General features: G+C 41.3%; 10 protein-coding genes, 1 long non-coding RNA gene, 1 other non-coding gene and 3 pseudogenes across 17 annotated transcripts; 14 read left to right on the top strand and 1 right to left on the bottom strand.

Moving 5' to 3' along the window:
* The first annotated feature begins 7,409 nt into the window (after nt 1-7,409).
* On the top strand, nt 7,410-10,150 carry LOC115691969 (COBRA-like protein 7). Its single transcript, XM_030618720.2, has 2 exons — nt 7,410-8,132; nt 8,448-10,150. The coding sequence occupies exons 1-2, from the start codon at nt 7,580-7,582 to the stop codon at nt 9,857-9,859; spliced, it is 1,965 nt and encodes a 654-aa protein (XP_030474580.2). The 5' UTR covers nt 7,410-7,579; the 3' UTR covers nt 9,860-10,150.
* Nucleotides 10,151-10,452: 302 nt separating this feature from the next.
* On the bottom strand, nt 10,453-10,526 carry TRNAT-AGU (transfer RNA threonine (anticodon AGU)). The gene has a single exon. It is a non-coding gene; the product is annotated as a tRNA-Thr (tRNA).
* Nucleotides 10,527-11,536: 1,010 nt separating this feature from the next.
* LOC115692024 (pathogenesis-related protein STH-2-like) lies at nt 11,537-12,115 on the top strand (annotated as a pseudogene).
* A 14,106-nt stretch (nt 12,116-26,221) lies between these two features.
* LOC130138326 (uncharacterized) lies at nt 26,222-27,773 on the top strand. The gene is made up of 2 exons (XR_008816725.1): nt 26,222-26,602; nt 27,622-27,773. It is a non-coding gene; the product is annotated as an uncharacterized LOC130138326 (long non-coding RNA).
* A 2,502-nt stretch (nt 27,774-30,275) lies between these two features.
* LOC115669316 (major allergen Pru ar 1-like) lies at nt 30,276-100,809 on the top strand. Of its 3 annotated transcripts, none has more exons than XM_056312043.1 (3): nt 30,276-31,233; nt 72,062-72,483; nt 91,535-91,848. In XM_056312043.1, exons 2-3 carry the CDS (start codon nt 72,303-72,305, stop codon nt 91,831-91,833), a joined length of 480 nt encoding a protein of 159 aa, XP_056168018.1. In that variant the 5' UTR covers nt 30,276-31,233; nt 72,062-72,302; the 3' UTR covers nt 91,834-91,848. The 3 variants fall into 3 exon arrangements, with proteins under 3 accessions (XP_056168018.1, XP_056168019.1, XP_030474609.1); XM_056312044.1 differs by lacking the exon at nt 91,535-91,848 and adding an exon at nt 100,249-100,809 and having other exon boundaries at nt 30,277-31,233; XM_030618749.2 differs by lacking the exons at nt 30,276-31,233; nt 91,535-91,848 and adding an exon at nt 72,582-73,019 and having other exon boundaries at nt 72,192-72,483.
* LOC115691994 (major strawberry allergen Fra a 1-3-like) lies at nt 33,082-70,381 on the top strand. Of its 2 annotated transcripts, XM_056312040.1 has the most exons (3): nt 33,082-33,181; nt 69,581-69,750; nt 69,849-70,381. In XM_056312040.1, the coding sequence occupies exons 1-3, from the start codon at nt 33,168-33,170 to the stop codon at nt 70,142-70,144; spliced, it is 480 nt and encodes a 159-aa protein (XP_056168015.1). In that variant the 5' UTR covers nt 33,082-33,167; the 3' UTR covers nt 70,145-70,381. The 2 variants fall into 2 exon arrangements, with proteins under 2 accessions (XP_056168015.1, XP_030474608.2); XM_030618748.2 differs by lacking the exon at nt 33,082-33,181 and having other exon boundaries at nt 69,464-69,750.
* On the top strand, nt 46,552-47,250 carry LOC115692012 (major allergen Pru ar 1-like). Its single transcript, XM_056312045.1, has 2 exons — nt 46,552-46,772; nt 46,868-47,250. Exons 1-2 carry the CDS (start codon nt 46,604-46,606, stop codon nt 47,167-47,169), a joined length of 471 nt encoding a protein of 156 aa, XP_056168020.1. The 5' UTR covers nt 46,552-46,603; the 3' UTR covers nt 47,170-47,250.
* Nucleotides 51,388-52,372, top strand: LOC115691992 (major allergen Pru ar 1-like). Its single transcript, XM_030618747.2, has 2 exons — nt 51,388-51,643; nt 51,739-52,372. The coding sequence occupies exons 1-2, from the start codon at nt 51,460-51,462 to the stop codon at nt 52,032-52,034; spliced, it is 480 nt and encodes a 159-aa protein (XP_030474607.2). The 5' UTR covers nt 51,388-51,459; the 3' UTR covers nt 52,035-52,372.
* LOC115691990 (major strawberry allergen Fra a 1-3-like) lies at nt 53,464-54,315 on the top strand. The gene is made up of 2 exons (XM_030618745.2): nt 53,464-53,757; nt 53,856-54,315. Exons 1-2 carry the CDS (start codon nt 53,574-53,576, stop codon nt 54,149-54,151), a joined length of 480 nt encoding a protein of 159 aa, XP_030474605.2. The 5' UTR covers nt 53,464-53,573; the 3' UTR covers nt 54,152-54,315.
* Nucleotides 56,809-57,664, top strand: LOC115691991 (major strawberry allergen Fra a 1-3-like). The gene is made up of 2 exons (XM_030618746.2): nt 56,809-57,104; nt 57,202-57,664. The coding sequence occupies exons 1-2, from the start codon at nt 56,921-56,923 to the stop codon at nt 57,495-57,497; spliced, it is 480 nt and encodes a 159-aa protein (XP_030474606.1). The 5' UTR covers nt 56,809-56,920; the 3' UTR covers nt 57,498-57,664.
* On the top strand, nt 61,042-106,379 carry LOC115668944 (major strawberry allergen Fra a 1-3-like). Of its 3 annotated transcripts, none has more exons than XR_008816723.1 (3): nt 61,042-61,307; nt 61,406-61,846; nt 106,287-106,379. XR_008816723.1 is itself a non-coding variant. In XM_030590291.2 (2 exons), exons 1-2 carry the CDS (start codon nt 61,124-61,126, stop codon nt 61,699-61,701), a joined length of 480 nt encoding a protein of 159 aa, XP_030446151.1. In that variant the 5' UTR covers nt 61,042-61,123; the 3' UTR covers nt 61,702-61,936. The 3 variants fall into 3 exon arrangements, 1 of the variants encoding a protein (XP_030446151.1); XR_008816724.1 differs by lacking the exon at nt 106,287-106,379 and adding an exon at nt 70,291-70,381; XM_030590291.2 differs by lacking the exon at nt 106,287-106,379 and having other exon boundaries at nt 61,406-61,936.
* Nucleotides 66,382-67,373, top strand: LOC115691996 (major strawberry allergen Fra a 1-3-like). Its single transcript, XM_030618750.2, has 2 exons — nt 66,382-66,646; nt 66,745-67,373. Exons 1-2 carry the CDS (start codon nt 66,463-66,465, stop codon nt 67,038-67,040), a joined length of 480 nt encoding a protein of 159 aa, XP_030474610.2. The 5' UTR covers nt 66,382-66,462; the 3' UTR covers nt 67,041-67,373.
* Nucleotides 94,151-94,870, top strand: LOC130138325 (major strawberry allergen Fra a 1.06-like; annotated as a pseudogene).
* On the top strand, nt 102,374-102,805 carry LOC130138512 (major strawberry allergen Fra a 1.07-like). The gene is made up of 2 exons (XM_056312736.1): nt 102,374-102,415; nt 102,524-102,805. Exons 1-2 carry the CDS (start codon nt 102,374-102,376, stop codon nt 102,803-102,805), a joined length of 324 nt encoding a protein of 107 aa, XP_056168711.1.
* LOC130138323 (major strawberry allergen Fra a 1-3-like) lies at nt 104,533-106,379 on the top strand (annotated as a pseudogene).
* Nucleotides 106,380-123,824: the final 17,445 nt, after the last annotated feature.

Below are 123,824 nucleotides of genomic sequence, written 5' to 3' on the forward strand. Positions count from 1 at the left end.
CTTGGACTGTAAGGAATCGCAGTTTTACTTCGAATGCACCGCAAACTCTCGATCGTATGGAACAGCAGAGAGGGAAATGATCCGATCGAGAGAGAGACCCAATTTGGCTTCAGAGCTTTAGGATCACACGAGTTGTTCATCCGGTGTTCTTCACCTTGATGCTCGGTGCGGGGTGTGTTCGCGACCGGAATTCCGATTTTGCTTGTTACCAAATGCTTCAGCTGGATGATATCATTGGAACCATTAGGGAATCGATAACCTGAAAGCAGTGAGCCCTTTTCTAGGATAATACTTGGACGATCTCTTGTTGCGTGCGTTCGGGTAGTTCCCCCCAAATTACTAGGGATATTGGCTCATTGTGGAGGTGCAGCCAGCCCTTCTTGATGCTTTCAATTGCACAATAGTGTCGAGGATTGTTCTGGACAATCGGGTCGGCGGTTGACCTGGCGATTGTAACCCCAGGCGGACTCGGTGATCGGCTTATACTCATGCTCCTAAAGTAGGTGCTCGTGCTATAGCATTAGTGAGTCTATCGATAAGTGATCGACCGTGGCGAAAAGGAGAGGGAAAAATTTAGAAAGCCCCAGTCTATATGATGATACCGCGATGTGCTTAGCTCGATAAACACTGAACTTCAAATCTAGGACTGATTACATCCTCTTTTATTATAATTTCATGATATTTGGAGTTAGTTGCATCTACTTTAGGGATAATGACACAAATGGTCCTCGAACTTTGACTAAATGTGCAATGTGGTTTTTGAACTTTAGCCTAAATGTATTATTATCCATAAAATTTAAGTTATTCAATATGATCCCTGGACTTTTGGTACACATTCAATTTAGTCTCATATGTACCAAAATTTTACGGACGGCCATATTGAACAAATTAAAAATTTCTAAACTATATTGTACATTAAATTAAAATTTATGGACTATTTCTATCATTTTGTCTTGAATAAAAGTTAGACCATTCATGTCGAGAGCAGAAAACTTGCAACTTGGCTCCTCTAGGGTGAATTCTCCGCAATAAATACTTGGCAATGGCATACCCTTGGAGACACCAAGTCTGAGTTGTCTTACCCACTCAATCCTTCCGTGAAAATTTAATACTGACACAGGATCAGATGCAAAAGCTTTTTTTTTTTTTGGTCTGTCAGATGCCAAAGCTTGAGACGTAAAAAGAGGGAGTGACTTGTTTTTATCAGAGTTGCACTATATTCGCAATCAATGTTGAATACTCAACTGAAGAACGCCATCTTCCGCATTCAAACATGATGAACTAAATCGAGTACGACCATGGAGTATAAAATTGGGAAGTCGAGATGCAAACCGAGCCTCATCAATCTCGGCATGATAATCGTGTTGGGTTACGTATCTCGCCGTCGAGCATCGGTCTCTCCCTATTTTTTTCATGAGCAATATATATTGCGAGATAAAAAGGGTCGGGAAGGAACTACCCATCCCCGCGACTCTATTGCCGAGCCTTATCATAGGACTTCGACACCACCCGCTACGATATGAACATAAGAGAATCACATCGCTTCATATGCCTCGCGACGGCATGTGGACACGTGGCTGTTGTCCTGGAGAATTCAGTGTAGTGAATCTTCTTCCCATCTTCCATTCCCACTTTGCACTTTTTTTTTTCCAAAAGATTGGAACCCGTTCAGCTTTAGAATCCCATCTTTTTGAGAGGCTCATCATACCCTGATAATGGCGATTAAAATGACTTTCACTTAGAGCCATGGCGATCAAGGAAAGGATCAATCTGGAAGAAAGATTGCCCCCCAAAAGGATCATCTTTCCAGGCTGGTTCGGTGGTTACTAAAGCTCATGCAAGAAAAGTCACAGTTTCTACTCAAATCTTCCAAGTTCATTCTTTGTAGGCAATGGCTAAGTACGTAGGAGTCGGTCCCTTGTGATTGCTGTCTTTCCACTTCGAAGGATTGTACAAAAGCCAGCCGTCCATGTACATTTTCAATGCAATGTGCAAACATTATCAGTAATTTCACTTGGTTGTTGGTGGAGAAAATAAAAAACTTGATTCTTGTTCGCAATTGAATTGGTTCGTCTCAAATCACGACCTTGTATAAGTCGTTGCGCGATATAGTAAGCTACTATATTGCCGATGACTAGCTAGGAGAAGTGACTTGACCATTTGCTTTCCAAGCACTAGGCGTAACAATAAATGGATAATACGTCATTTTTAATTGTTAGTATGCCATGGTTGGGAGGCTGATTGAATTAGAACATCCACATATACTTACAGTCGAAATTATTAAGGTCCACATCGCTCAAATACGGGTTATGATTCGCCTAAATCATAGGCATACTAATAAAATGGTATACATTGAAGTCGGGTCAAGCCCCATTTATAATATATGATATCTCATGGGTTTTAATGCTGAGCATTCCTAAACAACATGCCACAGACATTCTTGTCCCGCCGGAGTTTATTGATTTGCACATGCGATGGGTGTTGGAGTATATGCAATAATTAGACACACGGTTAATTTTCTCTTGCATTTTTTGGTAAGTACAATCAAAATAGTATACAAGAATACTCTCAATACTTAACAAGCTTCAACGAAGAGAGATTGTGGTTCATCAGATACGTTACATGATAATTCTTTTGTCAAATAATTAATCCAGATAACTTTAAGTAAAGTTGGCTTGATAGTTAAAAATAACAATGTACAGTTAATTAGGCGCACAAAGTAATATGATGGGAAATTGGCCCGGTCCGTAAAATCAATGTAATATTGCATGGTTCCAAAGTTTACCCAATCAAGTGATAATACCTATGGTACAACAAATAGTAGTAGGACCCGTGCAATGCACATGGGTTCCTTATTTTGGATTGATTTTTAGATATAACAGTTGTCACATAAATAATTCTCAAGAGAACACCTCATTTTTGTATCTTTATGGATAATTTTTTTGTAGGTCATTTATTTGTATTTAGAATATTTTTAATAGCATTTATCAAATTAAAAATTAAAGAGAGAATTATTTTCTAGTCTTTGTGCATTTTCCACTTATGTAGTCAATATTGAAAGATTTGCAACTCGATCTGTACTTGATAGCAATAATTTAATGACTATTCCCATCTCTATTCATAGACTCTTATCTTTTCAATTGTCAATAATCATCTATAACGATTAGTGCGCTTTAATAGACTTTCTTTTATAGAGTTTTATCTTTAAATAATAAATCGATCCTTGTAATAAATACATCTTATGTATTGACATTTATGAGGAACAGTGTTAAGTTTTTCATGCTCCAGAAATGTGAACTTCCACGTTAGTTGTCGTTCCTAGAAAAGAATGACAATTTGAGTACTTTCTTAATCGTCACAGCATTAGCGTCCCGTGTCATGAGCCCTTGCCCAAATCGGGCTTGATGAAGGGTGCGCTGGGAACCACTTTCCCAAAAGCCCTCGGGCAAACCACAAATACCGTTTGAATTTTTTTTTGTAGAGTCTTGGGAAGATGCAATTGTATTTCCAAAGACAGAGGTGTTTAGCCTAAGATAGGTCCGAAGGTGCTTTGAGTTTTGAATATTTTCGAAAGGCAAATACATTTCTTTCTTCCAACCTGCGAGAGCTTGCAATGAAGGTAAAAAAAATAATAAAGAAAACGGAAAAAAATAAAAAAAAAGAAAAGAACAAAAAAATATTAAAAAATGCCTACTTTAGCGTTGGCCGTGCCACGCAGGCCGATCGGTATTCATGTTAGTGATTTCCGGCCCAAATTGGGCAAATGGACTGATTTTGTATCAATGTGAAAAAATTTAGAACTAAATTGATTCAATTGAAAGATTTAAGACTGAATTGTATCAATGCAATAGGCTAAAGACTCTTTTTTTGGGTACCTTTCACCGTAGCACTTGATCGAGACCGATCTAATATGGAAAAACAGGCTCAATAGTTAAAAGATTCACTTGTATAATTCGAAATTAGCACAAAACTGTCATGTCAATCGGCGGTAGTTTAGCGAACGAGAGAAGCTAATCCGTCCCTGACTCCTTTTCGTACCGTTGGATGCTGGAAAGTTCAAACGCAACGGTCGAGAGGTTCTTTCTTTATTTGCAAGAGGCCTTCAAAAGTCAATCTATCAAGAAATTTCAAACCCTCGAAGATTGTATGTGCACCGACCCTTTATGTTTACTTACCAGTGTAAATAAACTTTATTATGAAAAGCAAGAAATATAAAAGCAGAATATGATGGAATCTTGCACTTTACTCAATCTTTCGCTTTGCTTTTTCTTTGCTTTCGGATTGTTCCAGGGCATTCTCTTTATGACTGCAGATCGTCTTGGCAAAAGCATGGATGATAGCTGGAAGAGTCCAAAGTGCAAAAAGCCTTGGCCATCTCTCTCTCTTTCACTCAGAAATCAGGAAATTACAGTCATCCACCGCCACCAATAACGTTGGGAAGAATCTTATGTTTACTTCGGGTTGGGTTCAATTGTCCAAAAAGTCCTAAATTTACTGTTCGACGGTCAATTTAGTCTTAAACCTTTCGATTGTGCCAATTGAGTCCTAAATCTTTCAATTGTATCAATTTAGTCTTATACCTTTTAAAGATTTACCAATTTAGTTCTAAAATTTTTAATATTTTCCAATATAGTTATAAACCTATTATTTAGATATTTGGCCGGAAGGACTATATTGATAAATCATCAAAGGGATTAAGAATAAAATGGCAAATCATCAAAATGTTTAGGACTAAATTGGCACAATTAAAATGTTCATGACTGAATTGGCAAGTCGGCAAAATGTTTAGGACTAAATTGACACAATTGAAAGGTTTAAGACTGAATTGGCCTCCACATAATGGATTTAGGGCTTTTTGGACATTTCTCCCCTTAAGGTTGATAGGTTATGTCTTCTTAGATCTGGTGACAATGGTGAAATGTAAAGTTTCGAGTCGGAAAATGAGAACGAGTGTGTCGGTCTACTTCTTGTGGGGAAAAAAAAAAAAAAAAAAAAAAAAAAAAAAAAAAAAAAAAAAAAAAAAAAAAAAAAAAAAAAAAAAAAAAAAAAAAAAAAAAAAAAAAAAAAAAAAAAAAAAAAAAAAAAAAAAAAAAAAAAAAAAAAATACCTGCATAGAAATTTGGATGGAGAATAGTGAGCTCAAACCATGCCTCGAAATGCCTAGGCCAAGAAATCACTAGAAATCAGAATCGACATGAGCAGATTTACTCGTAACCAACAAGATTTAACATGGTGTCGTATGGCCACTTATCGAAAAGATTGAAGTTCATACACACTAATTAATAACGAAGCTAGTTTAGAGGATATGGCTTTGCCATTATAGCTTCCATTCTAGCACCAAAAGATCGAAAGGAAAAGAACAAGTGCAGAGCAGAACGTTAAACGTTGAATTTGAATGAAGCAAGAAGAGGCCCATTGTGCATGGGTCAATGGGCCGTCGCATTCTCCGCGGTTTGGCTGCTACAACTGCCTTTGGCTAGAGAAAGGTTCTGATCACTGTTCATCACTGCCCTAACATCACCAAAGTCCATGCAATGTCGAGCCTACACTCCGGTAAAAAGACAGTTTCCTAATTTTGATGTTTTACGCTTTCCAATTTAGATTAGGTAACTTTCCTATTATGATTAGGTTTTCAATTCAGATTAGGTAACTTTCCTATTATGATTAGGTTTCCTATTATAATTAGGTTTAACCCCTATAAAAGGGTGTTTAGGGTTGTTTTGAAGACAGAACATTCTTATCATCAATATTGAATTTCGAGATTTTTCTCTCTAAGCAAGGTTTTGCTTGAATTATTCGCGGAATGCTGCGTCAAACAATACTTCTTTTGCTTTGTAAGAAAACTCCGACCTGCATAGACATTTGGATGGAGAATTGTGAGCTCAAACCATGCTTCGAAATGTTTAGCCAAGAAATCACTATAAATCAGAATCGACATGAGCAGATTTACTCGAAACCAACAAGATTTAACACGGTGTCGTATGGCCACTTATCGAAAAGATTGAAGTTCATACACACTAATTAATAACGAAGCTAGTTTAGAGGATATGGCTTTGCCATTAGAGCCCAGGTTCTAGTCCCATCTTCATTGGCCAGAGGAAGCTTTTCTAATTGAGCCTCGTTCGTTCTCCATCTACAGGCTATACGCATCGAGAGCGCAGTTGTATCTGGAGTGAACCAAAACCAATCAATTCGACAAGCGTGACTCCCTCCATGACGTCACGACGATCTCACACAACACACTGAGCGCTCCGTGAACTTCCTATGGTGATCGGTGAAGGAGCCGGATCTTCTGCGGCTGGAGTTTACAACAGGTTTAGATTCCTCGCGTCCAATGCCATCTCTAGCTTCCATTCTAGCACCAAAAGATCGATAGGAAAAGAACAACAAGTGCAGAACAGAACGTTAAACGTTGAATTTGAATGAAGCAAGAAGAGGCCCATTGTGCATGGGTCAATGGGCCGTCGCATTCTCCGCGGTTTGGCTGCTACAACTGCCTTTGGCTAGAGAAAGGTTCTGATCACTGTTCGTTACTGCCCTAACATCACCAAAGTCCATGCAATGTTGAGCCTACACGCCGGTTGAAGGTTCGAAGCGTTCATGATCGGCCATGATCAAATTGGAAGCAAAAATAGGTGGGGCGTTTTACTTGGGATCGTTGGTGCCCACGACCAATCTGTCTGGAAACAATCTTTTTACGTTCACTAAAATCTTCCATTGTTAAAAAGGAACAGTTTTCTTATCAAGGCCCGCCCGAAATTATTTTTTGGGTCTCTTGTGTTATTGGAGGGCCTGTCTAGACCCATGAACTACCAGGCACATGATCGGGTCTAGTTTTCATGAGTGATGAAACCATCTTTTTCAGGTTCATCAAAACTTTCCATCGTTAAAAGAATTGATTACCAAGGCTCGCCGGAATATGTTTTCTGGGTCCTTGTGTCTTGGGAGGGCTTGTCCAGAGCTGTCGAGCACATGATTAGGTTCAGTTTGTACGTTGAGTTTTTACTCGGTTCGCATGATGTCGCATTATTCAAAGAACGAAAATCCAAATGCCCGACTTGACAGATGCGAATGGCTCTAATCCAGCTCTCATTTTGGGCTTGCACCATGATTTTAGGAAACGAGATCAGATATAATTAGTATCAAGTCTTCACTATAGCCAGGGGGACTTTATTAAACTGGCAAACGTGCTTGGCACATAGAAACCACGACATGAACGTCTTTTGACTTTCTACGTGCACCCCAATCTCCCATTTTATTTCCCTATTTGCCCCTTTCCAGCGTGGCACATTCCCATTGGTGCAGAACCAAGCAAAGACCTTTCTGTTAGTTACCCTTTAACTTACCAACGGTACTGCAAATCAATGCACCTCCATTGCCAAATTCAAAAATCAAAGAACATTCCCATCCTCTGCTCCAAACAACATTCTCTCTCTCTCTCTCTCTCTCTCTCTCTGCTTTGCTCTGCTTCGTTTCTGTGTAACACTTTCAAATTTGTACTCGCAGAGGAACTGTTTCTGAGTGATCTGGCTTCGACCCTCCTCTGTTTCTCCCAAAAAGTTCGAGACTTGCACTGCAAATGATTCGCTTCTTCAGCCTCCACCTCCATACCCGTCTCTTTCTCCTCCTCATTTTCGCCGCCACACCCCCCTGCCTCTCTCAGACCGACGTGCCGTCGCCGGCTCCGGCTCCGGTGGCCGAGGTGTGCAACGGCGTGCTCCTGACCTACCTCTATGCCGGGGGCACCCAGCTCCCGCCTGACGACCCGGCCCACCAGGCCTACCGGTTCCAGTCGGTCCTCACGGTGACGAACAACGGGGTCGACGAGCTCAAGTCGTGGAGGGCGTTCGTGGGGTTCCAGAACGATGAGCTGCTGGTCTCCGCCTCCGGAGCCGTCCTGGCCGACGGGTCGAGCCTGCCCGCGACCGTCGGCAACAACGGCACCGTCCTGGCCGGCTTCCCATCGACGGACCTGCAGACGGCGATCCAGACGGCGGGAGATTTGACGCAGATGCAGGCGCAGGTCACACTGGTGGGGACGCAGTTTGGGGTGAAGCCGCCCAGCGTGCCGATGCCGGCGAACATCTCGCTCGCTAACGATGGGTTCGTTTGTCCTGAGCCGACCCTGCAAGGTGTTTCTTTGATCCCAATCTGTTTTCTTTTCTTCAGTTCTCGTGGTTTGTGTTTGATTTATGTTGATCTCTTCGTAGAATTTGGTTTGTAGGATTCGTTTTTATGTTTAGAGGTTTGGGGCTTGAGGTGTTGACTGTTGGGGGAGCATGAGGATAAAAAAGCTTCCATCTTGTCAAAAGAACACAGATGTTCTGTTGGCCAATAATAGAAAAACGAAGAATGGCTGAATGTTCAGTGGAGTTGTTTTTGTTCTGTACCACGTCTCTGTTGATTTTGCCGGACAAATGCTGTAACTCATGTCTTACATTTCTCAGGGAAGAATTTGATGCTGGTTTGCTGCACTCAAGATCCCAATTTCAAGACGAACATCACCGTGGCCGACGAATTCTTGCCCCGTCAGAGTGGCGATCTCACGATCATGTACGACGTGATCCGGACGTACGACACGAACTACTGGGCGCAGGTCACGATTTCGAATAACAACCCCCTCGGCCGTCTTGATAATTGGGAATTGAGCTGGGACTGGATGAGGGAAGAGTTCATCGCCTCCATGAGGGGGGCTTATCCCTCTATTGTGGACTCGAGCGGCTGTTTGTTCGGATCGCAAGCTTCGCAGTACACTGATATGGATTTCTCCAACGTCTTGAATTGTGAAAGGAGGCCCACCATCATTGACCTGCCGCCGACGAAAGCTAATGACACGAACCTCGGGTTGATTCCTAATTGCTGTCGGAATGGCATGATATTGCCTCCGTCCATGGATTCGAGCCAGTCGAGTTCTGTGTTCCAAATGCAGGTCTACAAAATGCCGCCGGACCTCAACCGGTCGGTGCTCTTCCCACCCCAGAACTGGAGGATCAACGGCACACTCAATCCCGATTATCAATGCGGTCCTCCCGTTCAAGTGAGCCCCAGCCAATTCTTCAGCCCCAATGGGTTATCGTCGAATACGACCGCCTTTGCTAGCTGGCAGGTGGTGTGCAACATCACACAGCGGTCGACTCCTAGGTGCTGCGTGTCGTTTTCTGCCTACTACAACGAATCTATTGTGCCGTGCAGGACGTGTGCCTGTGGCTGCGCGAGCAGCGCTAGCTCTAACTGTAGCGCCACCTCCCCCGCGATCCTCCTCCCATCCCAAGCGCTCCTTGTTCCGTTTGACAATCGCACTGCAATGACGCTTGCTTGGGCCCAAATAAAGCATCTCCAAGTGCCGAAACCAATGCCTTGCGGCGACAACTGTGGAGTCAGCATCAACTGGCATGTCAACACCGATTACAGCAATGGTTGGACCTCCAGGATCACGATCTTCAACTGGGGTGAGACTGCATTTGTCGATTGGTTCACTGCGGTCGAATTGGATAAAGCGGCTGCCGGGTTCCAGGCGACGTACTCGTTCAACGGGACTCTTATGAACGACGTGAAGAACACGATTTTCATGGAGGGCCTCCCTGGATTGAATTACCTCATAGGGGAAGCAGATGGAGCTGACCCCAGGGCAGATCCCAAGGTCCCCGGGAAACAGCAGTCAGTGATTTCGTTCACCAAGAAGAACATCCAGGGGATCAACGTGCCGAACGGAGACGGTTTCCCTACGAAAGTATTCTTCAATGGGGAAGAATGCTCGCTTCCAACCGCGATTCCAACGGGCAATAGTGCCAGGATTGGTTCATCTACTACGCTTTCGATCTTCCTAGCAGTGATCATTGCCACACTGATACTGCAATAATTGAGCGAGGAGATGCGGCTTTGTGTTTTTTTTACCTCTTGATGATTCTTTTTGATTGTTCTCCTAGGGGGATTCCTGCCGTATATGCTCAATCAGGAACTTTCAGAATACTTCTTGCATTCACACAAGGACACAAGTGTATCGTTCGGCACGTCACAATTACCAAATCTCTTGGCATTTCCGGTGTAAAGTGTCTGTTTTTTCATGCCTGTTGTTCATCTGATACACACACACAGCTGTATCGAACGAGGAAGTGATTCACATAGAATGATCTCTTCTGCTTTGGCGGTCGGTGATTTTGTAATTCATTCCCGCGATCCATTATTCCATTGTCCCTTGATGGTATTGGTACTACACTACCGGTTGCGGGTCGTCTCCGTCCTCGAGTAGTGGTCTGAAAATCATCATTTCGACTTTGCGAAACGAACCTGACCGGGATTTCGAGCACGGTTGCGAAACGGGGCGATGATTTATGAAACTGAGGTGAAGAAGAAACACTAAACCTGGCCAATTCAGAAGGTGAAGAAGAAAGGTCTTCCAAACTCTGTTTCATGGAGTAAAAAACAAAAAATAAACCAAGGAAATAGCAAGATTGCTCTCGTTGAGAGTCGAACTCAAGACCTCCCGCTTACTAAACGGGTGCTCTAACCAACTGAGCTACGAGAGCCTGATTGATGGCCTTTTAGCATTTTAAATATTACTTCATTAACTAAATTATTGGTCACTGCATAATTCAATGGAAGGTTTGCGTGGGGGATATGTCACATTGTCTCAAATCCACCAAGTTTAATGATTTAATCAACCGTCGCCTTTTTGAGCAATGATACTCGGTCCGGCGGCAAGTTGAACCTCTCATGATGACAAACCTGTACTTTTTGTTCGGAATCAATGGCATTTCTCCTGGACATGTGGTTTGGAGCAAAGTCGTACCGTCCGACTTTTCAAACATCTAAAAGCTATTTGTCTCCAAGTGTTGTGAGGAACTACTATCATTATCCGACGTGGTACCGTCCTTGCCATCGCCATTTGCAATTTTTACAACAGTAAACCAACTGCATCTCGAATAGATGCTTGAGTAATTTTCTTTATCAACAATGTTTTGAACTGTTTAGTGTGTCTGTGGCTTTCATTATCAGTACATCTTGCACTTCCGTTTGGCCTAATGAACATTTCTATCAGGGGATCATCAAATAAGCTAATCTAATGCCACAAAGTTTACATGTAAGAGATAAAACGAATTTCTTGATTGCCAAAAATTAAATGAGATAAAGAGATTTTGCATGGAAATTGAAGCCAGTATTTACTCTCCTGGGCTCGGGTTGACACTTGACAGTAGTATTGTCCTTTAATATGGTCAAAATGACAAATTTCTTTTAAGCACCGGCTTGTGTTGTGAACTTGCAAAGCTGGGCTTCGAATTTGGACCATCCAGATGCCCCGTTGGTGAGTCAACTCATGCTGGGTCTTCAGATCTGAGCCGTTCATTTAGATCAGTCAACGAAATGCACCTTAAAACCTTTGCTTCGACAACCCATATTTATGTGTATAAACATCCATAAAGCTTCAGTATCTCCACAACTTCACAAAGCCTCTCTCATCATATAACCAATTCAAACTCAGTTCCTCCTGATCCTCTGTAACTTTTGAAGCTTCATTCGTTTGTTCACAGTTCCGACAATGGCCATCACTTGTTTCACTCAGGATCGCTACCCCGATCGCTCCGTCGAGGATGTTCAAGGCGCTGATTCTCGATTCCCACAACCTCATTCCCAGAATCGCTCCGCAGGGTATCAAGAGCATCGACTTTGTCGAAGGAGACGGAGGAGTCGGGAGCGTCAAGCAGACCAACTTTGCTGAGGGCAGGCCTAGTCTTCTATGGTCACACATTTTTTTGGCAGAACTTGTTCTTTTCCTTTTTCGCCTAATTCGACATCATCATGAACTTAGAATAGATTAATGAATTTTGAATCCTGATGGCTCTCAATAGGTGGCCACTTGAAGTACCTAAAGCATCGAATCGATGCTCTTGATGCCGAGAATCTCGTATGCAAGTACACTCTGATCGAAGCCGACGTCGTCTTCGACAAGATCGAGTCGGTGGCTTACGAGGTCAAGTTTGAAGCTTCCGGCAACGGCGGATGCATATGCAAGATGGCCAGCAAGTACCCCACGAAAGCCGGCACGGAGCTTAAGGAGGAGGATATCAAGCAAGGGAAAGACAAGGCGATGGGACTGTACAAGGTCGTGGAGGAGTAGTTTCTGGCTAATCCCTCTGTCTATGCTTAAGCTTGCTCGTTCGTCTTCGTTTTCAAGGAGTTTGTGCGTGCGTTTCTTCATTTGTCTATGGGGGGCATGAAATCTAATATATTCGTAATTATACAATTTTCTATTGGGTTTCCTAAACGTGTGGTCTAAATAAAGAAATTTATTTTTATTAGATTTATTGTCGATGTAAAAAGATAAATTACACATTCACCGCTCGAGGTTGACATGGGTAACAATTACGATTTCGAAATTGACTTCAGACGCGCATGTCGCATATTTAGTGATACACGTGTAAGAATTTATCTTGCACTGATGATGGACCTAACAATAATTCAAGAAAACCTTTAAGTACTTCTTTTTAAAAATTTTGACGGGGCAGGGTAAAATATTTTACTACATAAATAAATACGTATCGCTTGACAATCTCAACATTGTTTGGAATTGGCGCACAATCACAAAGAAAAAGAGAGTAAAAGAGAGAAAGAGGATTTGAGATGCAAGATTTTATCCTGGTTCATCCTTAAACTAGAGCTATATATAGTTGAGGATTCCACTATAATTAGCACTTCGCGCCTCTCTGTTACATCTCTCAATTATAAGAGAAATATAATATATATAGATAATAATTTGATTCAAAATAGGAATTCTCTTTTTAGGAAACCTACTCCAAATAGGAAACCTATTTAAATAGGAAAATTTTCTTTTTCGGGCTCAATTAGGATATCGTGTTGTCCTGGGAGTATGAACCATACTCCGACAAACATACACCAGGTAATTATCAAGAACATGTGCTCTCCAGTCTGGACAAATAAATTAGACACGTGCCGTCTAATTACATAATTTCCCTAACATTTTTTTATTCCAAAAGTATCACTCCAATGTTTATAATGTACGCATTTTGATGGCCTATGATACAAAGAAAAATTAATGATATATTTTTTTTGTTTTGGTTATTCTTTAGATGGGCACTTGCAATGACACCGAACCGAAGTCGGTATTAGCAATTTAACTGTATTTAAATTTTAATTCTTAAAATCTTACCATAAGTTAGGTTGTGAAAAATTCTCTAAATGCGAGGTGATATACTCGAAGTAACAGCATTACGTTTTTGTCATGCCATGTGGGTTTTTAAAATGTTACCTAAAATGGTTAATTCCACGAAAAATCCCAAATTGATGCATCCGCGACAAATTTACTCCGAATTAATTTTTTGACCACCAAAAAACTCCAAACTGGTATACTTGTGATAAATTTAACATCTATTAAATTTGATTTATACCATAAAAAATCACAAATTGGTAAACCTGTGACAAACAGAGGGGTAAAACCCCAAACTAGTATACCTGTCAACTGTCACGCGTCATCCAACTCAACAGTTTGACGGTAAAATTTAACAGAAGCTAACAGGAGGTAAATTTATCACGGGTGTACCGGTTTGTGATTTTTTATCGTCAAAAAATTAGTTTATGATAAATTTGTCATGTACTAGTTTGGGAGTTTTCGTGATATTTATCCTTATCTAAAAGAGGTAACAAGATAAATATTTTAGAGTTTGAATAGATCTTTAGCAAAAAGAAACTACGTACGAATCCTATCAAAATGTCGAGCATGTCTTTACCACGCATAAAAAGGCAATCACTAGACAACTCTTTTGCACCAAGACGTAGACTGATCTTATCTAGCGTCGAGTTTTTCCGAAGTAATGCCGAATTGGGAGGCGTTGCCTCAAGATCTGCCGCGGCTCAAGACGGCTAGACGGGGAGGATTTCGTGGCCTTTGGCTTGGTGTGCACCTCGTGGCGGTCCGCCGGGGCGGGGTTTACGATGCCGGAGCGAGAGCCCCTTGGCTGATTAGTTTCTTGGACTCGGAGTCGCGGTTTTGGAGCATGTCTAGGGTGAAGGTCCACAGGGCAGACCTGCCGAGCAGTATGGTCAGGAGCTTGCGCTACCAAGGATGGATGGCGATATCACCGGAGGGCGGGGGACTCGAACTGTTCAACCCTATTTTGCGCGTCAGCAATGAACTCCCCGGCTCAGAGACGTTCTCGCGTGTCCGTAAGTTCGTGCTATCTTCGAGCCCTTCTGCGTCCGACGACTATGTGGTCATGGTCCATTTTCAGCCGTCCGTGTTTGCATTCTATCAACCGCGAGAACGGTCATGGACGACACTGATGTACTCGCCTAAGTCACGGATCATGTATCTAATACATTACAAGGGCCGATTTGTGGCCTTGGACGAAGAATGCCGGGTGACCACTTTCGACCTGTGGGGAGATAACGCTCAAGAAAACCGAGTAGTCGTTCGGAAGTTCGAGGGATGGATGACGTCGCATCTCGTGGAATGCTCCGGCTCATTGTTGGTGATTTGGCACAGCCCTGATTGGTTCGGCTCGGCCTTGAGCGCCGCGTTCCGAGTTTACAAGGTCGACTTGGACGGGGGGACTTGGACGGAGGCGAAGAGCTTGAGGAGTGCATCGTCTTCCTGTCGTACGAGTGCCCGTTCTCGGTGGACCTCGGCGCCGGATCTCTCCTTCCCGAGATCGGGCCGAACCACATATACTTCGTCGACATGGTATCCGCCATTGATCGCAAGATACAGTCCTATGACATGGAAGATGGTAAAATTGAGACCCACCCAGACTTGATGGCCTGGCTATTAGGCACTACACCGAGGTGGATCCGACCTAGTTTCTGAACATATTGGCATTGGTCTTGTGAAGTTGGGATGCTTCTTACCGTTCTTTGTCAGGTGCACATTAGTTTGGTGCATGCCTTCTATCTTTTCCCTAGAGTGCTTGCTGCTTCTGTTGCTTCAGGGGTTTCCAGTATCGAAGATCTAGTCGTGCTCTTGAATTACCGTGAATGTGACGATGTGACCGAATTTTTTGTGCCCCAGAAAGCTGGGCATAGTAAAACAGTGCGGATGCTACATCGAAGCAAGGTCGATTTCACATCGATGCCAGAAAATCGTGCCGAATAATCAGTCAAGTCGAAACTTTAGATGAACTGGTTGGGTTAGCGCGCACAAGATAAATAAGGCGCATAAGATAGTTACGAGGTTTGATTTGAGATAGTTTTTGATCTTGTTATGACAGATGAATTTCTTGACATTGTCTAAATCCATGGTGTGGTTACCTCAGAAATAATTCCATCGGAATCAACAAGTCAAACCGGGTGATTTCCTGGAAAAAAAAAAAACCGGGTGATTTCCTTAGCATACGATCGCGATTCATCACATCTTTTGAGCTTAAAGTAATCCAGTAATAACATCTCATGATCTAGGACGGGTTAGGAAATTTTAAAGTCAACAATGTAAAGATATTTAATCGATCCGGATCAGGTAAACATAATTTACCGGTCAAATTTTTTGAAACTCGAGCTCAACCCAAAATCTTAAACTCGATTCTTTTGTGTTAATGAATAACAAAACAATATGAAGTTCAAATTGTAGTTTTTTTTTGGGTCGAAATAAACGGCTTCAACAAAGATGTTGGACATATGAACATAAAAGATCACACAAGGATTGGGAGGGTTTAGAGACCCAATTAGAGGGGAGTGTGTGATTTTGCAATCCAATCAACTACTTGATTTGCTTCTCGCGGAAAATGGGCCACGTGAACGGTATTGAACTGGGCCAAGCTGCTCCCGCAATCCTCTATCACGCGCCGGCGCACTCCATGGGCTCTGATAAGCACTTGATACTTAATTGCAGGGAAACTTGTCCAAAAAAGTTACAGCCCTATTGTACGACAGTCAATTCGGTTCTAAACCTTTAAATTGTGCCAATTGAATCCTAAACCTTATAATGAGTTGCCAATATAGCCATTTAGTGATTTACGACCAAAATTATCCATAATGACTACATTGGCAAATTTTTAAAGGGTTTATGACTAAATTGACAATATGACATCCTCAAATTTCGACCCTATTCAGGATGTAGTGAATGGTTATTTCATAAATGCGCAATGAGTAGAATTAGGCTCTGAATTGATTCTTGAACATTTAAGGGTATTGCAAGCTTTGGGAAAGGCGAATTAAGACTTCGTTGCACGCAACCAAAGCACTCAATCATGGATTGACAATTCGACCATAAGGATCGTTGAAGGACAACCATAAGCCATTTCAAGTCGATCCAGGAATGGTTATAGATCGATTCGACAATAGTATAGAATCGGATTGCGAGTGATTCTGCACGATTACTATATTGATTCCGAACGACACTAGACCAATCCTTAATGATCGTATGCTTCGAAACGAGCTATTGACCCCTCACGATTACATGACAACCGATGGTCATTCATGGATTGAGAATGCTTAAACGTGGATTGATTTGGAATCAATTACGGGTTAAATGCACGAAACCCCTAAAAGCCGCCCATTGTTCTAATTATGCGAAAGATGCATTTGAGTGATTTTAACCACAAATTCTAATCCAGTTAAGGATATTGGACTCTAGAGGATTAAAAGACAATTATTGGAAAAATTCTGGGAATCGCTTATTTATCAGTAAACCGAGAAACCTTGGAAAAGTGAAATTCGAGCCGGAAATTGGGGCCCACAAGGGGGACCACGAATTTCTAAGAGCCCAATGGGCCTCATGGACTATATAGTTGGCCACGAGAGCCTAATGGAAGGGAAATTACAGTTTTGCCCTTTTGGGCCCCAACTTAAGAAGTTTTGAGAATTTGTGCAAGAAAAGCTCGAGACGAGAAGCCCGCAAGGAACTAAGTCCAATGACAGGGCCCAAGGAGGATTTCGGCCCAAGAAGAATGAGCTTAGCCCAAGTTTAAGTCCGCTAGACCTTTCAATGCCCATTTCAAGCCTGTTTCTCTTCAAATTGGACCCGTTCAAGCCCAAGCCCAAGCCCGTGTGAATAGTGCGAGTGAATGGTGACGTGAATAGTGTCAAGGGCTGAAATTACCAAAATACCCCTCTCATCTTCTCTTAATTATCAAATTGCCCCTTCTAGAAGCTTTTGCAAGATGAGTTTCTAGCCATTGATTTTGGCTTGTCTTGCAAGAGTGAACCTTAGCCATTGATCTTGGAAAACTTGAAGGAGAAGTCGGGGAAAGCTTGCAAGACAAGTTGGTCTTGTCTTGCTCTCTCTCTCTCTCTCTCTCTCTCTCTCTCTCTCTCTCTCTCTCTCTTAATTCCGGCCCCCCCTCTCTTCCTCCTTCGGCCACCAGCAAAACTAGCCCCCTTGGCTGCTGTTTTGCCACCGTGGAGTCACCCGCCGAGTGCCGTTCGTCCGCGCCGTTTCCTCGCCGATTCGCCCTTACCGCAAGCCAAAACAGCCCACAGAAGCTGTGGTGCTGCTATCCATGCCGTCGTCGCCACCTCGTGTCGTTTCCGGACCGAGCCACGTGTAGCCCTTGTTGCCGCCGTCGCGCCCTTGTCGTCGGAATCGTTTCCGGGTGAGTTAACGCTCTAATCCCTTGATTAGTACGTTAACTTGCTTAGGGTTTGATTATACTAAGTTAATCTTGCTTAGTGCTAATTAATGAAGCATTAGTTGATAAGCTATCGCGATAAGTGATAGGCGGAAGTGATAAGCTATCGCGATAGGTGATAAGTGGACTTGATAAGTTATCGAGAAAATGTGATAAGCTATCGTTAAATGGACGATAAGCTATCACCAAAGGGGTGATAAGCTATCGGAGAAATGTTGATAAACTATCACCAAAGAGGTGATAAGCTATTGCCAAATAGGCGATAGGCTATCGAGGAATGGATGATAAGTTATCGTGACAAGAGTGATAAGTTATCGATTTTTATTTAATGAGTTATCGCAATTAGGCGATAAGTGATAGTGAATTGTGGTGATTCTATGCATGCTTTATATGCTTTCAAGCTTGTGATGCCTTGAAAAATACTTGCCCATTTTATAAACCTTGTTTACTAATTTTTACAAGGATTTTTAAGAACATATAAGTGAAAAACCCTGAAGTGTCGGGTTTATATGTCCGGTTTTATGAGTTAAATGGGGCAAGGATGTTTTAAAAAGGAAATCGTGCAAAGTTTGATGGGTTGATTATGTGTATGTGATCACGTGTGAATTTATTACCGCATTTTTATGTGTGGAAATTGTAGTAATTTGTTGTGTGAGTACGAACCACGTTTGGATTTGGCTAAATGCTGAGATATAAATGAGTTGTGTGTTTGTTGTGCTCGTGTGATCACATAAATTAACCTGTCACCCAGTGGGGGTCTAGGGATGCAATGTGTGATATGGTGCGAAAAGTGAGTGCAATATGTGACATTGCGCATAAGAGAATAGCACATCATATACCCCGTTACATTGGCTAAATTCAAAGATAAAGAATTGGCTTGAGTGGTTGGTGTGCCTGCATGGTCACATGAAAGTCCGTCTAGGCGGGGGTTCTAGGCGATGCCGTGTTGCGGTTGAGGCCGGACCGATGCTCCTTATGGAATGCCATCTAGGCGGGGGTTCCAGATGTTGCCGTGCCCGATGGAGCGGGACGATGCTCAGTTATGCCGGAAGACACCGGCGGGGGTTCGGTTGTGGCCCTGAGTGGTCATTTAATAATCTGGACTATTATGAGTGCAGCGTACATGGATGAATGCATTGTACCTGAAAGTGAAAATTATATGTGTCTGGATTATTAAATTGACGTTGTGCCTGCTTATGCACTATGATATGCCTCTTGTTTATGCAATCATGTGATCTTATTATATGCTCATTGGAGCGATTGCAGAGTTATGATGGTTAGTAGAGGGCAAACCTGATGCGATTAACGCGGGTTGTGCCGTGGTTCTGTGAGGTTGTAGTAATCGAAACTCGCGTGAAAGAGTATGTTGCATTGCGCGTGATTATGAGATGAAATTGTGAGGCACGGTATGGGACAGGCCAAAACGGTTTCACTTCATAATCAGGACTTGTGTGAATACCTTGTACATGAGAATTACTGAGCGTGTTCTGATTGTATTATGTGCTTGTTGCATTATGATTGCACATGTTGGTTTATTATATGCAGGGTGTGTGCGTGTGCTGTAACATCCTGAAAAAAAAATTAGTCCATTTGGGATTTATGAGATACTGGATTTTATGAATGTACTCGTAGTCAGTTCTCGCCCGGAACTGATCATTCCTGGGAATGCTAACCATTAGGGAAAGGCTAATAGGGGAAATTAAATTCGCGCGACTAAAGGAAATTCGATCGTGAATGGATTTCGACCATTAAATCGCGAAAGTGATATTTTGAGCCACTGTTGGCCGATCCAAGGATAGTTAGGGGTCAGTTCGCCACTGTCCTAGTAGTGGATCGCGGGTGATTTCGTTGGACCACGAAACAACTTGACGAATGATTCTGAAATTATACCGAACGATCGTACCCCTCGGATCAAGTGATTGATCTTCGCGATTTTAATGACAACCGAGGTCATCACGCACCGAACGGACTTGCACGTGACTCGATTTAGTATCAATCATGAGTCGATTTCGCGAATTTCCCCAGCAAGCCGCCCGTTAGCTCGAGAAACGCTCGAGTTGCGTTTAATAGAATTTAATTATTGAAATTTTTCCCAAATTGGACACGGGAAAATTAGGAAGTCACGACGGAACGTTAGGACGACGTTGCACGTGTCACGTGCGAATTTTTGGTGCGCTCAAATCCTTCGGAAAAATTCGATTTGGACAAGAAACGGAGAAAGTGACCAAAATACCCCTAGGATTTATTAAAGGACAAGCTTTAAGGGTAAAGGGCATTTTGGTAATTTTTGCCCTCAAATTTTGATTGGACAATTTTACCTTTGGATATTTTGGAAATTACAAGTATGCCCTTGGATATTTTTGTGCAAGAATCGATCTCGGCCGTCGGATCAAGATAAGATCGAATCGGGACCGTCGGATCAAAAATGTGAGAAAGGGGCATTTTGGTAAATTGTCAAAAAGTGGTCAAATTGGACATATTATCTTTGACCCATTCCTTCTCTCTCCTCCATTTCTCTTCCCCTTTCTGCCGTGAGCATCCCCCCCAACCGTAGACACACACACACACACACACACACTCTCTCTCTCTCTCTCTCTCTCTCTCTCTCTCTCTCTCTCTCTCTCTCTCTCTCTCTCTCTCTCCCTTTCTCTCTCTCACGTGAGGCAAGACCCACGGCCAAGCAAGCCCCTCACCGCCGCGCAAGCCGGACCGCCCTCTAGCCGCCGCTTAGCCGCCGTACCAACCCCAAACCACCACCACCAGCCACCGTTTCTCTCTCTTTTCTCTCTTTCCCCCAAGTGGCCGTGAACCCAAATCAAGAGCCGGACCGCCGCCGCAAGCCGATTGCCATTGCCGAGCTTCGCCGCCGTCCCCGCCGTGTCCGTTTAAGTGCCGCCGCTTTCCGTTCTAGCCGCGATAGTCTAGAACGCGGGTAAGTCGCGCTCTAAACCCAATTTAGGACTTCGGGTATCGACGGGCGATTTTGGGCGAAATCTGTATAAAGTTAGGTGCGGAATTGTATGAATTGGTAGTGGAAATTTTATGGCGGGCCTTGGGATTTAATTCGGGCATTAATTATTGGAAATTAGAAAATAACAGTGGCTGTGATCTACTGTTCATGGGGCCGTGATGGGCCGATCGGGACGTAAGTTGGATTTTTAGAACCAAGAAATTATGGTGAAAAAGTCGCGTGAAGGACCGAAATCGATTTGACGTCGTTTGGTGGAAGAAAAATAATGATTTCGGTATTAATGGACTAGTGTTCGGCAAATTTTGGGGTTTGTTTCATGGACGAATTTATCGAGTTCATCTTGGGTGAAATTATGGCTGGAATTATGATGGTTTGGGGGTTATTTAGAGAGTAAATAAGGACTGCCTACAAGAAGTATACATGCTGGAATTTGTGGTTCGGAATAATGTGTTTATGGCTTGATTTGTGGTGTATATGTGTCGGATTGTTGTGTGATATTGTGGCTGAATTGTGAGGGTCCTTGTGACTGAAATTACTCGCGATTGTGATGGTTATATGTGTGTTTATAAGCTGCGAATTACTGTTCACAAGCTGTGATTTACTGTTCACGGGCTGTGATGATTTGTTCGGGACACAAGTTGGGTTTTTAGAACCGGCATTTAGTGGCGAGAAAGTGTCGTGAAGGATCGGAATTGATCCGACGCCATTTGGTTGGAGGAAATTGGCAATTTACGCGTTTTAGGCATGTTTGAATTATTCTGGATGGGGTTGATTTAATCGAGGGCTTATTTGTGTGTTTATATAGTGGACATATGTCTGCTTGGTGCACGTGTGGGCCAGATTGAATTAATTGTTGAAATTGGCCATGTCGAATGCTGAGTGAGCATGTTTTACGTGTTAATTGATGCGTGCACGGGCCACGTGTGATGGGCCAGTTGGGTGTGGTATATGCGTGTCGAGCATGCGCATGAGTAAGAAAGAAATGTGGTGTGGCATGTGATTGTGGAATTTATGTGAAGGTGTGGAATTGCGAGTATTGGGATCGGGCCGAGTATCATAAGCTCGGGCAGCGATCACGTAGGTCTGTTGCATTTGGCACCGGCTGAGGCTTGAAAAAGCAAGGTTGAGAATCGGTCCGAGGCACGATCAGCTCGGGTGAGACCGGGATCGGACCGAGGCATTATAAGCTCGGGTTTCGATCATGTAGGCCTGTTGCATTTGGCGCGGGCTGAGGAAAGTGTGAATGTGGGATCGGACCGAGGCGTGTGATGCTCGAGGCGCGATCGAGTGGGAATGTGGGATCGGACCGAGGCGTGTGATGCTCGGGGCGCGATCGAGAGACCTGAGGCGTGTACGGGTACGTGGGCCGAAAGTGTGGTGATGAATGGTCGCAGTGTACCTGAGGCGTGTACTTCAACGCGGGTCACTGGCGAGGAATGAGAAAGAGGAAATGAGAATGAAAGGAATAGTGGAATGAGAATTGGTACATGCGTGTGTTGCATACGGCGTGATTGTGATTGAGTACGGGTGTACGCATGTTTGAGTTTGACTATATTATTTGAGGTGCCTGCGATGTGATGACTTGATGTGTACGAATGCACGTGTGTCTGTGTGATTGTCTGGAGGTACGTGATAGCCTAGGTGGGATTTAGGGGTGTACTTACTGAGAAGTGTCTCACGGTTGTTTCAACCAAACCATTTCAGAGCCCCCGCCTGAGCCATGATCATATTGAGGCCGACTCGGAGCCGTCGGGTGAACAGACAGCTGAGGAGGATTCATGTGGTGATGCCGAGGACAGTAAGTCAGAGTGGACGCCTCCGAGAGGGCGTATGGACTAGTTCTGGGAGCGAGGCAATAAATTGAGAAGGCCCCATTTTTTGGACAATGCTGATCTAGGATGCTGATCCTTTTTGTATTTTGGAAGTTAATAATTACTGGTTCGGTGTGCTTGTAATAATAATGGATATTGTAAATATTATGGTGTAAGTTTGGCAATGAGAACGAATATGTTCATTCTCCCTGATTGATTCCCCAGTTTTAATTGTCCGGGATTATTTGTTAGTATCCGCTGTGGTTGTAAATCTCTGATGGTTATTTGAGGTCGGCGACATTCCTGGGACGTCGCACTTATCGACCAGGTAAGGGGTGTCGCGTGCCCATTGGGGTTCGGGGCGTGACATGTGCGCCAAGGCAAGGTAGGAATGCCTGCGATTGTTTAATGGCACGTTTGTTTATGCTGGCCTAGGTAACCTGCTTGTGTTTATAATTAATGCAAAGCAGAGGTTGCTTTGCTATTGATTTGCCATCGATAGATTGCTGCATGTTCAGGAGCGCCCGAGGCGAGTTGACTTCCTAACCGAGGCTTAGATTGTTAACTTACCGAGATTTATCTCATTTGTTGTTGTTAACCATTTTTCAGGTGCTCAGGTATGAGTACGCGTTGCGTTCCATGGGAACCGCTTGTTTTGAGGAGGAACACCTTTTGATGTTGCCCTCGTAGATAGAGGAACTAGGTTAACCCGCTACCTTTTGTGGTTGTAATTGGGAAGGTCCGCGTAGCAGACTTGTAATATGTTAACCCGATATATTGCTGATGATGTTGTATATATTGAGATGTGTTTTCTTGACTATCCCTGTTGTTGTGATTGGGTGGATTATGATTGCTTCCGCTTGCGTTTAATTGAAAGTTAAAATGAATGGATCAGCGACGCGTCCTGGGATGTCGCAATTCCACGACCAATGAAGGATGTCTACGTGCTCGAGGGTCCGGGGCGTGACAGACAAATTGTCAGAAGATTTTATAAATTGGCACAATTAAAAAGGTTGAGGACTCAATTGGCTGCTGTAAACTATTAGGATTGCCACCCTATTTATTTGGGAAGAGAGAGGTGGAGAGTTCGATTCTCCACCTTCTCAGAGGGCTCAGGGGTAGAGACGTAATTTCAGATGTGGTTTCGGCTCCAAGCATTGAAAGGATTAGAAATGAATTGGTAAATAGGTTTATGAACTGTGGATAATTATCTCCATAATTGCAAATTGATAAGCTATCTCGCTTTCTACTTCCACCCTAAGATCTGTTCGCCTCCTCAGATCAAAGCGAGTTGCCAGGAGAGAGTAGGCTTCTTCGAGGGCTGGGGCTTGGGCTTCGACACACACGGTGGGGGACGCGCCGATCGATTTCGCAAGCCCCAGCGACCGAATTCCTTGCGGAATCCCATCATATGCCGGCGGTGGTTCCTCCCGATCCTCCCTAGAGGATGGATCCGTTGATATCGAGCTCCAAGGAGCCGCTTTTCCGGCGGTTCCCGCCGGACAGGTTTGCCTTCCCTCTTCTCCAATCTGTTGGCCCTCGCCGGGTTCAAACGCACGGCATTTCTGTTCATCACATGGGCAGCATCCATGGGGCCGGAATAGGGGTGAGAAAGATGGACCGCCCAAATCGGGATCAAACCGGACCGACCGGTTTGGTCCAATTCTCGGGAATATCGGTCCGGTTCCCGGTTTCTAAAAGTGGAACCGGTTTCCGAGCGGTTTGGAACTGATTGTTCAATTTTTTTATATATTATATATATTTCCAATTTTTTCCATGGCCTTATGGGATCAAATCAAAACTACAAAGGAAAGAACGGAACAATTGGTTCCCGATTCACAAATAATATTTAATATTGATCCCATTGGAACTAGACCGGACCGATGGTTCGGTTTGGTCCACGGTCCCAAGATTAGCCGATCCGGTCCCCGGTCCTAGAAACTGGGAACCGGTCCTCCCGGTACGGTTCCTGGTTCTTGGGTTGGACTGGACCGGACCAGAAACTACTCACCCCTAGGCCGGAAGACGTACGCGTCCCTCGGCTGAATACTCAATTCGAAGTGATTCCGGCGCTGAGTTTCGTTGTCACCGAGCGCTACTGCCGCAGGATCCTCGGGAGTACTTCATCTATCTGTATCCATCGACAGAGGCTTCTAGATCTTCACACCGCCGGTAACCGCCGCTCATCATCCGTCGCCGGTCATCACGGGCTCTTCCGTTCAACTCCCAAGAACAGATCAGAAAAGATAGGGAAGGAGTTCTCTCGCTGTCCAGTGATTCTCTCTCAATTTCTTCTCTGAATCCTTGCCGCTGTGCAGTGATTCTCTCTCAATTTCTTCTCTGAATCCTTGCCGCTATCTCTGTCGCTGATTGCCATCGCAGGCCACTTCCCTAATACCCCCAGCTTCGTAGCCGCAGGAAGCAGCTTTGCTCGCCCTGTGTTTCGGACGCTACCTTCGAAGTGCTCGAAGCTTGTTCCTTCTTTCTTCGCCGGCTTCGATCTTTGAAATCAACGATTCCAGGACCTCCGCTCTCCGATGTGTTCACCTGCCAAGATTAGAAACTCAGTCTCACCCAGGTAAAACCACATGCTCCGTTTCCTGTTGTTATTCGTAAAAAAATAAAAGAAGAAGAAGAAAAAAAAGGGAAAAGGCTTAGAACTATGGCCACTGCTGGGGTATAAAATCATTTGTGATCGAAGCTGTGTTAATTGTTTGAATCTGCTACGATGCTTTGTGATGATCTGATGATGAGTTTCTGAGCTATACATTTTCAAGATTAATAAAAGCAATAAGTCGTCCGTGTATACGTTAGAATAAATGTGCAAAAGAGTGAAGGTTGAGAAGGAAGGAGGGACTAAAGGCAGGTCTGATAACTTTGCTTATATGAGGAAAAGGTGCTAGAATTAATTATTGTAGAAGTGTGAGTGATTGTGTTCTAAAAATGTTTGTTCTGTATTTTATTGGGATGAGTCTTTTTAATATGGGCTTCGGGTGAGAAATTGTAAAGCGATATCCCTGATTTCTGGCGAGAATTAAAGTGGTGTTCTTAGGATGGTTGTTAAATGTTGAAAAATGCGGATTGCCCATTCTGAGTTGTGTAAAAAATGACGAGTAAGCTGTGAAATGGGTGCAATAGAAACTGAGAATAATTTCTTCTTCTAATCAGCTTTGACTCTTAGCTCTTAGCTGCAATTGCCACCTGGTATTATTATGAATGTGTGGATTGTTCAAGCTGGCTGCTAGCTTCTTCCATGCTTGGCCATGACCTTCTCCCGCTTAGAGCTTGTTTGATTTTTATCTGGAAAATTACCAAAACTGTCATAAATCTATTGTATTGTAGTCCTAAATCTTTTGCATTTTTGCCAATTAGGTCCATGAGGTCAATTTTGCCTGGCCGTCTAGCCAACTATAACGTGGCAATTTTTTTAAATATTTTTTTTCCGAGTTTTTTTTATTGATTTTTTTATTTTTTCTTTTCTTTCCCCCCCTTTTTTTTCATCCCTTCATCTTTAACCTCTAGCCGATTGCCAGTTCCGGGGACCGGCCAGAGGCGGGGGCCGGCGAGTTCGGCCTCGCTTGCCCTTGGCGAGGCTCGACCTCGCCTAGCCACGGGCAAGGCCAACCTCACCAATTACCGGTGAGTTCGAGCCTTGCTAGGGGTGGGTGAGGCTCGCCCTTGCTAGCGACTGGCGGGACCGACCTTGTAGGCCCCCGCCCGGTGACCGGCTAGAGGTTGAAGATGAAAGGAGGAAAAAAAAGAAGAAAAGAAACATAAAGAAAAGAAAAGAAAAGAAAAAATATTAAAAAATTGCTATGTCAGTGTTGGCGGGATGGCTGGCGTCTATGTCAGCGCAAGCCGGCCAAAATTGGCCGGATTGACTGAATTGACACAAATACAAAAGGTTTAGGACTAAATTGGCACAAAAAAGTTTAGGATTGAATTGACACAATTACAATAGGTTTAGGATTGTTTTGGCAATTATCTCGATTTTGGTCCATTTTTAATGAATGCTGACCACCTGTTTGATGATATGCCTGAGCTAAGTCAGTGTGGTTTTATTCCCATTGTTGAGCAATATGAGTGTATATCAGCATAGTATACAGTTTGTAATCAACATCCTGACTTGATGACGTGATTTTTTTTATCATTGAAGTTCATTTGTGCATGAAAACTAGTTTGTTTTCTATCCATTTCTACTGATTTTTTAGCCATGTATTGATCGATGTTAATCATCATGTTATGAGGTTTGTGGGGGGAAGAACAGCATTGGTGCCAAAACTTATGTACGGAGGCCACTTTGGTGGCAAAAGTTTCAATCGGATCACTTAAGTGCTAAAAGTTGTGAAAAACGATCACTTAAGTGCCACTTCGCCGGAAATCCGACGTGGCATTTTTTTATTAATTTCTCAAGCTGATGTGGCATTTTTTTTCCTTTTCTTTCTTTTTTCCTTTTCTTTTCTTTCTTCTTATTTCCGATGGCCGGCGTCCGGCCACCGGCCATGGTTGGCCTCGCCGGGCGTCGCCTTCCTCCGGGTGAGGCCCGGCGAGGCCGCCGTGGCCTCGGCGAGGGCCGGCCTCGCCGGATCTGGCGAGGCAAGCCCTCGCCGGGGCTCGCCCTGCCCAGGCGAGGGTCGAGGTCGCCTGGGCAGGGCGAACCCCGGCGAGGGCTCGCCTCGCCGAGGCCACGGCTGCCTCGCCGGGCGTCGCCTTCCTCCAGGCGAGGCCCGGCGAGGCAGCCGTGGCCTCGGCGAGGCCGGCATCACCGGATCTGGCGAGGCGAGCCCTCGCCGGGGTTCGCCCTGTCCGTGCGAGGGTCGAGGTCGCCCGGGTAGGGCGAGCCCCGGCGAGGGCTCGCCTCGCCGAGGCCACGGCTGCCTCGCCGGGCCTCGCCCGGAGGAAGGCGATGCCCGGCGAGGCCGGACCGGCCATGGTAGAAGAAGAAGAAGACAGAAATGAAAAAAGAAAAGAAAGAAAAGAAAAAAGAAAAAAGAAAAGAAAGAAAAAAATCAGAAAAAAATATTTAAAAAATTGAATTATACACATGGAAATGCCATGTGTCATTAAAATTTAAATATAAAAGCCACGTATTAAATTTGGTCGGAATTTCTCGCCGTTGGCACTTAAGTGATCGTTTTTTCTCCGATTTGACACTTAAGTGATCGCCGGCGTAAACTTTTGGCACTTAAGTAATCCAAATGAAACTTTTGGCACCAAAGTGGCCTCCGTACACAAGTTTTGGCACCAATGCTGTTCTTCCCCCGAGGTTTGTGTTAGCACTGCTGATGTAGTTGTTGCATCACGAGGAGGCTATGAATTCTTCTTATTGAAATTTGAACTCTTGGGAAAGTGCTAAGCTATTCACGCAGATGTAAAAGATTGTGATTTCTGATTCAATATATTGAGGCCTGATTTTAAGTTGGGCTAGATGCCTTGACAAAACTTGTTTTTGAAGAGCAAAGCACAAGCAAGTTGAAACCATATCACTGACTGGTTTCTTTGATAGCTATAGCTTAGTAAGACCTCGTGGGCTTTTATAGGTTTCGTTATTGCTTTGGATAGACGAAGCGGTGGCTGCACAATAATTGTCTTAAGTTTTTGTATCTTTCACAGAGTTGTGGGTATTTGTTGTAATACTCCTTTCTTTGGTTAGAGAGTAACATTCTTTTGCTGCTGTAGGCTGTCTGAGCGAAGGAGAAAAGAAGTGGTGGATTTAAAGGGGTAAAGGACTAAGAAAAATAAAAGCAGACAGAGAGAAAAATAAAAATAGTAAGTTTAGAAACATCTCTTAAAAAAAAAAATCACAGTAAATAGTTTAGTTGAATTTAGGATTCACTTCAAATAATTGAACAAGTAATGCAAAGCGCCGTAGCCTAAGAGGAACGCAAGGGGACTAAATGTGTAAGAGGAACGCAAGGTGGACTAAGGGCCTATTTGGCAAGTTGCCAAATAGTAAAAATTTTTGTTCTTTTGTTTCTAGAATTAGTTTAGGAACAAAAATCTGTTTGTTAAATTTTTTGTGCCCGGGCACAATTTTGCGAAAAATTGTTCAAAGAATCAGTTTTGGAACAGAATCAAGAAGCAAAAAAAAGTAGCTTCTTGATTCTGGAGCAATTTTTTCATTTCTGATTCTTCTTGATTTTCTTCTATTTTTTGGTTTGTTGTTGTTCTTCGGCCTGCCGCCCGCCACCCGCCACCCACCGGTGGCCGGCGAGGGCCGCTCGCGGCCGCAACGGCGAGGCTCGACCTTGCTGTCGCGACCAGCAAGGTCGGCGGTGAGGGCTGCGACGCCCTCGCCGACCCTGACCTATGGCCGGTCGCCAGCGCCGGCGATTGGCCATGGCTAAGGAAGGGAAGGGAAAGAAAGAAAAAAAAGAAAAAAAAAAGAAAAATTAAAAAATTCAAAATATTGTTAATAAAATGAAATTTTGTGCAGTTATCAAACACATTTCTGTTCTTTTTCTATTTTAAGAATATAAATTTTGGGCAGTTACCAAACGCCTTCAAATGCTTAGAAATTATTTTCGGACACAAAATTAAAAAGAATCATTTCAGAGCAGAATCTGTTTCCGGGCACAGAATAGTTGCCATGTGCAGCCTAAATGTGTACCTAATAGAATGACAAAGTACTGGCGCTTTACTTTTCTCTTAAAGTTTCAATAACCCACTTTTTTAAATATAGTCTCTAAAGTCAAAGCTCATAGGGGTTGCTGTCCTGGGGCTTAATAACGAAGCCATGTCACATTTTTTGTTCGACTGGAATCATATTACTTTACTGCACTTTACTTTTTACTTGTTATTTCGTTACTTTCTTAGATCAATTGATTGCGTTTCTAGATCTAGATTGGAAGACGAAAGTTTCCAAAGCTCGGAGAAATTGTATAATTGCTTCAAGTGCAGCATGACTTTATCGTATTCCTCCTCGATCTTGTCGTACTTAGTTTGTAGGATTTGAAGTAGCGAGTTGATTCCTAACAATGAAAGCGGAAAATATGCCTAGTGAGAAAGAGAAAATAACGCGATAGACCAAATCGATATGCACATTCTATTGTGAAGGTAACACAATTGGTTGTGTTTGGAGCTGAAAGTCATTTAATTTGCTCAAAGCTTTTCCTACTATGCCAGAAAACGTAATTCTGCATGTTTAATGACGATTTGCCTTTCTGTGGGGGGTATTCATAAGAGTTATAGACCTGCATGACTAGTCAGTTACTCGGTGCTAGTCGATTGCTGATTGAAATGGGACGAAACGAAACATGGTAATTGAATTTGAAGAACCTAATACATTTTGCCAAGCCACCCTAAGAATGTTTCAGTTCAGGATGTATCAAGTTGATTTCAACTCTAGCCATCAAAATCCAATTGCTTTGAGTGGCCACTAATACTTTATTTCTTCTAGATTTGCTTTGATTTCGTTTCACCGTTGGTTGCGGCAAGGCAACTGAAGTCCAACTGGAATGAAGGATGTTCAACACATTGCCCTATTGGTGGTCGGTCTCGCAGACCAGAAAGAAAGTCTAAAATTATAAAAGTCTTCATGTATGATGACGATTTGTCCTTTGCGCCCACTTTCTTAGAAAAAAAGGCTGGTTAGTCAGAAGAAGCTGCTAGTCAAATTCGGCGTGCTTTGACTTTGAATGGCGATGCCGACGTATACTTAATTGGTTCATCCTTATTAGCTCAAGCCATCAATAATTGAAGTTGCACTTTATCCTTCCATCTCGTTGTTGAGTTCATTCCTCTCCCTTGTTTCGCACACAGCAGATGCGGATGCCGTCACCTGCTCTCGAGAGTTCAGCTCGCCCCAACAAGGACATACAAGGGTATGATCTATTAACGCTCTAGATTTTATATCCGTTCGGGCCACTTGATGATATGGTTTTATCAATCCATGATTTAGGCGATAATTTGTTTAGTGTGAGTTATGGCGGTTGTGTACTAATTATGCTGAACACTTCCTTCCATGTATCCCGACGGTTATAGTTCAACCGTATAAGGTTCATAAAAGATATACTATCACAATTTGATTGTAGTCAACAAGGGTTTCTTGTTAATCAGGCATGCACTATGTGCGTACAATCATCAGAAAACGGATGTGCATAACCTACGTCGGAACTACATCATAGATCTCAAAGTATCATATCATCAATCATTTTTACGGCCAAGCCCCGTCTTGAGAGTATGTTCTTTACATAATTTCCGTTGCAAACCTTTGTTTAAAGGATCTGCTATCACGAGGTCAAGTCTGATCAGCTCAATTGACACTATTTTGTTTCTGAACCTCCTCCAACGGTGAAATACTTATAATTCCATATGTCTGGCACCTCTCGAGTCTGAATCCAGCAAAGTCTCAATATGAATATCCAATCCCTTCTATATGGTTGGATCTTCTGTACATGAACATGTAATTTCTTGTTCCTTGTACCTGAATGCCTAGAAGATGACATGGTTATTGATTCTATAAAGAAAACCGATTTCTCTCGATAATGCCTTTTCTCAATCTCATGACTTAAATGGAAATTTCGTGCATTGTTCGAACGAGCGAGGACCGGCTAAATACATATCTTCGTTAATTATTGTGGTACGTCCATCAAATAACCTTAATTTTAAGAAGAAAGCATGAGATTGTTTATCTGTTAATTTTCGCATTGATGTTTCTGTCATTTCCATAATAATGGGGCCATTTAATACTTTTATCTTATTAATCCATGATTTTGGTATTTTTCCTGACAGATGCATCTACGAGATGACCAGCGAATACCATGCTAATGAAGGTGTCGAGTTCATGGAGGATGACATCACGCAGAGCAAAGACAAAGCCATGGGATTGGACGTGTCCCTTGAGGAGTACCCCTTGGCTAACCCTGACTATAAAAAAGTGAGTCGACGTTTGTGTTGTGGTATTCTCTCTTTATTTTGTGTTGAGGAACAAGTTTATCGGGGCGAGAAAGGGAAAAGATAACCATGACGCTTATGACATGGTTCGGCTATTTGTCAAATAGATTGAAAAGATCATATGCCAACAAGTGAGTTTTTGTTTTCGGCCGGAGCCACCATGTGAGTTGATTAGCATCGCCTACGTGAATTTTCGTTTTTGTACTTGACGAATTCTATATTCAGATCTTCAAAAAATTATGTGGGAAATTATCAAAAAAAATTCTAAACCTATTGCACTTGTGCAAATCGAGTCATAAACCTTTCTAATGTTCGAATTAAGTTCTAAACCTTTTGACAATTTACTAATTTAGTCATTATGTGGCATGACCGATGCTGGTGTAGATAATTTTTATAAATTTTAAACAAAATTCATATTTTTAAAAATTTTTATTTCATTTTTTAGTTTCTTTTTCCTTCTTCCTCCGCCGGTTGCTGGGCCTCGGCAATAGCCGGTGATCGGCCATGGGCAAGGACCGACCTTGCCGGCTTTGGGCGAGGCTTGAGCTTGCTGGCATCGAGTGAGGCTCGAGCTTGTCAGGATCGGGCAAGGCTCAACCTCCTTGGCCTTGGGCTAGATTGACCTCGTCGAGATCTGGCAAGCTCGCCTTGCTCGAGGATGGCGAGGTCAGTCCTCTCTTGCAGGCAACCAGTGGAGGAAGAAAGAAAAAGAAAAAAGACTAAAAAAAATAAAAGAAAAAATTTAACAATTCGAATTTTTTTTTAAAACAATTGTCCACGTCGGCGTCGATCGTGCCATGTAGGTCGGTCAGCATTCACGTCGGTAATTTTTTGGGCAAAATTTACCGTAAGACTAAATTGGCAAATTGTAAAAATGTTTAGAACTCAATTGACACAAGTGTTTCAACAATTTTTTTTTGGCACAAGTACAATAAGTTTAAAACTTCGATAAAAAAAATTAAAACTTTTTTTTTAATTTTAGCGCATATGACTCCATGTAAACTTCGAAAAGTTCTTATAAAAAAAAAAAACTTCGAAAAGTTCCGGATGTTTCACTCACCAAATAAACTAAGATTATTCTAGTTCTTGTATAATGAATTCTCGTATGTACAAAAACAATTACGTCTTATTTTTTTCTCCGCAATCAATCTTCTCATTTTCTTACTAATCATTAAAATTCATTTTATTTAAATAGAATATAGGAAATTTATTTTCATGATAAAACGATTTATTAAATTAAGTTATTTCACAAGAAGAAAAAGAAAAAAGAAAATGTTTGTCCAATTTCAAGTTTCTAGTTTCACCAATAAGATACGAAAATTGACTTCACATATTACATTGCACAAAAAAGAGTGTTTAGCTTAGAAGAGGTCACCGTGACATTAGAAGAGAATGCCAACAATGTTAATTGAAACACCATATCATGAACAAAGCAAAATTTGAAAGAAGACGAGAGAAATATTAAGATGAGATCCTCTCTCAACCGTTCGTGTTTGCCAGCCTGTAGCCCCAATTACACCTTTCTAGATGACAACGGCTACACCTAATGTGAAAAGAATCAGTTGCTTAAATCAAAGGCTGATTAGTCCAACTCGGTGTGCTTCTAACTTCTTCTTTGTTTTTTGGTCGAAGTGTTCTTTTAACTTCGAATGGTGGTGATGGTGTACAACCAATGGTCTTTACCTATAACCAATTCGGCCCAAAACAAGAAATGCTTGAAAGTAATTCGGCCCGGTCCAATTCGGAGTGCTTTGAACTTTGAATGATGATGGAGTACTAAACAGAGGACTTGCCTATAAGTACCAAGTAGTTCTCTTCATCATCTTCATCAGCTCAAGCCTTCTCCATTAGCAATTACATCAAACCCTTCCCCCACCCTTCTTGAGTTCAGTTCTCTTTGTTTCTTACGACGCAGACATGGGAATGATCACCTACAGGCAGGAGATCTCAAGTGCCGTTGCACCATTGCGGCTGTTCCACTACGGCGACAGTCTCCTGCCCAAGATTGTTCCCCAGTGGATCAAGAGCGTTGAGCTCATCCAGGGAGATGGCGGTGTTGGCAGCATCAAGAAAACCATCAAGAAAACCAACTTCGGTGAAAGTAAGTCAGATCATTCTCATACTTATACCATATCAAGTGTACGTACAAATCTCGGAATTAAGATTTAATTTCTTCGCTTTCATGAATTTACATAACAGGCTCCAACATCAAGTACGCCAAATACAGGATCGACACTATCAACATGCCTAGTTTTATCTGCAAATATACCATGATTGAAAGTGATATCATGGTCGACGAGATCGACAAGATCGAGAAAGTGGTGCAATTCGTCGCGGCTGGCGGTGGATGCGCCTGCAGGATGAGTATCGAGTACCATGTCGAGGAACGTTGTGACATCAAGCGGGCTGACATCAACAGGGATAAAGACAGAGCTGTGAGATTGTTCAGGGCTGTTGAGGAGTACCTCCTGGCCAACCCCAATGTTTGCGCCTAAATGCTTTTCTCAAGATCCTTTCTGAGTAATAATATAGTAAAGTGAGTGGAAAGTTTGAATTGTATCTTCTATTTTCCCTTTGGCTCTGCCTCGGAGCTTCTGGGTGTGGAAAGGTTTTCATCGTGTGATTTCTATGTTAGAAAGGGGTCTGTTTGTTGTGTTGGCCATGCCAAAAAAATAAACAAAGCTTGAAGGAGCAATGATCAATGCAACAAATTATGGATTTTGCCAAAGAAAAGATCTACATTCATCTGGATTCGACGAGTTAGCTATAGTGGCAGTTGAAAAGTCAAACTAGCAAAATTGCCTTTCTTTTAACGGAGGCAAAATAAATCGGAGCGCTTTTTTTTTTGTTTTTTTGGAATAACTTTTCATTTCAAACAAAGCACTACAAAGTACAAACAGGATGCGGTACCTACGTTAGAATATAAATTAAAGAAGACTACTAATATAAATTTTTTAACTTTAAATGAGAAATTGTGAAAAAGAAAAGAAAATACGATTTCTACTTAATTAAAAGCCTAATTTGCAAGCACATGAGTAGCTCCATTTGTTGGGTTTACGAGTCCAATTTAACTCCAACTCAGATTGTGTTGAAAAAGGAAGTTTGAATACTCCCAGGGCAGAGACTCTTTTGTTGGATAACATCAATTAAGACATTACAATCGGTTTCAAAAATTGCTTTTCGGACTATGAGGGACTCGGCATAATTGTAGGTGAGAAGAAGAGCTGTTGCTTACACTTCTATCGGTGAGTTCCAACGTTCTCTTCTTGCCCAAGCTTGGATTACCGAGTTGCTAACCGATCATGTAATACTACCTATGACTCCTTTCTTATCTTTTCATGCACCGTCTTTATAAAATTTCAGCTCTTGATCTTATGGTGGGAGCCACGATTCTGTCCTTTCCCCAAGAGAATTAGCTCCTAAACTTATTTCCGCCACCGTCCTCAATAGCGCAACCAACGGACATAGAATTGTAAGTTAGCAATGGTGGTCATGGTTGTCTAGTATCAAGCCTAAAATTCGTGTCTAAATCAGTTCATAATATAAAAAAGGGAAAAGATTGTATTGAGGAAATTTGGAGCTGAAAAAGGAATTAACTTATCTAGACTCTCTTATTTTTTACTTTCGTTCCGACGAAAATGGATGATTCACGTTACCAAAATATTTTTTTTGAATTACTTTTTCTAGAGGGGTGGCATACCAAGTACAGACAATCGTAATGAGCCCACAATGTCTGCGAATGAATATGTAATTTCTCATTAATTGTAATACCTCACCTGTGGTTGCTACAATGATGGCCACACAAAAGAACGTTGATCGTGATTTGTCCTTTTTCCTAACCCTCTAGACGATCGGTGGCTCCTCCCAATAAGAAAACAAGAAAGGCTTGAAAGTAATTCGGCTTGGCCCAATTCGGAGTGCTTTGAACTTTGAACGACGATGGAGCACTAAACTCTTTGCCCCATAGTTCTTTTCATCATCTTTATCCGCTCAAGCCTCGTCCATTAGTCTTTTCATCATCTTTATCCGCTCAAGCCTTGTCCGTTAGCAATCACGCCTAACCCTTCCACCACCCTTTTGAAAAGTCTAACCTTTGTAGGCCACGAAAATGGCACGCCCAGGATCACCATAATTAGAAACCGAAACACGATAATGGAGAAATTGTAGATTCGTGTACCTGGTTTGGAATCCATCGAACTTGACGCGGAATTTGCGACGGTTTCCGAACACGAACTCAAATGCTTCTCCCCTATCCCTTCTTTAGAACACTGGCCTAATGAGATTGCCACTCACGAGAAGAAAGTTCTCTCTAAATCCGTATGTGAGTCAAATTGTGCATTATCAGGTTAGGGGAGGGACTTGAGCGCTATTTATAGAGTCTTCGACCACGGGCCCTCTCATTACGGGCCGGGCCGTACTCGGCCCACACCAGCCAGTCCCATATTAGACTTATTAAGAACCCATATATCTTACCTTTATTAGACCAAACTAATTCAGTTAATTTCAATTAATGAAGCCCACATTAGGAAATTCTTACATTCTCCCACTTGGGCGATATTAATTGAAACAGAACTGTGTGCGCACCCTTATATTGGTCTAGAGATTATTCTTAATAGTCAATCCGATCCCATAAAGTCTCGAACACCGAATCATGGCGGTAACTGCATGTACTCACGCAGAGCCTTCCATGGTCACGAGTGTTTTTAACTTTACTAATATGGATTCAATATGGTAGTGTGTCAAATGGACAATACCTCATAATGAGTGATACTTTATGTGTTGTCCACGTTGTTAGTCCAAATTCTCTCTCCTTAAGTGTCACAAAACCTAATGTGTCACCAGAGAATATCCTTCATGGTTCCAACGAACCTTCATATGTCTTACCTTGATAGTTAACTGTACTTTATGTGTAACAAGACATATCGTTAAGGCTAATACTAAGAATGCCCCATAGCCTGTACTCAAGGTTTACACAATGTCTCGAGATTTTCATCAAATATGTATACTCAACTTGATAAATCTACATTCACAAATGCCTCATTGAATGCAAAAGAGTTGATACATATTCAAATATTACAAAATGTAACAAAATCAGATACAAACTTCATAAGAGCAACATAAAACTAAACAGCTCCCACTAATTAACAGTATCCCATGATACTCCTAAGCCCATGTTAATGACATGTCGATCAAATACACAAGGGCGAAGGCCTTTAGTTAGCGGATCTGCAATCATATCATCTGTTGAAATGTGCTCTACTGCAATGTCACCATCCTGAACTTTTTCCTTTATAGTCAGGTACTTGACTTCCATATGCTTAGATCCCTTGAGACCTCTGTTGTTGTTAACAAACAACACTGCAGAGTTATTGTCACAATACAACTGTATGGGCCTATCCACAAAATCAAATACGGTCAACTCCTTAATGAGGTTCCGGAGCCAAATTGCCTGAGTAGCTGCCGAAAAGCATGCTACAAACTCCGCTTGCATGGTAGAGGATGTCATTGATTTCTGTTTCTCACTTTTCCATGATACTGCACCTCCTGCTAACTTGAAGATGTAACCTGTTGTCGACTTCTTTTCATCCTGACAGCCAGCAAAGTCTGAATCCGAATACCCAACTAGCTGTAGGTCCTGAACATGTTTGTAAATCAGCATATAATCTTTTGTCCTCTTTAAGTACCTCAAAACCTTCTTGGCAGCAACCCAATGATCGTGTCCTGGATTTGACTGATATCTGCCTAGAAGTCCTGTTGCAAAAGCAATATCTGGTCTAGTACATACTTGAGCATACATAATACTCCCAAGTGCACTAGCATAAGGTACATTCTTCATTTGGGCTTTCTCAAAATCTGAATGAGGACATTGTGAGACTCAACTTATCACCCTTGCGACGGGAGCAATTCTGGCTTGCATTCTTGCATGTTGAATCTTTCTAAGATACGATCAACATATGCCCTCTGAGATAAACCCAATAGTCGGCGAGAACGATTCCTACGAATCTCAATGCCAAGGACAAAAGACGCCTCACCAAGGTCTTTCATATCAAAGTTCTTTGACAACATCCGCTTTGTCTCATGCAGTAAACCAAGGTCACTGCTTGCAAGCAGAATATCATCAACATAGAGTATAAGGAAAATGAATTTCCTCCCACTGACCTTGGAGTATATACACTGATCTACTTTGTTCTCAACAAAACCAAATGAAGCGACAACACTATGAAACTTCAAGTACCATTGTCTAGAAGCTTGCTTGAGACCATAAATAGACTTTTTCAGTCTACATACAAGCGTACCTGAATCATCTGCCGCAAAACCTTCGGGCTGCATCATATAAACTTCTTCATTAAGGTCTCCATTGAGAAAGGCAGTTTTAACATCCATCTGGTGTAACTCCATATCGAAATGAGCTACCAATGCCATGATCACTCTCAAAGAATCTTTCGAAGAGACTGGAGAAAAAGTTGCTTCATAGTCTACTCCTTCTCTCTGAGTGAAACCCTTGGCTACCAGTCTGGCTTTAAACTTCTCAATCTTTCCTTTGGAGTCCCTTTTAGTCTTATACACCCATTTGCAGCCAATGGGTCTATGACCTTCAGGTAATTCAACAAGTTCCCAAACTCCATTATGCTTCATAGACTGCATTTCATCTCTCATTGCATCCAACCACGGTTCCGACCGAGGACAAGAAACGACTTCCGTGTAAGTCACTTGGATCGCCTACGTAACCAATATCGTAGTCTTGCTCTCCTATATATACTAAATAGTCTGGTGGTATAGCTGATCGTCTCTCCCTAATGGATCTCCTTACTGGAACAACAACAGCCTCATCCTGTACCTGAGAGCCTTGAGGAACTTCATTAGGAGCTGTCTCAACAACAGGATCCTGAGCCTCAACAGGTTCAGTCTGTGGTGTGGGAGTCTCCACAATTATCTGTATGGGAGGAGATAAAGATACAACATTACCAACCGTACTATTATCCTCAATAGTCTCGTGAGCGACTACTTTCTTCGGCCACATCAAACTCCGAAACTTGGCATCTCGTGATTCCACAATTCTTGTGCCTCCATTGGGATTATAGAACCGATATCCCTTCGAATGATCAGGGTAAGATACAAAGTAACACCGAGTGGTTCTGGAGTCCAACTTACTTAATGTTGGATTGTATAACTTCACTTCTGCAGGACATCCCCAAACCTTAAGATGGTTTAAGCTAGGCTTACGTCCAGTCCATAACTCAAAAGGAGTCAATGGAACAGCTTTAGTAGGTACACGATTCAGAATGTACAAAGCTGTTTTCAAAGCTTCACCCCACAGAAAAACAGGTAAATTTGTCCTACTTATCATACTCCTCACCATTTCCATAAGGGTGCGATTGCGCCTTTCGGCTACACCATTTTGCTCAGGACTTCCAGGCATAGTAAACTGAGCCACTATCCCAGAATCCTCTAAGTATTTGGCAAATGGCCCCTTAAGCTGTCCGGCATCGCCATGTTTGCCATAATACTCTCCACCTCGATCAGATCTAACAACCTTTATGACCTTTCCTAACTGTTTCTCGACTTCAGTCCGAAAAATCTTGAACTTGTCAAGAGACTCAGACTTTTCTTTAATCAAGTACAGATAGCCATATCGAGAATAGTCATCAATAAATGTAATGAAATAAAAATTTCTACATAAGGTTGCCGTATAGGGTCCACTTATATCAGTGTGAATGACCTCCAACAGGTCAGAACTTCGGACTGCAGTTTTCTTCCTTATCTTGGTCATTTTACCTCTACAACAGTCTACGCATATCTCTAGGTCATCTTTAAGAGCAGGCAGGATGTTAGTATTTATCAGCCTTTCTACTCTATCCTTAGAGATATGACCAAGCCTTTTATGCCACAATGCATAAGACTGTTCCTTAGGTAGTGGTCTTTTGGAAACAACCTTTTCAGCCGTATAAGCGACGTATATGTCATTGGGAGACAAACACAATCTGTACAATCCGTTGGACATATAACAGCACCCAACCTTATTTGAATTAAGAAACAAAGAAATAACATTGTTCTTGATTTCAAAAGAGTAGCCATACATGTCCAAACACGATACGGAAACTAAGTTCCGTCTAAAAGAAGGTACATAAAAAGTGTCTTTCAACATTAATCTAAAACCAGAGTCTAGAATCAAGATTACATCTCCCACAAACACAACATCAGCTTTCTCGTTATTTCCCACAGTGAGTCTTGACTCATCCTGATTTGGCTTCCTCCGGTTTATGAATCCCTGTATCGTAAACGCAACATGATTAGTTGCACCGCTATCGAGCCACCAAGAACTGGATGGTGCTTCTGATAGGTTGGATTCACAAACAAGTGCCAAAGAATCATTACCTGTAGGCTCACGTTTGGACAACCAAGCTTTAAACTTTCCACGAGTCCTTCTTTATGTGACCTTTCTTCTTACAAAGAAGAAAGTGGCCACCATCCCTTTTGAAGGATGTTTTCTTTGGACCCATATTGTCAGATTGACCGGTAGTTTCATGAGTACCTTTCTGAGTACGATTTCTGAACTTCTTATCCTTCTTTTTGTGGGAACCAGAAACATATAAGGCTAGATGCCCTTTTTCCTTCTTAAGTTTCTCTTCCTCTGCCACCACCCTTGCTATCAAGTCATTCACTGACCAAGTCTCATCTTGGGAATTATAATTTGTCTTTATAATCCCAAAATCAGATGGAAGGGTGTTCAAGGCTTGATGCACAATACAAGCATCAGGAATGGAAACATTAAGAGCTTGAAGCTTCGTCTTTAGGTCTACCATCCTAAGGACATAATCTCTAACCCCAGCAGTACCATCATACTTCATATTGAAGAGCTTTTGAAGAAGTGTACCAACCTCAGCATTAGATGAAATGCGGTTTCTAGCCTCTAAGGCTGTCATCATTTCCTTAGCAGTACAGTCAGCTGGCAAACCACTTTTCAAGTGTTCTTGAATGGATTTTTTCATTGTCAATAAGCAAATCCGATTGCTCTTTTCCCAGGCAGCATAGTCCGTTTTCTCAGCTTCAGTACTGGTGGCCATGATATCTGCCGGCTTATCCTTTGTAAGAGCAATGTGAACATCCGCCAGCTCCATTCCAAATAGAAAATCCTCTTTCCATTTCTTAAAGTTCAAACCAGTAAGGACCTCAACGGAAATGGAATTGCCGTTTACAGAAAAGGTGACTGGAAAACAAACAAACAATACAATCAGCATCATGTGAGTACTTATCCAAAGAGTTACATACATCATCACATAATCACCTTTGGGCAGAAAATATGACATGCAGTTGTATTCTCTTCACATGACAGCGGCCATGAGAACATATTCTAATTTTTCGTGAAATCACCACCTTTGGGTGTATGAACCACTAAGATTAGTCATTTCTCAAGCACATGCTATACATGTACCCCTCCATGAACCAATACAAGATCACCTCCTTTGGGAGTATGATCATGCAATAGAACAGGAGACATCCCACCACAATATGAGACCGATATTTCTCAAACCCAGTCAAGTGTGCCACTTTGGCGGTCACTACCCAACTGAATCTTTGAAAATCTCTCATACCAGGGATATGTACTTTATGTATCACATTCACTATATACATGTAATGCTAGACGTAAAGACAGGGGCGTATATCTCTAAAATTACATGCCATGCTAATTATATTGTTCCATTCATTGATAGACAATGAATTATACTCTACATAGTCCTTATGTGGTGATATACATGTGAGCTACCATATGTATTTCCGAAACCAAAGAGAAATACAAGAAAATACGCAAAATACCCTAAAAATACGAGTATATAGGGTTGTATACGTATTTTCACATCTTTAAAAGCTTCAAACATATAAAATAAATACACCACAATGTAGAGCATCTCAATACGAGCGCGACGATACCAAGAATGTCCAAAACGGACGTCGGACGCGCCCTCACGCGCCGTCGGAAGGCGCGGCGCGTGCGCGCGTGTTCAGCCGGTCAAACCGGTCTGAACAGCCGGTCCGACCGGTTGACCGGTCCAACCGGTCAACGGTCAACGGACCGGTTTGACCGGTCGGGTCGGGTCAACGGGTCGGGTCAGGATCCGGGTCGGGTCGGGGCAACTATCCGGTCGGGTCGGGTCAGGATCCGGGTCAACCGAATCCGCGCCTCGCTGACATCATGCTGACGTCAGCCTGCAGTTACCGGCGAACAAACGCGCCGGTTTGGCACGGCCGCGCGTGACCGTCACGCGCCTCCGCGCCTAGGGCGCGTGTAGGCGCGTGAAGGCGCGTCCGGCCTCCTCCGCCGACGATCCGCCCACCATTCTTCTCGTCTCGACGAATAGATTCCAAATATATAATAAAATTTAACTTTTATCCTACAAAAAATTTCGAAACTGGGCAAAAATCTCTCGGACAAAACTAAAACGGTCCTAATCCGTATGTTTCAGTTCTAATCTATGGCAGGCTCTGATACCAAATGTAGGCCACGAAAATGGCACGCCCAGGATCACCATAATTAGAAACCGAAACACGATAATGGAGAAATTGTAGATTCGTGTACCTGGTTTGGAATCCATCGAACTTGACGCGGAATTTGCGACGGTTTCCGAACACGAACTCAAATGCTTCTCCCCTATCCCTTCGTTAGAACACTGGCCTAATGAGATTGCCACTCACGAGAAGAAAGTTCTCTCTAAATCCGTATGTGAGTCAAATTGTGCATTATCAGGTTAGGGGAGGGACTTGAGCGCTATTTATAGAGTCTTCGACCACGGGCCCTCTCATTACGGGCCGGGCCGTACTCGGCCCACACCAGCCAGTCCCATATTAGACTTATTAAGAACCCATATATCTTACCTTTATTAGACCAAACTAATTCAGTTAATTTCAATTAATGAAGCCCACATTAGGAAATTCTTACAACCTTAACAATGGTGGTCATTGTGGTCCAGTATAAGCCTAAAATTCGTGTCTAAATCAGCTTATAACATGAAAAGAGTTCAATTTTCTTTACGGAAAAGATCGTATGCAGGCAAATCGGAGCCGAAAACGGGATTGATTTATCTAGACTCACCCATTCTATGCTTTGATTTTGGTGGCGTTGGAGCTCAATGACAGGAACGATAGTGCCACAATCACCGCTATGTTAAAAAATTAGTTAGGACAAGGAATATACATTTAATTCGATATATTGGCACTAAAGAATGGTTATTGGAATGTCGTCGGTTTCTTGTGCTCGAGCTCAGACACTGACCCTCTTTAGATGTAAGAAGGTATCGTCGATGTTATTATCGAAAGCCATATCTTGAATTTTATATAACGATCTAACTTCATCCAATTTTTCGTTCCGATTAAACAAGATGATTCACCTAATGATTAAAATATTCGTGATTGGTCCTTTCCTGACCTCTAGATGATCGGTGGCTCCTCCCAAATTTCCGATAAGAAGAGAAGAAAGGCTTTGAAAGTAGTTCGGCTCGGTCCAATTGGGTGTGCTTCTGAACTATGGACTTGCCTATTAACTATCGAGGAGCTCTCTTCATCATCTTCATCAGCTCAGGCCTTCGACCATCGCACCCCACCAGATCCTTCTATTTGCTACTTGAGTTCGCTTCTCTTTGCTTCTCATGAGGCAAACATGGGAGTCATCACCTACTCTCAAGAGTTCACATCTGCCTTGCCGGCCGCGAGCGAGGGAGCGAAGGTCTTCACCTGGGGCCTTCGCCCACTTGCCGGCCATAGGTGAGGCGAGCCTTGCTAGTGACCGATGAGGGCTTGCTGGCCCTTGTCCAGTGGCTGACGACCATCGCCAAAGAAATAAAAAAAAAGAAAAAAACGAAAATTTTTTTAAATTGTAAAAATTATTCAAATCAGCACCGACTGTATCATGCAAGACGATTGGCATCCACATCAGCCAATATTTGTCGGAAGGACTGAATTTGTCACAGACGTATTAGTTTGAAATTTTTCGTGATATTAATCTTTTTATTAACACACCGAGACAATGTATACATTCTCCGCTCAAAAGGGGCAGTTAAGGGCAATTAGTCTGTGAAAATACAACAGTTCTCTGCCGGTAATTGCAATTACGCTCAAGAAAAAGTCCACAGGGAATGATGCTTCGAAGACTCAAAAATCGATGATGATTCAATCAAAACGAGTCACTTCAAAAAACTCTATGAACTTTAATATCTTTATGTGATTTAATGGTACATTAAAAGTTGTTTTGTTTCCTCATGCTTCCTACAATTATTTTAATGTACTTTACTTAAAAGCTTATTGTTTACACTTAATTATAAATAAAAAGTGATGTTTAATTTCGTGCTAAGAAATATAATGTCATATGAATTTTGAAAAATATAAAAGATAATCCTGACCCCCGTCGGCTCTGTGGGGGTGACACATTCATCCATGGTACTTCTCTTGTTAGGAATGCACAGCAAAAAATCTGATACAAGGTCTAAGTTCGAGTTTGCCAATATATTCAGTTGGACTAATCTTCACTTCAAAGCTAAACTCAATGAGTTATGGGCAACTAGAATTATTAACCGCTCCACACCATACTAACTTTTCTTTTTTTAATGTGAGATTTCTTTCTCTAATACAGCTCACACTTGCATCTCAATATTTTTCACCAATTTTGATTTTGTTTACTTTTCTTTTTCTCTTCATTTTTTTTGCTTTTTTTTTTTCCATTTCCCCCTAACTTTATGTTTTGGCTTTTCTATTATTATTTTGTGGTGCCACTTTAGCACTACGTGTGCTAAAAAAATCTAAAAATGCCACCTCAAATTCCGTAGTGCCGAATCATCAAATTTGACCATGACCTCGCCAAAAGGACCAAATTACACCCGATTAAAAAAACATTTTGGATTTGATTGCACAAATTCAAGTGTTTAGGACTTGATTGCATACTTGGCCAAATCTTTATGATTGTTGGTGCAATATTTCCAACATTTATATATTGTGAAAGTTTAAGGTTGTAGATAAGAAACGAGTTAAATTGTGTGCACAACAAATTTTGATTAAGTGCAGGTTAATCCAAACACATCTTAAAAATCTCAAACTGGTACACTTGTGACAAATTTACTTTTCGTTAGTTTCCGTTAAATTTTACAGTCAAATTGCTGAGTTGAATGACATGTGGCAGTTGACTGGTATACAAGTTTTGGGAGTGTTTACAAATTTGTGATTTTTTTTGGTATTAATTCGATTTGATGGAGGGTAAATTTGTTACGAGTGTACCAGTTCGGAGCTTTTGATAGTCAAAAAATTAATTTGGGGTAAATTTGTTATAGGTGTATAAGTTTGAGATTTTTTGTGGTAAAAAAATTAGGTTGTGGTAAATTTGTTACAAGTGTACCGGTTTAGGGTTTTTCGTGATATTAACCCTATTAATTTTATTCGTATCAGTTCAATTTTATTGAAAGAGACCCAAAGAAAACAAAAAGATTGATAACAGCCGAAAATGGCACAACCTAAATAATCGGTACCAACATTCTATTGGGAAGCTAACATAATTTGGCCATATTAATTGAAAATCCTTTTTCTATGGCAATATCTACAAGAGGTCACTATAATACGTCGTGATTTTGACCTCGATGTAATTCCATTGTCGTGAAGAAGTCATACTGTCAGGCTCGATTTGATTATGGTTGTGGTGAGTGTAAGTTTCTTTACGTTTAAGGTTAAAAGAAGAAGAAGATAATCGCGTTAGCCAGTCCTCCCAAATCCTTAATTGAATAATCAAAAGAAGGATGAAGTTGCGTCTTGAGTTGGAAGTGGGGCGGGGGCGGCGGATCTTGAATTCTTGAGTGATAAGCGCTTGAGAATGGCGACATGCAAGGCGTACGCAGCCTGTGAAAAGAAAGGAGGGAAGGAGACAAGGTGTGTCGTAAGCAAGCCAAATGACGACATTATGAGAGATAGATGTCTCTCTCTCCCCCCTTCTCGGTAGCCAGAAGACATTTAAGCCGGAAGAGATTTTTCCTACGGCCTAATTGTCCAAAAATATCCTAAATTAATTGTATGATAGTCAATTCAATTTCAAATTTTTTGATTGTGTAAATTTAGTTCTAAACCTTTTGACGATTTATGAATTAATGCTAAACCTTTCAATTATGTCAATTTAGTTCTAGACCTTTTGACGATTTATGAATTTAGTCATAAACCTTTCAATTATGTTAATTAGTTCTAAACCTTTTAACGATTTGCAAATTTAGTCATAAACTTTTCTTCGTATCAATTTAGTCCTAAACCTTTTGAAAATTTGCCAATTTAGTTCTAAACTTTTTGATAGGAAGGACCACGTTTAGAACTTAATTAGCAAATCTTCAAAAGGTTTAGGACTAAATTGACATGACAGCAAATTTTCGAAAGGTTTATGACTAAATTGAACGATTGAAGGGTTTAGATTGAATTAGCTATTGTACAATATATTTATGACTTTTTAGACAATTTGTCCCATTTCCTATTGCATGAAGGAAACGTAATTCTTCATGTTTGACGACGAATTGCCTTTTCTCTTGAAGCCAAAATATCATCGATTCATCGGGGGAATATTTTCAAGAGTTATAGACCCCGTGTGACTCGTTAATTGCTTGGCGCTAGTCCGACCGCTAATTGGAATCGGACAAAACGTAACGTGGATTTTTGAGTTAGAAGAATTTCGAGCCTTGACTCGTTCCTTTAGTTTCGCGTACCTAAAATACATTCTGCTGTTACGCTGCAAGAATGTATGAAGTCAAAATCAACTCTAGCCATCAAAATCAATTGTGGCTTTGAGCTGCCGCTAAATACTTCATTTCTCCTAGATTTGCTTTGAATTGTTTCCTCGCCCTTTCGTTACGGCAGGACAACCTATGTCCATCTTTTCTTTATTCGATGTCTCCGTAGAGACCAATCTATGTCTATCTGGAATGAAGACTAATCGACACATTTACCTTATCTTTTTCCTAATAAAGATAATGGTTGCAGGTCCCGTAGACTAGAAGAAAATGAGAGTCTTCCTTTTCTTTATCTTTTTATTTATTTATTAAATTTGAAGTCTTTTTCTACTTGCAAAAATTGTAAAATTTTTCGTTTCATAACGGTGTGTCCCTTTCTTGATCTTGTAGATGACCGGTGGTTCCGCCCGCCCAATAAGCAAAGGCAGACTATTCCAATTCGGAGTGCTTTGAACTTTCAATGAGAATGGAGTGCCGAGCTTCTACTTGCCTATAATGCCATGAGGTTCTCTTCTTCATCTTCTTCAGCTCAAGCCTACTTCTTCACTTGTAGCAATCACATTACACCCTTTTTGAGTTTATTTCTCTCTCTTTGTTCCTTATGAGGCAAACATGGGCGTCATCACCTACTCTCAAGAGGTCAAATCCGCCATCGCCCCATCGAGGATGTTCAAGGCTTTGATCATTGACTCGCACAACGTCATCATCCCCGAGCGCATCAAGAGCGTCGAGTTCATCGAGGGAGATGATGGAACCGGCAGCATCAAGAAAACTAACTTTGCTGAAAGTAAGACTAATTATACGCGATCAATAACCGCGTATTGAAACAATGTACGAATTGCGGAATTCAATGCTATTTGCTTTTCATGAATTGACTAACAAGTTGCCCCATCAAGTACACCAAGAACAAGATTGATGCTTTTGATGTGGACAACTGCTATTGCAAATACACTCTGATCGAGAGCGGCGTCAACTTCAACAAGATCGATTTCATCATCTACAAGGTGAAGTTCGTCGTGGCCGACGGCGGATCCGTCTGCAAGATGACCAGAGAGTACCATGCTAAGGAAGGTTGCGAGCTGAAGGAGGATGACATCAAGCAGGGCAAAGACAAAGCCATGGGATTGGTCAAGACCATTGAGGAGTACCTCTTGGCCAACCCCGATGTTTGCGCCTAAATGCTTTTTTTTTTTTTTTCAATTTTCAAATTCCTTCCGAGTGATACTATAAATTGTGAATGGACAAATTGTATTGTATTTTCGTTTTTCTTCTTCTTGTGGCTCTGCTTTGGAGCTGTTTGGTGAGGAAAAGGTTTTTTTTTTTTTGGGTGTGATTTCTATCTTCTAAATGGTCGTGTGTGTAAGGTCAAGTGAAAATAAAACTTCAAAAAGAGAAGTGAGCAATACAATAAATTAGATTGCACTATTTTCAATTTTATCCCCCATAAAGAAGATATCTCTTGTTGTATTTGTTAAGTTCTCATGAAGCTTTTTCTATTTTATTTTCAATTCGTAGTTGTCAAATTTTCTTAATCACATGATATAAATGCGAGCTAATACTCACTTACTAAGACCCTTTTTTTTTTATTATAAGAAAGCTAAAGCATTCTAATATTTGTCCCCAAATTATATGCCTATTGACCATAATCAGGCGTGGCCCATCTTCTTGGCCACAGTCAAAGGCTGCCCATTGGGTAACTCCTTTCCATTTTGTTCTCGTTTCACCTTTCCAAGGAGAAACAAATCCAATAGATGAAAGCCCCCCCAACATGCATCCACTTTGTCCTCGTGTCATATTAATTTTCTCCGTTTCAATTTTATCGGAAGAGACCCAAAGAAAAAAAAGGGTTGATAACAGTCGAAAATGGCACAACCTGAATAATCAGTACGAACGTCCTCCTAGGAAGCTAACATAATTTGGCCATATTCATCAAAAATCTTTTTTATATGGCAATATCTACAGGAGGTCACTGTAATACGTCGTGGTTTTGGCCTCGGCGTAAAGTATTTTGTTGTAAAGAAGTTATATCATCAGGCTTGATTCGATTATGGTCGTGGTGAGTGTAAGATTTCTTACGTTTAAGGTTAAATAAAAGAGAGAAGAAAATTGCACTAACCACTTCTCCCAAATCCTTAAATGAATAAATCAAAATAAAAAGGATGAAGTTGCAATTTGAGTTGGAAGTGGAGGCGGGGGTGGCGGATCTTAAGTGAAAAGCGTAGGAGAATGGCGACATCCAAGGCGTATGCAGCCTGTGAAAAAACAGGAGGGAAGGAGACAAGGTGTGTGTGGTAAGAAGGGGTGAACATGGTTCTAGGGTAGAACCGATAACCGGTTCTCCGGTTCTTGGTTATAGGGAGGGAGGTTCCGGCTCTATTTTTTTAAGAATTGTCGGAACCGGAATCGAAACCGGAACCGAAACCGGAACTGGAACCAGAACCAGAACCGGGGAGTTCATAAACTTAAAATCCCTAATTCCCCAACTACTCCACCTTCCTCAACTTCCCCGACCTCGCCCCCTCCCTCCCCCGCCCCTCCTCCCTCTCCCCCAGTGACGTCCTGGCCACGGCCTCCTTCGCCGCTCGTATGCCTGACCACCAGGGTATGATCACTTCGCCAATGCTCATCAAAGTTCGGGCTGAAACTCAAGCATATCAATTTTACAACTTGTTCATATGTTTTCAAAATCTGACGTGCAAAGCATGAATCGACAGGAACGGTCAAGACCTTGTGCCGACGGTAGAGCTCGATGCTCACAGCACTTGCCATTTCCATTGAGGTCGCTGTCATCCATGGTCTGCTAGTGCTGCTGAGTGCCGATGCGATTGTTGTTGGTTTAGTTCTGGGTTAGGGCTTCTCTCTCTTGGTCCACTCTCTCCAACCCCGCCAAGGCCAACATCGTCGAAGGTTTCAAGACCTTAGGCGTCGATTTAGTCCATATGAGCAGTTATTCCCGTGCAATTGTGTTTGTTTCGCACATTTGGCGCTGCCTGGAGGAATCGAAGCATCACCTGCCGTTAATCAGTTTTGTATGGAGATCCAGTAAAAGCAATTTAATTCTGATCCAAGTTTGTTTGAAATAATTATGATGGTTAGGTTAAAGGGTAATTTCATTGACTCGCACTGTGAAAACGTTGCTCTAATCGCTGACTCAAGTAGGTTAAGCTGAGCCAAGTTAGAGTAAATAGACCCCTACAAGAGAAAGCCGAGTTTGAGTGAATTGAGGGAAATTTCTGGCTCTTGGAGCATCTTTGTGCTGTTATTACGTAGGATTACCTTAGATGACCTCGTAGTGGAGCTAAGTTTGTGGGGAAAGTTATGATCTTCTGCAATGCTTTAGAGATTGAATTCGCAAGTCGGGGATTAGAAGGGACCGGAACAATTAGGAAGAGAGAAACTCTCAACACTTTCACTCCCCTGAAGACCAGCAGCAGCCTCGAAACTCTCTCACTTCTCGAAAACCTTGTTAACTCTGTCTGATTGTCCCAGGGCTTACAGAATCTCAAATTCCCTTCTGCTTATGACTTTTCATGACCTTCACAACTGAGTTCATTAGATCTTATCAAGATTTCCTTCTGTTATTGCCTCTGGTTTTCGCTTGTTTATTCGCGTTATTGCCTTTGACCTCAATATGTTATTGAACTGGCACCATGCTCATGCTATGCATGCCAAAATGCGACTTGGGGCAGGCTTGAGTGTGTCGGAGTAGTTTCATATTGTAGAGCTCTTACAATTTAGGCATATATTGGACATTGATATTTCCACCCCTTGCAGCAGTTTCTAGCTTCGTCTTTACTGTTTCCTTTCAGTATTGCAGGTGGTGGAGGAGCTTGGAGGAGCAACTCGCTTTGATGACCAGAAACCAAACACTTTTGTACTTTGGAGGAGCTTGGAGGGGAGCATGTTTGTGCTTTCTGTTGAGAAAAATGTGGCTTTCCAATAACTAGTCTTTTGTGTTATCTTTGGTGAATAAAAAGCTTGTTTAATATTGTTGCGTTCATATTTGTTTTGTTTAACTAAAAATGAAACAAAGAAAAGAAAAGAAAAGAAAAGAACCTGTTAAATCTTAGAACCGACTCTGGAACCTATGACGAGGCAAGTTCCACGTTCCATGTTCCGATTGGTAGGTTCCGGGTTCTAGGTTCCGAGAGGAACTTGGAACCACTCATCCCTAGTGGTAAGAGAGCCAAATTACGACCTTATATGATGACAATATGATAGATAGATGTTTCTCTCTCTCTCCTTGTTTGTAACCAGAAGACATTTAAGCCGCTTGAGGCTTTTCCTACAAGATAGTTGTCCAAAAAGTCATAAATTTATTGTACGGTAGCCAATTCAGTTTTAAACTTTTCAATTGTGCTAATTTAATTTTAAATCTTTTGAAGGTTTGTTAATTTAGTCCTAAACCTATTATTTGGATATTTGATCGGAATGACTGTATTGGTAAATCGTCAGAAGGTTTATGACTAAATTGGCAGATATTTAAAATGTTTAGGACTAAATGGATATAATTGAAATGTTTAGGAATAAATTGGCACAATTAAAATGTTTAGATTGAATTGGTTTTAGTACAATAGGTTTAAGGCTTTTCTACAATTTTCCCCTATTCCTACTACACGAAGGAAACGTAATTCTTCATGTGCGATGACGGTTTGCCTTTTCTATTGAAGCTCTAATATCGTCGAATTATCGTGGGTATATCTGTAAGAGTTATAGACCCGTCTGACTCGTTAATTACTTGGCGCTAGTCCGATTGCTAATTGAAACTGGACGAAACGTAACACGGATTTTGAATTCGAAGAATTTGGAGCCTTGACTCGTTCCTCCAGTATCGAGTACCTGAAATACATTCTGCTGTTACGCTCCAAGAATGTATGAGGTCAAAATCAACTCTAGCCATCAAAATCAATTGGCCTTGAGCTGTCACTAGAAAACTTCATTTCTCCTAGATTGGCTTTGAATATTTTCCTCACCCTTTCGGTGCGGCAAGGCGGCCTATGTCCATCTTTTCTTTATTCGATGTCTACGTGGAGACCAATCTATGTCTATCTGGAATGAAGGCTAATCGACACATTTGCCTTATTTTTCTCCTAATAAAGATAATGGTTGCGGGTCCCGAAGACTAGAAGAAAATGAGGGTCTTCCTTTTCTTTTTATTTTTTATTTTTTAAAGTTGAAGTCTTTTCCACTTGCAAAAATTATAAAATTCCTCGTTTCGTAACGGTGTGTCCCTTTCCTTGATCTTCTGGATGACCGGTGGTTGCGCCCGCCCGATAAGCAAGGGCAGACTATTCCAATTCGGAGTGCTTTGAACTTTGAATGAGAATGGAGTGCCAAGCTATCACTTGCCTATAAATGCCAAGTGGATCTCTTCTTCATCTTCATCAGCTCAAGCCTACTTCTTTAATAGAAATCACATTACACCCTTTTGAGTTCATTTCTATCTCTTTGTTTCTCACGAGGCAAACATGGGCGTCATCACCTACTCTCAAGAGTTCAAATCCGCCATCGCCCCATCGAGGATGTTCAAGGCTTTGATCGTCGACTCGCACAATGTCATCCCCAAGATCATCCCCGAGGGCATTAAGAGCGTCGAGTTCATCGAGGGAGATGGTGGAGCCGGCAGCATCAAGAAAACTAACTTTGCCGAAAGTAAGACTGATTAAACACGAAGAATAACCACATATTGAAACAATGTGCGAATTGCGGAACTCAATGCTATTTGCTTTTCATGAATTGGCTAACAGGTTCCCCCATCAAGTACACCAAGCACAAGATTGATGCTCTCGATGTGGACAACTGCTATTGCAAATACACTCTGATCGAGAGTGGCATCAACTTTGACAAGATCGACTTTGTCGTCTATGAGGTGAAGTTCATCGCAGCTGACGGGGGATCCGTTTGCAAGATGACCAGCGAGTACCATGCTAAGGAAGGTTGTGAGCTGAAGGAGGATGACATCAAGCAGGGCAAAGACAAAGCCACGGGATTGGTGAAGACCATTGAGGAGTACCTCTTGGCCAACCCCGATGTTTGCGCCTAAATGCTTTTTTTTTTTCAATTTTCAAATTCCTTCCGAGTGATACTATAAATTGTGAGTGGACAAATTGTATTGTGTTTTCCTTTTTCTTCTTCTTGTGGCTCTAGGTTGGAGCTGTTTCGTGAGGAAAAGGTTTTTTTTTTTTTTTGGGGGTGTGATTTCTATCTTCTAAGTGATTTGATGGTCGTGAGTGTAAGGTCAAGTGGAAATAAAGCTTCAAAAAGAGAAGTGAGCAATACAACAAATTAGATTGCACTATTTTCAATTTTCTCCCCCAAAAAGAAGATGTCTCTTGTTGTATTTATCAAGTTCTGATGAAGCTTTTTCTATTTTATTTTCAATCCGTAATCGTCAAATTTTCTTAATCACATGATATAAATGCGAGCTAATTCTCACTTATTATGACCTTATTTTTATTATGAGAAAGCTAAAGCATTCTAATAATTTTTCAGGTATTAAAGTATATTTTTATTCTAATTAGAAACTATCTAATGTTTACTCGTCAAGTATGCTATAAGGTGCTTAGATATTAAAGAAATATTTTTTGTAAGCATCAAATTATACTTGATGAACAAGTTTAATCGGAGCACAAAAGGGAAAAGATAAACATCGTGTTAACGACGTTGTTTGGCTATTTTTTTAAATAGATTGAAAAGATCATAACCGGTACGAAATCAAACCATCATATGCCAATATGTGAGATTTTTCTTCTCGGCCGGAGCTGATATGTGGGTCAACGAGCATTGCTTCTCGGAATTTTCTTTTGCTGTAGTGAATCAAGCCGCATTGACCGCAATTCCATATTAATTAAAGGATAGCATAGAGCTCTTACTCCGCGCTTAATAGGCTAGCTTCGCTATACTCTAAATGCTAGAATTCTGATGAGAGAAGTTGAATCTCCATCTCGTCACTAAAGTGTCGCTTTCCCTTCGCGCCTTTTATTTTCTTACTGATCAATAACATCCACTTTTTAGTAGATAAGAACATAGGAGATTTTGTTTTGTGATAAAACAATTTAATATACTAAGTTATTTCAAAAGAAGAAGAAAAGAATAAAGGGTCCATTGAATCTCAAGCTTTTAATTTCACCAATAACACAAGAAGATCGACTCATATCTGGAATTGCACAAAAAATTTATCAAATGAAAATCAAATTATGAACCAAGTAAGATTTCAAAGAAAGTAAAAAAGGACAGCTAAAGTCACATCAAATAAACCAGCAATATCAACTGATTCGTTTTATGTAATCATTTACTACGGGTTTGCTAAGGATATGTCCTTTTCCATTTTCAATTTCTTCTAGAAGGCTGACGGCTACGCCTAATAAGAAAACGAAGAAAGGCATGTATCAAGGGTGGCTAGTCCAACTCGGTGTGCTTTGAACTTTGAATGAGATGGAGTACAAAAGACACTAACTCATCTATAAATGCCAAGTACTTCTCTTCTTCACTATCGTCAGCTCAAGCCTTCTTCAATTGCAATCACACCGTACCCTTCTGTCACCTTCTTGAGTTCCATCTCTTTGTTTTTTACGAGGCAAACATGGGAGTCGTCACCTACTCTCAAGATTTCACATCCACCGTCGCCCCGTCGAGGATGTTCAAGGCTTTGGTCCTCGACTCGCACAACGTCATTCCCAAAATTGTCCCTGGGGGCATCAAGAACATCGAGTTCATCGAGGGAAATGGTGGAGTTGGCAGCATCAAGCAAACTAACTTCGGTGAAAGTAAGTCGGATCATACTTGTATCTCTATCGTGTGAAGCCTCTGCATAGACCTCAGAATTTAGAATTGAATTCCTCATTTTCGTGATTTCGTGTAATAGGCTCTCACATCAAGTACACGAAGCACAAGATCGATGCTCTCAACGTAGATAACTTTTACTGTAAATATACTTTAATCGAGAGCGACATCAAGTTCGACAAGATCGACTGCGTCGTCTACGAGGTAAAATTCGTTGCAGCCGGCGGCGGATGCGTCTGCAAGATGACCAGCGAGTATCATGTTAAGGAAGGTTGTGAGCTCAAGGAGGATGACATCAAGCAAGGCAAAGACAGAGCTGTGGGACTGTACAAGGCTGTTGAGGAGTACCTTGTGGCCAACCCTGATGTTTGCGCCTAAATTGCTATTTCCCAAATCCATTCGAGTGATGATACAGTGAAGTGAGTGGAAAATTTGTATTGTGTCTTCTGTTTCCTTTTTGGCTCTGCCTCGGAGCTTTTGGGTGAGGAAAGGTTTTTCTCGTGTGATTTCTATGTTCTAAAGGATTTGATGGTTGTGTGTAATCCACTGAATTATGGATTTTTCCCAAAAGAAGATCTCCCTTTGTGATCATGAAAATTTAGAAAAAGAAAAGCACAAAGTGGTAAAACCTATTATAAAAGTGCAATTAAGTTATAAAACTTTTAAAAATCCAATCAAGCCCTCGTACTTATCAAATTGGTACAATCAAGCCCGTTTTATAACTCCGTCCAATTTAACTAACAAAAAATGCTGACGTGGCTCTATTCATTGCTTTCTTAAGATATGTGGCACCCATCACATGCCACATTAGAAAAAATTAAAAATTTTGTAAGGAAGAAAAGAAAAGTAAAGAAAGATAAATAAAAGAAGTAAACAGAGGATAAAACAATATATGATAAGAATGAGAGAGAGAGAGAGAGCCATGCACCCCCATAGTTGGCCGAATCTTTCTTGAGCCCAGTACCCGGCTCTACCCTTTTGTGTTGTTCCGTCCAAAAGATGCCAAGATCCGTATGTGGCCTCAGACAAAGTAGTTTAAGGTCATACTTAGGACCAAGGTCCATCGACCAGTACATAGCCTTTTCCTATGGTTTCCCTTCTTGCCCACGAAATCTTGATGGGTGAAGGCATGACAGTTTACAACCTTTCGATCTCGCAAGCAGAAGAGACACAATAAAGGAACTAGAGTAGAATCCAATGAACAAAGAAACAGAGAAGAGAGGGAACACAAAAAGAATGTCAAACCTGCCAATGCTTCTTTGGACGGCAGCACCTTGGCTCCCGTGCTGTTGCTTGGCCACGACCTTCTTGACCACCAAAAATGGAGAAATGAACCGTAGCGGGTGGCTTACTCGAAGTGTCTAAAGCACAAAACTACCGAAGTGCTTGCCAATAAGCATACGGTTATGCTAGTACAGAGATTGGGGTGCGGGGACTCTAGTATGATAGATGTAGGGTTCAACTCCCGCGCTCTGCAAGAGGCAGATCAAAAGTAAGAGAGCGAGGAGAGTTAGAGATATAACAAATCAAAAAACTACTAAGGCACTGGGAAAGGCGAGTTCCCTGCTTTCAAGGACGGTGGTCGTCGAAACATAGAAGAGCCACCAAAAATAATAAGAAAAAAATCACATTGTATTTTCCCCGCTAAAATTAGATGGAATTAACAAAAGGCTTGATTGTACTAATTTGGCAAATTTTAAGAGTTGATTGTACTTTTTGTAAGTTTTAGGAAAAGGGATGGATGAAGTGCAAGGGAAAATTGGGCAAATCAAAACACAATTCTTAATTAGAACCATCTTGCCAAATAGAATAAAGAAAGTTTGGCCCAAAAAAATTAAAATAAAATGTATAAAATTTGACTAGCAAAGTAAGGTAGCAGCCTGCCAGCCAGTCATTTTATAATAATCTTTGTTTTGCCAATAAGTCTCCATCTAACACAAAATAAAACGTAGAAAAGAACAAAGCAAAAAGTTAAAAGAGAAAAAGAAAAAGAAAAAGAAAAAGAACGGTCGCACAAGAGGGGCGTTCGTCTTCTTGTGGATTAATCTAAGTTTGGATTACGACCAAAAAAAAAAAATCTAAGTTTGGACCACAGTCATTTGGATTCGATGACGTGGCTATAATGGCATTTTGAAAAGTCAAACTAGCAAAATTGCCTTCGGAGAACGGAAGGACAATAAATTTGATATCAAGCCTAACTGTCGTGTCCACATCAGTTCTAAATTAAAAAAAATTCAATTTGTCTTTTCTAAAAGGACCGTGTATAATCAAATCGGAGCAAAAAAGGGATTTACTTATTTAGGCTCGTCCATTTCACGCTTTGATTACGGTGGCGTCGGAGCTCTATGATCTGCGCCACGATCACTTTTTTTACAAAGATTATAGTAAAAATATACATATTATTAGATATATTGAGGTCAAAGAATGACTATCCGCAATCAATTTTCTCATTTTCTTACTAATCCATGAAATCCCCTTTTTATTAAAGAAGAAAAAGAAAAATTTCGTCTTATGATAAAATGACTTGTTAAACTAAGTCATTCAACGGGAAGAAAATAAAGGGTCGTTACATTTACATTTTTCAGCCCCAGTAAAATTAGAAGATTGACTTCACATTTGGAATTATGCAAAAAAAAAAAACTCTTTATCTTAGAGAGGTGATTGCAAAATGATAAGAAAATGCCAATTATGTTAAACATAAACTAAATCGTGAACAAAGCAAGATTTTGCAGGCCAAAAATAAAAGCAAGATTTGAAAAAAAGTGAAAGTATTAAAGGTCACTTCAAATAATCCCGCAGTTATATGTCATAATTTTTGTATGTAATAATTTACTTTGGGTTTGATAACGATGGCCATCTTCAATTCTTCTAGATGACCGACAGCTCGGTCTAATATGAAAAGAAGAAAGGCGTAAATCAAGGCCGGCTAGTCCAACTTGGTGTGCTTTGAACTTTTTGTTTTTTTGGTCGACATGCTTTGAACATTGAACGGTGGTGATGGAGTACAAAACCCTGGACTGCCTATAAGAACCAGCTAGTTCTCTTCATCATCTTCATCAGCTCAAGCCTTCTCCTTTAGCAATCACACACCAAACCCTTCCACTACCCTTCTTGAGTTCAGTTCTCTTTGTTTCTTAAAAGGCAGACATGGGGGTCGTCACTTACTCGCAGGAGATCACAAGTGTCATCGCGCCGGCGAGGCTGTTCAAGGCTATGATCCTTGACTCCCACAACGTCCTGCCCATGATTGTTCCCGAGGGCATCAAGAGCGTTGAGTTCATCGAGGGAGATGGTGGAGTTGGTAGCATCAAGAAAACCAACTTCGGTGAAAGTAAGTCGGATCACACTCGCACTTCTACCCCATCTAGTCTTGTATATAACCTCGGAATTAAGATCTAACTTCTTCACTTTAATGAATTTACATACAGGTTCCCACATCAAGTACACGAAGCACAAGATCGATGCTCTTGACGCAGGTAACTTTTACTGCAAATATACCATGATCGAAACCGACATCAAGTTCGACAAGATCGACTGCGTCGTGGAAGAAGTGAAATTCGTCGCGGCTGGCAGCGGATGCGTCTGCAAGATGACCAGCGAGTACCACGTCAAGGAAGGTTGCGAGCTCAAGGAGGAGGAAATCAAGAAGGGCAAAGACAAAGCCATGGGACTGTTCAAGGCTGTTGAGGAGTACCTCGTGGCCAACCCCCATGTCTGCGCCTAAATGCTTTTCTCAAAAGATCCTTTCTGAGTGATGATAGAGTAAAATGAGTGGAAAGTTTGTATTGTGTCTTCTGTTTTCCCTTTGGCTCTACCTCGGAGCTTCTGGTTGAGGAAAGGCTTTTATCGTGTGTTTTCTATGTTATAAAGGGGTTTGATGGTTGTGTGTAAGGCCATGCAAAAAAATAAAACTTGGAGGAACAATGAGCAATCTAATGAATTATGGATTTTGCCCAAGAAAAGATCTCCCTTTGTGGTCATGAAGGTGAATTTTCACTTGACTTATATATGAGTTTGCATAAAGAAGAGACAGAGGGCACAATGAAGTGGAAAGGAAAATTGGGCATTTCATTATACTTTTCCTAAGCGAGATATATTTTCGTCAGATGAAAAGATATGGAACTTAATGGGACAATAATTCAATACGCTGGCAATCCAGAAAATAAAAGAAGTGGTAGTGAATCACTTTTGTTTTGATAAGAATAAACGGGGACCCTGTTTATTTTGTCCAATTTGATTTATTAAAGTGAAATTTTCCACTCACTGTATTCATCATAATTATGCAACTTCGTATTAATTAATTAGGCTATAGTGTGCTTCTTTGAAAACCGTGGAAAGAAAACATTGTTTCCCAAATATAATGGAGAAAATTTGACTAGCAAAGAGGAAAAGTAAAAGGTAGAAACTAATTAAAATAAAAGGTAAAATTTAACGGAAACTGATGGAGGGTAAATTTATCGCAGGTGTACCAGTTTGGGGTTTTTGGCTGTCAAAAAATTAGTTTAAAGTAAATTTATCACCTATATACTAATTTGGGGTTTGTCATGGTATTAACCCTATTCTCAATGGCTACAACTTCATTTCCCATCTTGATGAATTTGGAGTTTATTGCGGCCAGAAAACTTAGCAATCCAACGGACTCAAAGTGGATGAGTTGCTTGTGGCTTCCACAAAAGCATAGCATGTGAGTCGGAAGGCGGGCAAAAGAATTTTGGAGCGAGAGAGAAAAACAGAGGACTCTGTTTTGGTGTTACTTTGTCGAAACAGAGGACTCTGTTTTGGTGTCACTTCATCGGAGAGTGGGAAAAAAGAAATGCCTAAAAAAACAGAGGACTCTGTTTTGGTGTTATTTTCTCACGCTCACCTATAGGTGTTCCATCATTGGCAATGTTTTTTGTTTATTGTGTCATTTCCTTTTTATATATATTGCAGCTAAAAGAAACTCTTTTATGTTACACTTTAATGTTTCTTATTTGTTCTTGTTGTTACAACTAGAATGATATCCCACATGATTTCCGCATAGTAGCATGTAAATTTTCCCACTTAATTCAGTAAAGAAAGGTCGTCCACACATGGACAATTTTATTCACGAGAAAATTACTTCAATGTGGTCTAATTCCAATAATTCTTATACCGAGTAAGACCAAATAAAACGGACCACAAACTCAATTTTTACATCACAAAATTAAATAAGAAAAAAGATCTAGTAGAGTTTCTATTCACTCAAATTTGTTAATTGCTTTCCAAATCTTAAAATCACAAAATTGTTCGCTCTAACCTTTTCTAATATGATTGCTTATATTACTTAAGGCTATTGTTTTAGTGGTAGTGATACCCAATTTACGACTGAAAGCATCGATAAATTTAGCTCAAGCCATGTGGAAATTAATAAAGATCCTCTGTCAAAACCGATCCAAGTCAGTATGTCTTACTCAAAACTGATCATGTCTGCAAAACCTAAATACTCTCTCTCACTCTCTCTACACTGCCTACACTCGACTGCCACCATCAACGACGTCCTCCATAAGCCATCATACCATTTAGGAGTGAGTAGTTCCAGGTTTCGTACAGTTTCCACCTGGAACCTACCTTACATACCTTGGAACCTGGAACCCACCCTGTCACAGGTTTCAGGGTCGGTTCCAAGGTTTACCTAGGTTCCACGTGTATTGCAGTAAGTCATTACCTTTAATGACTATCACTTGCTGTTACGAACCACTGACCACAACTTATACTTAAAGACACGAAGAATATGAAACATTAACAAGTCATAAAATGAAATCTGGAACCTACCTTATGTACCTCAGAACTTGGAACCTACCCTGTCACAGGTTCCAGAATCGGTTTCAAGGTCTACCCAGGTTCTACCTGTATTGCAGTGATTCACCACCTTTAATGACCACCACTTGCTACTACGATTTACTGACACAATTTATACTTAGAGACACGAAGAATATGAAATATTAACAAGTCATAAAATTAAAGCTCAAACTAGTGGTTCTAGATTATATACTCATTATCTAACACCATGGAATACTGCAGGATCACGTGAACATATAGACCAAGAAAAAATACAAAAAACTTGTTTAAGTTTTAAGGTTCTAGGTTTCACCTATCTAGAACCTGAAACCTATCCGTCGAAATAGGTTCACCAATTTTTGGAACCTGAAAGCTACCCTGCATACCTTGGAACCTGGAACCAACAGGTTCCCACCGGTCAGGTTCTCAGATTTTAGGTTCTATCCTGAAACTATGCTCACCCCTAATACCATCACCCACATCGACAACCTTTACCAGCAATATTTTTGCCAAACCAAACATCAATAGCTACTATTCTCACTTAGCAATCCTGGTGATTCGTGACATTCCTCTATGGAAATAATGAGTGACATAGATGTTACGAAATTATCTAATCAATTATTGGATCCGGAACCATCTGTTAAGATGAACAACAAAAATCTAATACCTTGTGATTGAGAGATCACCAAAAGGGAATCAAAATTTGAGACCATTAGCATGCCTCATTAGACTAAGTTCACTTTAAAAATTAAAGCCAAGGAATATTAAGTTAAATATATGTATTAACTTAATCGATAATTCAACTATTCAATGTGCGATTATTCAGTTTGCAATTATATTTCGCCGAGACCCATCTAGACTAGATGTACCTCAACATAGTCGATTAGCATCATTTTGTTGATTTTTTCCTCATAGGAGCTCTTCTTTGGTTCCTACTCAACCCGGAGACAAGTTTGAAGTTGGAATGGTTGAGCAACGAATTCCAAAGTCTCCTTTACACCTTCAAAAGATCAACGGCCCTGCGGCTACCAATGATGCTTTCATAACGTTGTCTATACTCTCCAGCTAATATCTTAAATTAATCATTCACATTTTTAATGCCGGTGAGACTAAATTTAATAAAGATAATTATTCTCCCCTGACCAACTTTGTAGTAGGTCCCCAATGATAGTGTACGGTATTTGACGACGACTGTTTCAAGAGCTCTTTGCACTGAAAGTTCGGTCGTCTCTGACTTTTAATTCTTTGCATCAGTGAAAAAAATCCTTTAGCAGTTCTCGTCATCAACTCCAACAAGAGGAACTCGAGTTCTTATACCGTTCTCTTCCTCGTTCTCGTCATGACGTGGAACTAAATCAAGGCCGGCTAGTACAACTTGGTGTGCTTTGAACATTGAATGATGATGGAGTCCTAACCAATGGAGTTGCCTATAAGTACCAAGTAGTTCTCTTCATCATCTTCATCAGCTTAAGCGCTCTCCATTAGTAATCACACTAAACCTTTACACTACCTTTCTCGAGTTCCGTTCTCTTTGTTTCTCACAAGGCAGACATGGGAGTCATCGCCTACTCGCAGGAGATCACAAGTGTAGTCGCACCGTCGAGGCTGTTCAAGGCTATGATCCTTGACTCACACAATGTCCTACCCATGATTGTTCCCGAGGGCATCAAGAGCGTTGAGTTCATTGAGGGAGATGGCGGAGTTGGTAGCATCAAGAAAACCAACTTCGGCGAAAGTAAGTCGGATCATACTCGCACTTCTACCATGTCAAGTCTATAGATAGACCTTGGAATTAAGAACTAACTTCTTCGCTCTAATGAATTTACATAACAGGCTCCCACATCAAGTGCACGAAGCACAAGATCGATGCTCTCGACGTAGGTAGCTTTTACTGCAAATATACCATGATCGAAAGCGACATCAAGTTTGACAATATCGACTGCGTCATGGAAGAGGTGAAGTTTGTCGCGGCTGGCAGCGGATGCGTCCGCAAGATGACCAGCGAGTACCACGTCAAGGAAGGTTGTGAGCTCAAGGAGGAGGACATAAAGAAGGGCAAAGACAGAGCCATGGGACTGTTCAAGGCTGTTGAGGAGTACCTCGTGGCCAACCCCGATGCCTGCGCCTAAATGCTTTTCTCAAGATCCTTTATGAGTGATGATAGAGTAAAATGAGAGGAAAGTTTGTATTGGACCTTGTGTTTTCCCTTTGGCTCTGCCTCGGAGCTTCTGGGTGAGGAAAGGCTTTTATCGTGTGTTTTCTATGTTATAAAGGGTTTGATGGTTGTGTGTAAAGCCATGCAAAATAATAAAACTTGAAGGAGCAAGGAGCAATCCAATAAATCATGGATTTTGCCCAAGAAAAGATCTCCCTCTGTGGTCATGAAGGTGAATTTTCACTTGGCTTATAGATGAGTTTGCATAAAGAAGAGACAGAGGGCATAATGAAGTGCAAGGGAAAATTGGGCATTTCGTTATCCTTTTCCTAAGCAAGATAGATTGTCGTTAGATGAAAAGAAATGGAACTTAATGAGACAATAATTCTATACTCTTGCAATACAAGAAATAAAAGAAGTAGTAGTGAATCACTTTGCTTTTGATGAGAATACACCGGGACCCTGTTTATTTTATCCAATTTGATTTATTAAAATAAAATTTTCCACTAACTGTATTCATCATAATTAATGCAACTTAGTATTGATTAATTAGGCTATAGTGTGCTTCTTTGCAAATCATGGAAAGAAAGCATTGTTTCCCAAATATAATGGAGAAAATTTGACTAGCAAAGAAGAAAAGTAAATGTTAAATATGTCTTGAATTTTATGTACTCGGTCCAGTTCATCACCCGTCCCGACATATTATTTGTGTGACCCAAAAGTGGAGAAAAAATTGAGATTTGGTTTGTGATGCGGAGCAAGCAAACAAATTTCTATGGCGGTCCGCCCAAGCTGGAGCAAACAAACAAATGTCTTGGAGGGTTCGGGGGCTATGCCCTCGAGAAAATTTTCTGGGGAGCACTATTTATACTGCGGCTAGGGTTTTTCATTGATTAAGAGAGTTTTTCGTCTTGGGAGAGATTTGTGAGCCGTGAGGTTTTGTTAAGTCATTTTTCGACTTCTGAAAACTGTACTCTCTTTGATTATAGTGAAATCTTGTTTTGTCTCGCTCGTGGACGTAGATCACCTTGGGGGTAAGTACAGCGCAAGTGCTATAACTTTTGTACAGAGGACACTTAAGTGTCATAACTTTTTTTTGGCTCACTTGAGTGCCATAACTTCCAAACAAAAGATCACTTAAGTGCCACTTACGAGCTGGTCGTGAGGGCCCAAAACCGCGGCTTTTTCGGCCGAACGGTGACCTTCTCGGCGAGGCGAGCACCACCAGCTTGAAGAGGGGGTGTCAGTGAATCATTCCATGGCCTCCTTTCATCTTGAAATTTCCGTTTTAGCCACCGTTGACGAAGGTAAAAATGCTTCGTAGTCGCACAAATCGGTTCGATAAATTGTGTAACTACGAAGCATTTTTACCTTCGTCAACGGAGGCTAAAACGGAAATTTCGAGACGAACGGAGGCCATGGAATGATTCACCGACACCCCCTCTTCAAGCTGGTGGTGCTCGCCTCGCCGGGAAGGTCACCGTTCGACCGGAAAAGCCGCGGTTTCAGGCCCTCACGACTAGCTTGTCAGAGGGGTTGGTCGTGAGGGCCCGAAACCGCGGCTTTTCTAGCCAAACGGTGACCTTCCCGACTAGGCAAGCACCACCAGCTTGAAGAGGGGGTGTCGGTGAATCATTCCATGGCCTCCGTTCGTCTCGAAATTTCCGTTTTAACCTCCGTTGACGAAGGTAAAAATGCTTCGTAGTCACACAAATAGGCTCGATAAATGTGTGACTATGAAGCATTTTTACCTTCGTCAACGGAGGCTAAAATGAAAATTTCGAGACGAACGGAGGCCATGGAATGATTCACCGACACCCCCTCTTCAAGCTGGTGGTGCTCGCCTCACCGGGAAGGTCATTGTTCGGCCGGAAAAGCCGCGGTTTCGGGCCCTCACGACCAGCTCGTAAGTGGCACTTAAGTGATCTTTTTTTTGAAAGTTATGGCACTCAAGTGAGCCAAAAAAAAGTTATGGCACTTAAGTGTCCTCCGTACAAAAGTTATGGCACTTGCGCTGTACTTACCCCGATCACCTTGTGATCGAACAATGTAAATTCTTGTGTTCTGTATTTGTTTTTTTCGCGTTTGTTTCGAACAGTAAAAGGTAGGAACAAATCAAAATGAAAAGGTAAAATTTAACGGAAATTAACAGAGGGTAAATTTATCACAGGTGTACCAATTTCAGATTTTTGGCAGTCAAAAGATTAGTTTGGAGTAAATTTGTCACATGTGTACTAATTTTGGGGTTTTCGTGGTATTAACCCTATTCTCAATGACCATAACTTCATTTCCCATCTTGATGAATTTGGAGTTTATCGCGGCCATAAAACTTAGCAATCTAACGGGGTCGATGAGGATGAGTTGCTTGTGGATTCCACAAAAGCATAGCATGTGAGTCGGAAGGCGGGCAAAAGAATTTTGGAGCGAATGAGAAAAACAGAGGACTCTGTTTTGTTTTGGTGTCACTTCGTCGGAGAGTGTGAAAAAGGAAATGCCTAAAAAAACAGAGTACTTTGTTTTGGTGTAACTTTCTCGCGCTCACCGATAGGTGTTCCATCATTGTCAATGTTTTTCGTTTATTGTGTCATTTCTTTTATATGTATTGCAGCTAAAAGAAACTGTTTCATGTTACACTTTAGTTTTTCTTATTTATTTAGTTTTCTTGTTGTTACAACTAGAATGATATCCTACACGATTTTCGCATAGTAGCACGTAAATTTCCCCACTTAATTCAGTAAAGAAAGGTCATCAACAAATGGACAATTCTATTCACGAGAAAATTACTTCAATGTGGGCTAATTCTTGTAACTCTTATACAGAGTAAGACCAAACAAAACGGACCACAAACTCAACTTTTACATCACAAAATTAAATAAGAAAAAGATCTAATAGAGTTTCTATTCACTCCTCAAATTAGTTAATTGCTTTCCAAATCTTAAAATCACAAACCGTTAAGGCTATTGTTTTAGTGGTAGTAATACCCAATTTACGACTGAAAGCATCAATAAATTCAGCTCAAGCCATGTGGGAATTAATAAAGATCCTCTGTCCAGACCGATTCAAGTCTCTCTGTCCCAACGTTAATTTTGGTATGTCTTACTCAAAATTGATCACGTCTGCAAAACCTAAGTACTCTCTCTCTCTCCACCGCCTATACCCGGCTGCCACCATCAACGACGTCCACCATAAGCCATCATACCATCACCCACATCGACAACCTTTACCAGCAATATTTTTGCCAAACCAAACATCAATAGCTGCCATTCTCACTTGGCAATCCTCATGATTCGTGATATTTCTCTCTGGAAATAATGAGTGACATATATGTTAGGAAATTATCTAATCAATTATTGGATCTGGATCCACTTGTTAAGATGAACAATAAAAATCTAATTGAGAGATCACCAAAAGGGAGTCAAAATTTGATACCATTGGCATCCTAATTAGACTAAGTTTCACTTTAAAAATTAAAGCCTAGGAATTTTAAGTTTAATATAATTATTAACTTAAATCGATAATTCAACTATTCAATGTGCGATTATTCAGTTTGCAATTATATTTCGCCGAGACCCATCTAGACTAGATGTACCTCAACATGGTCGATTAGCATCACTTTGTTGATTTTTTTCCTCGTAACAGCTCTTCTTTGGTTCCTACTCAACCAGGAGACAAGTTTGAAGTTGAAAGGGTTGAGCAACGAATTCCAAAGTCTCCTCTCCACCGTCAAAGGATTAAGGGCCCTATGGCTACCGATGATGTTTTCATAACATTGTCTATTCTCTCCAGCTAATATCTTAAATTAATCATTCACATTTTTAATGCCGGTGAGACTAAATTTAATAAAATGAAATTATTCTCTCTTGACCAACTTGGTAGTAGGTCCACAATGATAGTGAACACAATTTGGCGACAACTGTTTCAAGAGCTCTTTGCACTGAAAGTTCGGTTGTCTGACTTTTACGTATTATCTGACTTTCTTATGGAGTGTGATTGTCATTATTTGTCATGGAAATGAAAAATTACATATGCGGGTAAAATTTGGAGATTAACATACTGCAAGGGCCTAGTGGCAAGTCAACCAATATGAACTTGGCAAAAGAAAACCCGAAATTTCAAGTATGGCTCGAGACACGAGCTTCCCTAACCGGACAGTAATTTAAGGATACGGTTGTTTCGCGAAAAATAAATGATTTAGAAAATATTTTCTTGAAAAGGATCTCTCGTATTACTTATACAAAATGAATAGACAAAAAAAAATTTCATCGTCCATGAAAATGTTTAGATATAAATTATTTCGATAATGATAATATTTTTATTGATTAATTATTGCAAGTAATATACGTAAATATTTTTAGAAAAATATTTTCCAATTTATTTTACGTGAAACAAACTAAATCTAACTATTTAATTCTTTGCATCTATGAAAAAAATAAAGAATTTCCCTTTAGGTGTTTTCGGCATCAACTCCAACAAGAGGAACTCGAGTTCTTGTACCGTTCTCTTCCTCGTTCTTGTCGTGACGTGGAACTAAATCAAGGCCGGCTAGTACAACTTGGTGTGCTTTGAACTTTAAATGACGATGGAGTCCTAACCAATGGAGTTGCCTATAAGTACCAAGTAGTTCTCTTCATCATCTTCATCAGCTTAAGCCCTCTCCAGTCTCCATTAGCAATCACACTAAACCGTTCCACTACACTTCTCGAGTTCAGTTCTCTTTGTTTCTCACAAGGCAGACATGGGAGTCATCGCCTACTCGCAGGAGATCACAAGTGTGGTTGCACCGTCGAGGCTGTTCAAGGCTATGATCCTTGACTCACACAATGTCCTGCCCATGATTGTTCCCGAGGGCATCAAGAGCGTTGAGTTCATCGAGGGAGATGGCAGAGTTGGTAGCATCAAGAAAACCAACTTCAGTGAAAGTAAGTTGGATTATACTTGCACTTCTTCCATGTCAAGTCCATACATAGACCTTGGAATTAAGAACTAACTTCTTAACTTTAATGAATATACATAACAGGCTCTTATATCAAGTACACGAAGCACAAGATTGATGCTCTGGATGCAGGTAGCTTTTACTGCAAATATACCATGATGGAAAGCGATATCAAGTTCGACAAGATCGACTGCGTTGTGGAAGAAGTGAAGTTCGTTGCGGCTGGCAGTGGATGCGTCTGCAAGATAACCAGCGAGTACCATGTCAAAGAAGGTTGTGAGCTCAAGGAGGAGGACATCAAGAAGGGCAAAGACAGAGCCATGGGACTGTTCAAGGCTGTTGAGGAGTACCTCATGGCCAACCCCGATGTCTGCGCCTAAATGCTTTTCTCAAGATCCTTTATGAGTGACGACAGAGTAAAATGAGTGGAAAGTTTGTATTGTATCTAGTGTTTTCCCTTTGGCTCTGCCTCGGAGCTTCTGGATGAGGAAAGGTTTTTATAGTGCGACTTCTATGTTATAGAGGGGTTTGATTGTTGTGTGTAAGGCCGTGCCAAAAAATAAAGCTTGAAGGAGCATTGAGCAATCCAATAAATTATGGATTTTGCCCAAGAAAAGATCTCCCTTTGTGGTCATGAAGGTGAATTTTCACTTGACTTATATATGAGTTTGCATAAAGAAGAGACAGAGGGCACAATGAAGTGCAAAGGAAAATTGGGCCTTTCATTATACTTTACGATCATAATAGAGACATTTGTCTTTTTGAGTTAATCCAAGTTTAAAGTGCGGTCATTTCTATTTGATGACTTAGCTACAGTGCCATTTGAAAAGTCAAACAAGCAAAATTGCCTTTCGTAAACAGAAGCAAAATAAATCGGATCCACTTCGATTATAAGAAAAAAGAAAACAGCGCTTTCTTTTTTCTAAAAATAACTTTTCATTTAAACAAAGAATTACAAAGTACAAACGGAAGCAGTACCAATATTAGAACAATATAACATTTTTTAATTTAAAAGGGAAATTATGAAAAAGAAAAAAAGATACGATTTCTATTTGATTAAAGCCCAATTTGCAAGCACATAAGTAGCTTCATCATTGGGTTTACCGGTCCCGGCTTAACTCTAACCTGGATTGTGTTGAAGTAGGAAGGTTGAATACTCCGAGGGCAAATACCCTTTTGTTGGATAACAACAATTAAGACATTGTAATCGATTTTTAAAATTGCTTTTTGGATGCCAAGAGACTCAGCATAATTGCAAGCGAGAGGAAGAGCTTCTACTTACACTTCCATCGGCGAGTTCCAACTTTCTCTTCTTGTCCAGGTTGGACTATTGAGTCGCTAACCAATCTTGCAATTATACCCGTGGCTCCTTTGTTATCTTTTCATGAACCTTTTTATCTTTTCATGCATCGTCTACATTAAATTTTAGCCTTTGATCTAATGATGGCAGCTAGGACTCTGTCCTCTCCCCAAGAGAATTGGCTCCTAAACTTATTTCGGCAACTGTCCTCGATAGCACAACGAATGAACATAGAATTATCCCTTAGCAATGACAGTCACGGTTGTCTAGTATCAAGCCTAAAATTCGTGTCTAAATCAGTTCTTGATTAAAAAATTTCAATTTTCTTTTTGAAAAAAAGATTGTATCTAGGCAATTCGGAGCTAAACAAGGGATAACTTATCTAGAATCACCTATTTTACACTTTTGTATCGACGAAAACCGATGATTCTCATGTATGAAAAAAATATTGGATTTGAATTACTATTTCTAGAGGGGAAAAGTACGAAAAAAGTCCTAAATCGATTGCATTGGTGCTAATTCACTTCTAAACCTTTCGATTGAGCTTATTTTGTCATAAACCTTTTGCATTTTTGTCAATTGAGTCAATTCAACCAATCTAGGCCATGAATCATTGACGTGGATGTCGGGTATCTTACGTGGCATGGCTGTTGTTGACCAGGGCCTTGTTAGCCGCTGGCGAAGGTGGCCATGGCCTTGCTAGGGCCTCGCCAGTTGCTGGCGAAGGCTTGCCTCGGCCTTGCTAGCCATGGGCGAGGCCATGGTTGCCTTTGCTTGTGTCAGGCGAGGCCCTGACAAGGCTAGCCTTGCCACCTGCCTCCGCCTTGCCACATCTGGGTGAGGCCAAGCAAGGGCCATGACCCTCATGGAGGCTAGCGGGGGTTTTGTGACCCTCACCTAGTGGACGGCGAGCTTTGGTGACACTGACCTGCCACAAACGAAAATAAAAATAAAACAAGGAAAAAGGAAAAGAAAAATTAATAAACAAGTTTGAAAAAATTATTAAAAAATTGTTAAAAATTTCCACGTCAGCGTTGGTCGTGTTATGTAGGACGACTGGTGTCCACGTCACCAATTCTAGCCTAAATTGACCGAATGCACTCAATTGGTACAAATATAAAAAGTTTATGACTAAATTATCTTAATTGAAATGTTTAGGATTGAATTCGTATCAATACAATAGGTGATACTTTTCCCTTTTCTAGAAAGGCGGTATACCAAGTATAGACTATCGTAATGGGCCCACAATGTCTGCGATTGAATATGCAATTTCTCATTAATTGTAATACCTCACCTTAGGTTCTTATAATAATGGCCACACAGAAGAGCTTTGATCGTGATTTGTCCTTTTTTCGTAACCTTCTAGACGATCGGTGGCTCCTCCCAATATGAAAACAAGAAAGGCTCGAAAGTAATTCGGCCGGTCCAATCCGGAGTGCTTTGAACTTTCAATGACGATGAAGTTCTAAACTGTGGAATTGCCTATAAGTACCAAGTAGTTCTCTTCATCATCTTCATCAGCTCAAGCCTTCTCCTTTATCAATCACATCAAACCCTTCCCCTACCCTTCTCGAGTTCAGTTCTCTTTGTTTCTTACAAGGCCAACATGGGAGTCATCACCTACTCGCAGGAGATCACAAGTGTCATCGCACCATCGAGGCTGTTCAAGGCTATGTTCCTCGACTCCCACCATATCCTACCCAAGATTGTTCCTGGGGGCATCAAGAGCATTGAGTTCATTGAGGGAGACGGTGGAGTTGGTAGCATTAAGCAAACCAACTTCGGTGAAAGTAAGTCGGATCATACTCATATTTCTACCATGTCAAGTACATATATAGACTTCGGAATTAAGAACTAACTTCTTCACTTTAATGAATTTACATAACAGGCTCCCACATCAAGTACACAAAGCACAAGATTGATGCTCTCGACGTAGGTAGCTTTTACTGCAAATATACCATGATCGAAAGCGACATCAAGTTCGACAAGATCGACTGCGTCGTGGAAGAAGTGAAGTTCATCGCGGCTGGCAGCGGATGCGTCTGCAAGATGACTAGTGAGTACCACGTCAAGGAAGGTTGTGAGCTCAAGGAGGAGGACATCAAGAAGGGCAAAGACAAAGCCATGGGACTGTTCAAGGCTGTTGAGGAGTACCTCGTGGCCAACCCCAGTGTTTGCGCCTAAATGCTTTTCTCAAGATCCTTTCTGAGTGATGATAGGGTAAAGTGAGTGGAAAGTTTGTATTGTATCTTCTATTTTCCCTTTGACTCTGCCTCAGAACATCTGGGCGAGGAAAGGTTTTTTATCGTGTGTATTGGTATGTCATAAAGGGTTTGAAGGTTGTGGGTAAGGCCATGCCAAAAAATAAAACTGGAAGGAGCAATGAGCAATCCGATAAATTATGGATTTTTCCCAAGAAAAGATCTCCCTTTGTGGTCATGAAGGTGAATTTTCACTTGATTCATAGATGAGTTGCATAAAGAAGAGATGTAGGGGCAAAATGAAGCGCAAGGGAAAATTGAGCATTTCATTATACTTTTCTGGGATAAGTGCATTATAAGTCATAAAACTTATCATGACAATGCAATTGAGTCCTAAAACATTCAAAAAGTGCAATTAAGTCCTAAAACTTGTCATGAAAGTGCAATTGAGACCGAAAACTTTCAAAAAGTGTAATCAAGTGCTAAAACTTGTCAAATCGTTTGAATTAAATCTTTCCGTTGATTGCACTTTTTGAAAGTTTTAGGACTCAATTGCACTTTTGTGATAAATTTTAGAACTTGATTTACTATATGAAAGTTTTAGAACTTGATAGCATTTTGTGAATAGTTTTAGGATTTTCAAAGCATTTATCCCTACTTTTCCTAAGTTAGATAGATTATCGTCAGATGAAAAGCAAGCATTGTTTCCCAAATAAAAATGGAGAAAATTTGACTAGCAATGATGAAAAATAAAAGGTAGAAACAAATTTTAAAAAAAAAACGGTCATAATAGAGACATTTGTCTATACGAGTTAATCCAAGTTTAGAGTACAGTCATTTCGATTCGATGACTTAGCTATAGTGGCATTTGAAAAGTCAAACTAGCAAAATTGCCTTTTGTAAACAGAAGCAAAATAAATCAGATCCGTTTCGATTAAAAAAATAAATAAAAAGAGCTTCGCCACTGTTTTTTTTTTCTAAAGGTAACTTTTCATTTCAAAGCATTACAGAGTACAAACAGGATGCAGTACCGACGTCAGAATAATAAATTAAAGAAGGCTCTACTAATGTAATATTTTTAACTTTAAATGATAGACTGTGAAAAAGAAAAGAAAATACGATTCCCACTTCATCAAAAGCCCAATTTACAAGCGTATGAGTAGCTCTATTAGCTGGGTTTACGAGTCCAAGCTTAACTCTAATCTGGATTGTGTTGAAAAAAGATGGTTGAATACTGAGGGCAAAGATTGTTTTGTTGGATAACATCAATTAAGACATTGCAATTGGTTTGAAAAATTACTTTTCGGATGCCAAGGGACTTAGCATAATTGCAGATGAGAAGAAGAGCTACCGCTAACACTTCCATCGATGAGTTCCTACGTTCTCTTCTTGTCCAAGGTTGGACTATTGAGTCGTTAGCCGATCGTGCAATTATATCCGTGGCTCCTTTGTTATCTTTTCATGGACCATTTATATTAAATTTCAGCCTTTGATCTGACTATGGGAGCTAGGAGTCTGGCCTTTCCCCAAGAGAATCGGCACCTAAACTTATTTCCGTGACTGTCCTTGATAGCGCAACGAACGAACCTAGAGTTATACTCTTAGCAACGGTGGTCATGGTTATCTGGTATCAAACTTAAAGTTCATGTCTAATATATCTAGACTCACTTATTTTACGCTGTTGTTTCAACGAAAATGGATGATTCACAGTATGATCAAAACATTCGATTTGAATTACTTTTTCTAGAGAGGTGGTGCACCAAGTACAGACTATCGTAATGGGCCCAAATGTCTGCGAATGAATAAGTAATATCTTATTAATTGCAATACCTCACGTTGTTATCATTACGGTCAAACAATAGAGCTTTGATCGTGATTTGTACTTTTCCTATCCTTCCAGATGATTGGTGGCTCCTCCCAATAAAAAAACAAGAAAGGCTTGAAAGTAGTTCGGCTCGGTCCAATTGGGAGTGCTTTGAACTTTGAATGATGATGGAGTACTAAAGAGAGGACGTGCCAATAAGTACCAAGTAGTTCTCTTCATCATCTTCATCAGCTCAAGCCTTCTCCATTAGCAATTACATCAAACCCTTCTCCCACCCTTCTTGAGTTCAGTTCTCTTTGTTTCTTACGAGGCCAACATGGGAGTTGTCACCTACTCGCAGGAGATCACAAGTGTCGTTGCACCATCGAGGATGTTCAAGGCTTTGTTCCTTGACTCCCATATCCTACCCAAGATCGTTCCCGGGGGCATCAAGAGCGTCGAGTTCATCGAGGGAGATGGCGGAGTTGGTAGCATTAAGCAAACCAACTTCGGTGAAAGTAAGTCGGATCATATTCATATTTCTACCATGTCAAGTATATATAGAGATCTCGGAATTAAGAATTAACTGCTTCGCTTTAACAAATTCACATAACAGGCTCCCACATCAAGTACATGAAGCACAAGATCGATGCTCTCGATGCAGGTAGCTTTTACTGCAAATATACCATGATTGAAAGTGACATCAAGTTTGACAAGATCGATTGCGTTGTGGAAGAAGTGAAGTTCGTCGCGGCTGGCAGCGGATGCGTCTGCAAGATGACCAGCGAGTACCATGTTCAGGAAGGTTGTGAGCTCAAGGAAGAGGACATCAAGAAGGGTAAAGACAGAGCTATGGGATTGTACAAGGCTGTTGAGGAGTACCTTGTGGCTAACCCCGATGTTTGCGCCTAAATGCTATTGTCAAGATCCTTTCGAGTTTGTATTGTACCTTGTGTTTTCCCTTTGGCTCTGCCTAGGAGCTTCTGGGAGAGGAAAGGTTTTTATAGTGTGATTTCTATGTTTTAAATTAAAGGGGTTTGATTGTTGTGTGTAAGGCCATGCCAAAAAAGAAGCTTGAAGTAGCAATGAGCAATCCAATAAATTATGGATTTTGCCCAAGAAAAGATCTTCCTTTGGGGTCATGAAGGTGAATTTTCGCTTGACTTATAGACAAGTTGCAAAAAGAAGAGAGAGGGCAAGGTGCGTTAATCCAATTTGATTTGTTAAAATAAAATCTTCCCACTAACTGTCTTCATCATAACTATGCAACTTAATATTGATGAATTAAGCTGTAGTGTGCTTCTCCGCAAATCATGGAAGCAAACATTAAGATTGTTTATCAAATTAAAACCATCCTGCCAAACAAAATGGAGGATATGTGGCCAAAAAAAAAAAACTCTATTTGACTAGAAAAGAAAAAGAAAAATAAAAGGTAGAAAAGTACTTCGCACAAAAAAAGAAGCTAAAGAAGGGTCCCAAGAGAGACATTTTTGTCTCTGTGGGTTAATCCTAGTTTAGAGTAAACTCATTTTGGTCCGACGACGTAGCTACCATGGCATTTAAAAAGTCAAACCTTAACAATGGTGGTCATGGTTGTCTGGTATGAGACAAAAATTCGTGTCTAAATCAGTTCATAATATGAAAAATTCAATTTTCTTTACGAAAAAGATCGCATCCAGGCAAATTGGAGACAGACAAAAGATCTTTTGATCGTGATTTGTCCTTTCCTAACCTTCAAGATGATCGGTGGCTCCTCCCAATAAGAAAACAAGAAAGGCTTGAAAGTAGTTCGGCCCGGTCCAATTCGGAGTGCTTTGAAATTTGAATGATGATGGAGCACTGAACTTATGGACTTGCCCATAAGGTCCAAGCAGTTCTCTTCATCATCTTCATCAGCTCAAGTCTATTTCTATCACATCAAACCAGATCCTTCTATGTCCTACGGGAGTTCATTTCTCTTTGTTTCTTATTAAGGTTGCGCATGGCAATCATTCTGTGCCCGGGAACAGATTCTGGTCAGAAATGATTCTTTTTTATTCTGTGCCCGGGAATTGATTCTGAGCATTTGAAGGCGTTTGGTAATGGCCCAAAATTTCTATTCCTGAAATAGTAAAAGAACAGAAATGCGTTTGGTAACGGCATAAAATTTCTTTTTATTAATAATATTTTAAATATTTTAATATTTCATTCTTTTCTTTTTTTCTTCTCCTCCTTCTTGGCCATGGCCGGTAAAATTTTTTTTAATTAATAATACTTTTATTTAAAATAATTTTTTTATTTTTTTGGCCATGGCCGGTAAAATTTTTTTTATAAATTTTTTTATTAAAATATTTTAATAAAAAATATTTTTATTGAAAATATTTTTTTTTATTTTTTTTGCCATGGCCTAGACGCCGGCCATGACCGGTAAAATATTTTTTTTTATTAACAATATTTTTTATTAAAATATTTTTTCCTTTTTTTTTGTCATGGCCGGGTCGCCGTCCATGGCCGATAAAATATTTTTTCATTAATAATATTTTTTTTTTCATGGCCTAGTCGCTGGCCATGACTGGTAAAATAATTTTTTTTGGTCATGGCCAGTAAAATATTTTAATAATAAAATATTTAATAATATTTTATTATTAAATATTTTAATCTCGCCAGATACGGCGAGAGTGGCCCTCGCGCCGGACATTAGAAATTATATTAAAAACCAAGAAAAAGAAGAAGAAAAAAAAATTGATTCTCATTTTTGTTCCCAGAATCAAGAAGCTACCTTTTTTTTATTCTTGATTCTACTCCAAAACTGATTGTGGGTCACAAATTTGCAAGAATTTGTATGACATTTTGAATTTCGACCCACTTTTGGGATTTATGAAATGATATTATCATCAATGCACTTTCTGTTATATCTCACTCGGAATTGGCCATTCTTGAGAATATTAACCGTTAGGGAATGGCTAGTTAGGATTTCGGTACGCACGACCCAAGAACACGAAGCTGGATCGATACTTCGACCATAAGGATTGACGAGGGGATATTTTGGGCCATTATAGGCCGATCTAAGAATGATTATGGAACAATTTAACAATGTTATACAATTGAGTCACGGGTGATTCCGTTTAATCGTTGTATGCATTCCGAACGTTCCAAAATCAATTTCTAACGATCGTGTCATTCGGAACTAATGATTAACTCTCGTAATTACATCACAACCGAAGTCGCCATGACTCGAGTAAACTTAAACGTGGATTGATATCAAATCAACCACGGGTCGACACGCGTAAACCCTAAAAGCCGCTCGTTAGTTTGAGATACACGAAAGTCGCGTTTGATCGATTTTGGCCACGAATTGGAATCCGAACTTGGGTATCGAACTTTCAAGGATATCAAAATTATTATATTGGACGCCGCCGCGTTAAGCTCGCTTTATTATCGGTTTGCTCAGAAATTCGCGAAAAAGGGAAATTTGGCTCGGAAATTGGAAAAGACGATTTTACCTCTGTGTGTTCTAGAGTTTAATTGTTGAGTGGAAAGACATGTTGGTCTTTTTCCCCTAGTGGCCGAAAATCCTCTTGGACAACTTTGCCCTTGCCCTTTTTGGTTATTTACATAATTGCCCTTCTAGAAACATTTTTGCAAGATTTAATATTGGCCTTTGGATGGAATTTGGAGAGCAAGACTTGATCCTAGCCTTTAGATCTTTGCTTAGGCATCAAGAACACATCTCAACCCTTGATCTTGATTGAAGTTTCAGCCCTCTTTCTCTCTCTCCTCACTTTCTCCTTGCTCTTTCTCTCTCCCCCTTGGCCGAGACTCACTCACCACCGCCGTCCACTGCCGTTGCACCTCACGCCACCACCTCTGGACCGCCGTGGACCACTGTGAGCCAGCCCCCAAGCCGTCGATCACGCCCGGATCAGCCGCCGTTCGCCGGATCGCCGTTTGGCCGCCGCCGTTCGCCGGAAATTCCAGATCTGGCCGTGACTGGTGCTGCTGGTTTTGGCTTAGTTTCTAGCTTAAATTAGTGGTAAGTAACTCCCTAAACCTTGATTAGGTTAGTAGGTTACCAATGGATAGTGTTTAGGGGTTGTTAGGGTAATTTAGGGGTTATTTTAGGGGTTAATTTAGGGGTTATGGTAGATGCTGAATTGAGAATTTGTTGGTGGCTGGATTTGATGATTATATGGCTGATTTGAATGTTAAGATAGGTAGATTATGTGATTTGAGCTTGAGCATATGTTTAATGTTGCTAATTGTGCTTAATTTGGCTAATTATGATTGTTTATTGGTTGTTTTAATTAAATTCTTGGGTTAGTCTTGTGGCTGCAATAATCATGTGGTAGAGGCTGAATTGGATGATTTGGACATTGATCATATGGCCCCAATTGATTCTAGATTGGTTAATGTTAATTTTGGGGCTTAATTAACATGATTATGTGCTAATTTTGATCGTACGGTTTAAATTAAATTAGGATGTGATATAATTGATGATATGGCTTATTAGAGATTTGAAGTTGATAGTGTAGCTTTGATTGACCATTGCATGGCCAATTAGTCGATTATGTGCTGATTAAATGTTTAATGACGATCGTGTGGTGGATTAGTTGTTTAATGCCGATCGCATGGTTAAAGTGTTTAATCGTATGATTAATTTATTTAATCATGGCTGAGTAGTTGACTATGGCTTGATCGTGTGGTTGGAATGATGATTTCGTGGCCTAGAACGAAGATCGTATGGTTGAAATGGACATTTAAAAGAAACGAGTGCGATTCATGGCATATTTATTCGTAGTAAATTATACGTCATAAATACTTGCATTGGCTAATTAAGGAAGATTAAAATTGGCGATGCGTGGTTGTTTACGTGTATGGCCATGATAAGTTTCGTCTAAGACGAGTTCTAGACGATGCCCGGCGGTAGTTCGGATGCTGTCTGGTACCCGACTTGTCAGGGGGGGTTCGATCCCAGACATTGCTGATCGCGGTGGAGGCCAGATCGATGCTCCTAAATGGAATGCCGTCCGGTACCCGACTTATCTCGGGAGGGGGGGGTTCGATCCCGGACGTCACCACGCCCAAAGTAGTGGGGTGATGCCTGGCTATGCCGGAAGACCGGAGGGAGTTCGGTGTGACCTATGGTGGGTCGTTAATAATCTGGACAACTTCGAGTGTTATGTGCATATGGCATGCTTTGAGCTTGATTATGGGATAAAATAGTGAGGCACGGTATGGGATGGGCCGAAGTGATTTCATCTTATAATAGAGACTCGTGTGAATAATTGAGTATGTTTGGATTATTATTATTGCTATTATGCATATTGATAGTAAGCCATGATTGTGATGCAATTCGAGACTTTGCATAGTATGTGGTACCATTGTTCGTTTGATAGGAACTTACCCTATTGGTTAGAATTACATGATTAGGGTGCCGGAGGTACGTATTGCCTTAGTCGAGGCTTAGGCAGTTTACTTATTGAGATTTTATCTCATTCCGCATTGTTAAACATTTCGGTCCCTCGACCTTGATTATGACTGAGCCTCCGCTACATTTCGGGGTACCAACGGAAACGGAGCATTGGGTGACTGAGTAACCAGTTGGTGAGGATGGAGCACCGCCAGGGATGCTGTGGAGGTTTTTGATAGGGTTAGAAATCCCTATCTTTTTGGAGCTCCTCTTTTGAATAGAGTAGTGGAGCAGATCGACCACCCTATCCCTTTTTGAGTATGCGTGGTCTGAGTTTGTGGCCTTTAGGAAGGCTTGTATATGTTAACGCTGTATGTGACGTTAAGTTTATAAAATGGTTTGTTGGTTTGTTTAAATTCTCTCTCTATTATCCCGTTTGAATGTGTGTTGAATGGAGTGTTCGTTTGGCTTTCGCGTATATTCTCTTATTCGATGGTAACGGGTCGGCGACGAATCCTGGGAGTCGCATTCTTAACGACCGTGGCGGGATGTTACGTGTTCGTAGGGTACGGGGCGTGACATCCCCGTTTAAGTGGTATCAGAGCAAGGTCAGCTTGATACATGTTTGGTCGAGACCTGGAGTGATAAGGAGCAATGACTTTGGGGTAGCTAGTTAGAGAGACTTGCCTTGATCACAAGTTTGCAATGCTTTGTGCGTGCTTTGAGAATATGTGTTTGTGATTGGTAGGCTTGAATTTGCATCATACGGTTATCTGCTTATGAGTGCTGAGTGATTTAGTGCTATTACTAACGTTGCAGGCACTCCAAGGTAAGATCTAGAACCTTGCTAAGTGTGTACTTATGATGCTTATTTGGGGTGATTGCTTGCTTACAACTGCTTGCTGTGGTTCGTTGCCTAGAACTGTTTAAGCCGAGTAGTTGGTTTAAGTCTTTAATTCCATGGTGGAATTATAGCAGGCTTAGGTGTTTGGAGTGATTTCTGTGAGGATGAACACCCGGGGTAGAGGAACTAGAGGTGCATCGAGTTCGCGAGCCAGAACGGCAGAGGATCCTAGAGTTGATGGGGTTTTAAGGGCTCTAGAGGTGATTGGACGGTTGATAGGCTTGCGAGACTCAAGAACAGGCTAGCTGCTTGCTGCTGCTCTTGCTACTGCACTTGAGATTTGTTGCCGTTGCCGCTTCGAGAATAATTCGGGGAATGGAAATGGAAATGAGAATCGCCAGATGCACAAGTTGGTAGAGCAGTTCTTGAAACTTAAGCCATCAAAGTTCGACGGGAAAGGTGATCCTGAGGTTGCCACTCGATGGGTTGAGGAATTGGAAAAGGCCTTTGCACTTCTGGGGTGCACGGAGGAGGAAAATGTGACTTTGGCTGTGTATCAACTTCAAGATAATGCTAATGATTGGTGGAAGGCCACCCGATAAAGAATTTTCCCGGTGGGCACGGTGCCGAACTGGACCGGCTTCGTCGATACCTTTTATGGGAAGTACTTTTCTGAGAGTGCTCAAGAACAGAAGATGGCAGAATTCTTACGTCTTCGCCAGAATCAGATGACAGTGGATCAGTATGAGGCGGAATTTGCTAGGTTATCGAAGTTCGCATCGAGGATGGTCGAGAATCCTTTGGATAAGGCAAGAAGGTTCCAAGATGGTTTAAAGCCGGAACTTCGCAACCGATTGATACCCCTGAACCTTAGGGATTACAACGAGCTTTATGAGCGGGCTCAGATGATTGAGAGAGATATGACCGAGAGGAATGCCGCATCTGGATCGCGGTTTATACCGGTTAGGGATAATCGTAACTTTGGAAAGAAGCCTATGAATGAGAATAGGCGGTTTGTCCCTCCGGTTAGAAATAATATCGTAAAGCCGACCTACTATTCTGGAACTCCGTGTCGATTTTGCGGGAGAAGGCATGGGAATGGCCCTTGCCCTGGCAGGAATGGAACTTGCTTTGGATGTGGCCAGCACGGTCACCAAGTGAAGGATTGCCCAAATCGACAAGTTAGGTCGCCATTTCAGCCGCAACAACCTCGGATGGGGAATCAGGCTGGAACTGCTCCGCAGAATAATCAGAACCAACCCCCAGCAAAAGGAAGAATCTATGCTATGGCTCGCAAAGAGGCGAAGGATGCACTTGGCGTGGTCATAGGTATGGTCTCTTTATGTGATCATGCTGCTTATGTCTTGTTTGATCCGGTAGCATCGCATTCATTTGTGTCAGAGCAATTTGTTAGATTGACTGGGATCGAACCGAAACCGTTAGAAGTAATGTTGCATGTTGCTACCCCTCTAAAGGATAAAATGCTAATCTCAGTAGGATGTTCGAACTGTAAGATAGTCATTGGTGGTAAAAAGGAATTAATTGATTTGGTTGTATTGGCTATGTTTGATTTTGACGTCATTGTTGATATGGATTGGCTAGTAATACAAAGGGCTGTGATGGACTGTAGTAGTAGGGTGATCCAATTTAATCCTGTTGATCATCCTCGATATGAGTTTGTGGAAAACCGAGGAGGAACCTCAATCCCTTGGATTTCGTCGCTTGAGGTGACTAAGCTGTTGGATGAAGGATGCCAAGGTTACTTAGCGACTGTATTTGACTCATTGGCTGAGGAGCCAAGGCTAAAGGACATAGCCGAGGTGTGTAACTTTCCCGATGTCTTTCCTAAGGAATTGCCGGGACTGCCACCTGAAAGGGAAGTGGAGTTTGTAATTTAGTTGGCCCCTGGGACGGAGCCAATCTCTAAAGCGCCCTACAGAATGGCCTTATCAGAATTGAAGGAGTTGAAAGTTCAGATGCAAGAGCTGCTAGACAAGGGATTCATTCGTCCAAGTGCGTCACCGTGGGGAACACTAGTGTTGTTCGTTAGAAAGAAAGATGATTCGTTGCGTTTGTGCATCGACTATCGGCAGTTGAACCAAGTGACCATCAAGAACAAGTATCCATTACCAAGAATAGATAACTTGTTCGATCAACTGCAAGGGGCTTTGGTATTCTCCAAGATAGACTTAAGAACGGGCTACCATCAGTTAAGGATTAAAAAGGAGAATATACCGAAGACGGCATTTCGTACAAGATATGGACATTACGAGTTTACGGTTATGCCGTTCGGATTGACTAATGCCCCAGCTGCTTTTATGGATTTGATGAATCGGATATTCAAGGAATTCTTGGATTTATTCGTTATAGTATTCATCGACGACATATTGATATACTCGAAAAGTCCCGAGGAGCATGAGCAACATTTAAGAATGGTTCTACGGACCTTAAGAGAACATGCACTCTATGCCAAGTTTAGTAAGTGCGAGTTCTGACTCAATCGGGTAAAGTTTCTTGGACATGTGATCTCTGGGGATGGAATCTCAGTGGATCCAACTGAGATTGAGGCGGTTACGAATTGGCCGAGACCTACGACAGTGGCAGAAGTTCGAAGTTTCCTAGGACTAGCTGGCTATTATAGAAGATTCGTGGAAAGGTTCTCCGTGATAGCCACTCCTTTGACTCACTTACTAAAGAAGGAAACAAAGTTCGAATGGACGGATAAGTGTGAGAGAAGTTTCCAAGAGCTTAAGCATAAGCTGACTACTACACCAGTATTGATAATACCCTCAGGTCTTGGAGGATACGAAATTTACAGTGATGCATCGCTGAAGGGATTAGGATGTGTTTTAATGCAGTATGGAAGAGTTGTTGCATACGCATCGCGACAGTTGAGACCTCACGAGATGAACTACCCGACACATGATTTGGAACTTGCGGCCATCATCTTTGCACTTAAAATTTGAAGGCATTATTTATGTGGAGAAAAGTTTCAAAATTACACGGATCATCAGAGTTTGAAATATTTGTTTTCTCAGAAAGAATTGAATATGAGACAACGCCGATAGATGGAATTTCTAAACGATTACAACTGCGACATCTTATACCACCCGGGAAAGGCTAACAAAGTAGCGGATGCACTTAGTCGGAAATCGAGCATTGCGCAATTGATGATTAAAGAGTGGACTTTACTCGAAGGAGTACGAGATTCTGAATTTAAGTTTGAGGTAGGTCACCTCTCAAGCTTGTTAGTCACTTTAAGGATTGAACCGGAGATTTAGGCTAAAATTAAGGCATTACAATTTACGGACCCCGACATTCAAAAGATTCTACAATTGGATATGACCAAGAGAAAATCAGACTTTCATGTATCCGAGGACGGGATCTTAAAGTTTCGTGGACGATTATATGTACCCAATGACGCAGAGCTTAAGGACGAAATCTTGGTAGAAGCTCATCGTAGTAATTACAGTATTCATCCGGGTAACACAAAAATGTATCAGAACTTGCGTCAACATTACTAGTGGAACGGAATGAAAGTAGATGTAGCCAAGCACGTGGCAAAGTGCTTGACGTGCCAGCAAGTGAAAGCACAGCATTGTAAGCCTGGTGGATTGTTAAGACTTTTGGAAATTCCAGAGTGGAAATGGGAGCATGTTACCATGGACTTCGTTATGGGTCTACCGAGGAGCCAGAGAGGCCACGATTCAATTTGGGTTGTAGTCGACAGGTTGACTAAATCGGCGCATTTTCTGGCAGTGCGAAAGGATTTCGCAATGGATAGGCATGCTGAACTGTATATGCGATAAATTGTCCGTCTTCATGGAGTACCGGTAACTATTACGTCGGACAGAGACCCTAAGTTTACCGCAACCTTTTGGAAAAGTCTTCAGATGGCTATAGGGACGAAGTTACAGTATAGTATGGCCTATCATCCGCAGACAAATGGTCAATTTGAAAGTACGATTCAGACACTCGATGACATATTACGAGCTTGTGTGATAGATTTTAAAGGTGGATGGGAAGAACAGTTACATTTAGTTGAGTTCGCCTACAATAACAGTTATCAGCAAAGTATCAGAATGGCACCATTTAAAGCGTTGTATGGCAGAGCGTGCAGGACACCAGTTTGTTGGGATGAAGTTGGTGAAAGGAGTATTACGGGTCCAGAATTGGTAGAATAGTCAGTCGAGGCAGTTAAGGTCATTCGAGAAAGACTGAAAACTGCTCAAAGTCGTCAGAAAAGTTATGCAGATAAACGGCGTAGACCGTTGGAGTTTCAAGAAGGAGATCATGTTTTCCTCAAGGTATCACCAATGCGAGGAACATCTCGGTTTGGTAAGAAAGGGAAGTTAAGCCCGAGGTACGTAGGCTCATTTGAGATATTGGAAAGAATTGGAATTTTAGCCTATCGACTTGCTTTGCCGCCGAATTTATCTTAGATTCATAATGTATTCCACATGTCCATGCTAAGGAAGTATGAACCAGATCCGACCCACGTGTTGAATTTCGACGAAATAGACGTGGACGACAAGGTTTCGTACGTGGAAAAGCCTATCCGGATAGAAGACAGAAAAGAACAAGTTGTACGGAATAAGACAATCCCGTTGGTCAAAGTAGTCTGGCAACATCATGGAACGGAAGGAGCCACGTAGGAAAGTGAAGAAATCATGAGGCGTCAGCACCCCCATTTGTTTGAATAGTTTGGGTTTGGTTGTAAATTTCGAGGACGAAATTTCTGTAAGGGGGAAGAGTTGTGACATTCTGAATTTTGATCCACTTTCGGGATTTATGAAATGATATTATCATCAATGCACTTTCTGTTATATCTCATTCGGAATTGGCCATTCTTGAGAATATTAACCATTAGGGAATGACTAGTTAGGATTTCAGTACGCACGACCCAAAAACTCGAACCTGGATCGATACTTCGACCATAAGGATTGACGAGGGGATATTTTGGGCCATTATAGGCTGATCCAAGAATAATTATGGAACAATTTAACAATGTTATACAATTGAATCACGGGTGATTCCGTTTAATCGTTGTATGCATTCCGAACGTTCCAAAATCAATTTCTAACGATCGTGTCATTCGGAACTAATGATTGACCCTCGTAATTACATGACAACCGAAGTCACCATGGCTCGAGTAAACTTAAACGTGGATTGATATCAAATCAATCACGGGTTGACACGCGTAAACCCTAAAAGCCGCCCGTTAGTTTGAGATACACGAAAGTCGCGTTTGATCGATTTTAGCCACGAATTGGAATCTGAACTTGGGTATCGAACTTTCAAGGATATCAAAATTATTATATTGGATGACGCCGCGTTAAGCTCGCTTTATTATCGGTTTGCTCAGAAATTCGCGAAAAAGGGAAATTTGGCTTGGAAATTGGAAAAGACGATTTTACCCCTGTGTGTTCTAGAGTTTAATTGTTGAGTGGAAGGACATGTTGGTCTTTTTCCCCTAGTGGCCGAAAATCCTCTTGGACAACTTTGCCCTTGCCCTTTTTGGTTATTTACATAATTGCCCTTCTAGAAATCTTTTTGCAAGATTTAATCTTGGCCTTTGGATGGAACTTGGAGAGCAAGACTTGATCCTAGCCTTTAGATCTTTGCTTGGGCATCAAGAACACATATCAACCCTTGATCTTAATTGAAGTTTCAGCCCTCTTTCTCTCTCTCCTCACTTCCCCCTTGCTCTTTCTCTCTCTTCATTTTCTTTCTCTCTCCCTCCCCATTGGCCGAGACTCACTCACCACCGCCGTCCACCACCCTTGCACCTCACGCCACCACCTCTGGACCGCCGTGGACCACCGTGAGCCAGCCCCCAAGCCGCCGATCACGCCCGGATCAGCCGCCGTTCGCCGGAACGCCGTTTGGCCGCCGCCGTTCGCCGGAAATTCCAGATCTGGCCGTGACTGGTGCTGCTGATTTTGGCTTAGTTTCTAGCTTAAATTAGTGGTAAGTAACTCCCTAAACCTTGATTAGGTTAGTAGGTTACCAATGGATAGTGTTTAGGGGTTGCTAGGGTAATTTAGGGGTTATTTTAGGGGTTAATTTAGGGGTTATGGTAGATGCTGAATTGAGAATTTGTTGGTGGCTGGATTTGATGATTATATGGCTGATTTGAATGTTAAGATAGGTAGATTATGTGATTTGAGCTTGAGCATATGTTTAATGTTGCTAATTGTGCTTAATTTGGCTAATTATGATTGTTTATTGGTTGTTTTAATTAAATTCTTGGGTTAGTCTTGTGGCTGCAATAATCATGTGGTAGAGGCTGAATTGGATGATTTGGACATTGATCATATGGCCCCAATTGATTCTAGATTGGTTAATGTTAATTTTGGGGCTTAATTAACATGATTATGTGCTAATTTTGATCGTACGGTTTAAATTAAATTAGGATGTGATGTAATTGATTATATGGCTTATTAGAGATTTGAAGTTGATAGTGTAGCTTTGATTGACCATCGCATGGCTAATTAGTCGATTACGTGCCGATTAAATGTTTAATGAAGATCGTGTGGTGGATTAGTTGTTTAATGCCGATCGCATGGTTAAAGTGTTTAATTGTATGGTTAATTTATTTAATCATGGCTGAGTAGTTGACTATGGCTTGGTCGTGTGGTTGGAATGATAATTTCGTGGCCTAGAACGAAGATCGTATGGTTGAAATTGACGTTTAAAAGAAAACGAGTGCAATTCATGGCATATTTATTCGTAGTAAATTGCACGTCATAAACACTTGCATTGGCTAATTAAGGAAGATTAAAATTGGCAATGCGTGGTTGTTTACGTGTATGGCCATGATGAGTTCCATCTAAGACTAGTTTTAGACGATGCCCGGCGGTAGTTCGGATGCTATCTAGTACCCGACTTGTCGGGGGGGTTCGATCCCAGACATTGCCGATCGCGGTGGAGGCTGGATCGATGCTCCTAAATGGAATGCCGTCCGGTACCCGACTTGTCGGGGGGGAGGGGTTCGATCCCGGACGTTGCCACGCCCAAAGTAGTGGGGTGATGCCTGGCTATGCCGGAAGACCGGCGGGAGTTCAGTGTGACCTATGGTGGGTCGTTAATAATCTGGACAACTTCGAGTGTTATGTGCATATGACATGCTTTGAGCTTGATTATGGGATAAAATCGTGAGGCACGGTATGGGACGGGCCGAAGTGATTTCATCTGATAATCGAGACTCGTGTGAATGATTGAGTATGTTTGGATTATTATTATTGCTATTATGCATATTGATAGTAAGCCATGATTGTGATGCAATTCGAGACTTTGTATAGTATGTGGTACCATTGTTCGTTTGATAGGAACTTACCCTATTGGTTAGAATTACATGATTAGGGTGCCGGAGGTACGTATTGCCCTAGTCGAGACTTAGGCAGTTTACTTATTGAGATTTTATCTCATTCCCCATTGTTAAACATTCAGTCCCTCGACCTTGATTATGACTGAGCCTCCGCTACGTTTCGGGGTACCAATGGAAACGGAGCATTGGGTGACTGAGTACCCAGTTGGTGAGGATGGAGCACCGCCAGGATGCTGTGGAGGTTTTTGATAGGGTTAGAAATCCCTATCTTTTTGGAGCCCCTCTTTTGAATAGAGTAGTGGATCAGATCGACTACCCTATCCCTTTTTGAGTATGCGTGGTCTGAGTTTGTGGCCTTTAGGAAGGCTTGTATATGTTATCGCTGTATGTGACGTTAAGTTTATAAAATGGTTTGTTGGTTTGTTTAAATTCTTTCTCTCTATTATCCCATTTGAATGTGTGTTGAATGGAGTGTTCGTTTGGCTTCCGCGTATATTCTCTTATTCGATGGTAACGGGTCGGCGACGAATCCTAGGAGTCGCATTCTTAACGACCGCGGCGGGATGTTACGTGTTCGTAGGGTACGGGGCGTGACAATTTGTGCCCAGAATAAAAAAATTTAACAAACGGATTTCTGTTCCAAAACTGAAATTTCACTGTTTGGCTAGTTGCCAAATTTCACTATTTGGCTAGTTGCCAAACAGGCCCTAAGCAAACATGGGAGTTATCACCTACTCTCAAGAGTTCACATCTACTGTCGCTCCGTCGAGGATGTTCAACAGTTTGGCCCTTGACTCACATGTCATTACCAAGATTGTCCCCGAGGGCATCAAGAGCGTAGAGTTCATCAAGGGAAATGGTGGAGTTGGTAGCATTGAGCACACCAACTTCGGCGAAAGTAAGTTGGATCGTATATGTATTATTGTGCCGAGTTCATTTATAACATATAGGCCTTAGAATTAAACCATTTGCTTTCATGAATTTGTGTAATAGGTGCCCATATGAAGTACACCAAGCACAAGATCGATGTTCTTGATGCGGAGAACTTCTACTACAAATACTTTGTGTTGAGATACACGTGTGAGTTGTATTATAGAAGTTACACATCGGAGAATTGGTGTGGTGTGGAGCAATTGATATATCCAAGTTAGCTCATAACTCATTGGCTTAAACTTTTGAGTAAATGTGGATCCAATTGGATATATTGAGGGGCTCGGACTTGAGCTCCCTCTTACCGATCTCCCCAGGTGAAGGCATAGGGCTTCTGCTGTATACTCCCAACAAATTGTATCAGAGTCGATGGTTGATTAGTATCCCACTCCCAATGTATTTTGCGGTTTTCGGGTGGTGGGGGTTGTGGTGTAGAAGCGCGGTCCCGATGGTAGTTTTCATGGTTCGGTCTGGAGAAAGAGACTAGGGATGAACTAGGGTGTTGATGAAGATTCAAGCTCTAGATGTTGATGAAGATTCAAGCTGAGATATAAGTTGGTGCAGAAGGATACATGAATTAAGGGGGAGCAGACCTAATATTAAGCTCACGCATGAGGGGGAGATTGTGTGAGATACATGCGTGAGTTATGTTAGAGAAGTCCCACATCGGAGAATTGGTGTGGTGTGGAACAGTTAATATATCCAAGTTGGCCCATAACTTATCGGACTAAGCTTTTACGAGGTGAAGTTTGTCGCATTGGATAACGGCAGATGTGCCTGCAAGATGATCAGTGAGTACCATTGTTGTTTGTGCTTAAATGGCATTTTCAAAAAGAGCAATATAAGTTGTTAAAATGGCGAAAATTGTATGACATTTTTTTGCCTTTTTCTTGCACAATTTGAGCTTTTGTGCGGGATGTTTTTCGTGTATTTCTATGTTTCTGAATTGGGTTTGGTGGCAATAAAACTTGAAAGACAAATGAGCAATCCACTAAATGGATTGCACTTGTTTGGATTTTCCCCTAAAAGGTGATCACCCCTTTGTCGTAATCAAGGTTAAGTATCGCTCGACTTATACATGAGTTGCTTCAAATATCCTAAATTTCCATTCATAATTTTCAAGAAATCTCTAACCATGACTAATGAGAAAAATAATTGATATTTGTTAAGCCCACATGACTATGGCTTGTTATTACATGTTGGTTTAGGTGCCCATCGTGGGCCAACCATTCTGGTGCATATAAGTCCTGAGGCTAATTCGAAGAGAAGCTATAAATACATTTCTTAATAGGTCGAGCGTGTTAATGATGCTATTGTACCTCTTCATCCGTAATCACTCTTTTAACCCTAGAGAGAAAGCTTTTAACTACTCAATCAAGATTTTGCATATAAATTCTCTTAGACAAGAGGGCCATTTGGGTTGTGATTGCAACATTTACCAACAAAAAGGCGAAATACCATTCAAATTAAACGAACTAGTCTGATCGACAAAGGTTTGAAGGGTTCTTTGTTAATTTTTGGACAAGAATGTAAATGGTAAGAAATTTAAAGATACGAATGTCGGGAACAATTGTTGCTAGCAATGTAATGGTATTAGAAATATAAAAATGTGCAAACAATAAAAAAAAGATGAACATATTCCGGATTGATTGGTAGTATTTACAAAGGATACACTTTGACTTTTTATAACTTGCAATAGATGATAAACAGTTACCAAGTATTTAAACTCGCACTTCGTGACACCTATTATTTAGCAACACTTATTGACCTACCTCATTTACCGACTCTTCGCTCCTACACTCGGCCACTTTCCGCCAACATCTCCATCGACTAACCAGGACGTCTTCTTATAAACCGCTTCTACATTATTAGCTACAATTACCATCTTAACAGGCTTTTTTATCGATCAAACTGCCGACCAAACACTGAGGCATTTTTTGGGGTTAACACAACCGCAATGACGAGAGAGTCCACAAGAATGATGGTTTGGAGACTCAAAGTCGATTGTAATTCAATTGGACAAGTCATTAAAAAAAAAGGGTAAAAGTCATAAAAAATTTCAAACTATGCCCACAATGACATATTTACCATATATAATCTTTTTCTTGTGACATAAAAAATCTCAAACTTGTACTTACGTAATACATTCACCAAAACAATTCTCAAGGTTTCGTAACACTTTTTCAGCCAAAACAAAGTCGTTTTTATTTCACTTAAGTCACGTGGGCGACATATCAATATTATTTGCTTTCTAGTGTCTATGTAAACATATTTTTAACGGTTCTCATTAACATAACTTTGATGGAGGGTAAATGTGTCACACAGATACAAGTTTGAGATTTTGGTATCATAGAAAAAAAGTTTAGAGTAAATGTGTCACAGTGGACATAGTTTAGGGTTTTTGGTGGCTTTTACCCTTTAAAAAAAGAAATCGATCAACTTTATATTTTTCTTTTATAAATATAATTGTGCATTGAAGGTTGTATTGTTTCCTCACGCTTGCTTCTTACTATTATTTTAATGTTTTATACTCGAATGCTTATTTTTGTACATTTGCATATAAATAAAATGTACGTTTTATTTTCATGACAATTAGTAGTATTATTTAAATATTGAAAAATGTCCCGAACCTCATCCACGTTGCGGGGGTTGCACTGAAAAATATCCCGAACCTCATCCGCGTTGTGGGAGTTGCACGTTCATCCAAGGTGCCCCCTCTCCTTAACGAGAAAATATTCAGTGGTTTGCAAGCGCCATGTCACTAGTTGACGTAGCATGTATTTTTTTAAATAGAACCACTTACAATTGACACTTGTCTTAAATAAAAAAAACTAAAAAATCTGTCTTTTTTTTTATCTCTCTCTCTTTCTCCTCCATTTAGCCACCGCCTTGCCTGAGCTTCGCACTTCCCTTGGCTGTTGCCACCGGCGCCATGTCCAGGCCTGCCGCCGCCTCCATCGTCTTCGTGGTAAGCTCCATCTTCCCGAGCATGACCTCTATTACGTTGTTTTTCTTTTGGCATTTTGATTTCGTAGTGCTGCCCATCATGGTGGCTCGTCCGTGGCATCTCGACCTCACCGTCAAGACTCGGGGCCATTGATGAGCCACCGTCGTAAAATCTGAAGGCATGGCCACATATATGGAAGTTCGGCTTTGTTTGTGGTCTTACATCGTGGATTTTGTGGTTGACTTTGTCAAAAGTCGTAGCCAAATCTGGAAGTTTTTGGCTCTGTCTTGTATCACAGTCTCTGCAGTCGGCTCCGTCAAAAGTCGCGGTCATCACGGCGGCCTCCGTCAAGCCGAGCCATTCCCCCTATTTTTTCGTCAAGTTCGCAATCTCCGTTGGGATCATCCAGGCTAGATCAGGAGGCATGAGGTTGGTGCGACAACAAAGGCAGAGGGAGAAAACTTGCGCTGGGCGCAGAGGTTACGGCGTGGCGGTGAGCGTTGAGGATGGAGGTTGCTGTGGCTTGTGCGGTGGAGACAGCCGAGCCGGATTCTCAAGTGGTTGGGCAAACTGTGGTTGGATGGAGGAGCGGGAGGTGGCTAGATGAAGGAAGAAGACAGATGAAAATAAGATTTTTACTATTTTTTTTATTTGAGACACGTATCAAATAATAAGTGATTTATTTAGGAAAATGCTTGCCGCGTTGGCTAGTGACGCGGTGCTCGCAAGCCATTGAATATTTTTTCCTCTACTCTTATTTAGTTTTTTTTTAAAATTTTTTGTTTTCTCCAATTTTTTTCTCTTTTGTATTTATTTTTTAAATATTTGATATATTTTCTGATGTGGCCCCGCGTAGTTAACAAGTATTAAAAAATTACCATGACGGATTATTGTGTGCAATATCATTGAACCGGATCGTATTCGTGACCTCTTCAGAAGGACCAAACTGATGTAGATAAAAAAACATTTAGAAATTCACTGCATAATTCAAATATTTAGGATTTGGTTGCATATTTGGCACAACTTTTAGGACAATTGGTGCAATTTTCCCATTTATATGTGGCGAAAGATTTAAATTTCTTTGGGTAAAAACAAGTCAAATTGTGTGCAATGCAAAGATTTATTAAGTGAAATCAATCTAGACACGCCTTGAAAACTCACATTTCTCATCCACCCCAATATTTAATGCTATGATGTGGAAGATTGCATTTCATCAGTTTCCATAGTTTGGATTCTGGTTGTACCACAATGCATATCACATAGAAACATCTTTTTAATGCAATAATAGACAAATAATGTCATAGCCGGGGAATTTTATATGGACATTTCCAATTATTCCAAGAGTGACTTGAGAATGTAGTAGTTAACATGATTGGATGTCCAGAGAATCTTAAATGCTGAACTTGAACATTTATTTAATGGAGTAATAATGTATAGAAGAATATATTGTCGGCATGATAAATAATTTCTATGAACTTGATATCTCTATTTATATACACCAATTTAGATTGTACTGCTGCGCCCACCATATCGGTGAACCCGACACGAACAAAGAATTGTAGTCCTTCATGTTTCATCTGTAGAGAACTTGTCCGTTCCATTGATCTTCTAGATTAGTGGTGGCTCTGCCCCAGTGAGAAAGGAAGAAAGGCTTAAAGCAACGCTGATCAGTCCAATTTGGAGTGCTTCGAACTTTGAATGCTTATGGACCGCCAAACAAACTTGCCTATAAATACCAAGTGCTTCTCTTCATCGGCTTCATCAGCTCAAGCCTTCTTCAATAGCATTCACACCAAATCCTTCTACTACCTTCTCGAGTTCATTTCTCTTTGATTCTTACAAGGCAAAATGGGAGTCATCACCTACTCTCAAGAGTTCACATCTGCTGTTGCTCCAACGAAGATGTTCAAGGCTTTGGTCCTTGACTCACACAATGTCACTCCCAAGATTGTCCCCGGGAGCATCAAGAGCGTCGAGTTCATTGAGGGAGATGGTGGAGTTGGTAGCATTAAGCAAACTAACTTCAGCGAAAGTAAGTGGGATCACCACGTTGCTTTACCATGTCAAGTTGATCTATAGTATATAGAACTTAGAATTAAACGATCTACTTTCATGAATTTGTGGAATAGGTTCCCATATCAAGTACACCAAGCACAAGATCAATGCTCTTGATGTGGAGAACTTTTACTGCAAATACACTTTGATCGAAAGTGATATCAAGTTCGAAAAAATCGATTTTGTCGTCTACGAGGTGAAATTTGTCGCGTTAGATAACGGTGGATGTATTTGCAAGATGACCGGTGAGTATCATTCCAAAGATAGTGCTGAGCTCAAAGAAGATGGTATCAAGCAGGGTAAGGACAAAGCTATGGGACTATACAAGACCGTTGAGGAGTACCTTTTGGCAAACCTTGATGCTTGTGCTTAAATGGCCCTTTCCAAAATTCTATTGAGTGATGTGAGCTGAGTGGTGGAAAATTGGATTGCATTTTCCTTTCCTTTTTCTTGCTCCATTGGAGCTTTTGCGAGGAATGTTTTTCATGTACTTTTATGTTTCCAAAGGGTCAGCACGTTGTGTGTGAGGTCATTTCACAATAAAACTTGAAAGACAATTGAGCGATCCATTAAATTAGATTGCATTTGCTTGGATTTTCCCCTAAAAGATGATCACCCCTTTGTCGTTACCAAGGTTAAATACTGCTCGACTTATACGAGAGTTGCTTCAAATATCCTAAATTTTCCACTTATGATTTTCAAGAAGTCTCTAGCTATGACTGAGGAGACAAATAATTGATATATGTAAGGCCGACGTGATTATGGTTGGTTATAGCATCTTGGTTTGGATGCCCATCGGGGGCCAACCATCCTCGTACATATAAGTCCTTGGGTGTGTTAATGACGCTATTGTCCCTCTTCATAGTCCCACATCAGGTTATTAGTATGGTTCAACTAAATATGCTAATAGGCTCGGAGTTGAATTACTTATTGGTGATCTCCCTAGATTAAAGTATTGGGTTTCTACTCGCACTCCTAACAAATGGTATCATAACGAATGGTTGATTGGTGGCACTTGCAAAGTGTATCGGTGTTTGGTGAATATTTCAAGAAAGGAATCTAACCAATGTGGTTCGAGGGTAGCCTTCATGGTGCGGTCTAATGGAAGAGACTTGTAGTGAAGGTGAGTGTTGTCATATAATAACGGAGTCTCGATTTTAACCTTAATGATTTGATCTGATGGAATGAAAGTGGGTGTTGGAGATTCGAATTGAGACATGTTGGTTCATAAGGATATATGAATTAAGGAGAAGTAGACCCTAACACTGAGCTCGCATGTGAGGGGAAGATTGTTAAAATGCGTGTGTGAATTGTATAAGAAATGTCCCAAATCAGAGAATTCGTATAGCTTGTAATAGTTAATATATCATAATTGACATGTAACTCATTGACTTAAGCTTTTGAGTGAATGTGGGTCCAATTGAATATGTTGACGAATTTAGACTTTGCCTCTCTCTTGGTGATCTCCCACACAAATGTATCAAATTTCTACTAAGCGCTCCCAAAAATACCCTCGATTGCAGCCACACTCAAGAGAAAGTCCATAGAAATGATGATTTAGATATTCAAAAGTCGATGATAATTCAATCCAAACTAGTCACTTCATAAAAAATATCCATAAATTTTGATTTTTTATGTAATTTAATTGTAAATTGAGGGTGGTTTTGTTTCCTCACGCTTCCTACAATTATTCTAATGTATTTTACTTGAAAGCTTATTTGTTTATTTTTCTTTTTTTCTTAATTTTTTTCTTCAAACTTTTTTTTTGTAATATTTGATATATTTTCTAATGTGGTGCCACTTTAGTGCCAACTATGCGATTTTTTTTTTTTAAAATACCACATCGGATTTTGGCATGTCATATTATCAAATTTGACTGCGGCCTTGCAAAAAAGACCAAATTGCTCCCAATAAAAGACATTTAGAATTTGATTGCAAAAATTCAAGTGTTTAGAACTTGATTGTATATATTGACAAATGTTTACTACTGGTGATGCCATTTTCCCAAATTTATATGTTGCGAAAGTTTTTGCTGTTTTGGATAAATAAAAGTCAAATTATGTGCGCCGCAAGATATTGATTAAGTGAAAGTCAATTTTAATAGTTTTAGAATTCTAGTTGTACCTCAGTGCATACTAACATGAAAACTTCTATTGCATAACAATATCATAGCCGCCTAACTTTTAGGTCGATATATCCAATTATGCGTATAGTGACACGAGAATATATTATTAAATGTCTGGAGAATCTTAAATGATGAATTGAACAATTATATATTTGAGTAATCAATATATTATATAGAAGAATACATTGTCGGCATGATAAATAATCTATGAGATTTTATCTGCATGTGAAGTTGATATCTCTATTAATATCGCCAATTTAAATAGTACTCCGCCTGCCAAATCGGTCAACCGGACGTGAACAAAGAATTATAGTCCTTCATGTTTGACCTATAATGAACTTGTCCTTTTCCGTAATGTTCTACAGTCCTGGTCGCTCTGCCCAGGAAAAAGCAAGAAAGGCTTAAAAAGCAAGGCTGATTGGTCCAGTTCGGAGTGCTTTGAATTTTGAATGCTTATGGACTGCTCAACGAGTAACTTGCCTATAAATACCGACTGGTTCTCTTCATCATCTTCATCAGCTCAAGCCTTCTTCAATAGAAAATCCTTCCATTTCCTACTTGAGTTCATCACTCTTTGCTTCTTACAAGGAAAACATGGGCGTCGTCACGTACTCTCAGGAGTTCACATCTGTCGTTGCTCCATCGAGGATGTTCAAGGCTTTGGTCCTTGACTCACACAACGTCATTCCCAAGATTGTCCCATAGGGCATCAAGAGCGTCGAGTTCATCGAGGGAGATAGTGGAGTTAGCAGTATTAAGTTGACCAACTTTGGCGAAAGTAAGTCGGATAACAAATTTTTATCTATCATGTCAAGTTCATTTATAGACCACAAAACTCAGAATTAAGCTTTTCACTTTGTTGAATTCATGTAACAGGTGCTCACATTGAGTGCACGAAGCACAAGATTGATGCTCTAGATGTTGAGAACTTTTACTGCAAATACACTTTGATTGAAAGTGATATCAAGTTCGACAAAATCGACTTCATTGTCTATGAGGTGAAGTTCACATCAGTTGATGGTGGATGCGTCCGCAAGATGACTAGCAACTATCATGTTAAGGAAGGTGGAGATCTCAAGGAAAATGACATCAAGCAGGGTAAAGACAGGGCTATGGGATTGTTCAAGGCTGTTGAAGAGTACCTCTTGGCAAATCCCGATGTTTGTGCTTAAATTGTCTTTTCAAAATCATTTAGAGTGATAATTATTGGAAATTGAGGTGATTTGTTTTGTATGCTTCTTTCTGGCTCTAGCTTGGAGCTTTTGTGTGAGGAATGGCTTTTCTAGTGTCTTTCTATGTTCTAAAGGGTTTGTTGGTTAAGTATAAGGTCATGTCAGAATAAAACTTGAAAGAGCAATGAGCAATTCAATGATTGATGCATTGCCTTGGATTTTTCTCTCAAGTAGATCTCCCTTTGTGATTACTATTCATCAAGTCGAATTTGCATGCGAATTTATTCTATTCTCACATCAGTTGCCAAATTTCCTTCTAGCCCTGAAAGAAAAGTATTATGAACTTCCCTATCCAAATTATGACGCTCAAATATTTCCAATTATGAGACCGTTATTTCACTAACTATAACTTCATTTCCCATCTAATCAAATTTGAGGTTTATTGCGGCTTGAACTTAGAAATTCAACAGAATTGATGCGTACGAGTTGCTTGTGGCTTCCAAAAAGCAAGCATGTGAGCCGAAAGGCAGGCAAAAAGAATTTTGGAGAGCATAAGAAAAACAGAGGACTCTGTTTTGGTGTTACTTGGTCGTGTTGGAGTGTGGTTCATACTCCCCATCGACAGGAAGGCACGGGGGTCCCACTCCCCTGTGAGCGGGCGAGGGTCGCGGGAGTAGCAATCCCGATCTGCTAGAGGGCTTTTTAGTTTGAGTCCAAAAAAGAAAAGTTTTCTAATTCAATTAGGTTTCCTTTTTTGAATAGGTTTCCAAGAAAGAGGTTTCCTATTTTGAATAGATTTCCTACTTAAATGGTTTCCTAATTGGAGTAGGTTTCCTAATTAGAGTAGGTTTATTATTTTGAATCAAACTATTGCCTATATAGAGTCTCTTTCTCTTATAATTAAGAGATGTAACAGAGAGATACGAGTTGTTAATTATAGTGGAATCCTCTGATAGACGTAGCCCTAGTTTAAGGGTGAACCGGGATAAAAACCTTGTGTCTCGATTCTATTTCTCATTTTTTACTCTCGATTTCGTTATGATTGTGCGCTGAATCTTAACATCTGGTATCAGAGCAAGGTTTGAGGTTAGGGTTTCTTGGTGAAGAGAGATCTGAAAAATCGAATCTTGGGAAGATGTTGTCGGCCGGTCAATCACAGATTGAAGTAGAGAAGTTTGGAGGAAAGTGTTTTGAGTTATGGAAATTAAAGATGGAGACTTTGCTCATGGACAGAGATCTATGGCACGTGATCGAAGAAGATAAACCCAAGGAAAAATCCAAGGAGAAGGTAAAGGAGGCCGAGTCCATGTCTGATGAATTGAAGGCGTGGAATAGCAGTGGTCAGAGGACGTGAAGCCTAATTTGGCTATGCCTTGCAGGTAGCGTCCTGGTGAATGTGACCTTTGAGAAGAAGGCGAAGGATCTTTCGATGAAGCTGGAAAATCTTTATCATAGTAAATCGCTCGTGAACAAACTCTTTCTACGAAAGTGACTATACAACCTACGGATGAGAGAAGGTGATTCTTTTTTTGCACACTTAAACGAGTTTGATACTATTTGTGGGCAACTTGTATCGATCGATGTCAATTCGGATGAGGAAGATAAAGTGTGTATTTTGTTGTGTTCATTGCTGAATTCATGGGAACATATAATTATTTCGATTGGCACTGGTATTAGTGCATTATCTTTTGAGGGCGTTGTAGCTGCTCTATTATATGAGGAGATTAGGAGAGATGGTTTTGATAGTGCAATGCAAGAGGCTCTTTTCGTAAGGGGAAGGAATAGTGAACGATCCAATCCAGATTTGGTGGCAGGAATAAATCCAGAAGAAGATCTAAAAGGAGAGATCGATTGAAAATAACGTGTTGGAAGTGCAAAAAGCCTAGACACTTGAAAAAATATTGCAGAAGCAAAAGTATAGGTCCAGATAAATGAGATGAGGCATCATCCTCTAGTACAAAGAAAAATGATGACAACATCAAGGGAGACATGTATCTCGTATGCAATTCATTATAGGGTGACTGCAATGCATGGATAATTGATACTGGAGGGTCTTTTAACTTGACGCCTCATAGAGATTGGTTCTGCTGTTACGAACCATATCAGGAAGGTACAATGCGAATAGGGGATGACACGATGCTTGATATTGTTGGTCGCAGAAAGGTGATGCTGAAGATGAAAGATGGGACAATTAAAAATCTTTCGAATGTGATGCATATTCCTGGTCTTACCAGGAATGTTATTTCTATGGGAACTATGGTAGATGCTGGCATTACCTTTACTAGCGATAAATATTCATGCAAGCTAACCTGTGGATCTATGGTAATCGCCAGAGGCAAACGATATGAAAAATTGTGGAAGTTATTGGAAAGCACGGTAATCAGCGCTGAGAGTTATATCTCAGAACAGGTGGAAGAAGGACTTTCGATGCTATGGCATCGAAGATTGGGTCACATCTGTGAGAAAAGGGCTGATGACCCTTACCTCAAAGAAGATGGTGGATGGTGTGACATCCACGATTTTGGCTAAACGGAATGATTATAGAACTGGCGTGCAGATTATGGGAGAAATCGGCCATGGACCAATCCAACGATAAGTCATGGATTGATCAACCCAATCGGAAGGGTAACCAAGGGTTCAGCCATGGTCTGATCAAAATATCGGCCCTGAAATGATCAAGGGATCGGCAATGAATCAATCAAATGACCATACAAGTGACTCGAGCTATTCGGCCATGGATAGGCTTCTCGACTATAAGGGTTGGTCGTACGACGGTTTTGTACCCTCATGGATCGATGAACGATCATGGATCGATTCTGTGAGGTCTTATTCCGGTTGCAGGTAGTTTCGCACGGTCATGTACTGACTGCGGACGACTATGGATCGATCCATGTGACCATGTATTGGTCATAGAACGATCGGTCCTACACAAGTACATGACAACCGAGGGTCGTTTATGGACCAAGTATGCTTGGCCATGACCGATCATGGACCGACTATGGGACACTTGGACGGGTCACGGATCAGTTGTGGATCCGTCTCGGATTGGTTCAACGACCTCGCCGAATGGGTCATGTACCTAAGCCGTGTGCTAGGCCACATGTCGGGCCATGAGCCGGCTATGTGCTTAACTTGGACACTTCCGTAAGGCCAAAGGCTAGCCCAAGCGCCAACCATGTGCCCATCCAACTTGTGGACGTTGCGGATGAGCCACGCCAGGTCGCACACGGGCCATGCGCTCAGTCTGCACGGGTCATGTGCCCGGTCTGTTCGACTAATGGCCTAGTCCTACGCCCATTCAAGCCTAGAATCGAGAGGACAGGCCTTGCGCCAAGCCATGGATGGGCCATGTGCCCGGTCTGCCAAGCCACGTGCCCGGTCAGTGTCAGCCATTGTGCCCACGCCATGGGCCACTGACCTAGTCATTTAAAATAAGTTTAGCCATGATGTGAAGACTGCATTCCTCCATGATGACTTGGAGGAGAATATTTACGTGAAACAACCAGAAGGGTTTGTGGTCAAAGGAATAGAAGATCTTGTTTGCAAACTAAACAAGTCTTTGTATGGCCTGAATCAATCTCCAAGAATGTGGTACTAGAAGTTTGACTCATATGTCTTGAAGCTTGGCTTTGTCCGTTATGATGCTGATAATTGTGTCTATGCGAAAATGTTAGATGAGGATTTTGTTATCTTAACCTTATATGTTGATGATATGTTGCTAGTTAGAAATAGTTTGAAAATGATTAGCACCATGAAAGGATTGTTGGCAAAACTATTTGAGATGAAAGATCTAGGCCCAAGCAAACTTCATCTTGGGCATGTGGATTAAAAGAGAACTTGAGAATGGGAAATTGTGGCTAAGTCAAAAGAAATATGTTGAAAGTGTGTTGAAAAAGTTCAACATGGCTAACTGTAAAATCGTGAAAACCCCCATGTCAACAAGTTCCAAGTTATCAGCGCTCCAGTGTCCTAAGACTGAAGAGGAAACTAAAGAGATGACAATAGTTCCATATGCAAGCGCAATTGGGAGCTTAATGTATGCCATGGTATGTACTCGTCCAGATATTATTGTTCAAGCAGTGGGAGTATTGAGCAGATATATGTCCAATCCAGGGAAAGAGCATTGGATGGCAGTAAAGCGGGTGCTTTATTACCTTCGCAGTACATATGATCTTGAGCTATGTTATGAAGGCATGAAAAGCTCAAAGGGACAGCAAGCGTTAGAACTAAAGTGTTTTGTGGATGCTGATTGGGGAGGTGACATTGATAGAATAAGGTCAACTAGCGGATATGTTATTTTCTTATTCGGTGGAGCTGTGAGTTGGATGAGTGATATATTAGGAGGCCAGGCCATCATCACATAGTCAGCTTGGCTAGTGCTATCAAAGCAAGTACAACCTTCGGTAGAAAAATTGTGATTCCAGATGAATCGAGATTGGTCTAAAAAAGGCAAGGATCGGAATAATTGCAAATGGTAAGAGGGCACAAACAAAATATGGCTCTCCTAACTATTTTTACATAGGTTCACCTTCTTTTGATTTCTCGCATATTATTATTTCTTTAGAATTTTATTTCTATGTCACATAGGAAAATAGGATGTCTTTGGAGTAATTAAGAGCAGTTATAGCATATACTAATGTCAAGAAAATTTTATAACAAGCTGTATTATCCATTCTTGATTTGAAGGTTCTTACTATCACTCTCCCACTATCAGATCGGGAATGGATAAGGCCGTATATGGAAAATTATCCCTCAACAAAGTTCGGGACAATGCTCTGACAGTTCGACAGCGGTGCATTGAATCAACATGTTTGCCGATATTCAAAGCATAAGTTGAACCTAATAGTTGATAAGCTTGAGCACCGGCAGTCATGATTCTGAGATGACTATCATTCTTAAAAATCCGTGTGAGAAGATTGTCCCTAAGCTTCACGTTTATAAGTGAATTCAAATAGAAAAATAATAACATAAAACTTAATTATCATTTCTCAAAATAATGCATTTATTTCAATGTGCCAAACCGATGGACTTAGCTCTCCCAAAGCAAATCCAATACAACATGCCCCGAAAGAAAAGATTACTGAAAAATCCTCACACAATGTTTTCTAGAAAACAAAAGGTCTAATTAGAATGCACATCAAGCATAAGCATCGGGATTGGCAGAGAGGTACTCCTCGACGACCTTGTACAACCCCATAGCCTTTTCTTTACCTTGTTTAATGTCCTCTTCCTTAAGATCACAAGTGTCGTCACACCATCGAGGCTGTTCAAGGCTATGTTCCTTGACTCCCACCATATCCTACCCAAGATTGTTCCCGAGGGCATCAAGAGCGTTGACTTCATCGAGGGAGACGGCGGAGTTGGTAGCATCAAGCAAACCAACTTCGGTGAAAGTAAGTCAAATCATACTCGTACTTCCACCATGTCAGGTCTATATAGAGATCTCGGAATTAACAATTAACTTCTTTGCTTTAATGAATTTACATAACAGGCTCCCATATTATGTACACAAAGCACAAGATTGATGCTCTCCACTCAAGTAGCTTTTACTGCAAATATACCATGATCAAAAGCGATATAAAGTTCGACAAGATCGACTCTGTTGTGGAAGAAGTGAAATTCATCGCAGCTGGCAGCGGATGTGTCTGCAAGATGACCAGCGAGTACCACGTTCATGAAAGTTGTGAGCTCAAGGAAGAGGACATCAAGAAGGGTAAAGACATAGCCCTGGAACTGTTCAAGGCTGTTGAGGAGTACCTCGTGGCCAACCCCGATGTTTGCGCCTAAATGCTTTTCTCAAGATCCTTTCCGAGCGATGATAGAGTAAAGTGAGTGGAAAGTTTGTATTGTATCTTCTGTTTTCCCTTTGGCTCTGCCTCGGAACTTTTGGGTGAGGAAAGGTTTTTTATCGTGTGTTTTGGCATGTTATAATGGGTTTGAAGGTTCTGGGTAAGGTCATGCCAAACAATAAAAATTGAAGGAGCAATGAGCAATCCGATAAATTATGGATTTTGCCCAAGAAAAGATCTCGCTTTGTGGTCGTGAAGGTGAATTTTCACTTGACCTATAGATGAGTTGCATAAAGAAGAGATGGAGGGCAAAATGAAGCGCAAGGGAAAATTGGGCATTTCATTATACTTTTTTAAAATAAGTGCATTGTAAGTCTTAAAACAAGTCGCGAAAATGCAATTGAGTGCTAAAATTTATAGAGAAGTGCTAAAATAAAAAAGAGATGGAGGGCAGGCGGTCGGCGAGCTGGGCGAGTGGCTGGGCAGGCCGGCGAGCGACCTGGCCGGCTAGTTGGGCGGCTCGGCCAGGCGGGCAGGAGAGCGGCCGGCGAGCTGTGCTGCACGGCGATGAGCGACGGTGGCAGCGACGATGGTGGGGACGGGCAGCCGGGTCGGGGGATGGGCGAGAGGGGAAGCTGGGGTGGTGGTGGCGAGCCGGCGGCGGTTGGGGCAGCACGGTGGCGTCACAGGCGGCTGGGCGAGGCCAGACGGGCTGGCTGGCGGCTCGGCTGAGCCGGGCCGCGGCGGCAAGCTTGCTGCTCGCGTGCAAAGGGGAAGGGGAATAGCCGGGTCGGGGGAGTCGGATGGACGGACGGCGGCCCTGGCAGCGACGGATGACCGGACGGCGACATAATGCGGTCAGGCGAACGGCGTGCGGCGGTCGGCAGAGGGGAGAAGGAACAGGGCGAGGGAGGAAGAAGAAGAAAAGAAGAAAGAAGAAGAAGAAAAAGAAAAAAAAGGACGAGAGAGAGAGGTTTGCATGGGGAAGGGGAAGGAAGGGACGTGATCGGGCAGAGGGAGAGAGACAGAGAGAAAGTCAAACACAATCGAGTGCGATCCGATGGCCCACATTTGAACTCGAAGTCGATCCAACGGTCCACGAAAAATCTTAATTATAATTTAGGATTTGGTCAAAAGACACTAAATAAAACACACTACGAGGGAGGTCTACTAGTCTAAATCCGCACCCGGTCCAAATTTCACTTTTCAACAATTCTGGGCAATATCGACGCTTGCCACAATAATATCGACATCGTCCAATTAAATTCGTCACGAAACTCCGAGAAATTCGACAACCAAATTTGGGCTCTAAATAACAGCCAAATTCGATCGAGTGCGATTTTAGCGAAACCTCTAATTTAAAAATAACTCAAGAGTAATCAGTTCCAAGCGAGATTTTACTATAAACACATTGATGAAAATACACATTTTATAAATCCCAAAAATTGGTCGAAATTCGGAATGTCACACTCAATCTTGCACTCGCTCACTCTGCACTCTCATTTCAGCTTGGGTATGAATTTTTCTATATTTAATTCAATATGGAAGTGTTTTAGCAATATGGGTCTGATCGGGTATGGGTTGGATCGGATATGGATTAAGAAAATTGCATTGCGCATAAATGGGTCATAAACGGGTTAATGGGTCAATTTGGGTTGGACCATTTATGACCTGACCCAAATCCGACCCGACCCACTCATTTGACAAGTCTAATCATAAGTGTCGTCGCACCGTCGAGGCTGTTCAAGGCTATGATCCTTGACTCACACAATGTCCTGCCCATGATTGTTCCCGAGGGCATCAAGAGCGTTGAGTTCATCGAGGGAGATGGCGGAGTTGGTAGCATCAAGAAAACCAACTTTGGTGAAAGTAAGTTGGATCACACTCGTACTTCTACCATGTCAAGTCTATATATAGACCTCGGAATTAAGAACTTCCTAACTTTAATGAATTTACATAACATGCTCCTACATCAAGTACACGAAGCACAAGATCGATGCTCTCGACGCAGGTAGCTTTTACTGCAAATATACCATGATCGAAAGCGATATCAAGTTCGACAAGATCGACTGTGTCATGGAAGAAGTGAAATTCATCGCAACTGACAGCGGATGTGTCTGCAAGATGACCAGCGTGTACCACGTCAAGGAAGGTTGTGAGCTCAAGGAGGAGGACATCAAGAAAGGTAAAGACAGAGCTATCGGACTGTTCAAGGCTGTTGAGGAGTACCTCGTGGCCAACCCCGATGTTTGCGCCTAAATGCTTTTCTCAAGATCCTTTCTAAGTGATGATAGAGTAAAATGAGTGGAAAGTTTGTATTGTGTCTTCTGTTTTCCCTTTGGCTCTGCCTCGGAGCTTCTGGGTGACGAAATGTTTTTATCGTGCGATTTCTATGTTATAAAGGGGTTTGATGGTTGTGTGTAAGGCCATGCAAAAAAATATAACTTGAAGGAGCAACGAGCAATCCAATAAATTATGGATTTTTCCCAAGAAAAGATCTCCCTTTGTGGTCATGAAGGTGAATTTTTACTCGACTTATGGATGAGTTTGCATAAAGAGGAGATAGAGGGCACAATGAAGTGCAAGGGAAAATTGGGCATTTCATTGCACTTTTCCTAAGCGAGATAGATTTGTCATCAGACAATAATTCTATACTCTGGCAATCCAGAAAGTAAAAGAAGTGGCAGTGAATCACTTCGCTTTTGATGAGAATACACCGGGAACCTGTTCTTTTTTTATCCAATTTGATTTATAAAAATAAAAATTTTCCACTAACTGTATTCATCATAATTATGCAACTTAATATTTATTAATTAAGCTATAGTGCGCTTCTTTGAAAATCACGGAAAGCAAGCATTGTTTTCCAAATAAAATGGAGAAAATTTGAATAGCAAAAAAGAAAAGAAAAGGTGGAAAAATATTTAAAAAAAAGAAAAAGAACGGTCATAATAGAGACATTTGTCTATGTGAGTTAATCCAAGTAGGAAGGTTGAATACTCCAAGGGCAAAGACCCTTTTGCTAGATGACATCAATTAAGATATTGCAATCAATTTCAAAAATTGCTTTTCGGATGTCAGGGACTGAGCATAATTGCAAGCAAGAAGAAGAGTTGCTGCTTACACTTCCTTCGGCGAGTTTCCTACATTCTCTTCTTTTCCAAGCTGGGACTATCGAGTCGCTAGCCGATCGTGTTATAATATCTATGGCTTCTTTGTTATCTTTTCATGCACCATCTACATTAAATTTTAGCCTTTGATCTGATGGTGGGAATCGGAGTCTGTCCTTTCCCCAAGAGAATCGGTTCCTAAACTTATTTCCGTGACTGTCCTCGATAGCACACCGAACGAACATAGAATTTTAACTTAGCAATGGTGGTCATGGTTGTCTGGTATCAAGCCTAAAATTTCTGTCTAAATCAGTTCATGATATAAAAAATTCAATTTTCTTTTCGAAAAGATTGTATGCAGGCAATTTGGAGCTGAAAAACGGATTAACTTATCTAGATTCACCTATTTTACGCTTCGGTTCCGACGAAAACAGATGATTCACATTATGACCAAAATATCCTATTCGAATTGCGTTTTTCTAGAGAGGTGGTATCCCAAGTTTAGACTATAGTCATTTGGGTTTGATGACGTGGCTATAATGGCCTATGAAAAGTCAAACTAGCAAAATTTCCTTTCGATACGAAGCGTAAATTTCGTGTCTACATCAATTCTAAATTAAAAAAAAAATTCAATATTTCTTTTCGGAAGGATCGTGTCTATTCAAATTGGAGCAACAAGGGATTGACTTATCTAAACTCGTCCATTTCACGCTATGATTCTGGTGGAGTCGGAGGACTATGGTCTAGTAGTACTAACCAAATGGACTTGCCTATAAGTACCAAGTAGTTCTTTTCATCATCTTCATCAGCTCAACTCTTCTCCATTAGCAATCACACCAAACCCGTCCACTACCCTTCTTGAGTTCAGTTCTCTTCATTTCTTACTAGGCCAACATGGGAGTCATCACCTTCTCGCAGGAGATCACAAATGTCGTCGCACCATAGAGGATGTTCAAGGCTTTGGTCCTTGACTCACACAATGTCCTGCCCAAGATTGTTCCCAGTGGCATCAGGAGCGTCGAGTTTATCGAGGGAGATGGTGGAGTTGGTAGCATTAAGAAAACCAACTTTGGTGAAAGTAAGTCGGATCATACTTGTACTTCTACTATGTCAAGTCTATAAGGGCCCGTTTGGTAACGTGCCAAATAGTGAAAATTTCTGTTCTTTTGTTCCCAAAAATAGTTTGGGAACAGAAATGCGTTTGGTAAACTTTTTGTTCCTCGGCACATTTTTGCAAAAATTTGTGCCGAGAAACGGTTTTGGAAGAGAAATAAGAAGTAAAAAAAAGTTGCTTCTTGTTTCTCGGCACAATTTTGAGAATCAGTTTTTTTTCTTCTTTTTCTTTTTTTTCTTTTCTTATTTTGTGGTGTTGTTCTTGGCTGAGCCGGCGGCCGGCGACCGGCGGCCGGCGACCGCGACCGACCACAGCCCGGGGCCGGCGAGGGCGTCACGGCCCTCGCCGGCCGCCGGCGGAGGCGAGGGTCGCCCTCGCCGGCGAGGGCGAGGCGGCCTTGCCCCAGATCGAGCGAGGCCGAGCCTCGCCGTCGGTCGCGATGGCGAGGTCGGCCTCGCCCGGAGACGGCGAGGCTCGGCCTCGCGGAGGCGGGCGAGGCCGAGCCTCGCCGTCGCGACCCATCTGCGAGGTCGGCTCGCCGTGGGTCGCGACGGCGAGGCTCGGCCTCGCCAGATCCGGGCGAGGCCGAGCGTCGTCGTCGCGACCGACGGCGAAGCCGACCTCGCCGTGGGTCGCGACGGCGAGGCTCGGCCTCGCCCGGCTCGGCGAGGCTCGGCCTCGCCCGGCTCGGCGAGGCCGAGCCTCGCCGTCTCTGGGCGAGGCCGCCTCGCCCAGGCGGCGAGGGTCCAGCCCTCGCCCTCGCCTCCGCCGGCGGCCGGCCATGGCCAAAGAAGAAAGTAAAAAGAAAAAAAAAATTTAAACAATTCAAAATATTATTAAAATATTATTTTGGAACAGAAATTTTGTGTAGTTACCAAACGCATTTCTGTTCTTTTCTACTCTAGGAATAGAAATTTTGGACATTTATCAAACGCCTTCAAATACTCAGAAATTGTTTCCGGGCACAGAATAAAAAAAAATCATTTCTGTTCAGAAATAGCGCCCGGGCACAGAATGGTATTCATGCACACCCTAAATAGACCTCAGAATTAAGAAATAACTTTTTTGCTTCAATGAATTTACATAATAGGCTCCCACATCAAGTACACGAAGCACAAGATCGATGCTCTCGACTCAGGTAGCTTTTACTATAAATACACTTTCATCGAGAGTTAAGATCGACTGCGTCGTTTGCGAGATGAAATTCGTTGCAGCCGATGTTGGATGTGTCTACCAGATGACCAGTGAGTACCATGTTAAGGAAGGTTGTGAGCTCAAGCTCAAGGAGGAGGTCATCAAGCAGGCGAAAGAGAGAGCCATGGGATTGTTCAAGGCTGTTGAGGAGTACCTTGTGGCCAACCCCGATGTTTGCGCCTAAATGCTTTTCTCAAGATCCTTTCTGAGTGATGATATAGTGAAGTGAGTGGAAAGTTTGCATTGTATCTTCTGTTTTCCCTTTGGCTCTGCCTCGAAGCTTTTGGGTGAGGAAAGGTTTTTATTGTGTGATTCTGTGTTATAGGGTTTGATGGTTGTGTGTAAGGCCATGCCAAAAAATAAAACTTGAAGGAGCAATGAGCAATCCAATAAATTATGGATTTTGCCCAAGAAAAAATCTGCCTTTGTGGTCATGAAGGTGAATTTTCACTTGACTTAAGAATGAATTGCAAAAAGAAGAGAGAGAGAGGGGGCAAAATGAATTAATCTTATTCGATTAGCTAAAATAAAATTTTCCCCTAAATGTATTCATCGTAACTATGCAACTTAATATTGATGAATTAAGCTGTAGTGTGCTTCTTCGCTAATAATGGTAGTAAACATTGAGATTGTTTACCTAATTAAAACCATCCTGTCAAACAAGATGGAGAATATGTGGCCCAAAAAAAGATGAGAAAATTTGACTAGAAAAAAATAAGAAAAATAAAAGGTCGAAAAGTACTTTGCAAAATATTAAAAAAGTAAAAGAAGGGTCCCAAGAGAGACATTAGTCTTTGTGGGTTAATCCAAGTTTGAAGTACAGTCATTTCGATCCGATGACGTAGCTATCATGGCATTTGAAAAGTCAAACTAGCAAAATTGCCTTTTTGAAACAGAAGGAAAATAAATGGGATCCCCTTCGATTTCGCGACTGTCGTTCATAGCACGACGAACGAACGCAGAATTATACCAACCCTAAATTCTTGTATAAATCATTTCATAATTTAAAATATACAATTTTATTTTCGAAAAGGATCTCGTCTAGGCAAATCGAAGCCAAAAAGGGATTAACTTATCTAGGATCGCCAATTTTACGCTTAGGTTCTGGGGATTGTCGAAGCTTAACAGGCAGGCCAGTAACCCCACGATCACCTCTTTGTACAAAAATTAGTTATGAAAAGAATGTACATTTATAAGATATGTAGATGTTAAAGAATGACTATGGGAATGTCGTGGATTTCTTGTGCTTGAACTCAGACTTTTACCCTAGCAAAAATGTTTTTTTTGTTTAAGTTATAATTGCAAGCCAATATCCTGAATTTTACCAAACTATCTTACATCATTCACTTTTTCATTACGTTCAAACCACATGCTTCGCATTATGACTAAAACTTTCGTTATAAATTGCTTTTTCCGAGCGGTGATATTCCAAATATGAGTGTATTGTGATAGGCTCACAATGTCTGACCAAACATGTAGATTTCTTTTTTATAGAATGCATCACTTTAGGTTATTCTAATGACTTTAATGGCCAAATTTAAAAGAGTTTTGTTCGTGACCATGTCCTTTTACCTCACCGTGCAGTTGAGTGTTAGGTCCTCCAATAAAAAAAAGAGCTAAGGGCTTGAAAGTAATTTTGCGGTTCCATCCGGGACATGGTTTCGGTGGCATCCGGAGATTCCGTTCCATCCGGGACTTGCCTATAAGAACCAAGTGGCCCTCTTCATCATCTTCATCAGCACAGGCCTTCTTCGTTAGCAACCACACCAAATCCTTCGATTTCCTACTTGAGCTCATTTCTCTTTGTTTCTTACTAGGAAAACATGGGAGTCATCAACCACTATCAGGAGTTCCCATCCACCGTTGCTCCATCGCGGATGTTCAAGGCTTTGGTCCTTGACCCGCACAAAGTCATTCCCAAGGTTGTCCCCGAGGGCATCAAGAGTGCCGAGTTCATCGAGGGAGATAGCGGAGTTGGTGGCAGCAGACAGACTAAGTTGGTCCAAGGTAAGATCATACCATGTATCTCTATCACGTGAAGTTCATTTATGATATTTTTCAGAATCGAACCATCTTCTGCTTTCATGAATTTTCGTGTAATAGGTGCCCCTATTCTTGACGCAGAGAACTTCTTCTGCAAATACATGGTGCTCGAAAGTGATATCAAGTTCGACAAAATCGACTGCGCCATTTATGATGTGAAAATTGTCCCATCGGATAATGGCGGATGTGTTTGCAACATGACCTGCGAGTACCATTCCAAGGACGGTGTGGAGCTGGATGGTGATGATATCAAGCTGGGCAAGGACAAGGCTATAGCACTATTCAAGTCCGTTGAGGAGTATCTCTTGGCAAACCCTGACGTTTGCGCTTAGATGGCCTTTTCAAAGGTCTTTTGGGTCGAGTCGGATCATTCCCATTTTCCCCCTGCCCCCCTTCTACTTCCCCCCCTTTCCTTGCTTTTCGGTGTGTTCCATCTATGTTTCTAGAGGGTTTGCTGGATGTGTGTAAGATCATTTTCCAATAAAATTTGAAAGACGTGTGAACATTGGATTGCACTTGTTTGGGTTTATTGGTTATGTATTGCTCGAGTTAATACGTGAGTTGCTTCAAATATCCTAAATTTTCCATTTTTAATTGTCAAGAAGCCTCTAGCTAGGACTAATGGGACAAATAGTCTCAGGGACTTCTTGCAACTTCAATTTCTTCAGGAGCTGGAGAACATAATTTACTTTTGAGCTTTTTTCAGGATGAGAATATAGAATGAAATGGATTGGAGGAAAAGATAGTGGTCTAATGCGTACCGAGAGAAAAGTTAACTTACATAATTTACTTTGAGGTGTTTTTTTTTTAATTTCAATTTGAACACGAATTTATTTTATTTATAAATCAGGTGCTTAAGCTATCATAGATTTCCTTCTGGTCCCAAAAGAAAAGTTGTCGTCAATTTCCATATCCAAATTATGATGCTCGGATATCTCCGAATATGAGGCCTCTCACTAACGATAAATTCATTTCCCATCCTATTTAATTCGGAGTTTTTTGTGGCCCGAACACTAAATTAACGGAATTCATGCGATTGAGTTGCTCGTGCCTTCCAAAACGCTTAGCATGCTAGCCAAAAGGAAAAAACAAAAAAACAAAAAAACCTCGTGGGCATGATTGTATATGTGAAAATGGTGTTCCTTATCGTACATTTAATTTAAAGCATCCAAATTAACCTTTGACATTTCAAATGTTGTTGACACAAGATAAATTAAAAGATCATCCATATTGAGATTAGAATATTATAAAGAAATCATTGTCTCGTTGCAACTTCGCACTGAAAGAGGGAAAGCCCAAGCTGATAGCGACCCCCCTCGCGTGAAACCTAGCTTGAACTTGACGGTGGCTGTTTCAAGAGCTCTTTGCAAGATTGCACTGGAAGTGGTCGTCTGTGACCTTAAATTTGATTGGATTGTCCCCTAAAAGATGGATCACCCCTTTGTCTTAATTAAGGTTAAACATTGACTGACATGTACCTAAGTTGCTTCGAATATCCTAAAGTTTCCATCTACAATTTTCAAGAAGTCTAGCTATGACTTAACGAGACGAATAATTTCAAGGAGTCCTTATAACTTCAATTTCTTCTGGGGCTGGAGAACATAATGTACTCTGAGCTTTTCCGGGATGAGAATATAAAACGGAATGGATTTGAAGAAAACATTGCGGTCTAATGCGAACTAAAAGAAAGGTTAACTTACTAAATTTACTCTGAGTTCTTTTTTTAGTCGAATTTGTACCCGAGTTTATTGTGTCTATACATCAGATGCTTAAGCTATAATAAATTTCGTTCTGGCCCAAAAAGAAAAGTTTTACTAAATTTCCTTATCCAAATGATGATGCTCGAATCTCTCCAACTATGAGACCCTTATTCTTTATGACTATAACTTCGTTTCCCATCTTGATGAATTTGGAGTTTATTGCTGCCAGAAAACTTAGCAATCTAAGGGAGTCAATGCGGATGAGTTGCTTGTGGCTTCCACAGAGCACAGCTTCTGAGTAGGAAGGCGGGCAAAAGGACTTTGGAGCGAATGAGAAAAACAGAGGACTCTGTTTTCGTGTTACTTTGTTGGAGAGTGTGAAAAAGGAAATACCTAAAGAAAAAAAGAAAGAAAGAAAGAAAGAAATACCTCGAGGGCATGATTGTGAGAATGAAAGTATTCCTCGTCGTTCATCCAAATTAACCTTTCACATATTTAATATCGTCGAGACAAAGAATGGTAGAAGATCGACCATAGTGAGATTTGAAGATTTAAGAGAAGTTATGTCGTCTTGAGCCTAACTACTGGCATCTCCCAACTTTCCATTAGGCCCCGATGACGGTGACTAGTGAGGACTCGTCTGAAACTTAGCTTAAACTTGACGACGGTTGTTTAAAGGGATCGTCGCCCTCAATGTGCAGCCGTCTTTGACTTTTTTCCTATGAATGACGAGAAGATAGTGGAGCTGTCACTTGGAGGCATGTGACTCTGCATGTTCGTTTACCCGCTTAATTCAGTCAAGAAAGGTCATCTTCACATGGACAATTCTGTTCACGAGAAAATTACTTCAACGTGGGCTAGTTCTAATAACTCTTATACCAAGTAAGACCAAATAAAACGGACCACAAACTCAATTTTTAGATCACAAAATTAAGTAAGAAAAACAATATCTAGTAGAGTTTCTATTCACTCCTCAAATTTGTTAATTGTTTTCCAAATTTTAAAAATCACAAACTTGTTCGCTCTAACCTTTTCTACTATGATTTCTCGCATTAGTTAAGGCTATTGTTTTTAGTGGTAGTAATATCCAATTTACGACTGAAAGCATCAATAAATTCAGCTAAAGACATGTGGGAATTAATAAAGATCCGCTGTCCAGATCGATTCAAGTCTCCTTGTCCCAATGTTAAATTAGGTATTTCTTACTCAAAATTGATATGAAAATTACAAAAAAAAGCCTTAAACCTATTGCAATTGTGCCAATTCAACCTTAAACTTTTTTTTTGGCTAATTGAATCCTAAACCGTTTGCTTTTGTGTCAATTTAGTCCATTCGACTAATTTTGGCCGGAAATCGGTGGCATGAACGCTAGCCGACTCACGTGAGGCGCAGATTCGCTGTATTACCTGCCATGCCACCTCGTGCGATCCATGATTCGCTGTATTATCATCCCATAGAAATTGATGGATCCTCTTCTCAACATCGTATATTGTTTGTTTTGGGAGTAAGAACATTTGCATTCAATAGGTGCAGATGGAGATAAAGACCGATTTGGTTAACTATAGACGCCTTGCATAACTCATATGCTTCATGCCCCAACTTTTAATTTTCTTAAAGATCTTGTCAATAAGACTCTTACAGTCTATGTGAGTAAGTCTTCTTGTAACAAGGGGAACACCCAAGTATCTGATAGGGAGGGTACCTACGGAAAAAGGTGTGTGGTCCAGTATAAGGAGCTTCTCATCTTCATTTAAAACAGAGAAAAAGATTTGGCATTTGTCAAGGTTAAACCGCAGTCCACTGAGAATTGCAAATTCGTCAAGGGCATCCATAAGGCAAAGGACGGAATCTACATCTCCATAAGCAAATAAGAACAAATTGTCTGCAAAGCATAAGTGAGCAATCCCTTGTGTTTTGTAGCGCCAGTGATACTTGAAAGCAAAGGCAGTGACTTTCGCACTAATAATTCGATTAAGAAGTTCATGACCAGGACAAATAAGTATGACGAAAGAGGATTACCTTGGCGTAGTCCATTAGTACTGTTAAAATAGCCGGTCTGTTCGCCATTGAAGTTCACTGAGAACCTCGGTGTAGTGATGCACTTGGATATCAGATCAACCAAGTATTGAGGTGTATTTATAGCTTTAAGAACCCCAAGAACTGCATCCCATTTTACCATATCATAAGCCTTCATGAGATCAATCTTTATTACCACATGTTTACCTTTGTCTCCCTTATGGTAGTTGTGCAAGATATCTTGGCACAATAGAATATTCTCCGCGATCTGTCGTCCAATGACAAAAGCAGTTTGGTTGAGGCCGACGATCGACGGAAGCACGTAACTAATTCGCTCGGTGGTGATGACCAAAATATTCTATTTGAATTACTTTTTCTAGAGAGGTGGTATACCAAGTTTAGACTATAGTCATTTGGGTTTGATGACGTGGCTATAATGGCCTATGAAAAGTCAAACTAGCAAAATTTCCTTTCGATAACAAGCGTAAATTTCGTGTCTACATCAATTCTAAATTAAAAAAAAATTAATATTTCTTTTCGGAAGGATTGCGTCTATTCAAATTGGAGCAAAAAGGGATCGACTTATCTAATCTCGTCCATTTCACGCTATGATTCTGGTGGAGTTGGAGGACTATGGTCTAGTAGTACTAACCAAATGGACTTGCCTATAAGTACCAAGTAGTTCTTTTCATCATCTTCATCAGCTCAACTCTTCTCCATTAGCAATCACACCAAACCTGTCACGCCCCTAACCCCATCGAGCTCGCGACATCCCGCTTCTTGATCGAATTATTGCGACGTCCCAGGAACATCGCCGACTCAACCCAAATATCAGAAACACATGCGGAAGCGAATACAAAACCCCTGACTATAAAGACAACGACGGGGCAGACTAACAAAACAGTCAAATAATAACAACAACATTCATTTATATACAATGCTATTACACCAAGCATACAAACATCGTCTTACAAACATATTTAGCAAACTAGCATTCGAAACCACCGAAACAACAAAAGGATCAGATGGCTTGGTTAACTTAACTTCACTATAGATCGATCTATTCTGCACAACCCCTAAAATACCCTAGAAAGAAACTACTGGTCGCCCTCTTCCAATCTGCTCCTGAGTCTTCGGGCTTCTGCTCTGGAGGATCACCTGCAGCTCCACTAGGCACCATGGGCGGCTCTTTTAACTCCAAAAAGAGGAGGCGGGCCTCCTGGGTCTAAGGCTGGGGGTCTGAAAGTGGTGGTTATACAACCATGAGACGAATCTCAATAAGTGTACAACCCCAAACCCCACATAAGCTCTCACGTACCGCCAGACGAAACACGCACAACACAGAACGACCAATCATGCTAACAAACACATACGATCCTACCTAGAATCCATCATGCACGTCCCTGCAAGTCAAATAATAACACAGCCAACATATCACAATGATACATCACAGCCGCGCGCGTGCCTCGATTATAAGGCAAAACCTACTTAGGCACGTCCCATACCATGCCTAGCAGATTTTACCCCATAATCGAGAGCTACGACACGCGATGCAAACACACTCGCACACTAACTCACACCATGCGTCAACTATCGTAGTCCTCACGAGTCCGATCAAGTCCAGCTCACTTCCAACCTTTCCACGACTACCGCGCCCGCGTAAAACGCATCAGGCCAACGGTCTTCTGACCTCGTCAGGCATCGTCACCCCGTCGGGCCGGGCATCGTCACCTCGTCAGGGACGGCATCGTCCCACGTAAACGAACACGCCTCAGGATGGAATCCTACATTCTCACTTCCTTCTCTACCGCGCCCGCGTAAAACGCATTAGACCAACGGTCTTCTGACCTCGTCAGGCATCGTCACCCCGTCGGGCCGGGCATCGTCACCTCGTCAGGGACGCCATCGTCCCGCGTAAACGAACACGCCTCAGGACGGAACCTTTCCAACCAATCCTACATTCGCGTACCTTCGTTCCACTCATACCACACGTACCACATATAATCGCACACTTCAGATACACTTCACAAATACACACTCTCGCCACATGAACACCACACGATCACCCATGCTTGGCACGCGAACTCAATGCGCAATCACACCATCACACCTCACGGCCACACACTCTCGGCACACAATCATGCCACATTCAGCCCAAGACGTAATCCAGAATCAACCAATAATCACAAACTATACAATCGCATATACGAACTCATTCTAGGCATAACGTCACCAACCAACACACAATTCAGTCAATAATCAATCCACTTCACCACAGCTCATCTGGGCCTACTAAATCACATCTTTCTCAGTCCCCAAATCAGTTCGCAACAACCAAACACTCAGCCCTCATCTCAGCCCAAAACAGCCACCTAAACTACCCGAACCGAGCCCTAAACACGTCCTACAATACCCGAGGTCCTAGGGCGAGTTTGGGGAAGTCACTTACCCTAGAAAGGCGTGACAAATGGGCTGATTGGGTGGCCGGAATAGGCGGAACAGCAGCAGCAGTCCAGCAGCAGCGCCGGCGACCAGGTGGGCGATCGGCGACGAGGCTGTGGACGGGTGGCTAGCGGGCGGCGCATGGGCGGCTAGGGGCAGCGATCTGGTCGTACAGACCAGGGGAGGACAACCAAGGGTGGCTCGGTGGCGGCGAAGCTGATCGGAACAGTGAAACAGAGAGAGACAGGCGGACGGACGGTGGGGCGTGGCGCGGCCGGGAAGGAAGAGGCGGCGGCGTGGACGGCGGGAGGGGCGGCCACCAAGCGGCGGCGAGCTGGTGGTCGGCCAAGGGGGGGGCTTCACGCACGGGGAGAGGGGAGAGAGAAAACCGATTCGGTGGGGGTGGGTGAGGAGAGAGAGAGAGAGCGTGAGTGAAAATGAGAGAGGAAGAGAGAGAAAAAGATATTTAAATGCTACCCTCCAATAATTGCACCCCGGAAATTACCAAAATACCCCTCTAACTACCCCTCCGATCCAATGGTCAAGATTTAATCTTGTCCGAATCCGACGGCCCACGATCAACCTTATCCAATAATTCAAGGGGCAAAAGAGTAATTACTCAAAAAGGGAGAGGGGCATTCTTGTCCCCTTATTTTCGGCCAAACAGGATATTTCTCAGTTCCCTGACTTAATCCAGTCCTCAAAATTCGTTCGCGATCCCAGGGGCAAAACGGTCATTTTTCCGGTCCCGAACCGAAATCCATTTTTTTTTTTTACAGAAATGGGTGGCCCCAAGGTTGGCCAAGCCAAAAACGTCATCGGCCGCTCAAAACTGTCACTTTCAAAATTCTCGATTCCCGGGCTTGAATTCCAAGAAATGACTAAAATCGAACAATCGCAACTTTTAGCTTATCTCTCGCTAACGGGTGGCTCATTGGGATTACGCGCTCTCGACCCGTGACTGACACTAAGTCAAATCACGTTTAAGTTTGCTTGAACCAAGGCGACCTCGATTGTCATATAATTGCGAGGGTTTGTCGCTAGTTCCCTGTGGACACGATCAATCAAATAGATCGCTCTCTGTTGGCCCAAAACATTCCCTCGTCAATCCTTATGGTCGAAGATCGAACCAAGGTCGAGTTCTTTGGTCAGGCGAACTCAATCCCATAATAGTCTTACCCCTAAGGTTAGCATCCCGAGAATGCGTGATTCCGGATGAGATCTCACTATAAGTGCATTGGCCAAAATATTCATTTCATAAATCCCGGGAAAAGGATCGAAAATTCAGAATGTTGCAAAACCCTTCCATTTCCTACTTGAGCTCATTTCTCTTTGTTTCTTACTAGGAAAACATGGGAGTCATCAACCACTATCAGGAGTTCCCATCTACCGTTGCTCCGTTGCGGATGGTCAAGGCTTTGGTCCTTGACCCGCACAAAGTCATTCCCAAGGTTGTCCCCGAGGGCATCAAGAGTGCCGAGTTCATTGAGGGAGATGGCGGAGTTGGTGGCAGCAGACAGACTAAGTTGGGCCAAGGTAAGATCATACCACGTATCTCTATCACGTGAAGTTCATTTATGATATTTTTCAAAATCGAACCATCTTCTGCTTTCATGAATTTTCGTGTAATAGGTGCCCCTATTCTTGACGCAGAGAACTTCTTCTGCAAATACATGGTGCTCGAAAGTGATATCAAGTTCGACAAAATCGACTGCGTCATTTATGATGTGAAAATTGTCCCATCGGATAATGGCGGATGTGTTTGCAACATGACCTGCGAGTACCATTCCAAGGACGGTGTGGAGCTGGATGGTGATGATATCAAGCTGGGCAAGGACAAGGCTATAGCACTATTCAAGTCCGTTGAGAAGTATCTCTTGGCAAACACTGACGTTTGCGCTTAGATGGCCTTTTCAAAGGTCTTTTGGGTCGAGTCGGATCATTCCCATTTTCCCCCTGCCCCCCTTCTACTTCCCCCCCTTTCCTTGCTTTTCGGTTTGTTCCATCTATGTTTCTAGAGGGTTTGCTGGATGTGTGTAAGATCATTTTCCAATAAAATTTGAAAGACGTGTGAGCATTGGATTGCACTTGTTTGGGTTTATTGGTTATGTATTGCTCGAGTGAATACGTGAGTTGCTTCAAATATCCTAAATTTTCCATTTTTAATTGTCAAGAAGCCTCTAGCTAGGACTAATGGGACAAATAGTCTCTGGGACTTCTTGCAACTTCAATTTCTTCAAGAGCTGGAGAACATAATTTACTTTTGAGCTTTTTTCAGGATGAGAATATAGAATGAAATGGATTGGAGGAAAAGATAGTGGTCTAATGCGTACCGAGAGAAAAGTTAACTTACATAATTTACTTTGAGGTGCTTTTTTTTTTAATTTCAATTTGAACACGAATTTATTTTATTTATAAATCAGGTGCTTAAGCTATCATAGATTTCCTTCTGGTCCCAAAAGAAAAGTTGTCGTCAATTTCCATATCCAAATTATGATGCTCGGATATCTCCGAATATGAGGCCTTTCACTAACGATAAATTCATTTCCCATCCTATTTAATTCGGAGTTTTTGGTGGCCCGAACACTAAATTAACGGAATTCATGCGATTGAGTTGCTCGTGTCTTCCAAAAAGCTTAGCATGCTAGCCAAAAGGAAAAAAAAAAAACGAAAAAACCTCGTGGGCATGATTGTATATGTGAAAATGGTGTTCCTTATCGTACATTTAATTTAAAGCATCCAAATTAACCTTTGACATTTCAAATGTTGTTGACACAAGATAAATTAAAAGATCATCCATATTGAGATTAGAATATTATAAAGAAATCATTGTCTCGTTGCAACTTCGCACTGAAAGAGGGAAAGCCCAAGCTGATAGCGACCCCCCTCGCGTGAAACCTAGCTTGAACTTGACGGTGGCTGTTTCAAGAGCTCTTTGCAAGATTGCACTGGAAGTGGTCGTCTGTGACCTTAAATTGGATTGGATTGTCCCCTAAAAGATGGATCACCGCTTTGTCTTAATTAAGGTTAAACATTGACCGACATGTACCTAAGTTGCTTCGAATATCCTAAATTTTCTATCTACAATTTTCAAGAAGTCTAGCTATGACTTAACGAGACGAATAATTTCAAGGAGTCCTTATAACTTCAATTTCTTCAGGGGCTGGAGAACATAATGTACTCTGAGCTTTTCCGGGATGAGAATATAAAACGGAATGGATTTGAAGAATGTTAACACAATGATATTTCGAGGAAGAAAACCACGTTCCTCACTTTTATGTATTTCTCCTTCTTAAGTTTACAATGACCTAGAAGCGTATATATATACAAAGAAAAGAAAGAATCTTAAAAAATATATCCTCTAAACTAGCTAACTATAATCCTTGATTCTAGCTAATTACAATCATAAATATATTTTACAGCTCATTCTCACACTCCCCCTCAAGTTGGTGCATAGATGTCGTGAATGCCCAACTTGTCAAGTGAACTGTAGAAGATCCTGCTTGATACAGCCTTCGTCAGAATATCTGCCAACTGATCTTCAGATCGTACAAATGGAAATCGAATCACTTTGGCGTCCAAGTTTTGCTTGATAAAATGACGGTCCACTTCAACATGTTTGGTACGGTCATGTTGAACTGGATTATGAGAGATATCAATTGCTGCTTTGTTATTACTGAACAACTTCATCTCGGCTTTAGGAGCGAACCCAATCTCTGACATTAACTTCTTAAGCCATAGGAGCTCACACACCCCTTTGGCCATCCCTCTAAATTCAGCCTCTGCACTTGATAATGCTACTACTTTCTGTTTCTTGCTTCTCCAAGTAACTAAGTTTCCTCCCACAAAAGTGAAGTATCCTGAAGTTGATCTTCGGTCATGAACACTCCCGGCCCAGTCCGCGTCAGTAAATCCTTCGATTTCAAGATGACCCCTTTTTAAGAACCTCAAACCGCGTCCTGGAGAAGACTTCAAGTAGCGAAGTATATGCAACACTGCATTCATATGATCTTCACTTGGGGCATGCATAAAGCGGCTAACAATACTCACCGCATATGCAATATCGGGACAGTATGCGACGGATAAATTAGTTTGCCAACTAACCTTTGATATCTTTCTTTATTTGTTGGCACTTGATCCGGATACTCCCCAAGTCTATGGTTCGAACAATTGGTGTGTCTCGGGTTTGCGATCCAACATTCCCACCTCGCCAATAAATCTAGCACATACTTTCTTTGTGAGAGAAATATTCCCCCTGTCGACCTCGCTACTTCAATCCCTAAGAAGTATTTCAACCCCCCAAGATTTTTCATCTCAAACTCCTCAGAAAGTTTCTCTTGAAGCTTATATATTTCTATCAAATCATCTCCAGTGATAATCATAACATCAACATAGATAATCAACATTGTAACCTTCCCTTGATGTCGTTTTAGAAACAATGTGTGATCTGAGTCACTTTGGGAATATCCATACCTCTTCATCGCCAAAGTGAACCGGCCAAACCATGCTCGTGGAGACTGCTTCAGACCATACAATGATCTCTCTAACTTACACACCACCTCAGGCTGTGAGGATGAAGAATAACCTAGCGGAACATCCATATAAATCTCTTCTTCGAGATTACCGTGAAGAAATGCATTCTTGACATCATACTGGTGTAGTGGCCAGTCTAAATTAGCAGCAAGAGACAACAAGACCCGAACAGTATTAAGTTTAGCAACCGGAGAAAATGTCTCTTGATAGTCAATTCCGTAAGCTTGCGTATACCCCTTTGCTACTAGTCTTGCCTTGTACCTCTCAATCGATCCATCTGCTTTGTACTTCACGGAAAAGACCCACTTACATCCCACAGTCTTCTTTCCCTTGGGTAAATCTACTAGCTTCCAGGTCTCATTTTTTTTCAATGCAGCCATCTCCTCCTCCATTGCTTGAACCCACTTGGGATCTTTCGAGAGCATCCTGTACCCTTCTCGGAATACGAGCTGCGGACACGTTCGATATAAATGCCTTTCTTGGGCACGACAACCTTTTGGTTGACACATAATTTGCAATAGGATATGTACATTTCTTCTCTTCAAGCATCCGAGCGAATATCTATTTGGAGGCTTACCTCGATTGTGTCTAGCGGGTAATTTATATCCCACGAAGTATTAAGCTCATCAAAGATACAAGAAGGAGTAGGAGAGGTTACCTCAGGAATATTCTCAGGAGTTGAGTCGGGTACTGAAGAAGAGGGAAGCTGTTCTTCATGATTTTGCTCCTGTAGAAGTTGGCCACCCTCAGATGATACCTCTTCTACTTCCTCAGACGATACTACCGCCTCAGACGATGTCTTCTCCACACCCCCAGACGATGCCTCTTCCGTCCCCTCAGACGATGCTTTCTCCACCCCTCCAGATAATATATTACCATGCTCTTCCGCCCCTTCAGACGATACTTTCTCCACCCCTCCAGAAAATATACTACCAAGAAACTCCCACCAATTCGCCCTTTCTATCTGTATCTCCCCCTGAAAGGAAGAATGGGAACTCGGATAAAAAGATTCAGCTTCCACAAACGAGACATCCATAGTCACATAGGTTCGCCGGGTAGAAGGGTCATAGCAACGATATCCCTTCTGGTGTGTACCATACCCCAAGAACAGGACATCGTAGTGCACAAGGATCAAGTTTCGTTCGGCGATTCTTTGGGATATGAACAAATGCAACACACCCAAACACCCGAGGAGGGATGGTCAGGACTGAAGGTAAAGGCACATATGTGGACAAAGTCTGTAGTGGTGTTTGAAAGTTTAACACTTTAGACGGCATCCGATTGAGGAGATGGACAGCTGTAGTCACACTATTGTCCCAAAATCTCTGAGGCACATGACTTTCAATCAACAGAGCTCGAGCTGTCTCAAGGATATGTCTATTCTTTCTCTCTGCCACACCATTCTGCTGAGGTGTTTGAGAGCAAGATGACTCATGAATCATGCCATGTTGTTGAAAATACTCCTTAAGGTATTCATTCATGTACTCCCCACCATTATCACTTTTTAGAACTTTGATCTGTCCACTAAATTGGGTCTGTAACATAGTATGAAAATTTCTAAATATCTTGGCTACCTCATTCTTACTTTTCATCAAGAAAAGCCATGTCATTCTAGTACAGTCGTCAACAAATATCACAAACCACCTACAACCCGAAACAGCAGTAATAGGAGATGGACCCCAAACATCTGAATGTATCAAAGAGAAAGGAGCTTCACTTTTATTCAAACTTATAGGAAAAGGAACTCTATGACTCTTAGCCAATATACAAGTCTGACATTGCAAATTTAAATCCTTCAAATTCAAAAACAATTCAGGAAATAATCGCTTCAAATAACCAAATGACGGATGTCCCAACCGTCGATGCCAAAGCCAAATCCGTTTTTCTCTACTGATGGATGTACTGCTAGCATGATTTGCACTCCCGGAACTGAAGTCATCCATATAATACAGCCCCCCTCTCTTAGTACCACGCCCAATTATCTCCTTCATGAGAATATCCTGAAACAAACAAAAGTGGGGATACATTATAACAGCACAATTCAAATCTTCAGTGACTTGTCCTACCGAAATCAATTTGGTCGATAATGAAGGGACAAGCAAGGTGTTAGGAAGAGAAAAAGCAGGAGAAATCGCAACAACTCCAGCCCCAGTCACCGGATAGGTGTATCCATTAGCATTTGAGATCTTGTCACGTCTTGGTTTTGAAGTATGAACAAAGTCATCGAGGAGTAAATGTCATGTGATCGGTAGCTCCGAATCAATAACCCAGTGATTGCAATCAATCGATTAGAACTAACCAAAGCACTTCCATGGTTACCTCCCGACATCAAATTCGAGGATCAACGTGAGGTATCAGTGACAGTTGAGGCTCAGCAGTTGCTAAAGAAGCTTTCCCTTTTCCTTCTGCTTGCTTTCGAGCTTTCAACTCTTTCCACCAATCTGGATACCCATGAAGCCTAAAGCACGTCTCCCTGGTATGCTTAGAATTACCACAATTCGAGCAACCTCCCCCCGGAGAAATTTTCTGGCGTAGTGCCGAGTTAGGCTTTCCCCCTTCCTGCGTAACTCCTGGCTTCGCTATTTGCAACAACGGTTCTTGATTTGTTTTGACATTCGTCCTATTCCCCCGAGATACCATGGCTGCCGAATCATGGACCGTGTCGCTGTTGGTCAGCATTACAGTTTGTCTCATGTCTTCTCGACGGACACGCGCGTAGGCTTCTTCAACAGTAGGAAACGGCTGCATCTGCAAAACATCTGCTCTAACCTTGTCAAGACGGTCGTCCAACCCATCAAGAAATATGTATACCCGATCTTCCTGTATAGCCATATTGTATCTTTCAATATCTTCAGGATAACGCATTGGGTTCGGACGGCGAAAGTCGATTTCTCTCCACAAGCCTTGAAGGTTGTTGTAGTACGCCTCAATTGGTCCTCCTCCTTGTCGCATCCGAGCAACACGCCTCTTCAAGTCATAAACCTGAGAGGCATCCGTTCCGTCAAAGAAAGTCGTTGCAATTGCATCCCAGACAGATTTCACTGTTGGGAAGCGAATGAAATTGCCAATCAACGCCGAATCCATGGAGTTGATAAGCCATCCTTTCACAGTCGAGTCTTCTGTTTTCCACCTCCGAAAGCCAGGATCTGTAGGCAGTGGCTGAGGAAGGTCTCCATTGATATATCCCAGTTTGTCTTTACCAGTGATGTACATCTCGACAACCTGAGACCATAATCCATAGTTGGCTCCATCCAGTTTAATTGCAATTTGAGATGAAGCCGAATCATTCTGCGGTGTTGGTGATGGAGGAGGAGGGTGCGTACGGTTACAGTGAGAATACGAGTTAATCGCGCGATCGATTCTCCAAAAAAAGCTTCCGTGGTCGAATTCCCCCCTTGGTTCTGATGGGGAATCACCGCTCCGGTAGGGTTCTGATCCTCCATGGATCCAAAAACAATCGTGACAAAGATGAAGAAGATCGAGTAGGACGCACGCCGAACAGCGCAATAGAGAAAGCGGGACCGCCGTAATCGAGGATTCACGTACAGTACTCACAAAGAGCAAACCCTTGGCTCTGATACCATGTTAACACAATGATATTTCGAGGAAGAAAACCACGTTCCTCACTTTTATGTATTTCTCCTTCTTAAGTTTACAATGACCTAGAAGCGTATATATATATACAAAGAAAAGAAAGAATCTTAAAAAATATATCCTCTAAACTAGCTAACTATAATCCTTGATTCTAGCTAATTACAATCATAAATATATTTTACAGCTCATTCTCACAGAAAGCATTGCGGTCTAATGCGTACTAAAAGAAAGGTTAACTTACTAAATTTACTCTGAGTTCTTTTTTTAGTCGAATTTGTACCCGAGTTTATTGTGTCTAGACATCAAATGCTTAAGCTATAATAAATTTCGTTCTGGCCCGAAAGGAAAAGTTTTACTAAATTTCCCTATCCAAATGATGATGCTCGAATCTCTCCAACTATGAGACCCTTATTCTTTATGACTATAACTTCATTTCCCATCTTGATGAATTTGGAGTTTATTGCTGCCAGAAAACTTAGCAATCTAAGGGAGTCAATGCGGATGAGTTGCTTGTGGCTTCCACAGAGCACAGCTTCTGAGTAGGAAGGCGGGCAAAAGGACTTTGGAGCGAATGAGAAAAACAGAGGACTCTGTTTTCGTGTTAGTTTGTTGGAGAGTGTGAAAAAGGAAATACCTAAAGAAAAAAAGAAAGAAAGAAAGAAAGAAATACCTCGAGGGCATGATTGTGAAAGTGAAAGTATTCGTCGTCGTTCATCCAAATTAACCTTTCACATATTTAATATCGTCGAGACAAAGAATGGTAGAAGATCGGCGATAGTGAGATTTGAAGATTTAAGAGAAGTTATGTCGTCTTGAGCCTAACTACTGGCATCTCCCAACTTTCCATTCGGCCCCGATGACGGTGACTAGTGAGGACTCGTCTGAAACTTAGCTTAAACTTGACGACGGTTGTTTAAAGGGATCGTCGCCCTCAATGTGCAGCCGTCTTTGACTTTTTTCCTATGAATGACGAGAAGATAGTGGAGCTGTCACTTGGAGGCATGTGACTCTGCATGTTCGTTTACCCGCTTAATTCAGTCAAGAAAGGTCATCTTCACATGGACAATTCTGTTCACGAGAAAATTACTTCAACGTGGGCTAGTTCTAATAACTCTTATACCAAGTAAGACCAAATAAAACGGACCACAAACTCAATTTTTAGATCACAAAATTAAATAGGAAAAAAAATATCTAGTAGAGTTTCTATTCACTCCTCAAATTTGTTAATTGTTTTCCAAATTTTAAAAATCACAAACTTGTTCGCTCTAACCTTTTCTACTATGATTTCTCGCATTAGTTAAGGCTATTGTTTTTGGTGGTAGTAATATCCAATTTACGACTGAAAGCATCAATAAATTCAGCTGAGGACATGTGGGAATTAATAAAGATCCTCTGTCCAGACCGATTCAAGTCTCCTTGTCCCAACGTTAAATTAGGTATTTCTTACTCAAAATTGATATGAAAATTACAAAAAAAGTCTTAAACCTATTGCAATTGTGCTAATTCAGCCTTAAACTTTTTTTTTGGCTAATTGA

The sequence above is a fragment of the Syzygium oleosum genome, unplaced genomic scaffold (genome assembly GCF_021117445.2).
Source record: "Syzygium oleosum isolate NSW1041296 unplaced genomic scaffold, Sole_v2.1 Sole_v2.06, whole genome shotgun sequence".
In the NCBI taxonomy this organism is placed as follows: Eukaryota; Viridiplantae; Streptophyta; class Magnoliopsida; order Myrtales; family Myrtaceae; genus Syzygium; species Syzygium oleosum.

Excerpts from the sequence above, each read along its gene's own strand:
- LOC115668944 (XM_030590291.2), top strand. The coding sequence starts at position 61,124 with ATGGGAGTCATCGCCTACTCGCAGGAGATCACAAGTGTAGTCGCACCG. Across the intron at positions 61,308-61,405 it reads GAAAACCAACTTCGGCGAAA|GCTCCCACATCAAGTGCACG; the intron begins GTAAGTCGGATC and ends TTTACATAACAG.
- LOC130138512 (XM_056312736.1), top strand. The coding sequence starts at position 102,374 with ATGGCGGAGTTGGTAGCATCAAGAAAACCAACTTTGGTGAAA. Across the intron at positions 102,416-102,523 it reads GAAAACCAACTTTGGTGAAA|TACACGAAGCACAAGATCGA; the intron begins GTAAGTTGGATC and ends TCCTACATCAAG.
- LOC115691992 (XM_030618747.2), top strand. The coding sequence starts at position 51,460 with ATGGGCGTCATCACCTACTCTCAAGAGTTCAAATCCGCCATCGCCCCA. Across the intron at positions 51,644-51,738 it reads GAAAACTAACTTTGCCGAAA|GTTCCCCCATCAAGTACACC; the intron begins GTAAGACTGATT and ends ATTGGCTAACAG.
- LOC115691994 (XM_056312040.1), top strand. Across the intron at positions 69,751-69,848 it reads GCAAACCAACTTCGGTGAAA|GCTCCCACATCAAGTACACA; the intron begins GTAAGTCGGATC and ends TTTACATAACAG.
- LOC115691991 (XM_030618746.2), top strand. The coding sequence starts at position 56,921 with ATGGGGGTCGTCACTTACTCGCAGGAGATCACAAGTGTCATCGCGCCG. Across the intron at positions 57,105-57,201 it reads GAAAACCAACTTCGGTGAAA|GTTCCCACATCAAGTACACG; the intron begins GTAAGTCGGATC and ends ATTTACATACAG.
- LOC115692012 (XM_056312045.1), top strand. The coding sequence starts at position 46,604 with ATGGGCGTCATCACCTACTCTCAAGAGGTCAAATCCGCCATCGCCCCA. Across the intron at positions 46,773-46,867 it reads CATCAAGAAAACTAACTTTG|TAACAAGTTGCCCCATCAAG; the intron begins CTGAAAGTAAGA and ends TCATGAATTGAC.
- LOC115669316 (XM_056312043.1), top strand. The coding sequence starts at position 72,303 with ATGGGAGTTGTCACCTACTCGCAGGAGATCACAAGTGTCGTTGCACCA. Across the intron at positions 72,484-91,534 it reads GCAAACCAACTTCGGTGAAA|GTTCCCATATCAAGTACACC; the intron begins GTAAGTCGGATC and ends TTTGTGGAATAG.
- LOC115691996 (XM_030618750.2), top strand. The coding sequence starts at position 66,463 with ATGGGAGTCATCGCCTACTCGCAGGAGATCACAAGTGTGGTTGCACCG. Across the intron at positions 66,647-66,744 it reads GAAAACCAACTTCAGTGAAA|GCTCTTATATCAAGTACACG; the intron begins GTAAGTTGGATT and ends TATACATAACAG.
- LOC115691969 (XM_030618720.2), top strand. The coding sequence starts at position 7,580 with ATGATTCGCTTCTTCAGCCTCCACCTCCATACCCGTCTCTTTCTCCTC. Across the intron at positions 8,133-8,447 it reads TCCTGAGCCGACCCTGCAAG|GGAAGAATTTGATGCTGGTT; the intron begins GTGTTTCTTTGA and ends TACATTTCTCAG.
- LOC115691990 (XM_030618745.2), top strand. The coding sequence starts at position 53,574 with ATGGGAGTCGTCACCTACTCTCAAGATTTCACATCCACCGTCGCCCCG. Across the intron at positions 53,758-53,855 it reads GCAAACTAACTTCGGTGAAA|GCTCTCACATCAAGTACACG; the intron begins GTAAGTCGGATC and ends TTCGTGTAATAG.